Consider the following 120,920-nt stretch of genomic DNA (forward strand, 5'->3'; position numbering starts at 1 on the left):
GCTAGCAAACAAGGACCCCACATTCCCTTACATCAGCCAGCTTCTGCAGCGGAGACCCCAGTTACACAAGAATGTGCTTCCCGGTCACCCCAGATCCCACCAAGCATCTTCCCCCTTGCATGGTTAGTTTCCTTATTCTCAACTACGTCCCACAATTGCGTCCTGGAATTTGAGTTTGCAACCCCTAACAGCCTACAAAGCCTTCGATTGATATACAGATTACCTGGAATGGCAGGGGGAGCTGCCCAGGAGCCCACCGCCTCTAATGGCCTCCATCAGGGGCTCCTGGGACCCAGGTCTGATTGAAATCCTCTCGCATGGAGATTTACAAACATTGCTAACGCCATTAATTACAGGGTCTGGATGGGAGAAAGGGTGTGTGACTTGAGTTGAGGTCACCTGGGAGCCTGTGAATTTTGCTGATCCTGGGCTGTGGCCCTGGAACTCCTGGCCGGGCAGGGAGATGCCCAGTCTCCTGGGTGTGGTGGAAACCCATGTTCTCACGGGGAGAGGAAGCCACCACAGTGGGTGAGGTGAGAACAAGAGGTTGGGCATCCTGGGTGGGCAGACATGGCTACAGGTAGCTGCCGCAGGCTGGTGCCTGGCCCAGATGCATCCTCTACGCCCTTTCTGCAAAAACTGCTGTCATGTGCAGAAATGTGCAAAGTCTGAGAGTGGGCGCTCAGAAGTCTCCCCACCATGTGTGTGCAGGCAGCCCTCGAGTCTCAGCCCCAGGCCCAGCCATGTACATCTTTCAGGCAACTGAGGATTTTTAAAAAGAGGTGTTTTTGATCTCCAGGTGGCTGTGGTTTGAGCAGGGTGGTGGGAGGGGACTTGAGGCTCTCTTGTCTTGCTCCAGGCCTGGCCAGGGAGCTGGGCCTGCCTGGGAGGAAGGGACAGTGCTGTGGTGCGCAGGCTGGTGGCCAAGCTGCAAGGCAGCAAGTGCCACAGGGTCTGCCCTCCCGCTGCGGGCCCCTCCTCTCCTGCTGCCGGGACAGAGCTCCCCACATCTCCCCTCATAGCAGCCCCCATCCCCAACCTCAGTGGTGTTCTCCCTGTTCCCTTGGCCCTCTGGGGTGTCTCCTGCCCCAGGGATGGCCCAAAACAGGGCCTGGACCAGTAGGAGAGGCAGGTGCATGACGGGGCACCCTGGCCGATATGACACAGCCCCCGGAGCACAGATTGGCACCCCTTTCCTGGGAACACAGGCCCCCATGCCCTCAGGATCACCATCTGAGAGGTGGGGCTACATCACTGGCACTCTTGGCAAGAGGACGAGAGGGGGCCTGGCACTGAGAGGCTCTAGGCCTGCCGTGACCAAGCAGGAGGCCGAGCCACGCTGGCTCAGCTGCCCTGGGGCCCACAGCACTGGACTACCCAGAGCTATCAGATCACTAACTGAGAGGTGGGACCCTCCTGCCCAGGGAAGTCCTGACACTCCCCATCAGAGCAAACACACAAGAGATTGAGAGGCTGGCCGGGCACACCCTCACCTGGGTCCCCTGTAAAGGATATATCAATGCAGGACGTAGCTCTTTCCCCTGGAGCTCACAGAGATGTTCCTGTTCTTAGTCCAAAAGTCCAACTCCAAGGCCAGGGTCTCAATGTTGTCCCCGGGGTGGAGCCAAGCACCACCTCCCCCCAGGCACCCTTCCCAAGCCCCGACCTGGGAGGTCTCAGGAACGAGGATGCAGGGCAGCACGGGGAGGGGTGCCCACTGTAGGAAGGTGGTTCTGCAGCATGCCCTTCAGCATCTGGGGCATCTCAGAGAGGAACAGACCCTCCATCAGCCAGTAGGAGTCCCTGGGAGAAGGATAGCTCAGGCATCACACCACCCCACGCAGGACGCCCCGCGGGCCCCGGGCTCCCCCCGCGCACGTCCTGCTCCCTGCCCCGAAGCCCCCGGCCGCTCCCCAGTAGTAGAAGTCAACAAAGCGCCCACCGGGCACAACGAAGGGGTGTCTTGAGTAGATCAGAGAGAAATGCTCAGGGTGGCTGAGGACCTCTGGCCTCACCTGGAGTCAGGGGAGAGGGCACAGGGAGCCTGGGACCCATGTGGAGTGGGGGCTGGAGGAGGCTGGGAAGCTGGAGGCCCCGGCAGCCATGGGCTTTGGAGCCAGGCAGCCCGGGCTTGGGTTCTGGCTCTGGGGCTGCTCAGCCGTGTGGCCTTGGTCAAGGTCTGGGCCGTGGGGAGTCTGGTCTGCTGGGTCCCACATGCTGGCCTCTGGCATCCCAGCAAGAGCACGACGGTGTGCGGAGCTGGACCGCTCAGCCCAGTGCCTAGCTGGGGGGGGGGGCATTTCCTCCGTCTCCCAGTGCCCCCCGAATCTCGGCTGCCACTGTGAAGCCAGGCCCAGAGGATCAGGGCCCCCCAATTCTGGCCCAGGTGTGGATGAAATCCCAGTACCTTTTCCCAGTGAGGCGGATGTGGACGGACATGGCCAAGGGAGAGCACAGTAGGACCGGAGTGGGGCTTGCTGTGTCCACATCAGGTGTTTTCTCTGTCCATCCTCTCCCAGTTCTACACCCGTGAGGTGGCTTTAGTGGGAGAGAGTCAGCCCGTCAGGGATTTGGCGGGGAGGAGCGGAAGGGGCTCGGGTTTGCTCCCACTGGGTGAGGGGCTGATGAGGAAGTAGCCCAAGCTGGCACACGACCCTGGAGCACTGCCCTGTGCCAGTGGGTGCCAGGGCCCTGGGGTCAGGCTGGAGGACAGGTGCTGTGCAGCTGGGGGCAAAGTGCTGCCCTCTCTGAGCCTCAGACAAAGGAGAGAAAGTGCATGATAGAGGGTGCTGAGCACAGCGCTGGGCCAGGATCAGCAGTAGCAATTATCATTCCTGAGCAGAGGCCTCACCAGAGGAGCTCAGGGACCAGGGAGTCCCGCAGGGGAGTGAACAGTCACCATGTGGTGTAAAGGGCAGGACGGGGCAGCCTGGGGGTGGAGGACAGGCTCGGTTTGCCTGGGGGAGGCTGGGGAGGGCAGAAGGTGAGGAGTTAGAAGTAGATGTTTCCGTCCTCCCCCTCAGTTCTTTCTAGAGAGTCCTATAGGGCCCGAGTAGGGGTACTGGTTACTCCTAAACCCAGTGCTCCCTGGGAGAATGACTCCCAAGCTGTGAGATACTAAAATTTGCAGAAACCAAGCTAGGCTGCGCTGAAGGCTGGCCTGTGAGACAAGGAGGAAGGTGGCTGGTCAAGTATGGCCTTCAGCGTAAAAGATCTGGAAGTTTACCCCATTTACCACACTCCTCTCGGGGCCGTGACCCGGGCAACGTGGACAAGGCTCTGAAATACCTGGAGGCGAGGGGGCAGCAGGGCGGGGTGCTACACTGGGGGCAGGGCCACCTGTCACTCCCTGACTCTGACCTGTGACCTCTGGCAAGTGGCAGCCACACCCCACTCCACCCAGGGCCTTAGCCTGAGGGTCCCACTTCTGCCACCAGGGGGCAGCTGTGAGCCAAGGAGAAAAGGCCCCCAAAGGGGACATCTGGCTTCAGGAGGGCCCAGCCTCTTGGCTCCCTGTCCAGCCCCCACCTACACTCATGGTAACGTCTGGAACCTTCTAGGACACAGCCAGATCCTCACCTACCAGAAGACAGGCCAGCAGTGGGACTTCTCCAATGCCTGGGCCCCCTGCAGGACGTGCTCATCAGAGGTGAGGAGGCAGGGATGGGGCCTCTCCCAGGGCCTCAGCCCACGGAGGTAGAGGGTCCGCCTGCCTGGTTCTGGGGAGGTGTGAACAAATGAGGCAGAGGCCCTTCTCTGGCTCCTCTGCTCTCTCCGCCTCTCACTCAGCAAACACTTACACCTACCTCCACCTGTCAGGGGAATCGGCCCTCCTCTCTCCACACTCAGGCCTGGATGGGAGCAGGTTGGCCCCCGGCTCGGCTCCAGGAGGGAGGTCTTAGCACCCAGGGCCTCTTTCCCTCCTTGAGGAGAATAAGGCTCAGGCCTCTGCTCCCCCTGGGATGGGGGCTCTGGAGATTCAGGGTCCTAGCTGGGGTGGGGTCTGGCCAAGTCTCTTTCCGCCAGACCCCAGGAAGTAGCTTTCCAGCTGGCCCAGAATTGCATCCGAACCAACTGTGACATCTACTCCAAAAAGTCAGCCACGTATGAGAAGGTGAGCTGCCCCTGAGCCCGGTCCCTCGAGGTCCTCCTCCCTACGGTGAGATGGAGGAATCTTCAGGCTGTGCAAAGCCCAAGCCCACACAGCTGGGGACAGTGGCGGCACCTGGTGGCCATTCTTGGGCACCGCAGGGGTCAGAGCTGCGGGCCAGAGCAGCTTCTCCCTAAGGGGCTCCCATTTCTGGCTTCCCTAGAGGCCTGGCGTTGCGGGGCTGGGGTATGGCCTGACCTTATAGCCCGTCCTCTTGTCCCCAGTATGATGTCATCAACGGTGGACAACCAGGTGGTGGAGGGGAGTATGAAGTTCAGGTGAGTGGGCCACAGCCTCCAGGGAACTTCGGGGCTCTGCCGTCCCTGCAACTGACCATGACCTCCCCTCTCCGGACCTGTTTTTTCCATGGAGGTGGGTCCCAGGGAAGGGCCTGACTGGTGCTCCCTGGTACCCCTGGGGCTATGCAGGGCCAGAGCCTCTAGGTGGGGACCCATATACCCCATAAAAGGACTTGCGGGCCTTCCCCAGAGATCTTGCCCCACTGACCTTACCTCTCTCCAGGAGGGTTTGGCTGGACCAGTGGTGTGGTCCTGATGCTCCTGGACCGCTATGGTGACCGGCTGAGCTCGGGGACCCACACAGCTTTCCTGGAGCCCCACTGCCTTGCAGCTGCCCTTCTGCTTAGCCTCCTGCCTCAGGGACGGGACTTCACTCCCTCATCTGGCTCCAGCTCCTGCCAATTAAACCTCCACATGAGTCCCTGCGTTCTCCTGCCTCTTGATCCTTTATCCCTGGAGAGCCCACCCCCCACCCCCAGGCCGGTCCTTGGTCATAGTGGAGTGGAGGCAGGGTAGGGACCTGGAGGTCACGGTTGGGCCCTGGGTCCCTGGAACATCTAATAAGGTGGAAATGCTGCATTGTGGGGAGACCTAGCTTTCCTAACCCACGTATCCCAACCCCATGTCCCCCACCACCAGGCCTCCCAAAGACATAGTCCAAATGCTTTATTGTTCTGCTGAGATGCTTACAAATACTGAAAAACATCCAGCCTGGACACAGCAACCATGGCCCAGGGCTGGGAAGGGGGACAGGAAGGTGGGCTTAGTGTTAAGGCGGAAAGGGCTGAGCACAGACAGCTGGAGGCCTGGTCCTCTGCTCTCCATTTCATCCCCCTTCTGAGGCTGCAGGGAGGGCAACCAGACCTCAGGGCACCCCCCTCTGCTGCTTCCTCTCCTGCTCAGGACTTCCATCAGGGAGAATCTGAACAACCCTCTGTCAGAAACTCAGCCCTATAACAGAACCCCAAAGACAGCCTTCTAGCTTCTTCTCCCATCCAATGGCTCCTCCTCTGGTCTACAGTTCCCAGCTTCACCCCTTCTGGCTCTAGGCAAGGCACGAGTGGAAGGGGGAGGGCTGGACAGGGGAGCCAGCAGGCTGTGTATCAGGGCCTGGAGACGCAGGCAGGGGGCAGGGAGAAGGTGTTCAGTCCCTTCCCCCCAGCAGGAGATGCCCAAGGGCCTGGGCTGGAGAGATGATGGCACATACCCTCAGACGGGCCCACCGCTGAAGCAGTGGGCTGAGCCACGGAGCCACGGCAATTAGTATGTAACCATGGCGATGAAGCCATCACTGTGGCGACCATGGTGATGGGTCTGTAAAAAGGTGATAGAGCTGGGACCTCAAGGATGACACTTCCGGTCTCTGGCCCTTCAGCAAAGTAATAAAAAATATAAACGCAGGACAACAATGGGGTAGAGCGGGGTTTGAGAAGTACACCGCCTGAGCTGTTACCCCACTCTGAATGTGGCTCTGCTCAGCCCCCAAGGCCCCTGAAAAGGGGGCTGAGGCAAGAGGGGATCTTTGGCAGCTTCTGGTACCATAATTAGTCCTTTACAAAAGAGAACACAGGCTGGGGAGCACAGGTGCCAGGTCAGAGCGGAGGGGCCCCTCTGTGGCAGCTCCTCAGCCTGGCTGGGCCTGGGGCAGGACCCTGAAGGGTTATTGCAAGTTCTGGGCTCCCAGGAGGCAGCAAAGCCCCCTCCCCAACTTTTATCTCCTGGCTGGTTCTTTAGGGGGCTGGAGCTCAGAAACTCACAGGACGAGCTCCTTACAGAACATTACAAAGTCACTTCTTGTACAAAACCCCAGTCATGCTCCGCCCTCCAGGGCCTCTGGGAGCACTTGTGTGAGGCCTGAGGCCCAGGGCGTGACTGTCTCCAGGGGCGAGTGGAGCAGCAGGCAGTTGGGCCTGGGTCCTGGGCCGGCCTGAGGGTCCACGAGGCCCATTCGGTCAGTTCATGAACTGGGTGTAGCCCTCCGCCCCGGTGACGATGACATCCATCCAGATGCGCATGGCCTCTGCGGATGGGGCCACCATGTAGTACAGCCGGTCGTGGGTCTTCACACAGAAGGTGAGGGCCGGGTTTGGGCTCTGCCGAGGGAGAGAGGAAGGTCTAAGCCAGGGCCCACCCCCAAAGGCCAGGAGCATCTTGCATCTGCCTCGCCGTCTGCCTTCCTCTCTCTGGCTCCAGGACGCCCTGGAGCTCGAGGCTGAGTCCTAAATAGGCCCAGAGCCCAATCCCCACCACCAGGTGGGCCCCAAGCTGAGACAGTCCCCTCCTCTCAGCTGGGCAGTCCTTGGACCCTGGCAGGGACAGACGCTGCCAGGCGGGGGCCCTGCTCCTTGGTACCCGCAGGCACAAAAGGGAAAGACTCAGTCTCAAAGGGCTGTTCCAGTGAGGACCAGAGTCTCTTCTCAGCAAAAGAGGAACAGACGGAAAAAGCTACAAGCGGGATGCTGGGCCCCAGGACCCCAGAAGGGCAGAAGATCAGGGATAGAGTGGGCATCTGAGGCTTGGCGGGAGGGAGGCTGACCTGCATGAAGGCAGATGGTCCCAGCCTCAAACGTCTCCTGTTTACCAATCCTCTTGACCAGATCTAGTCTCTGAGGGCCCCCTACCCCCCTTGTAGCCATCCCTTCTGCACTGGCCACCCCCACGGAGGGACACATCCTACCGTCATCTCAGGACTGGGAGGCAAGCAAGCGTACTCACGCCCACAGGGGCTTCCTGCTCTCTGCAACCCACCCGGCTCCCGCCCTCAGGCCTGGGGGAAGGCGGGGGTACTTAGGGGAGAGTCAAGGGTCAGGGGTGAGAAGGGTACAGGAGGCATTAATATGCAGTAGTTCTGGTTACAGGCATATGGGGAGGGGTACCTCAGACACCATAGTGAAGCTGAGAAACCTCTTCTGGGGAAGGGAGAGGGAGAGAGGAAGAGAAAGTTTAGAAAGAGAACAAGAGATGGGTCCGAGCCTCTGAAGAGGGCAGGCGGGAGGCCTTTGCTCACAGAGCCCTGCTGGGCCCACCCCTTCCCCAGGGCTGTCCCTCCGCCCCTCACCTTGGCTGCACTGCGCAGGTGGTCATAGTACACCTCCTCGATGGCCTGGAAATAGATGACCCCTTTCAGCTTCGTCTCATGCTTGTCTGCAAAGGAATAAGGGCCAGGCTCGTGGACGTGGAGCGTCCTCACGTGGGAAATGGAGTGATTCCCAGGACTCCAAAACAGAGCCCAGCAGGGAGCCCGGAAGACATGGTCAGTGTTCAGCCTCACTCAGAATTATGGAGAATGCAAATTAGAACTCCACCGAGACATCACTTCTAACCTATCAGAACGGCAAAAATACACCCCAAATACACAGCACACTTTTGGTAAGTCTGTGGAGAAACAGGCGGTGTAATAAATCTGACAGGTGGGAACTGGTAAACCCTTAGGAATGGTTTGGCTGCGTCGACCAAAGTTAGAAAGGTGTTTGCCCCTAAAGCCAATTTCTACACTTCACGAAAATTTATCTTACACATGTACAAAATAACAAATTTACAAGCTTCACCACAGCAGTACCTATAGTCATGAAAGATTAGAAACAAGCCAGGTATCCATCAAGTGGAGATGGCTAAGCAAATTAGAGTGTGCTACATGATGGAATACATCCAGCTGTTTAACAGAATGACAGAGAAATATCTGATATAGATACAGATTCAGAAATAAATCTAAGGACTTCCCTGGTGGCACAGTGGTCCAGGAAGATCCCACATGCCACGAAGCAACTAAGCCCGTGAGCCACAACTACTGAGCCTGCACTCTAGGGCCCGTGTGCCACAACTACTGAGCCCACGTGCTGCAACTACTGAAACCCACGCAGCTGGAGCCCGTGCTTTGCAACGAGACAAGCCACCACAATAAGAAGCCCGCGCACCGCAACGAAGAGTAGTCCCTGCTCACCACAAGAGAAAGCCCACTCACAGCAACAAAGACCCAACGCAGCCAAAAAATAAATAAAAGTAAAAAAATTTAAGAAAAGAAAAAGTATCCGCCTGCCAATGCAGGGGACACGGGTTCGAGCCCTGGTCTCTGGTCCAGGAAGATCCCACATGCCGCGGAGCAACTAAGCCCATGCGCCACAACTACTGAGCCTGCGCGCCACAACTACTGAAGCCCACACGCCTACAGCCCGTGCTCCGCAACAAGAGAAGCCCACGCACCGCAAGAAAGAGTAGCCTCCGCTCGATGCAACTAGAGCCGCGTGCAGCAACGAAGACCCAACGCAGCCAAAAATAATTAATTAAAAAAAAAAGAAATCTATAAAATATTCCCAGATATCAATATCTAGATATAGATATATTTGAGATAGAAAGATCTCTAAGATACATTAGCAGGAAAACAAGGAATGTATTGGGTGCTACCTTTTGTGTAAGAAAAGGGGTAAGAATACATGTTTGCATTTGTTTATATTCCCCTAAAGATACTCCAGAAGGATACACAAGAGATTTAAAGGTGGTTACCTGTAGTGAGAGGGGGCGTAATGCTCAATTTAAACCTTTTTATGTGTCTTGAGTTTTGAACTATATGAATGCATTTATCTATTTAACTCCAACAGTAAAAAATGGAAGGAAGCATATAGCATCTGGAGGCAGGGGTGGCAGGAAGGAGGTGGGCAAACCCGCAGAGCAGATGACTGCTCGGGTGGCAGGGACAGGGCGCTGGCAGGAGAAAGCACAGGGCCCGGGCCATCCCGTCTTGGGGCAGACGCCGAGCAGGCACCTCAACTGACGTCCTGGGCACTGAGCCCAAGTCACAAAGGAAAGGCCACAAGATCGCTAAACTCAGACTGCGATGGCTGCCACCTTCCCCCACCCCCAGTGTTGTTTCAGGCCCAGGTATCAATCCCAGATCATTGCTACAGCCTCCTAATGTGCCCCTGCCCCGCCCCCTGCCCCTCAACTCACTGGCCCTGATGCCGAGGGGGGAGCTTCCGGAAGCAAATCGAATCCTGCTGCCTCACCGGACGTTGCTGCCTCCTTGGCTGGGCAGAGGTCCCTGACAGGCCGGTGCCAACGCGCCCCTCTGGCCTTGCCTCACATCCCTCCCCTGCACCAACCGCAAGTTCTCTCCGGCCAGACTGAGCTTCTCACGGTCCCCTAACAGTACGCTCTGCCGACACTGGAATGGTCTCCAGCCCACTCCCTTGGCAAACTCCTATGTCATCTTCAAGACCCATTGCAGTTGTCACCACTGGCGTGCACGGTTGTGCTCTCCCGTGCCCCTACAGCACGGATGGTCCTCTGTACAAATCTCACGGTGCTGAATCTGAACCCTCCTTTTATCTGTTCGTAGGTCTAGCTCTCCAACACTGACTGCTATGTCCTAGCACACGGCAGGTGCTCAATCAATGTTGAAAAAATGAGCCCGAGGCACTGGGATCCAAAGAAGTCAGAGACCCTTCTCTTAGGAGCCCACAATTCGGGGGAAAGGAAAGCAGACACACAGCCGCTTATCAGCTGTGTGACCTGGGCATGGTTAGGACTCCAAGAGAACGCCTACAGGTCACTGGCAGTCACGAGGGTTAAGTGAGAGAACACATTCCGACTGTTCGGCAGTGTCTGGCACAATACACGCGGCATCTGTCATGACATCATTACGCCCCAGGGCTGGTACCACACGGCAGAGGGACCCTGTATAACACAGGAGTTAACAGCGGAGGGCAGGAACCGCTCCCAGTGAGGCGGGACCAGGAAAGGCTTCACCAGAGGTGGCTTCTGATCCGGACCCTGTAGAATGGAGGGGTCTCATGGAGTAGGTGGGAGGAGGGTCCAGACAAGGGCAGGGAGGATGTCAGCTTCGAGGAGCAGGCCAGGCACACCCAGGGCCCTGATCCAGCCACAGGCCCGCCTCCACCCGGCACTTCCTCCTCGTAACAGGGACCCAGCCCCATCCTGGCCCCTGGGCCTGGCCTTCTCTCCAGCCTCTGTTCTCTCCCATCTCTTCCTTTACTGGAAATAGTGCCACATTCCTGCCTCTGCTTCCTTACCTCCCACCTACCCTTGATGGATCGCGTGCAATCTGGCTCCCACCCCGGTACGTGGTGGAAACCATTCTCTCGTCAAGATCCAACCCCTGAATCAAATGACCTTTGGGTCCACATTACTCTTGGCCTTTCTGCAGCCTCCATCATCGCTGGTGACACCCCCTGCCTGCACATGTCTGCTCCCTTCGCTGGCTTTCTTCTCCATTTCCGCCCTGCCCTCCCCTTTCCCTGTCTGATTGGGTCTCCTTTTGTTTCACAGACATTAAGGAACGTCACATGCGCCAAGCACCAGCACAGCACCTGGCATGTGGCTTCCTGCCTCCTGCCCCTTTCGCTTTGCTGGTGCCTCCTTCCTCACAAGGGTGGACCTGCCCCAGAGTGCAGCTCTGTTTCTCCCTCTTCTCTGCTCTAAAGTCTAATTGCCCAAGATCAGTCTTAGCTCTGCCTCTTAGCAGCTGAGAGACCTTGGGCAAGTTACTTAACCTCTCTGTGCCTGATTTTCCTCATCTGTAAAATGAGTGTAAAAACAGTGCTTCCCTCACAAGATCACTGTGAAGATTAAATGAGATGAGGCACGTAGAGTGCTTGGCCCGGCATCTGGCTCATACAAGTGTTCAGTAAGTATGATCTGCTATCATTAGTATTATCGTTATTATTATCATTCCAACAGCTTCAACTTTCACTCTGTCTCTAACCCTGACCTTTCTCGTAACCCTAGATGCCCCAGGGGCACTTCAACCTCAATGTGCCTAAGATGGAGTTGTCCTCCCGGGCCTGTTCCTCTCAATCCTGACAAAGTCCCTTCCCAGCCTAGGTGGAAACATGGGGACACGCGTGTCTCTGCCTCCCCGTACCCAGGGCCCAGGTGGCCAGGGAGGGCTTCTTGGAAGGGATGGCACTTGGTTGGGGACCAGGTCAGGGGGGAAGCAGGGTGCTCCAGGCCTGAGTGACTCCAGCACCAAACCCTCCGGCCCTCTCCTTCCAGGCTCCCAGCAGGACCGCTCCTCCCGGCTTTGTGGTTGGGTGGGGCCGGGTGACTGGCGGAACAGACCCACTCGTGACTTGGGGACAGACCCCAGCTGGGGCATTTAACGCCAGTGCCAACCCAATCAGGCTTTTCTTTACCCTCTGCCGCTGCAGCCAGCAACATTCTAGAAAGGCATGCTCTGAAGCAAAGAGAACGCTGACACAGAGCAGAGCCCCCGCCAACCCACGACGTACATGGACACGTACCAGGAGTAAGTAGGGAAACGCGGGTTTTGAGCCACTGGGATCTTAGGACAGTTCGCTTCCGCAGCGCAGCCTAGCCTATCCTGACCAGAATATGATACAGCATCCCACGCTCCACGTGGGAGCTGTCCAGAGGGAACTGCAGGGAGGGAAACTAAGCTGGAGGCTGGGTGCAGAGGGCGGAGGGAGCAGGATGGGCCAGGGGGCTGTCCTCAGGGCTGCCCTGAGCGTCCGGGCACTGCTCAGCTGCTTGTACTGGTGCCTTTGCAGGAACTTGACCGAGGGGGAATCCACAGGACTCCATGCGCCCACAGCCTCTGGGGTCCCCTACAGCACTCCCATCCTTCTTTGCTCACTATCTGCCTCCCTGACAAAAGGCTCCAAGGGAGAGAGAGCTGTGGCCACCTTGCTTATCACCAGAGCCTAGAATAGTGCCTGTAACTTAGTAGATGCTCAGTAATACTGCTGAAAAAATGAATGCGTGAACAAATCAATGGAGGCGAACCAGGTATACTCTGTACATTTTCAGAGAGGGGAGGACAAGACCCAGCCCAAGCCCCTGGACCCCACTTGGAAGCTTCCAGAAGACCCACTGTCCTGGGTGACAGAGCCCAGGGGTCCTGGCTCTGGGGCAGTCTTGGGGGAACTCACCCACATAATAGGAAAGGGTGCGCTTGAGTCGATCGAAGACAAACCAGCGCTTCTTCCATGATTTAATCTTGCCACCCATCTTGACCAAGTAGCCACGGCAGACCTGGTGGAAGGCAGGGGTGAGGAAAGACCCAAATGTGCAGCCCCTAAACCTTTATTCCCTGAGCAGCAATGTCAGTGCCATCGCCTGTGCCTGTATTTGTCGGGGGGCTGTCCCCAACATCTCTCCAGGCCAGCACACCTGGTCCTGGGACAGAGACCGCTGGTGTTAGGGCAGGAACTAGGGCCACTCTTCCGAGGACCCAGGAGGTGCCTCTGAACACGGGGTCCCCGCCACGACAACGCCCCCCGCCGTGCCCCGGGGCCACGCGGGCCTGTACCTTGCTGCTGAGCACGACATGCAGGCAGGTATCCACACCGTGGCCTGAGGACTCAATGTGGGTCTTCAGGTCAAAGTCCTCCTTCCGGATCGGCAGGTAGCGGGTCAGGGGTCGTGCCTGGGAGCAGAGGGTAGGATCAGTAGGGGCCCCTCTCTTCCCCTGTCATCCCCTTGCCCGGGCCCCTTGGCTTCAGTCCCGAACCCCCAAAAGCCTGCCGTCACCCCCTCCCCACCCTCCTGGCTGTCACTCTGGTTTCACGGGGCTTTGGCCAAAGCAGGGACCTGGCATGCCTGTGCTGACTCCACCCAGGTCTGGGCAAACTGCTGAACGGCTCTACGCCTCAGTTTCCCAGACACAGCTGTCCTTGTCCTGTCTCTGCCCCTCCTCTCCCTTCTGGGCTGAATGGAACAAAGCAAAGGACGAGACGTGAACATGCTCTTGGAAGAAAAGCCCAATAAGAAGCCTGGCCTTGGGGGCTTCCCCGGTGGCGCAGTGGTTGAGAGTCCGCCTGCCTTTGCAGGGGACACGGGTTCGTGCCCCGGTCCGGGAAGATCCCACATGCCGCGGAGCGGCTGGGCCCATGAGCCGTGGCCGCTGAGCCTGCGCATCCGGAGCCTGTGCTCCACAACGGGAGAGGCCACAGCAGTGAGAGGCCCGCAGACCGCAAAAAAAAAAAGAAGCCTGGTCTCTAACTTCCTGTGGGGCCTTGTTTGGGTCACAGTCCCTCTCTGGGCCTCCGTCTCCTTATATGTAAACAAGGGCTTTGAACTAGAGAATCTCTAAGGTCTGTTCCACCTCAAAATTTCTGATACTTAACTAGAATTCTCAGTCAACTGGAATTTTTTTCTCCTCTTTATTTCGACGAAGAATGTTAGAATGACATGAAAAGGAAACATTACAAATTATTTAAAGAAGAAACAGGGACTTCCCTGGTGGCGCAGTGGCTAGGAATCTGCCTGCCAATGCGGGGGACACGGGTTCGAGCCCTGGCCCGGGAGGATCCCACATGCTGCGGAGCAGCTAAGCCCCTGCGCCACAACTGCTGAGCAACCCCCGCTCGCCACAACTAGAGAAAGCCCGCACACAGCAATGAAGACCCAATGCAGCCAAAAATAAATAAATAAAAATAAATTTATTAAAAAAAAAAAGAAGAAACAAAATGCTCAACTTCCCAGAGGTGCCCCAAAGATGAGCTGACGCCATCCACCTCCTCAAAGCTGGTGGCCCCTGCAGCCATTCCTGAGCCCCAGCGCAGGGGGCTAGAGAAGAGAGTCCCAAAGAGACCACTGACAGAGACAGGAAAGGGGAACTAGGCATTTAGCAAAAGATTCCAAGCACAGAGATAAAACTCACACACAGAGTTTCTTAATTATTTCTGAATTCCCGAGCCAACCTACCCCTTAGAATTCATGTTGCAGCAACATTAGGAAATCATGGAGCTACGATCGCCAGTCACTGCTGGGTAGGACTTCCACGCTGGGGAGGCCTATGGAAACCCCCAGAGGAAGGGACAACCTGTCTGAATCTCACATGTTCTCCCAGGGGCCCAGGGTCTGGGACCAGACACACGAGTCGATTTCCCTGCCCAACCTAATTTCTCCCTCTCCCTTCAACTGCTCTGCTCAAGTCTCCTGTATAAGGAAAAAGCCCAGGCTTGGCTTTTGTGTAAGGATGGATTCTTGTCCCAAGGAGAAACTAGTACATTCTCTTTTGGAGATGTAAACCGAAAGTCAGAGTGAGGCCAGTTGCTGGTGGTGGGGCCTAGAGCCAAAAGGTCTGGTGGAGTGAGGCTAGGACAGCCACAAAGCACCAGAAGCAGGAGGGCATCAGGGACCGGGAAGGAGGTGCAGTGCAGACTCACGAGGCAGAGGTGAGGCCCCTGCGAGAGGCCAAGGGTAGCCACCCTGATTCTGACTCAGCTCCCATCACTGGAAGGCCTGTCCAGACCCTCTTCTCTAAAAGGTGGCCTGCCGCATCCCCACAACCCAATCAACAGACACACACACACACACGCACACACACGCAACACACGCGCACACACACACACACAGAGACAGACACAGAGCGGGTCCCTGTTCCTTGGGGCCAAACAAGTCCCAGGTAGAATTCTGCTTGTGCAATCCTTTCTGGAGAGAACAGGCTCTACAGCCCAGCAGGGGTAGTACCCTGGGATATCCCGACCCCTCGTCAGCCCTACCCTTAAGCCCACCGCCCACTCACCTGCGAGAACTGCTTCTCCCGCATCTTGACCTCCTTCTCCACGAGCTGATGCCTCCGGGCACTCTCGCCCTGCAGCCTCCGTTCCACCTGCTCCCGCCGCCTCCGCTCCTCCTCCAGGGCCTGCCGCCTCAGCTCCATCTCCCGCTCCTGCCCCCAAAGCCAGGGCTCAGTGCCCACCACTGCCCTCTTCCCTGCCACCCCTCCTAAGGCCGGGGCAGAGCCACAGGAGGCACCCACCTCAGAGGGCAGCCTGGCATGAGGGGCCATCATCCCCCAAGCCCACCCTCTCTAAGGACCTGGCTGACAAGGGTAAATGCCTTAAAGTGAGACCAACCTGGCTTCAAATCCTGGCTCTACCACCACTATGAGCTCTGGACCCTGACAAACTCCCTAAGCCTCAGTTGCCTCATCTGTAAAATGGGGCCAAGAGTGCCTACTCCTGGGATTGTAGCGAAAATTAAATGAGATCATGTGAGTAAATGCCCATCACTAACTCTGGCAGGAAGGAAGCACTCAATAAAAAAATGGGGCTTTTATAATTTTATCTGAATTCCTAGGACATGGATTGTCTAAACAACCTAATCGATAAGTGAAGGCCCTCTGAAACTCCAAATGAGAAACATTTATGGTTGAACTTCAGATTTTATGGGAAAAAAATGAACTTATGAAAGCCATTATCAAAAGATTTTCAATCATTAAAACAAATCATTAAATACACAGCATGTGGGTGATGTTTTGTATGTCTTCATCAATGATAACAACCTTCATATTAACTCCCATCTGTCATTTCTTCCCAGCTCAAAACTTAGCAGAACCTCCTTTTTCTCCATTTGTCAAGAGATGTTTGTAAATCTGCCCTCCTCTGAAGTAAATAAGACTAAGAGGCCTTCTTTTCTGGTTGATCTCCTGCTCCCCGGGTTCCACTCTTAACTCCAGACATGCAGAATGCCCGGATGATAGAGACAGATGAGCTTCTGCAGATTCTCTATTTCACCTCCTCCCCAGGCACAGTTTCCTCAGCCTGGCTGTGCCCACGATGAACCCCTGGCCCCTCTGCTGTGTCCCAGGCCCATCAGTAGGCAACGTGAGGCCCCCGCAGCCAACACCTCTGCTCTGGCTTGGACATCTGCCTTCTCTCTGTCCCCATCCTTCAACCCCAGGTCCTAGCCATTCCCAAGAGGAGTGACCTGGCACGCAGGTAGACAGGAATCAAAATTTCTGTGGTGGCCAAACGTCCAAAGAGGTGAACACACAAAGACTGGAAGCTCCCATACGGGAAATTCACCGTTGGACACTGGGTGCTGCGTCCCCTTTTCCTAAGAGCTGTGAAACTGGTCATCTCGCCAAGCCTCCGCGTCCCCCACTTGAGGAACACAGGCTTTGAAAACACTCTTCCTCAAGGGACTGCTGCGAGGACAACGTGGGTGAAGGGGCCTGGGGAGGAGCGGAGGCCCTTGGCGGGCAGAGGGCAGCCCCGGGGCCCCGCACCTCCTCCCGCCTCCCATGGCCCAGATCTGCCTCACCCTCGACTCCATGAGCCGGCTCTTCTCCACATGGGCTTCTTTCAGCATCTTCTCCATTTCTTCCGTCTTCCCCACATCCAGGCCGCTGGCACTGGGGAGGCAAGGGGAGGAGGCACACGGTGGAGGCGGCGGCCCTGGTGTGGGCAGGACGGCGGCAGGCCGTCGGGTGGCGGCCGGGGCGCGGGTACCTGGACATGGTGTCGGGGGAGCAGGCCGAGTTGCCCCCCGTAGAGATGCTGGTCTCCATGCTGTCTGAGCTCTCCAGGCTCAGCGTGTCGTAGGCGTGCTCGCCCTCCTCCCCTCGCTCCCTGGACGCAGGCAGGTGGTGCAGGATGGAGTGATGCAGGAGCTGCGGGAAGCCCGAGGGCCCGGCCGGGAAGGGCGCGGCCCCGTGCAGGGCGTCCCACTGGCACTGCGCCTCGGCCGCCGCCTTCTGCTTCAGCTCAGCCAACCGCCGCCGCTGCTCCTCAATCACCTGCTGCCCTGCAGGAGCGACAGGCAGGAGTCACGGTGGGCACCCCACCTCCCCAGGGAGGACGCCGGCCGCATCACAGACGGAGGGAGGAAGCGAGCGGGGAGAAGGTAACACGGGGCAGCCCCCTTGCCCCCCACCAGCTTCCCTGAAGCCCCCGCAGCTCCAGGTCCGGCTGCCCTGGCAACGCTTCGTCACCTGCACAACTGGCCACAGCCATGCAGCCTGACTTCAGCGCTCCCACTGTGTCCTGAGCCCACACGCGGCACCGAACCTGCCCGGGTGGGGCCCCGGCAGCACGACGGCCAGGTGGCTCCAGCTCACAACCATGGCCTGAATAGGTGGGCAGGGCACATGCACCCACCCTGCTGCTGGGGAAGGGTGAAGGAAGAGGTGCTGGGAGCCCCATGAGCACCCACATCAATGCAGACCCCGCGGCGATGCAGAAGCAGGAGTGCCAGCGGCAGGAAAGGAGGAAGGGGAGACGAGGCAGAGCACAGCTGAGGCAGGAGAGAGCTCAGCTGGCGGGGTGAGGCCAGCCCAACACCCCAACCCAACTCAGCCTGGGAGTCTGCCTGCGGGCAGTGGGGGCCTGGGCAGAATACATCATGCGGATGCCCGGGCAGGGGCTGCCTGGCCAAAGCAATGCCCTCAATGACCAACGCTCTACCTGCTGGGTCGTCAGTTGGGAGGGGCTCGGCAGGAAGCGACTCGACTGGTAGGGGGGCCCCGGGTAGACACAGAGGGGATGAGAGGGGAGAAAGGCAAGGACTTGGACTTTCAAAACAAACAAAACGCACACGAGCAACCAGGACTCCTGGGTCCCTAGAGACAATATCTTAGGGAAGCGTTTGTGGAGGTCATCAAGTCCAACCCCCTGCCTCCAGACAGGATAACGTCTATCTCTACTCAGGTCAACAAGCATTTCCCTTATTTGCTGCGGTCTCTAGGAAAGATCTCATAGCCACCACCACCCCACCTCCCACCCCCCCACCCCCACCCCCACCCCACCCTGCCGACCCTTAGTCCCCTGCCCTTAGTCTTTTGATAAATAGCCAGGAATCTCTTCTTTAGGTATCTAATCCAAATCCTTTTTGCTCTTGCCTAGATCCCAATTAAAGGAAAAACATCCTGGGAAAGGCGTGGGCATGGATGAGGTAGGGTGGGGAGCACGTGACAGATGTCCAGGGCCCCCAGGAGAGCAGGTGGGCTGGCGCTGCAGCCACTCACCCTTCTGCTGGAGGGCCAGCTGGCGCTTGGTCTCAATGTCCTGCAGAGTGGCTGCCAGGCTGCGAGGAAGGCTGCTTGTGCCATTCTGGGCGAGTAGAGTGCTCTGCAGAGGGAAACGGAGCATTGGGACCCGAGGCTCACAAGGCACCTCCCCCCACCCTCAAGGCCCTCATGGAAGGCTGTGACCTCTCTCCAGTGTGGCTGTCTCCATCCCCCACCATCACCACCCTGCCACGCACACAGCCCTCCCACTGTCCTCAGACCTTTGGGGAGGGGCTACGGCCCAAGGTAGCCACGCTGAGCTGGGAGGAGGAAGAGGAAGAGCCAGAGGAAGAGGGGAGGGGGCCGCTGCGGGTCCGGGGCAAGGGGCTAGTGGCCTCACCATCCATCTTGGAGCGGTAAACCTGGAGGGAAGAGACACGGTCTGGTATCCCCAGCTCCCCATCCCCATGGCATCTAGGCTGGCTGTGACCCAAGGTACTGCCCCAGCACCCGAGGCCTCTGTCTCTAGCTGACAACAGCACTGAGCCTCCTGGGCCAGCCCAATGGACAGATGTTATTGGCAGCTGCCAAGCCTCCTTTCCAGGCTGCTCCTCCTTGGGCCAATCCCTGGTCCAACCCTGCATCTTAGAAAGGACCTTGTAAATCAACCCATGTGAGGAGTTAACACCAATGGGCAGAGCTGTACGGGAGACTGACTGGAGGCCGGGGCTCCCTCTGGTCCCAGCTCTGCTGCTAAGGGGCTGTGACCTTGGGCCACGCACCTCCCCACTCTGGGCCTTGGCTTCCTTATCTGCAAAAGGAGGGGGTAGGGCTAGACTAAATAATCGCCAAGCTCCCTCACAGCACTAATGTTTGGTGAATATGGTCTTTGGAGTCAAGAACCCTGGCCTTCAGTGTAGCCTCTGCTACTTCCTAGTTGTGTGACCTCGGAGAGATTACTTATCTTCTCCGGGGGGGCCCCAGTGTTTGATCTGTAAAACGAGAGTTATCGTTATCTGCCTCAAAGGCCTGTGGTAGTGATTAAATGAATCAAAACATATAAAAATCTCAAACCAGCTGGGCACAAAATAGAAATGTCACACAAACTACTCCCAAAGGAAACACGGAATTTTAGAGCTGAGATCACCGTCTTAGAGATGCAATGACTTCACTCAAAGAATGAATCTTGAATGGGGCGTTGGGGGATAGGGGGGTTCAGGCCCTCCAGCCGGTCAGTGGAGCAACACTTGGGGCAGAAGGCTGCCCGAATACTCTTCCCCCACCCCGAGGGCAGCAGCTTGCCGCAGGCTGGAGCACGGCCATGCCCCCAATGGCAACTAGGAGGAGTCTTGGGCATGTCCTCAGGGCTATCACTTCAGAGCCTTTGTCCCATTCTGTCCTGCCTCCAAGTGTCACCCCTGGGGAGACCAGGAGAACAAAATACTGGCAACTCTCCTAGGACACACAAGTTCCAGAGACAACAGGCTCTAGAGTGCATCAGGACAAGACCGAGTGAGAAGCTCTGGGGGTGAGGGCCACCGAGGACAGCATGAGGCACCGCCGCTCCCGAGCCTCCTTGCATTGGACAGCCAAGCGCGTCGAGCCTCGGACTCAGGAGGCTGGCCCTCCACACCCGGAGTGCCAGGATGGCTGCCCGAGAGGAGACCCTCACTCCCCTCTCAGGGTCCAGAGGCCCCTGTTGCCCCGGCTGGATTAACCCCCCACCACCTAAGGCAGCACTGTGGGGTTGAGGGATCGGCAAGGAGGGGTTACCTGCAGCTGACGGGAAGCTTTGGCGGGCAGAGGCGGGGGGGAGGAACGAGGGGAGGCTGCAGCGGGGCCGGTCCCCAGCCCGGCCATCAGCTCCTGGTACCACTGCTCTAAGTCTACAGCGGGGAGCAGCAGCTTCTCCATCTGGAGGGGGCACGGGGAGGACGACAGGGGACAGGAGGGGAAGGATGGAGAGGAAAGGTCAAGGAGTGAGGGGAAAGGAAAGGAAAGGGGAGGAAAAAGGAAGAAAAGGGCAAAGAAAGGAGAAGGTTGGAGGAAGGGTAAAGGAAGACCATTATCAGGGAAACAGACAGGAAGGGAAAACAGGAACGAAGGAAGGGAGAAAGGAGAGTGTAAAGAGAAGAAAACACAGTGAGAAAACAGTTGCCGCAAACGTGCTAAGGGCAAAGAGAAACAGGGCACAACTCCCAGACCACAGACACGTGCTGCGCCAACCACGATGCCGGCCAGCCGGAGCACCGCCCCCCCGGCAGGCAGCGCTCCCCCCGGGGGCCGGCTGAGGGCTGAGACGCCACTGCGCACGGGCAAAGCACACACAGACAGAGCCACGCCACTAGTGGGCTGCGGGTGGCAGGAACACACAGACCACCAACCTGGGCTGAAGGCGGGATAGAAGCGAAGGAGGAGGAAGAGGGCAGCGCGGGAAGAAGGCAGGTGGTGGGAACCAGGTCCTGGGAGGCAGGGGCCCAGGGAGGCAGGCCTGGCGCAGGTGCTGCGGGCACAGGCGAGGTGCCCCACATGGCCTTTAGCTGCTCAAGCGTCAGGTACTTGGGGGAAGGCCAGACACAGGAGGGAATACAAGAGGTTAATGGGACGGGAACCCAAGAGATGGCCCTGCCCACGGGCAAGGGGAGGGTAAGAGGAGGACACACAGAGCAGAGTAGGCTTGTAGAGCCCGGGAAAGCCAGGGTCCTCTCCGCAGGATGCCCTCACGCTAGAGCAGAAGGCTTTCCCTCCTTGAGCCATCAGGAGCTGAAGGAAGATCCCGAAGCCCCAGGCAAGAGAGGGAACCACTCCCAAGCCCCCTGACGCCAGCTGCCCTTCTCCCTCACTGCTGAAGACAGACCCTGCTGCCCCCCCAACCCAGGCCTGAGGGGCAATCGAGGGCATCCATGAGGAGGCCCTTGGGCATAGGTGGGCTCACTCGGTGGCTGGTACCTCACTGTCAGGCAGGGGCTGGGCGAGCGCACTGGGGGAGGTGGCAGAAGCATAGGGGTCCAAGCAGGAGCACAGCTGGAGAACCTCTGCCAGGCTCACATACTCCTAGGGTGCCCGGTGGGAGGGGGAAGGGTGGGCAGAGAACAGGTTAACAGGATTCAACCAGGTACCTGACATCCACACTCCATGCCAAAGGGCCATCACTCCATTCAATACAAAATCCACAGCAGGGGTACGTGGGGAGCTCGGCTGCCCACTGTGGCCTCAGCTGGCTGCTGGGCAGTGGGGTGGGGGGCAGAAAAGGGCCGGCAGAACTGACTGTCTGAAGGCTCTTCTCAACCTTCACTCTTGAGGCTGCCTTGGCATCCGGGCCCTGCCACGGGCAGACCCTGAAAGCCCATTCCTGGGTTTGCCCTGGGCTAGGGGCAGGTGAAGGAGCCCGAGGAAGGTCTTCCAAGAGTCCACCAGGGACCAGGACCCACCTCCCAGAGAGCCTTTCTGTCTCCAACACCTTGGGCCTCCCCAATGAGGCACACACATGTATCACCGAGCGCCAGTCACAGCATTCCCATGGGTCCCCTCACACCCCATCTGCTGGAGCAGGAGCTGGAAGGAACAGGAACTGGAGGCACCACTAGGGCCTGAGCAACACAGGCCCTGAGAAAGAAGCCTTAGCAGGGAGTAGCTAAAAGCCCAGATAGAAAAACCAGCCCACTGCCCGAAGGTTAGGACTTGGCAAGATGCTCACACACCAGATTGTGGGTTGGGAAGACAGGGACTGTTGTATTCTCTGAGCAAATCCTTAGAATTCTGAGCTTATCTAGGTGCTGGGGACATAGTAGGCATCCAAAATGCATGCAGAATCAAAGTACAGGATCCTAAGCCTGCCCTATCCAGGGGAGCCCACCCTGACCTAGCTCCAGAGGGGGACCGTCCTCCAGGGGTCACAGAAAAGGAAAATGAGCTAGCAGGTCCAGTGTGTTGTGAGGACGGATGGATGACATGCAGAATATATGCAAATTTATATGCAAATTGATGTTCTGATTTTGCATGGACTGCCCAGGCACCTATGGAACAAACTGGCCAGACAAAGGATTACTGCCACGCACCCTTCAGCTGGGCCATTGGGAGGAGCTGAGCACAGCTCAGCAAGCAGGCAGACAGGCAGTGAGTACAGCAGAGCAGGCAGTTAGCTGTGATTACCTCTTGTGCTTTGGGGCAGAGCTGAGTGGAAGCAGGTGGGGTTACGGGACCAGAGGAGGCCCCAGCCTGAGAAGACCCTGGGAAGGGACCCAGAGCTGCCATCCCCAGCCCCACCTCTGAGGACTCAGAGATGAGCAGTTCAGCCTACAGAGAGGGTACGTGTGAGGGGCCTCACCCCTCACACTCAGCCCAGCCACCCCACCCCAGGCCCAAACTGTTTGCACAATGAGGCAGGAAACTTGGCACGTCCTGGTTGGACCTCACACACCAGGCATGCAGAGACTCAGGAAAGAACGAGCCCCAATGCCCACTTCTGAGCCTGTAGCCTAGTTGCAGACAGAAGCCCAGGGAGCTCCAAGATCAGGACCCCTAGATCCTTATGCTGCCCCTTGAGCTGAGTCCACCCAGCCCTAGCCCTTACCAAACCTCTGAGCTGCCATCCTCCCCACCCATGCCTCCTGAATCCCCCAGATGTATTCAGTCACCCGAAATGGTAAGATCGGTGGGCTCCTGGGGCCCAGAAAGGCAGCTGAAAAGAAGCAGCCGGTAGCCATAGAGGATCCAATCCCAGACCTCAGAGCCATCCCTACTCAAATTACTCCGGTTCAGGAAAATGCCCCCATATTCAACCTCAGCCGTTGGGATGAAGGCCCCATGTGTTGCTCCAGAGCCTCCCAGGAGACCCCTTGGGCCTGAGGCTGGGGCCCAAACCAACCATGTTACCTCTTTGAGGGTCGACGTGGTCTTCGGGAAAGCCCTGCCCCCTGTGAGAGAGTGGTATCTTCTTTCCAACATAGCCAGTTTCTCCTTCTCCTGCAAGCCCAAAGCGGCAGAATCAGAAAGGAGTGGGAGTGGGGCGAGGGGCCCCAAGTAAAGGGGGATCCCACCTGGCTGGCCAGTGTCCACTGCAGCCCTTCTGCACTCACCTCCCACTCCCCCAGCCCCTCGCCAGCCCTCATCCCCCACCCACCCTGACTGGGGCTACCTTCTGCAGCAGCTGCAGGGAGGCACTCTTATCCCGGGCTAGGCGTTCTGACTCTTGCACAGCCTGGGACCGGATCTGCCCAGCCTGGCTGTCCAGGACCGCCAGGCGCTCCTGGAGGAGATGGGGGTAGTGGGTCAGACCCTGGAGAGACAGGGCTGAGCCCAAGGTGAGGCTTGGCCGTCTCTGCTGCCCAGAGACCCTGGGCTTGGGTGAAGGGAATCAACTAGCCCTTCTGTTCGGCCTCGTCTCACCCAAGGAAAACGCAGGCTGCTGTGGTCGGCTCCCTCACCCCTCCCACGACCAGTGACCCCATGCCACCAGGCACACCAGCCAGAACTCAAGTTCCCAAATCTCTCTCCCCGCCCGCCCCAGTCAACGTGTCTGGAATCCCAGAGATGCTGCAACGTTCTCCACCTGCCCCCGTGCTTCCACCCCACTGCCACCACCCCAACCCAGGCCCTCTGTTTCCCGGCCTGGACTTCTTCACCAGCCTCCTGCTTCCACTCTCTCAACTTTCTGATCCATCCCTACACTGCCACAGATAGCTTCCTAAAATGGACTTTGAGGATTGTTTTCGTTTGCTTGCTTGTTTGAATTTTCTAATCTTTTCAGAGTGTATATTACTTGAATAATTTTTTTTTTAATCCACGAGTAAGGGTCATCAGTCCTCTTCTCAGCAACTCCTCATTACTCACAGGATAAAGCAAAAATCCCTCAGCCGGCACTCAAGGGCTCCTGGAACTGGGCCTCCACTTTCCACCCTCCCTCCTACCCTGAGTCCTCGGCGGGCGTGCACTCAGCTCGGCCCTATTGTAATGTCAGCGGTGCAGGTGTACACTCCCAGGCCTTTCTTATACGGTTCTCTTTGCCAGGAATGCTGCCCTGTCTTCTCCACCCATCAAGAGCTTATTTATTCTCCAAGACCAGACCCAATGCTATCTCCTCTCCAACATCTTCCTTGATCACCACTCAATTCCTTTGCTCCTTGCTCTGTGCTCAAATTATTCCATATCACCATTTGCCTGGTATTGCTGTTACTTGTGAATATATGTCTCCATCACCACCACCCCGCCCAAGCTGTCCGATCCAAGGGCCGGGCCAGTTTCTTTTTTGTCTCCATATCCCCAGTAGGGCTTAGCGCAATGCCTGGCTCAACAATCATGTGCTAAAAGGAAATGAAAAGATAATAAGTGAGAGAGAAGGAGAGGGGCTTGGGAAAATGGGCTGGGTTTATCCAAGGAGGGCTTCCTGAAAGAGGAGGCCTTAAACTATCACCATTAAGAGCAAGACATAGGAGAGAAGGGAGGGAAGAAGGGAGCTGTACTAAATCTGGGGTCAGCCCAAGCAGACTGAAGCAGACCGGGTGGTAATCCTCACAACAAGGTCTGCAATTTACTGAGAACCTGTCAGGACCCAGGAACTCTGCTAAAGGCTTTGCACGTGCTACCTCACTTAACTCTCTTACGAGGCAGATGCCTTTACGCCCATTTCACTGATAGGCAGATGCATTTGTAAGGCAGAGCAGCTCAGGGAGAGAAGCAAGGGATCTGGACTCAGGGGGAAGTCCCGTGGCTCCCCACTTACCACCAAACTCAGGCTAGCCATCTAGCCCCTCTTTTTGACACCCCTCCCCGATCTCACTCCAGCCTGGCAAAGTGCACATGCATGCATATGTGTGCACGAACACTCAACTCTCAGCAACAGGTGTGGGGGCCGCCTGGCTCCTCCCCCTTCTCCTCACCCACACCTTCCTAACCCTGGCTTAACACAAGCCTCCTCCCAACTTTACATCCCTGCCCCAATACCCTGTCCTGGTCTGGCTGAGACCAGGAGGAGACATCAGAGCATCTGGAGCTCCAGAACCAGCCAGGATGCGATACCAAATCCCCTTGTTTTACGGCTCAGCTGAACCAGGGCTGGGCCAAGGCTGGAACCCAGGTGATGCCTTTCTAGTACCCCTGGCAGGCTCTAATATCCAGATCTCTGGTCTTTGTATGTGTCCCAGCACTTCCATCAGAGAGCTCTACAAGGGCAGGAGCAAGTCTCCTCTTCAGCCCCCTCCTCCATCTCCGTTTCTCCCTTCCCTGCCCAGCCAGGACCCAGCTCTGAATGTGAGCCCAATCCACTTTCCACTGGAGGACTGGGGGGAGTCAGAGCTTAATAACAATAGTTATTGTTCACTGAGTGCTTACTATGATCACGTCCTATGCTGTCTTCACACACATCATCTCCTTTATCGCTCACAACAGCCTGTTATTGTTCTTGTTTTACAGATGAGGAAACCGAGGCTCAGCAAGGTGAAGTCAAGCCGGCACTGCGGGCCTCGCGGCAGGGATGGGGGCCGGGGGGGCGCACCTTCCTCTTGGCGATGCTCCGGAGCAGCTCGGCCTTGCTCCGGAGCAGCCCTTGGCCAGCCAGCTCGCGCTCCTCCTCCACGCGGCTCTCCCGCTCCAGCTGCTGGAACTCCAAGTCTTCAAAGAGCTTTGTCTCAGTCTCCAGGGCTTCTGCCTCCTTGAACGACAGTGACAAAGGGGATCGGGTGGTGCTCACGATACCACTCTGCGCCTGGAAGGCCAGTTCACAGAGGTGAGACTTCTGGGGGCTGGACCCGGGGAAACGGAGGAAGGGACCTGCCCCCACCCCGCCCCCTTTCCTCCGCTCGGCTCTGCCCCTTTGCCGGGCAGCGCTGCCTGCAGTAGCAGAAAGGAGAACCTCCACCCCCCACCCCAATCCTTCCCTGTCCCCTCCAAGCCACAACACGGACCCTGTCGTCCGGCAGGTACTGCAGGGCCCAGGCGGTCCCGGCCCACCGCTCCTCTCTTCCGGGCGGGTGGCCCTCGGGGGCGGGGAGGGGGCGGGGGCTGGTGAAACTGACCCTTCTCAGCTGCTCCTGTAACTGTTCCCGCACTGACTCGGGGCAGTTATCGAGCTGCGTCTGGAGCTCGGCGTAGAGCGCCTGGCGGGCCTCCAGGTGCCTCCGTCCCGCGGCCAGCTCCGCCCTCTCCTGGTCGCCGGAGGGGGAGGGGGCGGGCACAGGGGAGAAACAGAACACACACTCCTCAACTCCGGCCCGGGTCAGCGGCGGCGCGGGGCGGGGCGCAGGGAAGGGGGGTGGGGTGCGGGGAAAAGAGAAAGAAGGCGGGGAATGAAAGGAGTTTAACCAGGAGAGGAGAGAGCAAACAGGAGAAAGGGAAATAAGGAGGAAGAGGTGCAGAGTGGGAAAGGCAAAGAGCTGGGGTGTGAGACAGGACTGGAGGTGCAGGCGATGGTGTCACAGGCAGGGGTGTGGGTCCCAGGCAGAAATGTTGGTCTCTTGGAGTCCCTTGAACTAGAAAGGTTTGGGCAAGTCCTAGGAAGAGGCCCTGTTTTCTCTCCAAACCAGTCAAAGACAAAGCTGGTTCCATATCACAAACACGGAGCCTCTAGCTGCTGTTCCTCCCCCTCTTCCGCTTCCCAGAGACCAAAATTTAACCCTGGGAAAAGGGTAGAGTTGGTGGGGATTAAATCCAGGGGTTGGGTGTGAATTGGGAGCCGAGGATGTTAAAGCTACAGCAGTGCAGTGGAGGGGACCCCAACCCAACCCCCTTGGCCTCCCCACCTCCTGCCCAGGGTGGGGGTGGGGTGCTGGCACTGCAGGCTGAACTTCGGTAGGATGAGGGTTGCAATTAGTTAGGCCCGTTGCCATGGTAATAGGAGCCCCAGGAGTGGGTACAGAGAGGAGGTGGATGGCTCTGTCTGGGGCAAGATGACACCTCTGAGGGTGGGAAGGGGGGATGCAGGGAGGAGCTGGTGAGTCACCCCTCCGAAGGACAGGCAGAGGAGAAACTGTGATTACTGATTCCAAAGCCAGAATGGGGCCATGGGCTGGGCGCTGGGGAGGGAAGCTGAGGGAACCTTCCCCACTGCCACCACCACCGTGGCCACCACCATCACCACCTCCACCTCAAATAACTGGGCCCAGAGAGAAGGCAAAGTCCATGCCTCCAGGCAATGCCAGGTCAATGAGAAATGAGGTTAGACAGGTTCCTGCTGAAACGCTGAGCTTCACCCTGGAGTCCCTGTGCTGAACCCTGCCTCTGTCCCCCCTCTACCCCACGCCCCCATCCTCCTCCAGGCCTGATCAGGGCAGTTTCTGAGGTCCAAGCACTTCCCCATGCTTGGACTCAGCCTTTGCAATACCCTATGTTCTGAATGGATCAGGGGTGGGAGTGGGGAGAGACCTACCCCTTCCCACCCTCTGGTTGGAGTATCTGAAATTGGGAAGCCCCAGAGGAAAGCTAGGAAGGGTAGCCACTGTGTGGCAGAGAGCCCCTGTCTGTGCCCTCCCCAGGCCATGCTACCACCACTGGACCTCCTCATCCCTCCACTCAGGAGGGAAGACAGGTGACGGCTGGAGGACAGCCCGCCTCTCCTCTGTGCAGGAAACTGCAAACAGTCTGTGGAGGCCGCACCCTGGCTTTTCCAAATGAGAGGAGCTCTTTGGACTGAGAGGCTCCTCAGGCAAGCATTTCCCCCAATTTTGTACCCCTCCTGCCAATGCCCCACTGAGTAAAGTGGAGCTGTGCCCCCTGCCCATTCCTTTCTGATCAAAACCCTGGGGTCCCACACCAAGAACGTTAGGAGGCAACATTAGAGGGGAGGGGCCAAGGGCACAGGGGTGCCCGTGGAGTTAGTGCAAAAGCAGGCACGGCTCAGCCCTGCCTGGGTGGCACTGGCAGTTAGGGACATGCAGAGAGCCCAGGACAGTGATTAGAGGGGGCGTTAGTGCAGGCCTGGTTGGTAAGCATGGAGTTAATTTGGCACAGAATTTGGGAGTGTGGTTTTGGGGGTCCAGAGCCAAAGCTCCAAAAAACAGGGTGGGAGGGTCAAAGAATTGTTAAGAGCTTCAAAACTGAGGGGCAGGAGGAAGACACTCTCAAAAAATCCAGAAGGAGAATTATTTCTTGGAAAAATACTGTCAAGTCCAGAAATAGGTGGCCCCTCTCCACTTCGGAGCTTTTGGCACGTTGTTGGACATCTTGGGCATGGCTGACACGGCCCCTGTGGGATGGAGCGGCCCCAGCAGGCTGGCACGAAATCTGAAAGGGCCAGGAGCAGGAGCTGGGACCATCTGGGATGGGAGGCTGCAGATCCTGAAGGCTCAAGGGAAACAGAGACCTGAGGGCCATCTCCCAAAGACCACATCCTGAGCACCGGAGCCACGCTTGGAGGTGGATGTCCTCCAGATGCAGACACCCGGACCTGAATCACTCCCCAGCACCAGTGCCTTGGGCCGTGCTCACCGCCCAAGAAGGGGCTTCGGCACTTCCTAGAAGGGGCATGAAGGGCCTAGAATGGCAGGCACCCAGGCACCCAGATGTAGAACAGAGACCCAGGCAGAGGAGGCCCCAGACACCAGCCCAGCCTCTGGCAGCGCCCTCCAAGCTGGTACTTTCCACGGAGAATAAGGCCCCCTGCCCCTGGAGAGGCCCAGAGACCAGCCGGGCTGCAGGATGAACAATGAGGTAAGAGGTTAGGGGCCCCAGAGAAGGCATCTCTCCTCTTCTCCCAGGCCACAGGCGCCCGGCACTGAGCCAGGCCTGGGGTGGGTTACCTTGTCCCTCTCCTTTTGGATGCCCGTCTCCAAGGTCACCAGCTTCTCCTGCAGCTGGTCCAGCGCCTTCTGCTCCTTCTGCAGCAGCGCGCGCTCTGCTTCCCTCTCCCCCTGCAGCAGTGCCCGCTCCATTTCAGCCTGGAGGCAACAGCAGGGTCCACGTCAAGGCCACTCAAGGCAGCTGGACTCGGGCCACTCTGGGGCCATCACTGTGCCCGGGGAGGAGCCCAGCCAGGGCCCTCGCTCTCACCTCTCGGGCTGACTCCTGCAGCTGCTGCTCCAGCTCCTTCACCCGGACTTTCAGCTGCCCCACTCGCCCCAGCACCTGAGCCCGCTCCTCTTCCAGGGCCAGCACCTCTCCCTGGAGCTTGGCACTAGGTGCATCTTCGTGCTGGAGGGGAGGGGAGCCATCAGCTAGGGAAGCCTCTAGAGCCTTCCAGGATGAGACTAAGGAAATGGATCCCCATTTCTCAGGGTGCTCGGAAGGGGCAGCTGGATTGAGATAGGAGGAAGCTCCCCTCCCCGCACAGGGAGCAATACAGCTTGGCTAAAAGTAATAGACTCACCACCGGGTGCCAGGCCTGGGTGGGGCTCCAAGGAAAGCCAGGTCATAAAGCATATTTATAGCTTGGGAAACTCATCAACACCTCCCCCTCTTCCTTGCCTCCTCTTTTCTTTTTTGGCCCCGCTACTGGATACGCGGGACCTTAGTTCCCGGAGCAGAGATCGTGGAACCCACACGCCCTGCGCAGAGTCTTAACCAGTGGACTGCCAGGGGAGTCCCGCCTCCTCATTTCTACACCCTGATGTCGTCCCAAACTTCATATACTTCCCCCTCGCTGGGCCTTGGCATCCACCACACACGCGTGCCTCCTAGGCCTGTGGCAGGCCACCCCGCATCCCACCTCCTGCTGGGTCCCACCTCCTGCTGGGTCCCACCTCCTGCTGGGTGCTTTCCGTGCTACTGCACTCCTCTTTGAGATTCTCCTCATCCGAGCGCTCCACAGTCTCCCACAGGCGTTGGGTGGCACCTCCAGGCTCCTCGTTGCTCCGCGCAGAGGCCCCAGTGCCCCCCACAAGGCCTCGTGAGGGCCTCCGGCCGGCCAGAGCCAAGGCTGCGGCGGCCTCCCCGATGCTGGGCAGCTCCCCGGCCTCAGGTCCCCCGTCGGCCCGGCTGTACTCGGCGCATAAGTTCAGGATGGTCTCCAGGCGCTGGCGTTCCTGGGGAGGGTGGACAGAGCAGGGCATAAGGGGAGGAGGCTGGGTCCCAGGAGGGCTAGAGCCAGGCATGGTGTCCCGTCAGGAGAGAGGACTAGGACACTAGGGGCTCAGGGTCAGAATCAAGTCAGGAGAGCCCAGAGCCCAAGGTCTGGGGAGGCAGAGGGAAGGAGGGTGGGTGCCTCAGAGGCGGGCAGGAGGAACCGGGCTGTCGTGCCACCTGCCCACGCGGCCAGCGCCTCCCATCTTTCTGTTTCCTCTCCCTTCTCATTCTGTCCCAGGGTGGGCTTCCTCGTGAACACACAGGGACACACCCAGACGCACCCAGAAACACATGCTGGTAGGCAGAGTAAAGAACACAGTGAGACACAGATAAACACGCAGGTGTTCATGCTGACACGGATACACGTAGATCCAAAGACACCTGGGCCCACAGAGACACTGCCACATATCAGTACCGACACACAAGGACACAACATGTACCCCGGGCCCTACACACAAACACACCAGTCCTGACATGCACAAACGCACACTGGCACACACACGGATAAACACAGTCTAGCACACAGACAGATGGGCACCGACCGACACAGGCAGGGCCGGAACACAGACCCAGGGGCCCACAGGGACCTGACACAGGTTTACACAAAGATGTGCTTAGCGTGTATACACCCTGCCCGAGAGGCCTGGGCCACAGCCCTCCTCATGCCCATCTCAGCTCCAGTCACCCTCTGGCAGCCCCTGGCTCCTTCCCAGCAGGCCGCGCAGCTGCCAGCACTTGAACGCCTGGGCCCAGGTGTCAGTGCTCCGTGGCCCGGCTGCTGTATCCGCCCCCTCCCCACACAGCCCACCCAGATACCTCCCAGGGGCCTAAGAAAGTGAAGGAGAGATAGTACTCCATACTTGGGGCTTCCCCCAGACTCTCTCTGGGGTCCCTCAACCTCTGGTGTCTCTCACCAGTTTGGCCAGGACCCCCCACTTACCCAGCTTCCCTCCTGCTGCTTACCCAGTTCCATAGCAAGAAAACCAGGAACAGAGTCTCAGCACCCAGGAGGCTGGGCCAGTGCCCCTGCCCCTGCCCCAGGACCAAGATAAGCAGCCCGGTGGAGGTGGGAGGGGCAGGGCAGGCAGCCTCCAAGATTGAAAGTGGCAGGTGGGGCAGGTAAGGGCTGGGGAGGCACGTGGGGCGGGGTAGGGGAGGGGGCGGGAAGGCTGAATGGGGTTGAGGGAGGCTGGCCCCACCACTCTGCCTGTGCCAGCTTCACTGCCCCCTCTCCAGGATGAGACCCCGGCAGGGGGCAAGCACTCTTGTCTAGGCCAGGCAAAAACAGAAGATATAATAACTTAGAAGACTGGGGGTCCTGCCTCATCCATCCCGGACCCAACACAGACACAAAGTCCCACACCCTCACCTCACCCAAAGCTGTCCCAACCTCTTCTGAAAGGGCTCCAGGCAAACCTCCTCAGTTCCGATTCTCCTCCTCAAACCAATCCTAGTGTCCCTGGGCCCCCAGGAACCCCGTTCTTCTGCTCGCAAGGGAAAGAGGGCAGAATCTATTTTCCTGTGCACATGCTACAGCATGGACACACCAGCCAGCGCCCCTCAAGCTCCCTGCTCTATCTGGGGAATCCCAGCCCCCACCCAGCTCAGATGCCATCTCCAGGACAGCTGCCCAGAACCACACCCAGCCCCCAAAGGCACCCACACGTGTGTGCACGCACACACACACCAGCACACATAATTACTATCACACAGACTGACCTGGATCAGCCAGGGGCTGCCCATCCTGTTCTCTTCTTCTCCCCCTGCCACCCCCATTTCCAGACGATCCAGCATGGACCAGGATGAGCAGCTCCCACCCATTTATAGAGGCCAAAGAGAAGCAAGAAAGAAGGACCAGAGGCTTTTCTAAAGAATAAGCCTTGGAGAGACAGGAGACGTGGGTTCCAGTTCCAGCTCTGCCAGAACTTGCTGTGTGACCTTGCAGAAACCCATTCCCCTCTCTGGGCTTCAGCCTTCTAATCACTAAGACCTGCTTCTCAAACTGAGACGTACAAAGCTTCATCATAAATGTGGTATGTTTTCCTAGAGCTTCATTGTGTTCAGGTACATAATGTGAAACTTCTTTTATACATGAAAACAAACATTGTGTTATGGAATAAATGCAAAGTGAGCATGAATTTGAAATAAGGCCTTAGAGACCTCAAAGAAAGTTCTTGTTCAGGGCACCAGAGCCTTGAGATACTGGTCACTACGGTGTATCCCGGAAGTGGAGAAGCTTGGGAAGCCCAGGCCCTGTCCACGGGCCCCTCCCTCCCTGCCAGCTGGCCCACCCACACCCTGGCAGAGCCCCTGTCATGGATGCCAGCAGCCTCCCTGGCATCCGCTCACCAGCCTCTCCATCTCCTGCTCCCGAAGCCGCTCTTGGCGCTGCCGCCGGTGGTACTCCAGGAGGTCATCCTCGTTGTCACTGATCTCTGTGATGCTATTTTTCCGCTCCCGAGTGACAGGCACCCGCAAGTCCCCGCTGGAGAGCTTCCTCTGGGCACGGGGGCTCTGGTGGGGTGAAGCCCCAGTCAACGAGCCCAGACTATAAGCCGGGCTCAGCCTGCCACTGAAGCTGCCCTTGCGGGGTGCCAGGGACTCCCCTAGTGTGGGTGAGGGGCTCCGTGTCCTACGGCCCCGCACCCCCAGTGTCACGGAGAAGTCCTCTGGTGAAGCCCCATGGGCTGCCCAGCGCCGGGGTCGGGGACTCTCTGCCACTTCCCTGGTTACTTTGGGATCTGGGGTGGTCCGGGCGGGCATGGGGGAGAGAGCCCTTCGGGACAGAGATGGGCTCAAGGGAGGCAGTTCTCTCATACTGTCCAGACCCCGCCGGCCTAGGCGGGGGCTCTCGGGAGGTTGCAGGGTGCGGGTAGCGGACCCATCGGAAAATGTTCGGCCCACCAGCTGGCGTGAGGGGCTGGTTGTCAACACCCGCTCAGTGCCCGGCAGCTCCCGGAAAGGGCTGGGAGGGCGGTCCTGGAGCGTGCCAATCTTGTTTCGAGGAGCAGGGACTGGTGGCTGGAACTTGGGGCTGCCAGGAATGCTGGCGGGTTGGCCACGGGCACCGGAAGCCTGGTATTCACTCAGGCCAATCGCCACCAGGGGCAACTGCCCCCCCGCCCGGGGGCTCTCGGTGGCTCTGCAGGCCACTGCCAAGACAGTGGCTGCAGGGCTGTCTGTCCGCAGACCTCGGAGGCCAGGGCTGGGCGGCCTCTCGTGACCCCCCTTCCTGCCCAGCCGGGGGCTCTCAGAGGGGCGAGCACCACTGGGTCGGGACTGTGAGGGCTGCAGGGCCAAATGGTAGCTAGAGGACCGGGCAGGCACCAGGGGGGGCATGGAAGGGGCTGGTTCCTGCCCACTGGGGGAGTGGCTGGCACAGCTTCCACTGCTGGCTGGTGAGGAGAGCGGAGAGAAGGCTGGAGAGGTGTTCTCATAGCTGGAGCCCACGGACATGGCACCAGGGCTGGTCGGGGGGGACAGCAGGTAGCGGCCACCATTGGCCATCGGTGACAGTGGGGAAGTGGCGGCAGGCTTCTTGCCAGCAGCTCCAGGCTCCTCGAGCACCAGTGAGTCCATGATCTCCTGCAGGTCCTTCTCAATAGAGCTCACCAGGGAACTGTGGCTGCCACAGGCTGAGGGTCCCTGGGTTGCAGGCTGTGGGGTGTGGTTCCCGTTCACCAAGCTTTGTGATTCTGCTGAAGGAAAACGCAAAGAGGCCTCAGGACCTGGTCTGCATCTCCTAGGCCCTAGGGAGCTGCATATGCCCAAGAGCGAGCACTCCCATGTCCTGCCAGCAGAACAGGGCTGGAAAGGCTCTGGAGAAGCAGCCAGCAGATCTGGGTCCCAGCGCCAGCTCCGCCACTAACCTGCTGTGCAACTTCCCCAAGTCACTTGCCCTTGGTTTTGCCGTCTGTGAAGGAAGAGGGCTCTCCTGGCTCGGACATTTTATGACTTAGGACAGTCGGCAACACGGCCAGGCACTCACCCTAAGACTAGGTTCCTCCCTGCCTTGGTTTCCTCAACCTCCTCAAGCTCCAATTCAGGAAGGGCAGGTGGACCTTCTGCAAAGGGCATGGGGGCACACTGGGGAGCGGGCCAGAAGTTCCGGGGAGGACGTGGTCCCAGTCCAACAGGACATAAGGGCCTCCCAACACAGCAGCCGAGACCCGGGAAAACACACACACAAATCCTCCAGGGCTGGGCGAGGGCTGCGAGCAGCACCACTTTCTCCAGTCAGAGGCAAGGGAGGGGCCTGGCCCTAAAGGCCAGTTCCTGGAAGCCAGGCTGGGCAGCAACTAGGTGCAGCTCCGTGCCTCCAATTAGCCCGTTAAGCCATGCCAGCAAGAGCCCGCCTTTGCCCTGCCCCAGCCCTTGTCAACCAACCAGGAGTAGCAAGAGCCCGCCTTTGCCCTGCCCCAGCCCTTGTCAACCAACCAGGAGTCTCTGAAACCACTGCCCCAAACAGCTGAGGGAGTGGCATGACAAGGCCAGGGTGGGAGCAGGGTAAAGCTACCCAGGGAGTGGACTGGGAACCCAAGCTTCTGAGCCTCCAAGGGCCTAGGAAGGAGAAGAAAAAGGCTTTGCAAGACTGAGTCTGGGTCCAAAATTATGGGGACTGTGTGGGACCAAAGGCAGAGGGGTTGCCGTGGATACTGGTGATCCCAGGGACCACCCATCTTTCCTCAGACCCCCAAATGATCCACTGAAGCCACTGATGCCACCCTGCTAGGTGCACCTGACACACATGTCCACCTGTCCCAGTAGCACGCTGAGACCTGTCATCCTACAGCCATCTGAATACCCGTGCAAAGTCTGGGGTGGCAGGCCTATAGGCAGCCTCCTGATCTGCACCCAGCCCCCTAGGCAGCTGGGCTGAGGGGGGCTGTGCTGGCTCCCTGGGACAATCACCCAACTCTCCTCTGGGGATCAATAATTCACACACAAACTGCAGCTGCTCCACTGAGACACCAGCTGGCATGGCATGGCCTGGGGGTGGGGCAGGACCCAAAGACATGATCACAAGCAGGTGGGACCCCCCCCCTCCCCGCCCCAGAGCTTACAGCAGTTCAACTGGATGCTTCCTTCTGCCCCCACAGGCCACCCTCAAGGGTGAGGCTCCCTGGTAGTGACATAAGAGGGTCAGGGTCCCACACACCAAGGTGGCACCTTCCAGGGCAGTGGGACACAGGCCGGCACAGCCCCCCATCCCTCAGGCACATGATTCCCCAATGCCAGCCAAGCAGCGCTTCTTGGATCTCTTCCAGTGGTCAGACTGCCTGGCACTCTCCACCAGTGGCCCATGGCAGGTGGCAGCAAGCCCAGATCATGGGTATTGTCCTGCCCTGACACTGCAAGTGCGGCTGGAGTGGGCAAGCAGGAGGACTGTCCACGGGGTGCCACCACACTAGCCACGTGCCCCAAGTGGGTACCTACCCGGACCAGGACTGTAGGGGGGTCCAGGGGCCCGGCCCCCTGCCGGAATCATGCTCTTCATCCACTTGGCTTCAGCCGGGTGGTTAAAGCGGAGGAAGGTGGACTGACCCAGGCACAACATGCAGCCTGCGGAGAAACCAAACACTCGGAAGGGCAGGCAGAGCTAAGGCAGCCCCCACCCCGCAGCACCAGCAGGCTCAGCCCAGGCTCCGAAGAGTCATCCCCACCTGCACTCAGCGGCATCCACTTGCTCCAAATCTGACTCCCCCCGTGCCCAGCTCCACAGCACAGGGCCGAGGGAAAAGAGCTCTGGTTTGTAAGTCCTAGTCCCAAATTTCCTTCAGACTACCTGTGAGATCTTCAGGTAAAGTCACTTCACCTCCTTGAGTCTAGTTCTCTCATCAGAAAAATGAGGACAAAACCACTGACCTTGCAGAGTTAGAAAGACAGTGTATGCCAGTGCTCTGTAAGTGGAGAAGGCTCTCCAGAGAACACAGACACCCATGTGCCTCCCATTAAGATCCATCTATCTGCCACTTGGGTGGAAGGGTCAGTTTGAGAGGCAGCAACTTCCAGGATCACAAAAAAGCTCTGAGATGGGGGACAGGGAAACACCATGGATCAGGCAGATGCCCCTGCGGGGACCAGAATTCGCTTCCTTAAGAGAGCTGCCACCCTTTCTGACAGCCGGGAGCGACTGCTACCCTCCTTCTCCTTCTGTCAAAGCGCTCTCTGGCCTGACATCGTCCTGCTCCTTGGTCTCCCCTGGAATGCAGCCAAGCCTAGGCCAGTGGGCCCAGCCTCAACCAAGCACATTCCCAGGCAGTAGACACAAGCCCAGTCCTGCCCATGAAGTGTGAGTGCATGGAGGGGGGAGGGCATGTGGGAGCCAGAAAATGTAGCCAGGGGCACCGGGAGTGTGCACGGTGACAGGTGTGCCCACCGCACCTAAGCCTGTCTGGCAGAACTCCTCCTCCCGGCCACACCAGGTGCTAGAGGGCTTCTGCACAAGATGCTCTGTTGGGAGAAGCCAGAGACCTGGTGGTCTCTACCACCCACTCTTCCAATTTGTCCATGCCCTTGGCCCCTGGCCCCAGGCTCCTCTCTACCCTATCTGGTGCCACTTGGCACCCCAAGCTTCATGCCAGTCTGAGCTAAGACTGGCAGGGAAGTCTACATTCCTGGACGCTGAGACAGTTCAGCTCAGGCAGGCCACAAGGGCATGGGGCATCCCAGGCCACGTGGGTACCTTGGCCGCCCACTGAGGCGCTCAGGAGCCTGTTGGGGGGCCCTGGGCATTGCCACGGATCGGGGGCCAGCAGGCCGAGAAGCCCATAGCAGACAACATAGTAGACAAAACCACCCACTTCTCTGGCAAACCCACGGGCCCTCCCAGGCAGGCACCAACAATTCTAAAGGCTGATGGGTGGTTAGGAAAGGAGGGAGCCTTCCCTGCCAAGCCACCAATCAGAGGCGCTGATCACAGAGTAATCATAACCGGAATAAATAAGAGCCAGCCACACTGTCCACCTAATTACAGCCACAGCTGTTTCAGAAAGAACCCTGCATTCCCCGCCCCCTCCTTTCAGCCATTTAACAAGCTAATTAATGATGAGTTTGCAGGGTCTAGACAGGCCCACTCAACCCTAGGTTGATCGGGGCAGGGAGGGGGGGCGGGGCAGATCAGAAGGCTGACCACATAGTCCAGACTGGGAAGGAGGTGGGGAGACTGGGTGGATTCCAGCCCATCAATGCCAGGCCCACCCATGGAGGCTGTGGGCACCTATGGACCCGGCCCTGGCCCCTATAGCTGTGAGTTCCCTGCCCCTCACCCTCCTCTATACAAGGGGTGTGGCTATGCTGCCTCTGGGGCTATAAATAGGTGATGCCAGGCAGCAGAGCTGGGTCTGTATTAATAGAGCAGGCAGGAGGGCAGCGGGACTGACTGCAGCTCAGCTCCTGCCCAAATTAACTTTCTATTTGCACTCAGGGGCCCCAGGCATGGCCCCAACTCTGGTCCCATGCCCCCAGGAGCCTGGCAAGCCTATTTCTGGGAAGAAACCTCCTCTCTGCCCACTCCTGCCCCACACCTCCAAAGGTCAGCCCACTCAGGAAACCCAAGAACCCCTTCTCATCCAGGCAAAGTTGTGGTTGTGCCCCTCCTCCCCAAAGGGGCTCAGGGCCCAGCTGTGTGCAGGTGGGTGCACATCTGGAGGAAAAAAACAAACGGGGCAAAAGAGAGGGTGGATCCTATCTCTGAGAGATGCAGGGGGGAAACACTACACACAAACACACTCTCATCCCGGCTCACACACATACACACTCAGAAACACACAGACACACAGATATAGGCAGACAGCCTCACACTCAGAGCGACAGTCACTGCCCTGCTGGCCACACAAATAGAATGAACTGGCCAAAAGGCGGCTGGGGCGAAGGGAAGATGGGAGGAGGGGCCTTGGCTCCTTCCATCCGAGACCCCTCTGAGCCGTAACACAGGCTCCGCTCATCCTAACCAGGACCCCTCAACCCCGTAGAGAGGCAGGTCCCACGGAGGGGACCATCTAGTGCTGGGGAAAATGAAGTCTGCCCCGCTGAGGAGTGGCCCCGAGCCCAGGCGCCCCACTTAGATATGTTCAGGGCTCACACACACGATCGAGCCTCACGGCCTCAAGCTCCCAAGCGGGGCCAGGGACCCGATCCCCCTCCTCGCACGCTTCCCCACCCCCTCCACGCCCCTCCCAGCCCGAGCTGCTCCGCGCCCGGCTGCCGGGGCTGCGGCCGCCGGGGGCTGAGGACTCACCACCGAATCCGGACCTCCGGACCGCTCGTCCCTGCTACTCGAGCCTTCCAGGTCCCCGGCCCGCCCCGGGCCTTTGAAGAGGCGGGCCGACCTCCCGCGCCGCCGGCTCCGGGCTCGGAGCAGCGAGCGGCGAGGCAGCGAGCAGCCACCAATGCTCGGGGAGGGGCGGGCCGGCCACTGGCGGCGGGGGAAGGGAGCCCGGGAGGGAGGGACAAAGGAGAGGAGGAGGGGAAGAGGAAGTGATGGAGGAGAGGAGAGGAGAGGGGAGCGGGATGGAGAGGGCGGGGCGGGGCGGGGCGGGGGAGATGCGGGGAGGGAGCCAGCTCAGAAGTCCTGAGCCCGGGTCAGGAGTAGAAGTGGGGCAAGGAGGAAAGGTTCCAGGGAGATGACAGAGAGAAGGAAAGGTGAGAGGTAGATACAAAGGCCAGAGGGTGAAGAGCCAGGAGGCAGAAGTGAGGGGAATTGGGGTCTCACTGAGACCCCTCTGTGGCCAGAAGCCACCAGAGGCCTAGGAGGGGGCCGGCCCAGCCCCTGGCTGGTCACTTTGGGCCAGTCACACCCTCTGGCCTCCGGTTCCTTATCAACAGAGTGAGGAGGCTGGCTTGATGACAGCAGAGGTTAAGCTCTGACAGTCCATGGCTCCATATATTAGAGAGAAGAGTGAAACTCCTGGTAATCCAGCTAAGTCACTGGGTCCAGCTCTGGCCCTCAGTCTGCCACCACGACAAGTGCAGGCCAAGGCAGTGCTGTATGCAGCGTGCGCACCACTGAGCCTGGCCCCTGTCTCCACCCTAAACACCTCCTCCTTTGCCCCCCTTACCCCCACCCTCCCAGCAGTTCACCTCGCCCCATGACCCACACTGGACCAAGGCACGGCCTCTTCCAAGCCAGCCCACTTCCCTGGGGCTCCAGAAGCCAACCCACCTCCTTCTAACCACAACCACCAGTCGTGCTAGTCCCGCAAAGAGCTCTTTCACCCCAAGGAGGTACCCTTCCCATCTGGAAACACAGTTTTTTCCCATCTGGAAAAAACCGCCTCTGGAGCCCCCAGGACCAGGCTGAGGTTCTGGGCCAGGCAAGTACCTACCACCCAGCCTGGGTCCCAGAAAGTTCCTCTCATTCCAGGGACTGGCCTCTGGACACCAGAACCTTAAGGGACACACTGTGTTCTCTCAGATGTCTTCTGTATGCTCAGAGCTCACATAGCCCCACACACTTTCTCCCAGGTACACACCAACACCTCAGTCACACAGACACCACTTGGCTGTGCATACTCTGAGTCACACAGACACCCCAGTTAAACACGTCCTGTCTCTCACACACATTTATCTCAAACATACCACCCCTCAGGCACCAGCCCCTCTCTTGGTTATACCCTCACTCAGGCACAGATAGCCTTTCACTCAGTCCCCAGAGAGACTCTGAAGTCAAAAGTCAACCTCCTTAGAGAAACAGTCAAACAATTTTTCCACCCTCACTGAACTCCTACCCACCCAGCCATACTACACATACATACACACACACACACACACACACACACACGCTCACACACTCACAGCTTACTCCCCTTCTGAAGGAAAAAGGAAAACCATATAGGGTCAAATGCAAAATAGGGGGAGGGTTTAAAAAAAAAAATCTCCTCAGGAAATGTGATGCATCAGTCTGGAAACTGTGACGGCCGCAGCTGGACAGACCCAGAGACACAGAGGAGACCGCCAGGGAGAAATGGGGCAGGAGGCAGACACAAAGAAGTGGGGAGCTAGGAGCGCTTGCTTTTTCTCTCCTTCCTTTGAGCTTTATTAGTCAAGATCTTTATCAGTCTTTTAACAGAGGACAGTTGGAGGCGTCACTCCCATTTTACAGAAGGAATAACTGACAGCTGGGTGGAAGAGGAAGAGGCTCAGTGTCTTGGATCCCAGAGGGAGGCAGCTGGATAACTCAGGAATCCTGGCTCACCAGCCACATTCCAGGGAGCCTCCCCTGCTGGCCCTCAGAGAAGCCCCTGCCCACCAAGGAGGCGCTTGGGGAGTGAAGGAGACTCCAACGGAGGGCTGGCAGTGAATGCTGGGAGAGGATGAGGACCTTCTGTCTAGACAGCCTGGTCCCTGAGCTTCATGGCTTTCCGGGCCCTTCCCTACTTGGTCCCCTCCCAGATCTTTCATGTGGTCTGGCGATGTGGTCTCGGGGCGGGACAGCCTAGACCCAGATATGATATTCCTCATTTCCTTGGTCCTCTTCCTAGCTCCACCTCTTGTTCTGTAGAGAGAGGGCAGCGTGGGATGTCCCAGGATACCCGGGGATAGGACTGAAAGCGGGATCTTCCTGGCCCCCATGTCCACAGCTCTAGCTAAAGGTTGGCATCTGTTTTCTGCCTGCTTCCCCCCACCCCCTGGCCAGGCATATTCCTGCTGGAAGAGCCTGTCACTGCCACCCTGCTCGTGATGACGTGTGCCTCTCCAATTGCCTATGGCTGGGCCCAGTGCCCAGAATGATGCATCCAAAGCCCGGCCCAGCCAGAGAGGGCTCCTTGTTATTTCTAGGGTAGCCCTCTGTTTTTCAAAGAGGGGGGTCCCCCCTACAAGGCTGGATCGGGGAAACAAGACAGGGAAAATGATCCTCTTGCATATATGCCCACAGATAGGCACGTGGCCAGTGAGTTCTCATATCCTCACAGGCGCACACACGGACACTTCGTTACCATCAGCCCTGAGTTCACCCCTGCCCCCAACTTGAACACTCTGATCCATAAACACAAGGAAAGACACAAACACAAAGATACACAAGCCCAGAGGCACAAACACATCCGGAGATACATAAACACACTCCAGTTACACAGACACATAGAGATAGCACATGCACCCCCGAGCCACCCAGTTTCCAGGGAAACGCGCTCCCAAGAATGTCCGGAGTGGGGCCAGGCAGGGCTGGGCTTGGTGCCTTGCTCCAGAGATGAGACAAGGAAACCCTCAGCTCCTGGAGCCCAGGGGAGGGGTAGTGCTGGGGAGAAGAACACCCGTTCCTTTGTGCCTCTGCCTACCCCTCCCCAGGCTGCCAAGCTTCTGAGACAGGCGAGCCTAGACAAGGCAGCTATGGGGGTGGAAGGGAGTGAAAGGGAAGGGGGTTTAGGGTCAGGAGAGAGTGGGAGGGTACATAGTTGGCAGGGTGGGCTTTTGGCTGGGCAAGAGTTGAGGGTCACTTGGGCCACAGGAAATGCCTAAGAATTCCATCTTGGCCCAGGCCCTCCCTCTTCTCAGGGAGCTAAATGCTGCCCTGGGAAGACCAGGCAAGAGAGGCCTACAGAGCATCGGTTCCTCCACCCTGCTCACAACGCACAGGGGAAGAAAATTCTTGCTCATGAACGTGAGGGATTTGGGGCTGGGCTCCTTCTCCAGCCTTCTTTGAACTCTGCCTCTGCCTCTCCTTGCTGTTCTACTATCTCACTTCCACGTACCCAAATCTTGGGGAAGATGCTCTCTTTGAGATGGAAGAGTATGGTCAGGAGCCAGATGGCATCACAGCCAAAGGCTCAATTTATGGGGGTTCCTCCTCTTATCTGGAGTCAGAGAAGCCCTGGAGGAGATGAGGGCCTGCTTGCTGCTGTTCCTGGCAGACCTATCTCCCTGGAGTCAGTTGTCCCCCTGACACTCCCAAAGGCAGGAAGGTTGGGTCTCCTGGGTCAGCCCTGGAGGGAGAGACCCCAAGAGGTGTGAAGAGAAGGAGAGAGGGAAACAGTGGAGTGGGTGGGATTTCCACTGCAAAGGAGCTTCCAGCCATTAAGAGGTAAGAGTCCCAAGAAAACACTGCCAGGACATGGGTCCTCCTACTTAGAGCCAGGCTTAGTCCAAAGCTCCATCCTCTACCCCCCACCCAAATCCACTTTTGTCATCCCCCTAATATGTATACATTGATGTCCAGGGCAAACACACCTGGTTTATCAGAGTGCTACCTGGCCAACCCCTTACCTGCCTGGTCACCATAGTAACCAGAGGCCCAGTTTTTAGAGCTCCCTTACACAACGGAATGGCCTGTTGCTTTGGGAAACAGGGTGGTAACCATATTCATGACCCCAAAGCTACTGTCAACAGTGTTTTAACAGGAGTGAGCGTGTCCTCAGATTTTGCCATCAGATTTTGCCCTTGTCCCATCGCCATTGTCCTCAACAGCTCCCCAGCTTCAACAGCCTTTCAGAACAACTCCCTCTTGGCATCATGGAGCCATGTGCCACTTTCCCCTCACTGCTGCTCCAACTGCTCTCCCCTAACGACCACGAGTGACCACTGCACCACTCCCCGTGCCCTCTGAGAGCAGGAAGCAGGCCCTCTTCTCTCCCCACGGTGGCAGGGTGGGGGCGACCAGAGAAAAGCAGGTTGAAGACAAGTCTGGATGCTGGAGGGGTTTCGAAATGCACCCGATCCAGATGCACCTGAGCACCCCACCCCCAACTTGGCCACTCAGGCGGTTACCATGGCAACCAACACAGCAGGCTTCCCCTGCACCTGTCACGCACAAGCTTTTAAACAGCTCCCTAGGTTCGGGGCTGTCAGAACTTACCCTGAGTGAGTCGGGTGGGCTGCCGGACCAGGAGCCCATCAATAGTGCAGGCATTGCCGCAGGGGTAGAGGGTGAGGGTGCCCCGCAGGTTCTCGATGTAGCAGTGCTCTGGAGCCAGGCCTGGACCCTGCAGTGAGATGTCCCTGGCTGCAGAGCCAATCACTGTCCTCCCTGAAGACAGGAGGCAAACTGAGTCAGGGTAGTCCAGGCTGAGCTGGCAGAGAGGGGCAAGGAGGGCCACACTGGAAATCTACTGCCACCTCCTACTCCAGGGAGAATCACGGGCCACACCTTTGGGGCCCCTGAGCCTGGTAGAGACAGTAAGGGGTAGAAGCTCTTCTCAGACCCAGAGATGAAGGCCCGAAGGGCACAGTGGATCCACAGATAGAGTAGGGAAGGGGGACTTTTCTGCAGACCTTCCCTTTGTCCCCCCAGTCCTCCCTCCCTAAGACCTTTTTCTCCTTCCCCATTCTCCCCCATCTTTTCCTCAAACTCTCTCAGCCTCCTTCTTCTCTCCCTCCCTTCTGCCACCGGCAACCCTTGCCCTCCCTCACTCCAGTCTCTTCAGTTCAACTCTCCCCGGGCTTCCGCAGGCACAGCCCCACCCCCTGGCAGAGCCCCTGGGACCGGTATTTGGAGAATGTGGGGAATGTAGTATCACCCAGGCAACAAGTGCAACCTCGAGAGTAGAGAGGAAGGGCAGAAGCCGCAAGGTGGAAGGGGCTGTGCCAGGGCCTAACTAGGAGGTCTGCCCCCACTGCCATCTCTCCATCTCCACCAGCACCTTCTCCCATGTCAGGCACTGCCCTGGAGGGGGCCCCCTTTCTTCTTGGCCACAGTAGTTGCCAAGAGCCATGTGCTCTCCTGTTTCAGTGCTCTCCTCCTGATTTCTAAACTGATCTTTAATCCCAGTCATGGAGCCAGATTAGTCTGGGCAGGCAGAGACAAGGGAAGCAAACTGGTGGGGTAGGTGGCACGGCCCCCCATCTGGGGGAGGTGAACACTGCCAGCAGGTATCAAGAGGGCCCCAGCACATGCCAGGATCCCAGGGCAGGAATGTCTATGGGGATGGAGGGGTGGCAGGTCAGATGCCCCCCAGACTCACCTTCCTCCAGCGGCAGAAGAGTGATGGCCGTGCTGAGCCGCCCACTGCCCAGGCTCACCAGATGGGGTTTGTCCGTTTGCACTTTCAGCCCTTTGCCTGTTTCGATCAGGTCCAAGGGTCCTCTCTGCAGGTAGTGGAGGTGGCGGATAAGCATCCTGGCCGGCACCTTACCACCCTAGTCCCCGTCCTCACACCAGCACTTGCTCCAGCGCCTGCGCTCTCCAAAGGGCTCTGAGGGTGTAGTGCAAAATCTTGCACAAAGCAGTATTCCACTAAATTGTAATTAGATCTGAATCTAGGCCACTAACTCGTCCCACTGGATTTATCTCAAGTCTTGGTTTAACTGCCCCTTTTGTCTGTTAGGACAGAAACAGGAGAAAGGGGAGTGGGGAAGTGTTTGGTAAGAGGAGGGGGTACTGGTAGAGGGGGACCGATCAAGACTTGTCCCTGTAGACCTGTCCGTGGCAATCCACTTGGCCATTGTTTGCCCCTGTTAAACTAAATTACAAGAGAGGGCAGGGCCTGGATCGAGGAGAGAGATACAGCTCAGGGTCAATCTGTAAAACACTTCCTGACTTTCAAAGGGTATTTTCTGGGTGAACCAATTAACCTAATTCAGCTAAAGACTTAGCTGTTAATAGGCTTGGGACCTGGGGAAGAGCAGAGGTAGTACCGCTGTCATCCTTGGGCTGCGACCACAGGTAGGTAGAGGAGTCAGCACATCCTCACCAACAGCCCGCTTGCCCCGCCCCCAACCACACTCACCTGCACCATAGCTGGGGTCTTGCTTCCAGGGCCCACTTGGTTCCTATTGATAGTGTCCATTGTCCTGGGGCTCCAGAGCTCCTGCGGACACAGCAGAAAACAGGTGAGGTGGGGAGGCCAGGGTAGAAAAGGGCGAGGAGTAGGCTCTGTAGCAAGGTTCTCAGGGAAGGGGCAGGCCTGTGTCACCGTGGTTTCCAGCATGCTCCTGCTAAGGGAGAAGTCGAGGCAGCTCAGGAGCTTCCTGAGGGAAGGTGATGCCGCCTCTTCAGCTGTGGCGTGGATACCACACCACACCGGTCCTGGCCCTTGCCACACACAGGAAGCCCAAAAAGTCCTATAGGGCCCAACCTGTACTGCTGTACTTTCTTGCCTCCGACACCCAGGACTCAGGCCTTGGCAGCTGAGGACCCTCACACAACTGGAGTCGTAAGCAGGGTGGGGGAAATCTACCTTAGCGGGAGAAGCAAGTCCAAGGAAGCCCCTCCAGGGACACTGGTAGACAGGGGGCCCCAGGTGGGTGGCAGGGCTGAGCAGGAGCTCCCTCCCACAGCCTTTCCCTCTCCTTCTTCTCCCTTTGTCTCTTTTCCCAGGGGTCTCAGAAGGATGTTTTCTTAAAGGAGACACACAGGAAAAACACAACTATTCCTGCCATCTCTTTGTCTCAATTCCTGCACCCTCTCTTCCCCGGAAAGCAATCTTACCCCCAAACAGTCAGCAAAAAAATAGAAACCCTCCATGGTGACTAGCACTGGGAATATAGCACTCTGGGGATCTTCACCTGATTTGGTGCTGTAGGAAGCTGAGGTCCTTAGAACCAGAGGTAAAATACTGATAGATTCCAGAGCCAGACCCTGAACTCTTCCTCACTCATCCCTTTCTCCCTGGCTCACAGTTTTGGTACCTGCAAACTCTGAGGAAGGACCTTTGTGCACTAACATGTACCTACATGCCCATCCTTGGCCAACTTGCTAAGGTTCACCTGCTGCTGAACAATGTTTCTGGGGAAGTTGAAAAGAGTGTGACTGAATGTAGGGAGGGAGACGTAGGAAAGCAGGGTGCCCCTCCACTTTCTCTTCCAGCCATCTTCCAAGGGACTTGGAGAAGAAGTCGGGGGAGGAGCCAGCATTCCAAGTAATGTCTGACCCTGGCAGTGGGGCCCAAAGGCCTTAGCCATAGTTACTAATTTTACCCTCCCAGCTTCCACCCTTCCGGACCTGGACTGCTTCGTCTCCGTCACCATTTCCACCCAAGCTGGCGGAAGAGAGGCTGGAACAGGGCCTGGGGCCCGCCCCAAGTCTGCCTGGGAAGAGAGGGAAGGCAAAGGCCATTAACCTACACCAAAGCTCAAGGTGGCCTGGCACCTCCCCAGGAGACCTGGCCAGGGGGAAGAATTACCAGGGACAGAGACTGCTGTACTCAGGGAAATCCCTCAGCATTCTCTGAGGGAGGAGAGGCAAGAGAGTGGGTTGGGGATGGAGAGTTTATATAAAAGAGGGGGTAAGAAAAACAAAACGATAAACAATGATGAAGGAAAGGCATCATCACTTAGTGGAAAGAGCTTTAGACTGGGGTACAAGAGCCTTAAATTTTATTTTATTATTTTATTTTTTAGAGCCTTAAATTTTAATCCTGACTTTATTATTTATTAGCTGGGAGATCTTGGACAAGTTACTTAACTTCTCTGAGTGTCAGATCATTCTCTATAAAACTGGAATAATGATTTAAAGAAAAAACACCCACTACTTGCCTGGGGCTAGGGGTGGAACGGGGAGTGACTATAAATGGGCAGATTTGAGGGGGGTGATAGAAATGTTCTAAAACTTACTTGTGATGACGGTTGCACAGATCTGTAAATATACTAAAAATCACTGAATGTACATTGAAATTAAGTGAATTTTATGGTATGAACATCATACCTCAATAAAACCGTTAGGTTTTTGTTTTTTTAAAAGGTGATTGTCTGGAGATTCAGGTATTATGTGAAACGACACTCTGTGAAGTGCAAAGCCCTATAAACATGCCAGTTATCAGTATGAGCTTCACGATCTGGAACAAGTCACTTCACCTATCTGGGCTTCCATTTCTTCATCTGTCAAGTTGTCATTATCACTCTGTGAGGTGGCAGTGGGTGTGCTCTTTTATTTACACCAAGGATTTCAAGTGCAGATAAAGATTGTAAAGGAATGAGGTTGATGGGGAACAAGAGTGATTGGAGGGGAGGAGAGAAGGGAATAAGGAGGTGAAAGAAGAAGGAGAGATAAGGAGAGAAGTGTAGGGAGAGACAGAGAAGATAAGAAAAGATGTAGAGATTGGGAGGCGCGGGGCTGTGGCCCCAGCTCCGAAACCTAATCCAGGTGAAGTGGAAAGGTACACCAGACCGGCGCGTCCCAGCACGCGGGCGGCGCTCTGACCCACGGGCTGCGCAGCGGCCGGGAGAGCAGCCACGGGGTGGGGGGGCGTGGGGGACGGGTCGGCGCGGGGGCGCCTTCTCCTCCCACCCCACCCCCACCCCCGGCCGGGAGTGCCAAGCGGGCTGCTCCGGGGCGCCTCCCACCGGCCGACCTGCTCCCGTCCCACCGGGCTGCCCACTACCCGGGGCTGTAATTACCCACCCCGCTCGCCCAGCCCGGCCTCCGCGGCCGCTCTGGGAAACCCCGCCCCGCCCGCTGCCAAAAAAAGGCCCCTGCGGTGCGAGTCCAGCTCTCGGGGAGGAGGGACTGGGGGAAGCGCCGCGGTCAGCCTCGGCTCTCAGTAGCCCTCCTGCACCGCGAGCAGAGATGCCCAAGCTCCTCCTCGGGGTCAGGGTGGCAGAGGCCCGGGTGTCTGGAGGGCTCCTTGTGGGGCGACGCCGGGGCTCCGGCAGGTGACCCCGCTCCGGCCCCTCCGGCCTCTCGGCCCAGCGCGAACGCCCGGGCATCCAGGCCACGGGGGATCAGCAGCCCTACCCGGTCCCCAGCTCTCTGCGCCTCGTGGGGCGCCCAGAGTCACCGCTTCGGGGGTCTCGGCACCTTAGCCAGGGCGGTGGGGGCCCAGGGAGCGGCCGGAAAGGTCTGGAACCGACAGGCACTGGAGGAAGTCCAGACTCCAAATTAGGCACCAGAAGAAAGGTCCGAGGCCGGCCCCGGAGCGAAAGCGGTCCCGGCGGAGCCCCCGCACGGGTGCTTCCGCTCCGGCCTCACCTGTGGCCCCGGCGGCCAGCCCAGGCCTCGTCCCGGGCGTCGCATGGCTGTGGCCCGAGGCCTCCGGGGCAGAGCTGGGATCCTCTCGACCCGCCGCCACCGCCTTCGCCCGTCCGGCGCACATCCGCCCTCGAGGAAGGGCCGCCGGCGGAGGAAGGAGCCGGGAAGGGAAGGAAACTGAGGCTGGGAGCCCAGCGGGCGGGGCGCCGGAGCCGGGCGAGGGCGGGGGAGGGCGTGGGGGAAAGCCAGGGACGGAGGGAACTTCGGGAGAAGGAAAACGAGGGGTCTGCGGAGGGACGGGGCGGGTGGAAGACGAAGGGATTTGGAGGGAAATAAGAAAGAGGGAGACTGAGGGATGAGGGAAAAGGAGGGCTGGGGAGGGAAGACTGAGGGCAGAGGATGGGGAGGAGGGGAAGGAGGTGGGAAACCGGATAGAGTCCAGGGGACGTAGAGGTGGGGGGAGACGGGGACGGAAAGGTAGAGGGACTGGGGGACGAAGGAGATGGGGGAGACTGGGGACAGAGGAGTCCTCAAGGAAAGGGGGTGACGGACCGGGGGAGCAGTCGAAGGTACCCAGGGCCGTGGAGGGGGAGACCGGGGGTGTGGTGGGAGGCGGGGCCCTGGAGTAAAAGAGGGGGCCGGAGGGCAGGCCGGGGGACCCAGGAGTGGGGAGAGACCGTAGGCGGGCAGCCGGGGCTGGAGGAGGCGGCGGGACAAGGCGAGAGTGTAGTTCGGGGGTGTGATTTTACTTGTGTGCGGGGTGGAGGTGGGGTGCCGGAAAAGGGCAGCTCTCCGAGGCCGGGGAGGCCGGGGGACTGAGTTGGGTTTACGCACGGAGGGCTCCCTGCTGCCCCTCGCCGCCCTCCCCAGGGCCGCCAGGTGGGACAAGGCCGCAGTGTTGGGCCGCCTGCCGGGCCGCCCCGCCCGCCGCTGACGCCGGACAAGCGGCCTTTCTTTGGCCGGGCGGGGAGAAGGGGCCGCTTGTTTGCCCGGCGGGGGAAAGGGGCGGCCCCCAGACACCGCCGGCTCCCCGCGGGCGGCGGCGGGAGGGGGGCCGCGTGTGCAGCATTTGTGTGTGTGTGGGGGGGGTGCGTGTGTAACAGTCGGCCTGTGTGAGGACTGAGTGCGTGATGGGTGTGTGTGAACGGCGGGGCCGCGTGTGTCGGGGTGCGTGGGCCCGGGCAAGGGCGTGAGCGCTAGGGGCCGCAGGTGTGAATGTGGGCTTCCTGGGAGGGCTGCGGGTGCTTGGCGTGTGTGTGGAGTCCTAGGTGTGCGCTGGGTCCCACACTTGTCACGGCGGAGAGAGACGCAGCTGTCCGCGTGGCGTGTGCGGTGGGAAGGGTGCGTGGGTGATGCCGGGTGGGGCGCCGAGTGTGTCTGCGCGTGGGATGCCTGACGTGGTGGGGAGGTTGGCTTTGTGTGTGACCGGTTCGATGAGTCAGACTCCGGGACGGCTGAGCTAACGGGCCCAGTATGCAGCCCCGCCCCGGCGCCCTGGGTCCCCCGTCGGAACACTCGGTCTCCCGGCCCAGGCTCCCCTCTTGCCCGCCTCGGCGGAAGCGTCCGCGGGCGCCTAGGCCACCCAGCTGCCCCAGCCCCCCGCCGCCCCCGGGCGCCCGCGCTTCCGTATCCCGGAGGAGCCCGGAGGACCTGGCTCAGCCCCGGCACCAGGGAACTCCGCAAGGGATTCGAATCTGGACCGTGCGGGCGTGGCAAGAGCGGAGACTCACTGCCCCCAGCTTCCCCCCTCTGGCCTCCCAGACCCCTAAAGACGCGGGGCCTTGGAGAGGGCCGGGGAAGCCTCAGATGTGCCACCCACCTCCTGAACACACGCAAGAGTCCCTCCCGGACGCCACTGCTTCCTAGCCGGACTCCGCAGCCCTTTCCTGTCCGCCAAGGCGGCCCGGCCCGGGACTGGAGCTGAGATGCCCCGGGAGACACCTCCGCTCCTGGTGCAGGGCTCTCAGTCCTTCTGTCGGCGAGAGAGGGGAGGTGTGGGGAGCAGGCGGACGAGACCCCGCGAGTGTCACCCAGACGTCTGGGTGCCCGAAGGAGGGTCTTGGGACAAGGATCCGCGTTCCCCCCGGGGGGAGAGCGCAAGGGCCCCCTCTGGCGGCGGCGCGGGCGGCGGCTCGGGAGGGCAGGAGCAAGCAGCTCTCGGGAAAGCAGCGGAGCCCACTCCGCACAAAGCCTCTCGCGCCCCCACGCACTCACCTGTGGATCCCCTCCTCCCCAACCGGTTTCTTCCTGGCTCTTCCAGCCCAGAGCTGATCTGAGGGCTCTCTCCAGGTCCCTGGGACTTCCTCTTATCCAGTCCCAGCCGCGCAGCGAGCAGGACCCGCAGGCGTAGTGGGGGAGAGCGTTCTTACCTCGGGGGTAAAGGGGGACACTGGTTCCTTCGCCTGGCTCGGCCGCCGCGGCCCCAGGCTCAGAAGGACACTCTTGCTTTTCCCTGGGAGCCCGCTGAGTAGGAGGAGAGCGAGCGGGTCCCGCCTCCCTACCCCACCCCCCCGCTAGTCCCCGCCCCCGTCCCCCGTCCCGTCCGCCAGGCCAGCCGGAGGAGACGCCCTTGTGGGACCGGAGCCCAAGATCCCCCCACCCACCCTTTCCCATTGCGGCACCTCCCCCCCACCCCCGGCCTTTACAGCGCCCGCTTTGTTCATCTCTCTGCAGCTGGGCTCTCCACTACCACCACCACGTACACACCCCTATCCCCACTCACCCTCCCCTTCGGACTCTCCTAGACCACCCTCCACCCCTAGGCTTTAAGGCTCTTCTGAGAGGGTGTTTTTGACAGTTTTTCTCTAAACAACCCCCCCACCTTTTTTTTTTCTCACTTTAGATGCCTGAATCCTCCATGAGCTCCCAATGAACTTCATGGTCGCAGCCCTACAACATATTCTCATCACCTCCAAATATCTGCTGAGGGTATCCAGGTCTACTCTCTGTTGCCCCTTCTCCTCATCCTACTCCAAGCCCCTCCACCATGACGACCTGTAAATGGGGTGGATAACTCTGCATATAGGGTGTCACAGATTTTTCTAAGGATAGGTATAAGGAGGCATGGTACAGTGCCACGCAAACTGTAAAGCACAGGAAAGCTGAATGGAATTATCGTCTTACCCCGTGTAGCTCCACCCTCACCACAACCTGCAGGATTACACTTGGGAGACAAGCTGTAGGTTTACTATTGAGCACACCATCCTACAGCAGTCTGGGTCTCTGTAGGAGCGAGCAAGGGGTTAATAAGGAAGAAGAGGGGGACACCGAAAACCTAAGGTGAAGCCTAGAAACTGAGCCTGGTTGAAAGTCATTCTCCCCACCCGAAATCCAAGCTGACAGAGGATCCTTACCTTGCAAAGCCAGCTCTCGCCCCAGGAGACTGACAGGGGAGGCCCTAGGGAGCTGAACGCAGCTAGACTGGACCTCTTTAACCAGCACTGGAGGGACCCCTGAGACTCTTCCTCCCTGAAGGAGAGGAAGGAGAAATCCCCCAAGGCTGGCATAAATTCCAGTGAGGGAAGGATAGCAGAAAATAATTTGTCCTCTTTGGGATAGACAAATCTTGCTCTGATTCAGTGACTTTAGTGTGTACCCTCCCTGCCTCACCCAGGAACAGCAGAAGGTTGAACTGCAGGAATCTTTGGTCACTCATTGACAGGGCCAGCATTAGCAGGGGGACCCCCCACGTCTGGAGGCTGGAGCTGACCGGACTAGAAGCAGGAGGGGGTGGGACGCTCTCTGCAGCTACCTGCTATAGCTAATAGAGGTCAAACTATCAGGCTTCAGCATGTGCTGTGGGCACCAGGAAGCCCCAGGATTTGGCCTGGGGTGGAGGAGCGGTGTTGGGGGTGGAAGCCTCTTATTCTTTCTTCATACTGTTTGAGGCTCATAAAAGTATTTTAACTCTGACCACCTTTTTATGAGGCAGATCACAACAGTAATTTTCAGGCTATTCTGTTTAAAAAAGAAATGAAAGAAAATGAAACAAACCCCAAACTTCTATCTTATGTGCCAAGACCCAGAGTTTGAGGGAAGAGGCTCAGATTGGGGTACCGCAAAGACTTTTCACATACCTCTGTTTCACAATTCCAGCTCTTCCTTACCGTCTTGGTCAGGAGGAATTTCAGGGAATAATCAAGGCTGCCACGGAGGCGGCTGATGCTGAGGCAGGGGGTTGAAACATCACCCAACTGCTCTCTGTCCTCCCAGCCCAGCGGCCAGCTGACCCCATGATAAAGGTTCTGTGCAATGTGTCCTCACTCCTGCTGTGTCGGGGCCCTATGTTCCCACAGTTAGAGCACTCAGGGGACTTCAGACCTACCATCCCCACCCCGCTCCACATCTGGAGCCCATCAAAAAACTCAGTGCTCTCTCACAGTTACGCAAGAGGTTGAGCAGCTGGGAGCTCAGAAAGGGGGAGGAAGAGAGAAGAAAGCAGAAAACAGCTTTCCAAGCATGCTTCAGACTTTCCGAAGTGGAAGCAGGGGGAGAGGGCAAAGGCTGGGTGTGGAAGGAAGAGTGGATTTTTTAAGGCCCTCTGCACTTGGCTATGAACGTCAGGAGTGGACTTCCACACCCAGCCTGCCTTTGCCACAGCACATTTCCCAGCTCTGTCCGTCCTCTGAAATTGTACACCCTCCAGCCCCAGAAAGAGGTGATCATTGCTCATTACAGCAAGCAATCCCTGTAGATGCACACCCTATCCCAGGAAGCTAACCTTTCTGGCCTCTTTGGATCCGGAACTCAGGCATCATTAGTGTAGGTGTGCTGGCAGCAATAATGCCAAGTAACTCCTCACTGCATGCAACTTGGAGAAAAAGTTCAAACCTTTCTTCACTAGCTGCAAAAGAAAAGAAGCTCTCTTCTCAGCTTGTCTTTGAAGCTGCACAATTCACACTTCCACCCACAGCTAAGGTATGTCCAAGCTGAGTGGGAAATTTGGGTAGGACAGAAGACTGGTCTTATTTACCTTCTGTGGCTCAGGACCTTCCTATGAGCGGAAAAGAACAAGCATTCATTCGGGCAAAAGAATGGGAAACAAGACCTATTTCCATTTCTCTCATTGCTTTGAATTGGTAACACTTCTTTTTCAAAAAGCCCATTAACCTGATCTCAGATTTACATCTATGGGAACTTCCCAGAATTGGACTAAGCCTTAAATAACCACATAACCCCTGCCCTATGAACAGCAAGGCAAAAAACTTTCCTTTTTTACCACTGAGGGTAGAGGTAGGGGAGTGGCCCAAGCTTCTGAAAACCGCCTGGTTGCTTGACTCTTGTGTTTGAGAGGGGGCAACAGATCAGTTTGGAAAAGTAGTCTAAACTTCCTAAAGGCCTGCCTCCACATCAGTCACTAACTCCCCAGGGTGAGATGTGAAACTGACTCTTGTAGACATGCTGTCTGTTCTTGGGTCAGGAGCAATACCCAGCAACCAACCTACTTGTGGATCTTCTAGGAGTTTCAGAGAAGCTCTACAGCTGCAAATATATTTACCAAATGGGGCAAAAAGAGGGAATGGAGGGAGAGGATGGTTGCAGTGAGAGATGTACATAGTACAAGGGAGTCAATTCTGAGTTTTTGCTTCCTTTTGAGCGATTCCTCTAAAACCTACCAGACCAAAGCTCTATTTCTCACCCTCATTGAGATCCATGTTGAGTATCACTAGTTGCAGTTGACGCCGACCTACCTTAGCAAGAAAGCTTTGTAAGGAGGTACAGCCATTGCTTCCAGTTCGACTTCAATCTTCCTGAGGATGGGGACTCCTCCTATTTTCCTCCTCTCCTCCTCCAATGAGCCCTGCATATGTAAACTTTTTTTTTGGCCCCGCCTCGCAGCATGCATGATCTTAGTTCCCTGACCAGGGATCAAACGTGCACTCCCTGCAGTGGAAGCGCAGTCTTAACAACTGGACCGCCAGGGAAGTCCCATAGACTTTTTTTTTTTTTTTTTCCATAGACTTTTAAGAAAAGCTATTCTCTATCAACCCTGGAAATCTCTGAGAGCCTACCCAGTGTGAACGTTAAATTAATTGGAGGGCAAAGTTTCCTGTAGAGATGCATGGATTGATAGATTTGGGGTTTGATACTGTGAGTAGATGAATGACAGACCTTTTTTTTAAAAGGAACTCACCTACCTCCCTACCTCCTCTGTGTGGAATTAATTAACCCAGAGCAGGAACCACAGACCTCCTACATTAAACAGAATGCCCAGTCAGATCTAATTATTTTGTTAGTTTCCCTCACAAGAGGCCAACAAAAACTCCCCTTGATGCTGTGGAAGGATCAGCTGCCAGTCAGAGGGTGTGGCGTGGTTTTGGTGTGCTTCATTTCACTGGATTAACGTTACAGCCTCAGAGATCCAAGCCACACTTCAGCAACATTAAAGATACTTGCAATTTCTCTTGCAATTTCTCAAAATCTTGGCTTTCACCATTAAAATTAAAACTTATTCATTCCAGAAACTTACTATTCATCAGAGATTTGCCTTCCAATTTGGTGACATTCAATAGTTTTTCAAGTTAAATAAAAACAAAGTAAGGAAGAAGCCTTTTCTGAGGGAGTTATCAACTTCCAAGGAAGGCCTTCATCACTCATGCCTGCATCACTTACTTCTTACCACTGTTTGTCTAATGGGGAAGAGAATGCTCCAAGATATCACCAACTATGGTTATTCTTTAAAGATGAAGCCTCATTTTTCTGACTCTAAAACTGGCTCTGACAAAATTAAGATCAAAAGCCCGTAAGTGGCATCAAATTCAAAAGCTACACTGTCAGGAGTGCATGTGTATGTGTACATGCTCAAATGCAGAAAAATACACAAGACACAATACCTGTAATAGGGAGAAAAGGCAATGAATACTCTCAGATAGAGATTATTTCCTCTTAAAGAAACATATCATTAATTTTTAATCTTAGATCCTGTTACAGCATTCTGAAGACACCAGAGAAGACACCAAAGTATGAGAGTCAACAGTCTAAAAAACATCCATTTTATAATACTTTTTATTTGATTAAAGAATTTGCCTTCTTTGTGTACAATGGAATGTTATATTCCCTATGTATTTTACAGGGTTACAAAACTTCTCTCATTTTAAATATTACCCCAAAAGTAATTTTAGAAAAAAAAGTTTTTGTGAAACTAAACTTCACTTTAAAAAAATCATATGGACAAGCAACTCTCAAACAAAACTGAATTAATAAGATTTCTTGTCTACTTAACTACATGACAGATTTTTTGTTCCAGTCCCCTTCCTCAAAAAAACCTTATGTGGAAACCAAGCTAGAGATAAGGATTCTTCCCTGATGCAGTTAAGGGAAAGGGAAAGGCCAGAAATTTCTTTGGCAAACATTTCCATCCATGGCCATTTGTGTGTGACTGCTCTGCTTCAATTACAGTACACTCTTTGCAGGGAAGGTCAGATGTTGTTCAGAGTGGGAGTCGTACTCTCCAACCAGCTGAAAGTGCAGGAAGTCATCTACTGTCATCTGTCTCTTCCCCCTGTCTGTGGCTGCAGCCTGGCAGCAACTCCACCAACTCCCAGTGCAATACTGAGTTAAAAGCCAACGCTGGGCTGGCTGATGTAGTCTTCTCCATTGAAGAATAGATGAGATGGGGCTGAGAAACCACCATTACATGATGACACTAAACAGAAAAGGCTTAGGGGAGAAAAAGGAAGGATTTCAGACACAGGAACAGAAAGGCTGCTGAAAAAATGCTGGGCAGGCTAGAATGGAATATATCAATGCCTACACAGCAATATAATCAGCTGAATCTTGAAATGCTAAAACCTTGGTGGTGAAAAGGGAGGCTCCTTGATAGTTCAGGACCAATGGGATTGGCACAAAGACTCACTGAACCTACAGCCTCCAAAATCATAACCTCATGTCTGATAGAAAGGAAAAAACTGATGACACAGAGAACATTCAGAAAGAGGGAGGTGGTGAATCTCAGGAATGTGAATGGATTACAAAGACCATTAGCTATCATGTTTTAGCTGAAGTACCCAAAATACGGAGAATGGAAGGCTGGGTAGCACCAGCAGCAGACATGATTACCTGTGGGTGTGAAATCCCTAACTAGACATGACCATTCTCCTCCCAGACACCTTGAAGTGGGGGCTATACCATTTGAAAGCTGCTTCTCAGCTGTCTTTAATATTGACACAAGTGGGATTCACACTAGTGTTCTAAACCAGAGCAACAAGGCTGCAAGGAAAACAGCCTGGCAAAGGAATGGAGGGATGAATAGATATAGGAAAAGGATAAGACATCCTTATCTTTTAACTTCTAGACCCCCTACCCCTCAAGCAGTTCACCTGCATAGTCCAGAAATCAAGAATGGATTAGATCAACCTGTTCCCGGAGTGCCAAATACAGTGCCTATATGCAGATGATCTCAGTGCTGGATTGGATATATAGAAAGAAAAAAACTGAAGGTAAAGGAAAGGAGTATGAAAGATTAAAACCTTCTGCAGAAAAAACTTTTTAAAAACAAAGTATGAAATATATTTAGGCATTAAAATAAAAAACAACTTAGCTGATGGGGGACAGTGTTTAACTGGGGGCATTCTCTGGAGAGCTTGCTTTCCTGCTGGCCAATAAAATCTGCCAAAGAAATCAGCAGCCTTTCCCTTTATGTTTGGGTCATTTCGTTGCCAGAGAATGTCTCTGTGACACTGAAACACTGAGGGTGAGTTGAGGGTCCTTGCGCTCAGAGAATCGTGCACTGTATTTGAAAAAAAGGGTCTCCAATGGCTTGCAGGTTTGGAAAAAATTCTTCAGCCACTGTTGGCTTCTTCTTTATTAACTTGAAAATTTTCCCTTTCGGTTCCCTCTTCTTGGTATTACAGAATTTCATACTTATCCACTAGGAAAGTGGTCTCTGTGGAAAACCTTACAGGGCTGTTTCCATCTACCTGGGTCACTTTGGTAACCTAGGAAAACAAACAAAGAGTAAGGTAAAGCAGAAGGACAGCGGGTCTTTAAGGTGCTGGCTAAATTCTCAGTACAGAACAGATCAAATCCCCTAAAGCAGTATTAAAACTAACTCAGAAATACTAAAAAAGTTCAATTCACAACTGCAGCTCACAGCATCACTCTTCCCCACCAACATGATTAATCTGCTCTCTAGATAGAAAAGACAACTGTTGGGATGACATGTAGAGTGGTATTAATATTAAGTAAAAGGTCCAGAATGAGTGGCCACTGCCCAGGCCCTGCCCTATAAAACCTATGAAAGTCATAGACATTCTATCAGGATGATCGATTAACATTTTGATCCAAAATGCAACATTCTAACAATTCAACATTATTTAATTTGCTCTCAGTCTAAGTTGTTCTATCATATTCATTTTCTAGGTATGGCTGGGTCCTTCTCTTGAGATTTCTTTTTATTTATTTTTTATTTAAACCTACTTTTTTTTTTAGTATTTATTTATTTGGTTGCACTGGGTATTTAGTTGTGGCAGGTGGGCTCCTTAGTTGTGGCATGCGAACTCTTAGTTGCAACATGCGTGTGGGATATAGCTCCCCGACCAGGGATCAAACCCAGGCCCCCTGCGTTGGGAGTTCGGAGTCCTAACCAGTGCACCACCGGGGAAGTCCTGAGATTTCTCTTTATTAATAATAATAGATGTCCAATTTAATGAACTACCTGTAACAATGGTGCGCATAATGGCACCAACACAAAACTTAAACCACTGATTCATATTTTCTAGTGAGGTTCTGACAGAGCAATTATACTGTCCTGTTCTTCAAATGGTCAGTAACAGGAAAATGTCTTGGGTTCAACAATGTGCTCCCAATACTGATGGGGTTAAGCCAATAACTGAGATGGGGGGGGGAGGGAGGGAGAGGGGGAGAGAGAGAGGGAGAGAGGGAGAGAGAGAGGGAGGGAGGGAGGGAGGGAGGGAGGGAGAACTGCTCTTTGGAATCATCCAGCAGATGAAACTATAACTTCCCAAGCACTTTCAGGAGAGACAGAGAACATCTGGGAAGATAACCAGAATGACAAGCAAATCAACAAGTCCGAGGGGAAGATAACAATATAAACTCGGTGCTTATAATGCAACTTGAATGCTGGAAGAACAAAGAGTTAAAAATAATGATCTGAAGGACAGTTCACAGGGAAATCCCTGGCAGTCCAGCAGTTAGCACTCAGCGCTTTCACTGCCATGGGCCTGGGTTCAATCCCTGGTCAGGAAACTAAGATCCCACAAGGTGCATGGCACAGAATGAATGAATGAATGCATAAATAAATAAATAAACAGTTCACAGATTTCCCCTGCTTTGCCTGCCTACCTTAAGGACAAGGTTTACAACAGAATTGGCTTACGATTATCCGTATTAATGAAGGGAAGCTGTGACATAAAAGAACATAAAAATCGTATCTATTTGTATTAGAATCACCTTTTTTGGCAGTAATTTTGTCCTCCAAATAAACTTTCTTTCATTCCTTGGGATCAAACCAAGTGACAATACAGAAGGCATTACTAAATCATGTGTTGAGTGTTTTGGCAAATGAATTTTAAGATACATGAGATTATTAAAAAAAAAACAGGCAACTAAGAGATATGAGTCTTGCACAACCCATAAGTACTTTTATATGTAGTCATATTCAATTTCTTTACTTTGATCTAGAGAGGAAAACTGAGACAAAGCAGGTGAAGAACTGACCAAGATTACACAATGAGGCAGCAATGGAATCCACGGGGGGACATCAGCTTTTCTGATTTCTGCTCTGACCATGAAGACATGTTGCCTATCAGGTATCCGTCCTACCACTTTCCCCATATAAGTTCTCTATTAAACAGGGGTACCTGTATGTTACAGTAATTTTTTTTGGAGATGAAGGAGACTTGAACAGGGAAGAAATCATTGGGCTGCCCAGCAATGCTGAACTCAAGGCTGCCACTCTTATTTTTGGCATCAATCACTGGCAGGCACCACTCCAAGGTATTTCGTCGACTGTCATGTCGATATTCGCCGTCAATCTCACCAATCACCGGTGCGCCGACACCAGATCTGTCACAAGAAACATCCGTGTCAAGTTAGCTGTCCAGAGCTAGAAGAACTATGCCAAGGAAAACCACCCCCAAATTTGATTATGCTCCTCAAATTCTGCCCACTTTCATATAGTCCTAGAAAAAATTAGGCTCCCTGATAACTTCAAGGACCCTTAACCTTGGCCAAGGGTCTCATTAATTCCTTTTGTAGGTACAGATATATGCAACCATAAGTAATGGGCAAACATAGTCCTGGGCTGCTCCAACTTATGGACTATATCTGGAGCTGGCAGGGGACTGAGATTGACAAATGTGTAAAGTGGGATGTATTTCCAAAAATACTGCACTAATGGTTTGCTGCCTTGTCATGATGGAATTTTAACATAGCGTAGCTCTCTTCATAGATGCCAATGAGGGGAAAAACAGGTTGATAGTAACAGTGGGGGAGAACTTAAACACCATTATGTGGTTATTTAGAATGGAGATGAATTTGGACCTTTGAGAGGATGTTTTTAAAAGATTTTAGGGGCTTCCCTGGTGGCACAGTGGTTGAGAGTCCACCTGCCGATGCAGGGGACATGGGTTCGTGCTCCGGTCCGGGAAGATCCCACATGCCGCGGAGCAGCTGGGCCCGTGAGCCATGGCCGCTGAGCCTGCGCGTCCGGAGCCTATGCTCCGCAACGGGAGAGGCCACAACAGTGAGAGGCCCGTGTACCGCAAAAAAAAAAAAAAAAAAAAGATTTTAGAAGGTTTTAAAACTTATTGTAGTTGATGCCAGTGGGTTTATTTGATTTATAATCCAGTAACTGAACTTTTATTTGATAAGTGAAAGCACAATTACCCCTGGGCAAAATGTGAACATGATGGGAAAGAGAGATATTACACAGTTGTCCTTAGTCTGCAAGAGAACCAGGGCTAGTCAGGACGCACTGTGCATCCCCGCACACGGCTGACAGGCAGTGCCAGCTACTCCTACACACTCTAAATTTACCATCTTTTAATTCACCAGTGACATCCAATGTTTGCATTAAAGGCAGGGTAAATAAGGGAGACAAAGAAAACTTTAAGGGTGATATAACACAATTAACTCTTCCCTATCAATTTTATGGTCCCAGTTGTATGTATGTTTCTTCCCTTTGCCCTTGTTCCAATTCTGATTCTGAGATCCTCTAATTTGATCAGTTCTAGACAATAGGGTAAAATGCTGTCTAAGGGTCTCTCCTGGAGACTACTGCAAAGTTGAACTAAGACACAGGAAACCACCGTAACCACAATTATAGGGTAGATGGAGAGGCCTAAAACTTGTGGCATCCTAAAAATAGTCTAGTAAAATAAATCTTGACAAAATAAAACCCACACCTGTCACCAATGCCCAAATCTCACAATGGTTCAAGGCAGCCATCTATTGTTCTGAAATAATAACCAAGCTGTGAAGAATAAGATGATTAGCCCATTAAAGGGGATATTGGTAATAAAGCATATTTTAAAAAGTAGAAATAAGAATGACTAAAACCAGACCTGGCCATGTAAAGGCCTGAATCAAACTACAAATAAATTAGATTTAATTTTAATTCAAATTAAATTAAAATTAATTTGAACACAACTACAGATTGAATTAGAACCATTTTCTCTGTAATAATAACCAAGCAATTTAATAGTATAGACACACTAAGAATTCACTTACTGGGTATTCATAATTAAGCCCTGTACTTAATCATGGGGGTGCTGAAAGGCAGAGAAGCAGGGATTCAATGGTGAAGTAATAATAGTTCAGTCGCTAGAAATGCTAGTGAGGAGATAAAGTAGAGAGTATTTCCAGATGATCCTAGAAAGTAGGCCATTTAAGCACACATCAAAAACTTACAGGAAGTAAACTTCTGGGGGGGATGCATATTTTTGTTATCTTAATTGTGATGATGGTGCATACATGCCAAAACTTATCAAACTTTATAATTTAAATACGTGTAGCTTATCACGTCAACTATACCTCAATAAAGCTGTTAGAAAATTTACTGAAACTAATGTAGATATCTTGTTTCAGCAAGAATAGTACCCTTGAAAACATAATCTCATCTTTAGCTGAAAATTTAGAGAAGAAAGTGAAAAAGAAAAATTCAGTCTGTCAGACTCAATTCCTTTAAGAGTTGCAAAACAAAGCAGAGAAAGTCTGACTGATAATTGGCTCCTCCTTCTGGAAACCTTCATTACTACATGAACAATCTGAAGACCAGTATCTGAAAACACGGCCCTAGAACTATAACCAGCTTTGCTTGTTTGGCTTTAAAATCAGTAATATCCACTCCGTTAAAAGTGTACAGCTCAATGCATTGACAAATGTAGCCTGTAAGCACCATTACTATCAAGTCATAGAACATTTCCATCATCTCCAAAAGTTCCTTTGTGCTCCTCTGCAATCAAATGCTTCTTCTCTTTGCAATCAAATGCTTGATTTCTGTTCCAAGAGTAATACCTTTTCAGAATGTCTTATAAGTGGCATCATATAGTAAGTATGCAGCCTTTTGTACCTGGTTTCTTTCACAATTGACCTTTATGAGAAACAAATATCTTAGAATGGATAGCCAGCTAAGTGCTGCCTCCAAAAGGAGTTCCAAAAGACTAGTTCTATAAGCTCGCTATAGAAAAAATGATTATGTGGGGTACTTACGGGAGTGGGATGGTGATAACCACATCATTCAGTTCTAAATTATCTTCTTGTAGCTCGTATTCTATGTTGACATCACAACCATTTCCACTTTCTGAGGGCCAGCAATTAACTGAAGAGAAAAGCAAAGCAGGTATATTAGAACATTAGAAAAAGAATGGAGGAAAGTTAAGATGGCAAATCAAAACTGACAACTGCAGGCCTTAAACATCCTAGTGTAAACTACTAAAAATAATGGTTTCAAAATTAAAAGTGTTTAAAATTTAAGCTATTTATTACCAAAATACACTAAATATAGCACTGAGTCCATTTTGAAAGGTCATTTTGTGAAAAAGAATTGTGGCAATGAAGAAGGTACAAGCCAAGGCTATTTCTAGTTCTCAGTGCAGTCTAGCTTAGTAGGACCGACCAGAGGCACTTACTTGTCAGTGGAATAAAAGACTCCTCTGTGGTTTGTAGTCTCCACTTCAGCACCCCAACGTCACTACTGACTGGAAATGACTTCTCTGGATTCTTCAAGCCAATTAGAGATTCTGCAGTGAAAAGTTTTTTATCCACATTTGGATGGGTCTGAAATGAGAAGGGAAAGAAAACTTCTGAGGTTCAGACATTATAAGACAGGAAATAAATTCCTTTTGGTCTTACATGGCCCATAATCTAAACATCTAAAACAGGGTGCCTAAAAAATTCCAATTATTTTTTATTTTGAAGAAAGATTTCCCTTCTTCAAAGACTTTTAAAGATTTAAGACATTTAAAAAATAGTAATAAAGTAATTTCAACTCTAAGCCATTTTGTTTGTAAGTAAAAAGTTAGTAACTTTGTAACTGAAAAAGTTAAAAGACCATTAACCAAGTCCTTTACAAAAATACTTCATAGGGAGCAGCCTGATGGTGAGGCCAAGCTTGCCAAATAGAAGACTAGGGTCAGACGTTGATCAGCTGGCTGGGTCACATAGCAGTCCTGGCCTTATACTAAGGAGACAGGAGAGGGAAAAGCTCTGTGGAAAGTTTAGCTGCAATTTTGCCTAAAAGTTGTTCAAACTCAGGCCAACTAAGATGGACTGCTCTTTTTAAAAGAAGTCACATTAGGAGAAAAAAGGAAAAAGTAGTAACTTGTGGATAGCAGACTACACAGACTTTATGAGCCAGCAAAGCTACTGTCAAATAATATAAGCACTACTTCCAAAAGACAACTGTGTGCTGGTTATGAGTGGAATAAAACATAGACAAAACCACTTTCTTCGCTGAAAAGGCTTTGTTCTCGTGACAAGAGATATAAGATCAACCATCTAAATAAACTGTGACAAGAACTGTAATAATATAAAGAAGGTCTCTTACACAGCCAGGTAGGTGGAACATACATATTCATTTTTAAGCATTTTATGTACTTTTCAAATATACCATTAGATACTGCCCTTCAGCTAACAAAACAAGCACTGGCAGTTATATAGCAGCAGAATGAGTAAACTTAGTGTCATAACCTGCTTTAGTAAAATACCTCCCGGGCTTCCCACTGGTGGCGCAGTGGTTAAGAATCTGCCTGCCGGGACCTCCCTGGTGGCTCAGAGGGTAGGAATCCTCCTGACAATGCAGGGAACACAGGTTCGAGCCCCGGTCCGGGAAGATCCCACATGCCGTGGAGCAGCTGGGCACGTGAGCCATGGCTGCTGAGCCTGCGCGTCTGGAGCCTGTGCTCCACAATGGGAGAGGCCACAACAGTGAGAGGCCTGTGTACCGCAAGAAAAAAAAAAAAGAATCCGCCTGCCAATGCAGGGGACACGGGTTTGAGCCCTGGTCCAGGAAGATCCCACATGCCGCGGAGCAACTAAGCCTGTGCGCCACAACTACTGAGCCTATGCCCTAGAGCCCGTGAGCCACAACTACTGAGCCCACATGCCACAACTAATGAAGTTCAGGCACCTAGAGCCTGTGCTTTGCAACAAGAGAAGCCACCTCAATGAGAACCCTGTGCATCACAACGAAGAATAGCCCCACTCACTGCAACTAGAGAAAGCCTGTGTGCAGCAACAAAGACTCAACGCAGCCAAAAATAAAATAAAATAAATAAATAAATTTTAAAATAAAATAAAATACCACCCTATTGTTTTAAAACTTTGTTTTTTAAATTATATTTCAAGCAATATCCTAAATGAATTTACTCTTTGCATAATAGTAACAAATATGCATCTCTTTGTACCTTTGTGAGTATGAAGTCATTTATTAGATTTCAAAATGACCTTTCACTCAATTCCAGTATTAAAAGGCCATACTAATACAGCTGCTGTCAGTCATTCCCAACTGGCTTGGGAAGGCATTTATCAATTCAAGGCTTCCACTGTAGGTAATAAATTAACTTCTCTCCTATGCATCTAGAATGGCAATAGTTATATAAGTTAAATAATCTTCTGTGTTTAAATTAACTTCTTTCCTATGCATCTAGAATGGCACTAGTTATATAAGTTAAATAATCTTCTGTGTTCTATGGTTCATACAGGGAACTCCAGTTGAGAAAGACTGTGTTAGGTAGACAAAAGCCTTAATGCTCCCTTATCAAAAGCCTCTACACACCTGTAGCTGCACCCCTTTCTTGTCTTCATTTTCCACATGAAGACGAATTCGGCCAAATTTATCATCTGAGATCCTAAGCATGATCATGCCATGCAACTCCATATTCTGTAATCCTCCATCTCGTCCACAGGTTAGCGTGATCTTTTCCTCAATCTTCATGTGCACACTGTAGAGAAAGAATGATAAATCTGCTCAGACAGGTAAAAACCAGAACTCTCTTTCTCCAGGGTTTAATGGTGATTAGCCATAAGCAACTTATGTAAAGGTGCTGCAGCCATATGTATCAAAATGTAAAGCATTATATAAACTATCACATTTAGAATGGATAAACAACAAGGTCCTACTGTATAGCACAAGAAACTATATCCAATCTCCTGGGATAAACCATAATGGAAAAGAATATTAAAAAATAATGTGGGGACTTCCCTGGTGGTGCAGTGGTTAAGAATCCACCTGCCAATGCAGGGGATACGTGTTCGAGCCCTGGTCCGGGAAGATCCCACATGCCGCAGAGCAACTAAGCCCGTGCACCACAACTACTGAGCCTGCACTCTAGAGCCCGCGAGCCACAACTACTGAGCCTGCATGCCACAACTACTGAAGCCCGCATACCTAGAGCCGTGCTCTGCAACAAGAGAAGCCACTGCAATGAGAAGCCCGCACACCGCAACGAAGAGTAGCCCCTGCTCGCCGCAGCTAGAGAAAGCCCACGCGCAGCAATGAAGACCCAATGCAGCCAAAAATAAACAAATAAAATTTAAAATAAACAAAAATTAAAAAGAATGTGTATATATTATATATATTATGCATAACTGAGTCACTTTGCTGTACAGCAGAAATTAGCATAACATTATAAATCAACTATACTTCAATTAAAAAAAGGAAAACAACCTTTATCCCTAAAAAATAAAATAAAATAAAATAAAAGCATTACACCCTTTGGTTCAGCAAATCCTCATCCTACAGATAAATTCTCACCTGTGCAAAACAATGTCGTAAGTTATTCACTGAAGAATTGTTTGTAATAGCAAAAGTTTACAGACAAATGTCCGTCAATTGGGGGACTACTTAAATACATAAAAGTATATCCACAAAAATGAATACTGGGCAATTAGAAAAAAAAAAAGAGGAACAATTGAAAAAACTTTTTATTTGAAAAAAATTTCTAAAATTGTAACAGAAATACATTTATACCCTTTTTATCTTTGTTAACATTTTATCCCATTTGTTTTATCATTTGCACACTCTCTCTATATAAATATATTTTACTTTTTTCCTTGAACCATTTACAGGCAGAATATATACATCACGGCCCTTTATCCCTAAACATTTTCAGAGTGTATTTTGTAAGAACAGGATATTCTTTCACATAACCACAGTACTGTTATTAACTTCGTAAATTTACATTGACACAATACTTTAATCTACCATTCATATGCCAATTTTGTCAGTTGACCTAGTAATGCCCCTTATAGTAGTACAAGATCCAGTCTAGGGTAAGGTACTGCATTTGGATGTCATGTCTCTATAGCTTCAAATAAGGAAATTCTTGTCTTTGAAATAAGTGAAAAAAGCAATTGGAAATGTGTCTAGTATGCCACCACTAATGTATAAAAAGGAGAAATACAGAAATTGTACCATGTTTTTATTCATCTATACATAGACTATCCCTCTTGGAAGATTCACACAAAAACTAGTTAATACTGAGATTTCCCCGGCATCCAAGTGGTTAAGACTCCGTGCTTCCACCGCAGGTGTACGAGTTCAATCCCTGGTTGGGGAACTAAGATCCTGCATGCCATGAGGCGTGGCCAAAAAATTTTAAATTTTAAAAAATTTTTTAAAAATTAAAAAACCCCAAAAAACTAGTTAATACTAGTTGCCTCCATAAAGAGAAACCTGCGTGGCTGGGGGGGGAGGAAGAAGTTTTAGTTCAATATCCTTTGAACCTTTTGAATTTTGAACTACATGAATGTATAATCTAGTTTTCAAAATAAGTAAAATAAAAGGTGTGACTGCTATGGGCAATTATTAAGTACAATCTACCCATATTCCTTACTAAAACTATTTTTAGCTGGGTGAACTGCAGAGGCTTAAAAAGACTATTCTGGCATCCTACTTTGCTCTGTTCTAACCTCTAAGACTTCCCAGAAACAAAGGCATGAGACTCAAGACCACAGAGGAATGTATCTTAAGACAATGCATGGTCTCATTTACCTTCACAAACGTTTGCTCCATGCTCAAGAAGTATTTCATCATTCAGAAAAGAGTCTCAACTCCTCTCTAGTACATGACAGTCTCCAATATCAAAATAGTGTCAAGCCTCTGTCTCCCTCAAAGCAACTACTAGGAATAGCACAGGAGCTTTAGTGATTTAAGAGATTTATCCCGACATAACCCTGTTCATTTCATACAGAATAAGACATACAACATACTCCTCTTTTATGCACACCTAATAGAGGTATCCTCCCAGACTCATCTTTCACTTGACCTCAAAACCATCAGTAACAGTAGAAGGTCTGGGCTTCAAAACAAGAAATCTGAGTCATGAATATGTGAACTTGATAACTACCACTTAAAAATGTTACCAAACAGTACCACAGTCCTGAGATAAGAGACAAATCAAAATATTCTATACTGGGTTCAAATACTTAAAAGGCAAAAGATAATACATTATTTGCTACTAAAGATATTTATAAATTTTGTCCTCCTTAAAACTTAATTAGAAGGACTTCCCTGGTGGCACAGTGGTTGAGAATCTGCCTGCCAATGCAGGGGACACGGGTTCAAGCCCTAGTCCGGGAAGATCCCACATGCCATGGAGCAACTAAGCCCATGTGCCACAACTACTGAGCCTGCGATCTAGAGTCTGCAAGCCACAACTACTGAGCCCGTGTGCCACAAATACTGAAGCCCAGGCACCTAGAGCTCACGCTCCACAACAAGAGAAGCCACTGCAATGAGAAGCCCGTGCACACAAACGAAGAGTAGCCCCCGCTCGACGCAACTAGAGGAAGTCCACGCACAGCAATGAAGATCCAATGCAACCAAAAATAAATTAATTAAAATTAAGGGCTTCCCTGGTGGCGCAGTGGTTGAGAATCTGCCTGCTAATGCAGGGGACACGGGTTCGAGCCCTGGTCTGGGAGGATCCCACATGCCGTGGAGCAACTGAGCCCGTGAGCCACAACTGCTGAGCCTGCGCGTCTGGAGCCTGTGCTCCGCAACGAGAGGCCGCGATAGTCAGAGGCCCCCGCTTGCCACAACTAGAGAAAGCCCGCGCACAGAAACGAAGATGCAACACAGCAAAAATAAATTAATTAATTAAAAAAAAAAGTAACCACTTTTAAAAAAATTAAAATTAAAAAAAATTAGAAAAAGACATGCAAAAATATAGTATAGTGCTAATCATAACTCTAGCCCTCTAATTCCACTCCATTTTAAGAGACAAAGTACACACTAGGCACAAAGAAAAGTTATTTTTGTTTAATTTAGCCACCAGAGTTGATAGAAAGGTAAGTTCTAAACTTAATAGAGAACAGGTGGCTGAGAGCCCCCAATCATGTTTAAAGGGGGGAGGGGGGAAGACCTCATGTTTATACCTAGAATGTACTTTTTAAAAAAAAATTTTATTTAAGTATAGCTGATTTACAATGTTGTGCTTAACTGCTGTACAGCAAAGTGACTCAGTTATACATATATATATTCTTTTTCATATTCTTTTCCATTATTGTTTATCACAGGATATTGAATATAGTTCCCTGTGCTATACAGTAGGAAGTGTTTTAAATCTGGAAAAATTAAGACACAAAAAGAATTTACAGTGCATTGAGATAATTTTTTTTAACACTATGTGGTCTGTTCTTACTGAAAGAGTTACTACTTACCTCTCCATATTAATGGGTGGAGCATGCACTTTGGTTGCTTCAGAGGTACGCTTGCCCATACTGGAGGACATGATAGTTTCACCTTCAGATTTCAATTTGTCAACAAAGTTATCTACTTCCTTTCCTTTGGCTCCCAGCTTCAAAGCCTTGCTAGGGCCTGAAGGCCTAAGTGGAAGAACACACACATACACACAAAAATACACACATGATTTAAAAAGTTAAAAACTAATTAATAATTCTCTATCACTGAAGCTTTCCTTGAAGCTGTTCTTTAAGAGGAATGTGAATACCTCAAGGAAAAAACACAAGCTTCCTAGTGTTTAGTGGACAACTAGACTACTCCCTGCTCGAACTGACAGCTGGGTCACAATTAGCATATAAGCTTCAGGAATTCCCTGGTGGTCCAGTAGTTAGGACTCTGTGCTTCCACTGCAGGGGCCACAGGTTCATCCCTGGTCGGGGACTAAGATCATGTATGCCACAGGGGCACGGCCAGAAACAAAACAAAAAAACCCATATAAGCTTCAAGTACCCAACGACCACAGGTATACTTTCATAAGCATGTGTGATCTGATGAAAACTTTGTACCTTCTATCCAGATAAATATACCTGTGTACAAACGAACTTTTTCACATAATTTCAGGTAGTTCAGATTCTCCCTTAAATCCATTCACGAACACTAGATTAAAAATACATGTTCCTTAAACAGTTAAATATCCCCTCTTCTCCCAAAATAAGGCAACTCTCATAGGAAATTGAGATCATGTTATAATTTGTAAAAGAACTCTCTTTTACACAAAAGGAAAAACACCACATTCAGATTTCTCCTTTATCCCCATATTATGCAGCCAAATTTAATATTATATCTTACTTCATCAAGTCACTTGTTATTTACAGTTTGCCTAAAAATCAGATATCACTCTGAGATACACACATACAGCCTTCATCTGCCATTCTAGGATTGCATTCTGGGTGATACACTGGATTATATACCTGGCTGGTGCAGGTGCCACTTTTGGTTTATCAGTTTCAATGATGGTCTCTGTGATCATAGCAGCTGTGCTACCTCCAGACACTGTGGAGCTTCCAAATCCCCCAAATCCTGGGGCTTTTTTGCCCTGTCTCTCTGCATCTCTTCGGGCCTGCTGTAATTCTTTTGCTTTACGCCGCATCTCAGCCTTGGCTTCACGTTCTTGAGTCTACAAGAAGATACATACTTGGATGTAGCTTTGAGTACAGACTAGACTAGCAAATAAAAAAGGGAAAATCAGATAATGAAGCCTAAAAGAAAGATATACAAACCAGCTGTCCCAGAGAAGACCTTATTTACCTCTCTGACTGCTCTGAACACCTTCTCCTCATGAGAATCCATTTCTGTGAAGGTTCTGATCTGTGCCAGGTTAACATTTTCCCGGTATCCCAGTGCAACAATTTCATCAAATGCAAAAATCAAATCAAAACAGTGCTCAGATATTTCATTCTCTTCTAAGGCTCGGCAATATTCAGGAATCTAATCATGGAGAGCAACAGAAAAGAAAGATTTAGAATTTATCACCAGTTTTGTTTTCCAGTTATCATCCTTTAAAATATACAAATTTCAATAAGCCTAAATCCCTTTATTAGCTCCTTCTGCTACTCTGTATTTTAAGCAAGTCTGTGGCATAAAGTCTTTTATGTGTGTGGCTACATCAACAAATCTTACCTGAAGAATATTATCTAAAAATATAGCCAAACAAGTGTCAGAACCACAAAGGCAGGTTAGAGTAACTGCTAGAGAAATGGGAAACAAAAGGGCAGTTCTCATATTCTCCTTTGTAATACTTACAGTCTAGGATACCCAGTAAGTGTCTGCTGAATGAATAGGAGCTGTAGCAATAAGATGCTGGGATGAGGGCTGGGGGCATAGAACATGCAAACTGATAAGCATCAGCTGCTTTGGGGGAAAAACAGTTTTACACAAAAAATTTAAAAACAAAAACTGTAACCCAATATTACAGGACTCTTACCACTCTTGAAAAGAGCCTTAGGGTCTCCAGATCTTCTAAGATGTTGCTGTTTTTGGTAGTGATCAGTACCATGTACAGTTTCTCCATAGGCTGGTAAACATATCTGACACTCTCTGTTTCAACAAATGTGTGTTGTTTTCCAGTGTTCATGAGCTTTGGAAAAGCTGCTAACAAGCCCTCAATCCGAGTTCGGGTCATCTCTACAAACTGTCGAGAAACAATAGCCTTTCCTGCTTTTGTGCAGACTGCTGCTGCCAACAGCACCTGCCGGGAACATATAAATAAGTACTAATTAATTATTTCTTTACATGTGTTTTCTCAGAATCCTCACATCTTCTGTAGAATGGTACACTCAGTTATTTAGTGATGTGACTACTATTAGAATGCTGACTTTCAAACTCTACTTCATTGCTCTTTTAATTATAGTATGTCATTCATAAAACAAAGCTAAAGTAGAGGAAAATGAAGCTATTACTCCTGTTTTTCAATAACATACCTAGAGAAAAACTTAGTAAAGAAGTAATTTTTTCTAGGTCTACAAATACATTATGAATGGATCCCCTGTGACTCAAAACTGGGTTGCTCTCTGCTTTGGCAGACCCATAAAGAAGAGCTTAAACTTTTTCTAGGGAGAATAGAGATCTCCACAGCCAAAAGAGAGGTCTGATCAGGCAGACTGAGGATTTATACAAGGCCCCTGACCTTTCATTTCATTTTTACCTAGAATATGGAACCAATCTAGTGAGTCTAAATTTATCTTCTGCTCTTTGATTAACCGTCCCATCCCACACTATCTTACCTCCAGACATGCAAACAATCTGTAAAATGAAAAACGGAATGACTCAATGTTTCATACAGGTTTTGACACTGGGCAATGATCAAGACTAACAGTCCTTTTTTCAGAGTCTGGCATTTCATTAAACAAAATGAATAAAGCATCAAAGAAGAGAAGACCAAATGCCATTAGCAGAGTAGTAAGAATATTAAGTACAGTGTTAATAGTCTCTTCAGTACAGGAACCCAAAAGTTCACAAGGACAAGGAACAAAAAGACTATTTACACATTTTGGAAGCCTCAATCCTGGGATACAACCTCTGAAATATCAACATCCTACTGGTCAGGCTTCTCAGCTTTACAGAAACCTGTCCTCTACAGGTGAGCAGCTTGAAGAAAAAACAAGTTAGTCAATTTGAATAAATATTCTCATAGTTTCAAAACAGAACAGTTTTATAATAATTATAGGAGAACACAGTGTCCTTATTCATCAAGGATAGGTCATTAGGGTATTTGGGAGATAATTACCATCACGCTTATTTCCAAGCAGCTAGGTAAAAACAATTTGTATCGAAAAAGTGTTTGATCTATATCCTGCACAAATAATTTCCCTCTACCAGATTTGTATTTTTACTGATTGATTTGCTTCCAATGAACATCAGGCAAATTTTCTCATGTGAAATCTCAAGAATAATGCTATCAACTGCTCTATTTCCCAAATAACAACTGCAAGTTTAGAAAGAAGCTCATTTAAGGGAGTTATACAATTTTATGTTCCTGAGTCTATCAACTCTATATTGAAACTTACCTTAATTATTCCAGCATAAAGTTACGTTGTATAGAATTAAAAAGTTTAAAAATAGAAAGTAGTTCTACATCATAAATAAATACTCTAAGGAAGAATCTTGTTTTGTAAGTTATATCCTTTTAAAAAGATAAAATACTTCAGACATACAGAGAGGTATAGAGTATAAAATTACAGGTGGTTACTTCAAGAGTGGCAAATAAGCTAGCTTAAAAGTCCCAAAACAGTCACTTTCCCCAAAATATTTATAATTTTTTAAATAAATAGTTTGGGTTTTTTTTTAAAAAAAATAAACAGTTTTGTACTTAAGAAATGTATCTTTCACCATCACCAGCTGCTTGGGAGGTTTCTGCTACCACCCAGGCATGAGGCAAGAAGATATACTGAGGGGAGTAAAGGATCCCAGAAAAAGAATAAAAATGCAACAAGGTTATGACCCATTCTTTTCAAAGGAAATCTCCCACCTCATGTCTTTAACTTTACTATTTTGTTGTTGTTGGTCACAGAATTTTATTTAATTCAGCTTTACTGAGGTAAAATTAACATATAAAAATGTGAGATATTTTAAGTGTACATCATGGTGATTCCGTGTCTTTTTTTTGAAAGTTTTTGGCCACACCCCACGGCATATGGGATCTTAGTTCCCCAGGGACTGAACCCATGCCTTCTGCATTGGAAGGCAAAGTCTTAACCACTGGACCGCCAGGGAAGTCCCAGTGATTCCATGTCTTTAATTTCATTTTTTTCTTCTGGTTTTATTGAAATGTAATTGACATACAGCACTGTAAAAGTTTAAAATGTACGCATAATGATTTGACTTACATACATCATGAAATTATTACCACATAAGTTTGGTGAACATCCATCATCTCATATAGATACAACATTAAAGAAACAGAAAAAAGGGAGCTCTCTGGCAGTCCAGTAGTTAGAGGACTCCATACTTTCACTGCCAAGGGCCTGGGTTCGATCGCTGGTCAGGGAACTAAGATCCCGCAAGCCGCACGGTGCAGCCAAAAAGAAATAGAAAAAAAATTTTTTTTCCTTCTGATGAGAACTTGTGACTTTACTCTCTTAACAACTTTCATATATAAGATACAGCAGTATTAGTTATGTTTATCATACTGTTCAATGCATGCCTAGTACTTATTTATCTTATGACTGGAAGTTTGCACTTTTTGACTACCTTCATCCAGTTCTCCCTCCCCCCACCCCCTGCCTCTGGTAACCACAAATCTGATCTCTTTTCTGTGAGTTTGTTTGTTTGTTTATTTTTAAAGTATGACTGACCTACAACACAATGTTAGTTCTGGTATACAACATAGTTATTTGATATTTCTATACATTTCAAAATGATCACCATGATAATCTAGTTACCATCTGTTACCATATAAAGATATTATATATAGACTATATTCCCCACACTGTCCCCCATCCATGTCTTTAAATTAATAGTGTGAGATAAAGAAAGATTTCTTCAAATAAGGTCAAGGACTCCTGTAATTTTTGGTACACACATAATGATAATACCTTAATCTTGAAAAAGAAGAAATTGGCCTAAAATTATCACCAGGCAAGAGACTTAGAGACTTGTTTGAAGACTAAAACCAAATATACTCAAGAAATTTGATTTCACATTAATTTTTATCATATGAGGTTCATGTTTCAACCAAACCATGCTTCAACCACTGCAAAAAAAGAAAGAAAAAGGTAGTTGCTGCTTTAGCTTATGAATGATAAGCAAGTATGTCTCTGTATTGGTTCACTAAAGCTTTGTATGACATGTACATCCAAATAAAGTAAGGTTTGCGGGATCTTAGTTCGTCAACCAGGGATTGAACCCGGGCCCTCGACAATGAAAGCATGGAGCCCTAACCACTGGACCACCAGGGAATTCCCAAAAAATATTTCTTTTAAAATCAACTGTCATAATGTTATTTATACAAATGGGTTAAAATTTCCAAAAGTATCAATATAATATATGAATTCAAAAAGTGTCAAATACCAAAAAACTCAACGTATAAAAGTTCTAAAAAACTGGTAATTCAAAAAGAAGACCTAGTGATGATGATGCTTGTGAAGAATTTGGATAAACTGTTTCATGAATATAAGAACAGAAAAAAGGAATTATTTCTCAATTAAAAATCTTATTTATGTAACTTTAACAATATGTATAAGTAAATTATTAAATACTTTAAGAACATATTTAAAAAAAAAAAAAAAAAGAACATATTTAACTATTTGTGCTATAGTCCTAAAAGTTTTATATTTTGAAAAGCTTTTCTTCTTAATATTCTCATCAGGTAAATGAGGAATTCCCTTATATTTGGGATCACCTCCCATTGGTTTCTCCTTCTATGTGAATTAGACTATGTGAATTAGAAATAGTGTTCTAAATTTGTGAAGAACTAAGTTAATATACCAGGAAAATTAAATGACTGGAAGTGAGATGATTTGGATCCTACTTTTTGTTCTTCTATTTACTGTCTGTCTGACTTAAGTTACGTTTCAACCTCTCTTAGCCTCAGTTTCCTCTCTGAGAATATGGAGCATCATCTGACTACCTCACAAGCTATTATGAGGATCAAATGAGTGTAATAAAAACGTAAGCCAAAGCTATACAACTTATGCCACAAAATATGTAAACATAAAACACACACACAATGTAAAACAGCACTATTATTACTAATAAACTTGCCAAGAAATGCATGTCATTAAAAAATTTGTCACTTCAAGGCAATGGACTTTTACTTTTATGGGTTTGGCAGTATTTTAATACTCAAATAATGCAAATGGACTCCCCACAAAATTTTACATATAATGTCAGAGAATTCATAGATCCTTTAGAGTAGTAATTCTCAAATGACCCATGGAGAACCACTTTATGCAGTGAGAAATAGTACTAATAAATAGGAGCACATCATAAATTTAATACTTATAGAGCGCTCACTAAAAAAAAAAAAAAAAAAAAAAAAAGGCCGAGAACCACAGTCCTAAGAAGTATGGTACCCCACCTTAGAATTGTATGAGGTTTTGAAGGAACAGAATAAGCCACAGTAAAGATACTAAGCACAGCACAATTTAAACATTTGAAGTCAAAAGTCTACTCAGAGGGGGCTTCCCTGGTGGCGCAGTGGTTGAGAGTTCGCCTGCCGATTCAGGGGACGCGGGTTCGTGCCCCAGTCCGGGAGAGTCCCACGTGCCGCAGAGCGGCTGGGCCCGTGAGCCATGGCCGCTGAGCCTGTGCGTCCAGAGCTTGTGCTCCACAACGGGAGAGGCCACAACATTGAGAGGCCTGCGTACCGCAAAAAAAAAAAAAGTCTACTCAGAGAAAGGACTGCTCAGACCAAACCTTCAGACCTATATAAATATGCTGATTTAATACAAAGCCCATGTCTAACATACCTAATAATAATAATAAGCCTGTTAGAAACAATGTTTGTATGTTTCAGGGTAGTTCTTAGGCAGCTGGAATTTAAAACACCTCCATACCATACAGAGTTTAGGTAAAAATTAACATCAAGGCAACATGAAAGGGAAATTAAAGGCAACCTGTAACCAGAAAGATGCATGCAATGTAGAGAGGCAATTCACCCACTTTGCTTTATTGATTGGGCATGGTCAAAGGCTAATTTTAGGCAGTGGCAATCTCCATTTTAGCAGTATTACTATAAGAATTAACTAAATAATTATTTATTGGACACCTACTACACACACTAGATGCCCTCTGGGAATACTATGAGGAAATCAGTTAAGACTGGCATTCTTCTCTTAAGAAATCTAGTAAGATCTCAAAAGTTCGCATCCCCCAAAAACTAAATTTTTTTGTTAACTATGTATAGTGATCAATGTTAACTAGACTTATTTTGGTGATCACTTCACAATACATACAAATATCAAATTATTATGTTGTACACGTGAAAGTAATATGCTATATGTCATTATAACTCAAAAAAAAAAAAGGCAGCAGCAGGCTAATAGGGATAAGACACAAACATAAATAACTGTAATACTAGGCAGAATGTATTAAGTAATGCGCTATAGGAATTCAGAGGAAGAAATTACTTCTAGCTCACAAGATCACTGATGACTTGATGGAAGAAAGAGCATTTAAATTATGCTTTGATCAATCAGGGAATCTGAGTATGTAAAGATGAAGAAACAGTAGGGTAAAATAGTAGGTACCAAGCAGAACTCTGGGACTCTCTTTGAGACATTCCACTATCCAGATATAAGCAGAATAAGCCTCCCAAAGTAGGACCAAAGTGCCCAACACTAAGCATAACTCTAAACCTCAAGACACCACAATCACAGGATCCACAAAGCTGACAAAGGTTTCTATTCACTGTTATCCATGTTAATAACACAGTTATTAACATGGCTGGAAGGTATGGTTAGCTCGAAACAAGATAAATTTAACCTACCCTAAATTAACATTCATCTTAAATGCCTTTAAATAATTAAGCTTCCCTTCACATAAGTGTTTACCAATTATTAAAAAATAGTATATACTAAAAGGTAGGTTAATTTTTCCTACTGTAATTTGATCTGATTTTCTTTGGGGAAGAGTGAATAAATATGATTCTCTATACAGTTATTATACTTGTTTTTTACATTTTAGGAAAAGAGCATTTAGACCTAAAACAAACTTTCAAGAGCCCTTGATCGTTCTATAGATACAAAAACTGAGGGTCCAGAAGTTATGCAGATGATCTCTTCAGGACTGTTTAAAAAAACAAAATAAAATTTCCCATTAGGTTACACTTTGTCAGACAACTTTTCTCTTAATAATACTTAAAATGCTTTGAATATATTGTCATTTGTTTTTGGATTAAATAACAACACTCTGCTACCCAGCTTTAACTACATGGATCAGAAAGTTCCTTGAGTAAAGAAACCTGGAGAATTAGGTTTCTGTTCTGCCTCTGCCACTAATTATGTTACCTTGGATGTCACTTAATTGTTTCTTGAAATATCCCTAAAATAGAGGTTAGGGACTTCCCTGGTGGTGCAGCGGTTAAGAATCTGCCTGCCAATGCAGGGGACACAGGTTCAAGCCCTGGTCCGGGAAGATCCCACATGCCGTGGAGCAACTAAGCCTGTGCGCCACAACTACTGAGCCTCTGCTCTACAGTCCGCAAGACACAACTACTGAGCCTGCGTGCCCGAAAGCCTGCGCTCTGGAACAAGAGAAGCCACCGCAATGAGAAGCCCGTGCACTGCAATGAAGAGTAGCCCCTGCTTGCCACAACTAGAGAAAGCCTGCGTGCTGCAACGAAGACCCAAGGCAGCCAAAAATAAATTAATTTCAAAAATAAATTAAAAAATAGAGGTTAGTTTATGTGAAAATAGAGGTTAGTTTATGTGAAAGTGCCTCTGCATCTTTAAGATTCTGTAAGTGTAAGCATCTGAAAACTTTACAGCAACAGAAAATGTGCAATACCTCCATTTCACACCCACTGCTCCAGTGGTAACTATCAATAGTTTGGGTTTTTTGGTTTTTTTATTGGTGCGCGGGCTTCTCTCTAGTTGTGGCATGTGGGTTTTCTCTCTCTAGTTGGGGCACGGGCTCCAGTGCGCCTGGGCTCTGTACTTGTGGCCCATGGGTTCCACGGCTCATGGGCTCTGTAATCTGTGGCACGCAGACTCTCTAGTTGAGGCGCATGAGGTGAGTAGTTGTGGCACATGGGCTTAGTTGCCCCGTGGCATGTGGGATCTTAGCTCCCTGACCAGGGATCAAACCCACGTCCCCTGCATTGGAAGGCGGATTCTTACCACTGGACCACCAAGGAAGTCCCACTATCAATACTTTGGAACCATACTTTACATTAATATTAAGCTGCCAGAAGGCAAACTGCCTAACCAAAACAAATCATGTGTGTGTATAGTATATGTGTGTCAGACAGCTGCCATATCATCCCTTCATCCCCACTAGTGATAGAGGTCCAAGCATAACAGGTAAGTAATTCAGCATAAATATGCATAATTCCCTAAAGAAAAAAAGTCAAGGACTTCCTTGAACCTCTAAATGCTTCAGTATTCCTCACTTCCAGAATTAGCCAGTCACTTTGTTCCTCGTAATTCACTGTAATGATAATATATATATATATAATTTATGATCATATTAAGGCCAGCTTCTACAACTGTCATAGAGGACCATTTCATCTTTCTTGTATGCATGAAGTGATTACAGATAAAATCAAATCGGGGGAAGATTACAATAAAATACAGAGTACATACAAAACCAAAACCTGAAGTTACTCAGTGAGAGTTTTAAGCTCATCACAAGTTTCTGTTCTAAAACAAAAACCTGTAGAGTATAAAAATAAAAGGACAGGGCTTCCCTGGTGGCGCAGTGGTTGAGAGTCCGCCTGCCGATGCAGGAGACACGGGTTCGTGTCCCGGTCCGGGAAGATCCCACATGCCGCGGAGCGGCTGGGCCCGTGAGCCATGGCCACTGAGCCTGCGCATCCAGAGCCTGTGCTCCGCAACGGGAGAGGCCACAACAGTGAGAGGCCCGCATACCGCAAAAAAAAAAAAATTTGTTTTAAATAAATAAATAAAAGGACATTGTTCTCAGTTTCTGCAGTGTACCTTCTATTTGGAGAATAAGTAAGATGGTAAATCAAAAGAAACTCAAGAAAATCATTTTCATTCTTCACTCTCCTCTCAAACAACAATCAAAAAAATACATAAAGAATACAATAGCTGTGCAGCTGCTGTATTGTATATGAAAAAGAAAAAAGAAAAACCAAAACAATAACAACTCCCTAACTGGGAACTGTTATTACTGTGTAGGATTTCAGTCTCCACCCCCCCCACCCCCATCATGTGTAGACCAGCCATACAAACCCAAATCTAGCTTTCTAATAACTAATGACTCTTGGAAACTGAACATATTGTGATCATTTATATTTAATGTGATCACTACAGTAAATTTACTCATTGCCTATACTTAGGAAATAAGAAGAGAACAGCACTCTGTAGATAAGTAAAGATTTTACAGATTAGGGCTACCATGAGACTTATTATCAAGTTCATTCAAATATAAGTTTACTAAGAAAAAGAACTGACTATAATGATATCTGACAAGTGTTAAGAAAATAAGAACATGTTCTCATTAATTTGCAGAAAGCTAGAAAAAAAGATCAAATCAAAAGATGCTTTTTTTGTACTTCATTTTATAAGAAAGTCATCATAGGCCATTTGTTTTTCCATTTGTTCATTTATTTCTCTAGAAGGACTTTGTAGTGTAGGACATTTTGCACCAACTTCAGTAACTAAAGCTAAAGGAAATTTATTTTTCAAAAATCAACATTTACATACTGATATCTACAACTTACCCTAAAGCGCATTTTAAAAAAAAGATGGCTACAGGGATGAATGGATCATTAGATGCGTGATAAAGCAAGAATAGTGAAATGTTAATGACAGAATCTAGCTGGTGGTTACATGGGGTGTTCACTGTAAAGCTCTTTCAACTTTCCTACATGTTTGAAAATTTTATAATAAAATGTTGAGGAAAAATCAACTTTCAGAAGTTTGGATACAACTTTTAGATCCAAGAAATCTTACAAAATGTTACCCTATTTGGACCTTTCTTTGTGATCTCTTTGTAAAGGAATAGAACCCGAAAACATTACACAGAAAAATACTTAATAATGTCTTACAGAATGTACTGAGATAAGCTGTTATCCAGAGTACACAAATCTGTAGGTATCTGGATCATGCCAAGTCCCAAGTAATTCAGATACATATGCATATTTAAACATGACACAACTGTATGTATATGCACACATGTCCAAATAACATGCAAAATTTATATTTACCACTCAACACCTAGGGCTCTACCATCCCTCTGGTTATCTATGAATTAAAAATCGTACTAGGAAAAAAAATAGTATGAGGTTCCAAGAACTTTTCAACAAACAAGGTTTTTGTAAAAATTAATCTATATTTCGTTTATATAATACAAGACTTTAATTTTGCTTTTAATATTACAATATACTCTGAAATGCACTATAGGTACATCCAGGATGTATAAAGGAAGTAGTTTAAAAATCACTACCCAAATACTAAGCCTCCTAGTGGAAACGAAGAAAGGAGTTTTGGGAAATTTTACGTCCAACATAAAAGTTTTATGAGGTAAACCTACCTGATGCAATTTATATGCCTGAAGCTGAAGAAAACCTTTCAGTGGTTTAAAGCCCAAGCATGAATCCCCCCCCACCAATCAAGTTCTCATCTAAAAAGGTCGTGAACAGAACTTAATGATTGGCACCAAATTATACTGTCATCTCTGAAGTGTGTAGGAAGATGCTTTAAATCAAATTAATAATCTATTGACAAAAAGAGAATTAAAAAAAAGAATGTCCTTCAAAAGACTGAAGGGCATAAAGTGCACTTAAAAAAATTACTAGCTTGTTTGGAACCAAAAAATTTCTCCTACTTCATAAATATCCACAAATCGACGTGAGAAAGAAAGAGGCAGTGGAGTGAGCACTGTTGTGTCCCATCTCGCACCCACATTAATTTTAACAATAGATGAGAACACAAAGATAATGCAACTGAAGGCAAGTGACAGGTCCCGGAGTATAAACCCCTCCTCCCTCCTGTGAGATATCTGATTACGATATGCCACATTCACATTTCACCTCACCAGAACGACAAGCTCCCTGAAGGCAGAAAGCCTGTGATATCGATAACTCGGCTCACATTTTCCCAATGCTCTTATACACAGTGTACACTCAATCACACTGACAAATGGACCCACTTAAGATCTACAGAAGTAGGTGGCAGGTTTCTGGGACATTGGGTCCTACAAATTAGGGACAAATTAGTGTCAGAAGTTATTCCTTCCTGTTCTATGCCTCCTTTCGAACTTTCCTCTATTTGTCCTTTTCAAACAAACTAAAGAAAAAGTCCTGAACACTAATGGGTTTAGATTTCAAACTTCAACGGCCTACGGAACACCGGGGATGAGAGGTGAGCTTTTTACAAAAGGAAGAGAACCCTCGAGAGGCCCAGCTTGCCGCGCCTAGGTGCCCACGGAACCTGCTGGACACTAGCGCCCAGGTCCACAGCGTGGGGTCCAAGGGACATCACTAAGAGGTTCTTGCAGAGCAACAACCCTGGGCCCGTTTTAGGGCCCGGGTCCCGGCAGAGGAGGGTGCCCAGCTGGTTGCGGGGGAGGGGTGTGGGTGCGACCACAGAGGGACTGGAGTCAGGTCCCTCGGATCTCCCGGGAGGTCGGGCACAGGGTGCGGAAGGCCACCCTGCTCCCAGAGCCCGGGGGAAGCGCCCAGCTCCGGGCCCTCGGGGCGGGGCTCCTCTGGCCCCAGCACAGGCCGGCAGCAGGGAGAGCGGTCGAGCAAGGCCGGGACCCGGGAGTTGGGCCCGGCCCGGGTCTTACCATGGCGACGGCGGTGGTGGGTCGCACCCGAGCTCCGGCGCCACTGCAGCTAGGGCTGGGGTCGGGGGAAGGGGAGCACCAACCGCTCCGGACCTACTGCCCCCCTGACAGGAGTACCGGGCGCTTCGCCTCTTGCCAAGATGGCGGCCTCGAGCCACGTCTCCAACCGGAAACGGCACGGGTCAAAGGGCGGGGGGCGGGGCGCCGTGGGGTGGGAAGACTGTGCGCGCAGGCTGAGACGCTGGTTGTGTCAGGGAGGCCCCCGGACTCGACCACCAGCGTGGAACCGGTGGCTTCTGTCCTTTCCCTGTTCGTCAGTGCCTTCGTTTAATTTGCGACGTCTCTTGCAGTTTATAAAGCTCTCACAGCCACTCTATCATTTGATATACAAAATAACTGTTGTTCATAAGGGACTAGTAGCCAGAATATATAAAGAACTCTTAAAATTCAACAATGGAAAGACAAAAGATCCAATTTTAAAATGGCCAAAATAGCCATTTCTCTAAAGAAGATATACAAATGAATAATAAGCACATAAAAAGATGATCAACATCTTTAATCCTTAGGGAACTGCAAATCAAAACCCTGCTTCATACCCACTAGGATGGCTGTAATAATAAGTGTTGGTGAGAATGTGGAGAAATTAGAACCCTCATACACTGTTGGTGGGATCGTGAACTAGTGCAGCTGCTTTGGGAAGCCGTTTGGCAGTTCCTCAAAAAGTTAAACATGGAGTTACCATGTGACCCAGCAATTCTACTCCTAGGTGTATACCCAAGAGAATTAAAAGCATACATTCACACAGAGATTTGTACACTAATGTTCATACAAGCATTATTCATAATGGCCAAAAAATGGAAACATTCCAAGTGTCCATAACAAAATGTAGTATATCTACATAACGAACTATTAGTCACAAAAAGGAATAAAGTATTGATATATGATACAACATGGATGAACCTTGAAAATATTACGTTAAGTGAAAAATGCTGGTCACAGAAGACCACACTTTGTATGACTCCATTTATATGAAACATCTGGAGTAGACAAATCCATTGAGACAAGAAGTAGGGCTGCAAGGGACTGGGGGAGGGGAGAAATAAGGAATGAGTTTTGGTTTTTGGAGTGATGAAAATGTTCTGGAATTAGATAGAAGTGGTGGTTACACAACCTCGTGAAATACTAAAAACCACTGAATTGTACGCTTTAAAAGGGTAGCTTTTTATGGTAAATTATATCTTTTCTTCAAAAAAATGTGTAGGAAGCAGGGCAGTTACTGTGCTTATGTCCATTTTGTAAATGAAGAAAATGATGACAAGTTTAAGAAATGTACCCAAACTTCTAGTTCTATAATGGAAACAAGATTCAAATCTGGTCTTCTGATTGTATGGGTAGTCTTCCATGCCAAATGTCAGACTTTTCAGATTATAAGTGATTCAGCAGTTCTTCCCCACATTATTTTATGCCATGTTAGTGGCTCAACTGTTTATCCATTATTGCTGCAATAATGGATAAACAGCAATCTTTTATTTAGTGTTTATTTTATGTCAGGTACTTTACATGTATTATCTCTAATCCTTATACACAGCAATTCAGATAAGGACACTGAGGATCAAAAAAGTTAAGCATTTGCCCAAATTCATACAGCCAGCAAGTGGTAAAGCCAAGATGCAAACTCAGCTTTTCTCATCATGTCACACTGCCTCTCTATATCTCCTGTGTACTCCTTAATGTTTATTGAACACTTACAATGTACCAGGTGTTACTTCAAATTCTTCACACAGATTATTTTACTTTTTTTTTTTTGGTTGCACAGGGTCTTAGTTGCAGCAGGCATGTGGGATCTAGTTCCCTAACCAGGGGTCGAAGCCGGGCCCCCTGCATTGGGAGCACAGAGTCTTATCCACTGCGCCACCAGGGAAGTTCCCCAGATTATTTTACTTAATCCTCACAAGAATTCTCTAAGTACCATTAATACCTCCCTTTTGCAGGTGGGGAAACCAGGGTACAGAGAGGAAAACCATTTTACCACAGGTGTCAGGGCTAGAAGGTAGCAAAGCCAGGATTCAAACAAAGGCTGCTCAACTTCACAACCTGTACCCTTGAGCACTGCATTATAGAATTCTCTCTCTTACTCATTTCAATTCCATTTCCAGTGGCTTTCTAGTAGAATCTTTACAAAGCTCGCAAACTTTTTTTTCTATTTTAAAAAGAAAAGAAACAAAGACCAAAAATCTTTTCTTTAAAACTTTAAAATGGGTATAAATTAGAAATTATAATATTAATAAATCAAAGGCCCATAAAGAGCTTAGATATTTGTATACTGATAGATGCCCAGAGATTTTTATGCCAATTGGGACAATTTAATTTGCATAGGAAGGTTACCAATCAGCAATTTTCGATTTTTCTATTGTAATAGGATATTTTCCTTTACATGTACCCAACTTTTTAACATTAAAAAACTGTGCAGGAAGATAAGAACTACTAAGTACCTTTGTAGCTTAAAAAGATTAAGGACTTAAGCAAAGGGTTGAGTTAGAATTGTTATTTTCCCCAAAGTATCCCTTCATAAATATGAATAAACACAAAAGTACATAATGAGGAAGACCATATTCAGAGAATCATTTTCTTAAAAACTCTATACACTTTAGATAAAAGGAATCAAGATTTAACCGGTATTAAATGAAGTCCCCAAAACAGTAACAGATGAAAAAAATTAAACCCACCATCAAAAACTTTTAAAATTTACATGTCTGGAAGGATGTATATCAAACCGTATTGTTTATTTTTGTTATTAAAAACACACATTTTTAAAAAAGATGAACAAATTTTTTTTTTTTTTTTTTTTGCGGTACGCGGGCCCCTCACCACTGTGGCCTCTACCATTGCGGAGCACAGGCTCCGGACGCCCAGGCTCAGCGGCCATGGCTCACGGGCCCAGCCGCTCTGCGGCATGTGGGACCTTCCCGGACTGGGGCACGAACCCGCGTCCCCTGCATCGGCAGGCGGACTCTCAACCACTGCGCCACCAGGGAACCCCCGAACAAATTATTTTTAAAATTTATTTTATTGAAGTATAGTTGACATACAATGTTGTGTTAGTTTCTGGTGTACAACAAAGTGATTCAGTTATATATATGTGTATATATATATATTCTTTTTCATATTCTTTTCTATTGTGGTTTATTACAAGATATTGAATATAATTCCCTGTGTTGTAAGTAGGACCTTGTTGTTTCTTCATTCTATATATAATAGTTTGCATCTGCTAATCCCAAACTCCCAATCCATCCCTCCTCTACCCTCCTCCCCCTTGGCAACCACAAGTCTGTTCTCTATGTCTGTGAGTCTAAAAAAATGAACAAATTCTTAATTTAAAAAAGTAAAAATTCTGCCTGGAATTATTGCTTTATTATGGCAACTTCCAGGGGCCTTCAATATGGACCACCAAAGTTCAGCAAGGACCAACTGATACTGATTCTTTGGAAATATGAAATTAGCTGAATTAAACTGCAGAAGAAAAGCACCTCTGCAAGCATGCTTCGTGAGGAGTGCCTTAGAGGCAGTATGTCACAGTGGTTAAAAGCAGAAACTTGGGAATTAGACTGACCTGTGTGTGACTCCCATTTTCTGCACTTACTGCCTGGGTGACTTTAGGCAAGTTACTTTAACTCTCCTAAACCTCAATTACCTAATCTGTATATTGGCAGTAACATCTATCTCATAAAGTTACGAAGTTAGATTACATATTAATAAATAAGATTATCTACTCTAAGTGCTCCTACATACTAAATGCTCACAACACATATCCATTATTGTTAGCAATAACATGACAAAACCTTTCTTAACGTTTTGCATTTCCCTTTTAACCAGAAGTGTCTCAGAAGAGGTGTCTCTTATTTCCTTTTTTAAAGCCAATTTTCACTTACCTCTGGCAGGTTTTCATGATCAGATTTCCAAAATTCTTTTCTTTGTTTCTCTCCCTCTGACTCCCCAAATTAAGTATGTCTGTAGTTTTGAAATATTTGTTCCTTATATCTTCATTCATTCATTCCTTCATTCCTCCACACAATGAGCATTTTGAAAGTGCCTGATTTATGCAATGCACTGATCTGTGAAAAGCTTATAAAACTAATTAGACACAGACCCTGTCCTAAAGAAGCCCACAGTCTTCTTTAGCAAATAAAAACGCAGGAGAGGGCTTCCCCGGTGGCGCAGTGGTTGAGAGTCCGCCTGCCGATGCAGGGGACACGGGTTCGTGCCCCGGTCCGGGAAGATCCCACATGCCACAGAGCGGCTGGGCCCGGAGCCATGGCCGCTGAGCCTGGGCGTCCGGAGCCTGTGCTCTGCAATGGTAGAGGCCACAGTGGTGAGGGGCCCGCGTACCGCAAAAGAAAAAAAAAAAAAAAAAAAACGCAGGAGAAGGAAGCAGCCACATAGCACAGGGAGATCAGCTCGGTGCTTTGTGACCACCTAGAGGGGCGGGATAGGGAGGGTGGGAGGGAGACTCAAGAGTGAGGAGATATGGGGGATATATGTATAGCTGATTCACTTTGTTATAAAGCAGAAATTAACACACCATTGTAAAGCAGCTATACTCCAATAAAGATGTTTTTAAAAAATGCAGGAGAATGGGTTAAACCTGAATCTCAGATAATGAATAATTTGATAGTACTATAAGTTATGTCCCATGCAATGAGACACAGTGCAGGGGAAGGACTATAATGTAATATAAATACTATAAAAGGTCGTACAAAGTGTCCTGGGAATTTAGCTAAACTTCCGAGTTTGCCTAAAGTCTGATTGGACTGACTTAGTAGGAATTGCATACCCAGTGCTCCTTGTCCTGGGGGAGACAGGCACACCGTATTTCCGGATTGGAAGGCTAACTCTATGCGAACCGAAATTCATCCGTCAGCTTTGCCGCCCCCGGCCGCTAGATGCCGCCACAGACAAATTTATTGAAACCCTAGACAAACAGGATCCGAGCCCCTCTAGATCCTCCCAGGATCCTTCAATGCTGGAAGAGACGTAACGCGCGAGTGGAGAAGGTCTCACGAGAGTGAAAGAAAGTATCGCGATTTTTTCTTTCTCTCTCTTTTTTTTTTTTTTTTGCTTAGCGACTGACAACAGGCCGGTTGCTCCGAGTAGAAGTGCTTGGCCTTCTTCCAAGTAGAAGTGGCCTGGCCTGAGATTGGAGTGAGACCCCAGCCCTAGGCTGGGGTTCTTTCCACATAGAGGAGACGGATTCAGAGGGGCTACAGGTAATTCGTACTCACCCTAGCAGAAAGAGATCTCTCTTTCTCCCACCGTAGAGGAATAGAAAGGACTCCCCTTCCCTCTCCCCTTCTCCCCTCCACCTCTTCCCATCTTCTTGACAACTGTTCTTTCCCTCCTTCCTTCACGCCATCACCAACCATCCTGCTTCCTTTACTCCCCAAGAAACTTAAGTGGGATCCGATATACAAGACGGGGGTGGTGTGGTGGGGTGATGCTTTCGGGATTATTGGGTGGGACCAAGAGGCTGGAGTTTACCCTGTCTTCGGGGAACGCCCCTCCTTCCCAGGTAACCCCAGAGACAGAACTCTTTCTAGAGCCTCTACAGCCTCCCCAGAGAAGCTCCGGCCGCCTTGCGAAACTGATCGAACCGGAGGAGACAGCCATTATCCACAGACAACTGTTTTGCCCTTGCGCGGGTATCTTACAGCTTTGGGGAGCTGCTTCAGAAGTTGGCTGTCGTTTCTCTCCACGATTCCCTCGTTCCTCAGCCAGCCTGCCAGCAGTTCCTAAATAAGGGCTGCAACAGAATGACTTAACTGCTTGACCTGGGGCCAAGAAGCCTTAAGGAAAGTTTGAATGGGGGGGTATGGTGAAGGTTTCAGGTAAAACTGGTGTCTTGGGTAAGGAAGAGGAACCAATGCTGGTTTGGAATCCACCTCCCCACAGAGTGCTTAATGTCCCATGATAGGCGCTCTGTAATCATATTTCCTTTTGCTTAGACCAAGACCGTTGAAAACCAGACATATGATGAGCGTCTAGAGATTAACGACCCTGAAGAGGTTGCGAGTATTTATGCTCCAACCACAAGACACAAAGGTAAGAGAGGCATGAAGAGGAAAGAAAGAAATGGTTGTTTTTTGTTTTGTTTGTTTTGCAATTGTAAGTCAGCGGTTACTAAAAACAAACCAAAACTTGTAAAAAAAAAAAAAAAAAAAAACAAAACTCCAAATAAACCATGAGGATCAAAACTGTTGATCTCACATGAATGACATGTAGCTTAGAATGACATGTAGCTTAGAACTTAGCCGTACTTTCTTAGAAACAGGAACAAAACAATTGTCTATTACCACATGGAGAATACGTTTGACCCTGGTAGGTACCGCCTTGAGGGTTGCCGGATGGATTCCTGATTGTCCCCAAGAATTTTCTATTTTCTATTAGCAGATGTTGGCTTTCAGAGTCAAGTTACTTGCCATTGCTCCTGTTTTCCAAATAGTTAAGGGGGGAGAAAACACAGCCACCCAGATTGCAGGATATTCCATCAACCTAACCACTGTTCCCCATCACCATTTACTTCATGATACTGTTCTGCCCACAGTCTGCCGGGGATTCATGTTTGTTTGTTTAATTTATCAAAACTCTTTTGCTCAGTTCTGAAGATGCTTCAGTTACCTATCCTTAACCTGCAATTCCGATTGAAACCTCAACAGAATATTTTCAGAGGACTTGACACCATCATTTGTTCAACAAACATTTTTTGAATGCCTATTATCTGTCAGCCTTATGCTTGGCACTACGTATACAGTTTTTTGTTTGTTTCTTTGTTTTGGCCATACCGCGTGGCTTGTGGGATTTGAGTTTCCCGACCAGGGATTGAACCCAGGTCTTCGGCAGGGAGAGTTCAGAGTCCTAACCACTGGACCGCCAGGGAATTCCCAGGTATACAGTATTAAAAGAGACATTGACCCTGCCATCCTGATGCCTGTAATTATGGGAGACAGATGCCAAATGAATAAAGAAACACAATTACAAATGTGGTAAGTGCATTGATGGAAGCAGAGTTTGATGTTATGGAGAATACTGGTGAGGAGTGGGATCTACTTTTGATGGAGGGGTCAGGGAAGACCTAAGGAGGTGATGGTTGAAACTGAAAGGTGAGAAGGATTTAGACACAGAGGAAAAGTAGGCCAGGAAGAGGGAGCCGCTAGTGAAATGTGAAAAGGACCTGAGGCCAGAAAGAACTTGGGTTACTTTGAGGACTTGAAAGAGACCAGCATATGGTAGGAGAGAGTAACCTCAGAGGTAGTCAGGAGGTATAACAAGCAGGGCTTTAGCGGCCATACTGCTGTTATGCATGGCATGGATTGAAGGGTGCAAAGGTGAAAGCAAGGAGCCAGTTAGAAGGACTGTCGCCATGGCTGAGTTGAGGTGTGACAGTGGCTTGGTTGTGGGGAGGAAGTTGAGAATAGAGAGAGAATTGGCAAACGCTAGAGGTATTGTTGTAGTAGAATCACTAAGACTTGCTGATGGATTGGATTTAGCTCTTGAGTTAGGAATCAAGGATGACATCCAGGGTTGTTTGTTTATTGTGGTAAACTTGCCTAATATAAAATTTACCATTTTAACCATGTCGAAGTGTGACAATTCAGTAGCATTAAGTACATTCGTGTTGTTGCGTAAGTATCTCTACTATTTCCAGAACTTTTTCATCATCCTGAACAGTTATTATTAAACAATAACTCTCCATTCCCCTCCCCTCCCCCCCCCGCCCCCCAGCTGCTGGTAACCTCTATTCTACCTTGCCTCTATGAATTTACCTATTGTAGGTACTGCATAAGCAGGATCATACAGTGTTTGTCCTTTCCTGTCTGGCTTATTTCACATAGCTTAATGTTTTCAAGGTTCATTCATGCTGTAGCATGTGTTAGAATTTCCTTCCTTTTTATGGCTGAATAATATTCCATTGTTTGTATAACCACATTTTGTTTATCCATTTGTCTGTCGATGGACACTTGGGTGGTTTCCACCTTCTGGCAGTTGTGAATATGCTGCTATGAACATTGGTGTACAAGTATGTGTTTGAGTCCCTGCTTGCAGTCTTTTGGTGTATGTATACCTAGACGCTCAGGTGTTTTTTTTTTTTTTTAACCAGGTCATTGACCTACTTATTTTTTTGTTTTAAATTTTTAATTTTTTAATGCCTGTCATGCATATTTATTTATTGAAGTATAGCTGATTTACAATGTTGTGTTACTTTCAGATGTATTGCACAGTAATTCAGTTATATTTATTCATATATTCTTTTTCAGATTCTTTTCCCTTATAGGTTATTAGAAAATACTGAGTATAGTTCCCCGTGCTATATAGTAGGTCCTTGTTAGTTATCTGACACCCAGGTTTTTTGTTTTTGTTTTTTAATATTTAGTTATTTATTTGTTTTGGCTGTGCTGGGTCTTAGTTGCAGCATGTGAACTTTTAGCTGCTGCACGCAGGCTTCTTAGTTGCAGCATGCGGGATCTAGTTCCCTGACCGGGCGTTGAACTTGGACCCTGTGTACTGGGAGCTCGGAGTCTTCCCCACTGGACCACCAGGGGAGTCCCCTGACACCCAGGTTTTTGACTTGAGCACATTTATAATCTTGCCAGCTGTGGACATTATAATTTGTTTTCAGTTTAGGCAATTTAAAAGGCAGAAAAATGGTGTTTAGTGGGCATTCATTTGACTTAGAAATCATTGAACATGTTTTCATGCCAGTTAATAATATCTTACATCTGGTTATGCTTTTAATTGTTCAGAATATTTTATTGCTTTTATCTTATAGACAGTGATTCAGATTCATATTTGTGACTACTATTTGCCAGGAAGTAGGTCATTTCCTTCCACATAAAATTGTTTTCAATTGATCCTTACAACAATCCTGACTGAGAAATATTACTGACCCCATTTAGAAGTGGGAATACTGAGACTCAGGGAGGTTAAGTCATTTTGTCCACCTGATAGAGTTGTCCTATAAACCCAGTCTTCTGACTATAAATCCAGCACTCCTTTTGCTTTACTAATTACTAACTAATTACTAACCTCATTTCACCAATATGTAAACTAAGGGCAGATTTTATGCTATTTATGTAATGGCAGATAATCAGTTAGTATAATGTCTAACCTAATGCCTTAAGCATACTAATACTTAGTAAGTATATCTCAAATTGAATTGACAGAGCCATGACTAGAATTCAGTTTCCTGTCTTTCAGCTAGATATTCTTATAAACCCTGTTTCATAAAATGGTTAGAGCATAAAATATTATAAATGAAAAATATCTGTCTTTGAAAATCATTTTAACGATAACCTAGGGACTTCCCTGGTGGCAGAGTGGTTAAGACTCCACGCTCCCAATGCAGGGGGCCTGGGTTCGATCCCTGGTCAGGGAACTAGATCCCACATGCATGTCGCCACTAAGAGTTTGCATGCCACAACTAAGGAGCCCACCTGCCACAACTAAGACACAGCGCAACCAAATAAATATTTTTTAAAAACCCCAAAAAACAATAACCTAAAGGGAAAACTTTTCTTCCAAGGACTTCGTCGTTCCGCCCATCTTCCTAACAAGACTATGGCTGACAACAGCAGTGATGAGTACGAAGAGGAAAATAACAAGGTGCAGTATAACCCACAGCTTCTTGTGAAATTTCTGCTTTGAATTTTTAGTAGTTAGTTTGAAATGACACTAGTTCAGTAGCAAACATTTCTTAAATACTCACCTCCAGTGATTGGGTTCCTTTGAGCTCGTGGAGGACAGTCACGAGCCAAGAGCATTAAGATTTTGACTCTCCTTCTGGAATAAAGCTTACTGTTATAGCTGATGTTTTGGTGAGAAATTTCATATAACACAGGCCCGTGTTTCACAAACTTTTCTAGTCATAATAATCAACTGGGGTACTTATTTAAAAAAAAAAACAGATAGGAATTCCCTGGTGGTCCAGTGGTTAGAACTCTGTGCTTCCACTGCAGGGGGCACGGGTTCGATCCCCTGGTCGGGGAACTAAGATCTCACATGCCACGTGGCACGGCCAATAAATAAATAAATAATTAAAAAAAAAATTTAGAAAAACATTTCCAGTCCCCACCCAGAACTGCCTAATCAGAATCCTGAAGGTAAAAGCCTGCAAATGTATATTTTGAGCAAGCACTCCAAGTCATTCTTATGATAAAGAAAGTTTGGAATGATTCATCTGGCATTGGTTCACTGTCAACAGTTGTGATACTTCTAGTATTTTGTGAAAGAGACTTTAGTTTTGAAGTCTTAAGGCCCAGATGTCACTTTGCTGTTATTCTGTGAACCAAGAGAATCACCGTTTCTGGAAGTGGGATGAGAAGACGCCTTCAATTTGCACACGTGTACTGTCTAACAGCCCGTGTTTAGGCTTAGCACATGGTCCAATGGTTATGTTTTAATCGTCCTCCAAGAACAGGCGTTTTGAAAACTCAGGTGAAGGAGAATATTTGAAGTAATGCAGAAAGCTGTAGCAACAGAGACGGATTTCATAGAAAGTCTTAAAGGTCATGTTTTAAGATAGCCCCACTTTGTGACTAGTGTGCTGTTTGACATCTTACCTACAAAGTCATTTTTTGGCATCTTGTCTGTGGTATATAAAGTCTTCTCCCATAGGTCAGAGATTTTGCAAAGCACTACTTTGAAGAAGCAGACAAAAGAAAAGTGAACAATTTTCCTAAATTGACCTCCTAATTTTGTATATTCGCCCTAAATTTTTCTAGTTTTCATCATGATGTAGTCAATATTCAAGGCTCATTTTCTTTCCAATTTAATATGCACCCAGAATCAGTAGATAGGATCCACTTTTGAATAATCTTTGAGCTGACGATATTCTTAAAAATCTCTCCTTGCCAGACTGCTTCCCATGTGACCAAGAATAATTTGGGCAGATTTTGAATTAGGAAAGAACACTGTGGGAGATTCTTACCAATTGTATACCAATAAGGCATATTCTGCAACTGTGTCATCAGTCTCACATGTTACAGATTAGTTAAAATATATTTTTATCTATGTGTAATAAATCTGTGTTAGGCTTAGAGGAGAATGTAACCCAAAGAAGTTTTTGATGTCCTGTAATGTGTCACAGTTTTATATGTCAGTAGCTGCTTTAATGTAAAAGAAACATTAAATAATTTAAAAAACTAGAACCAATCATCTCTTAACCTCAGTGTAAGCCATATGGCATATGGAAACCAAGCTTGAAAAACCTATTTTTAAAGGGGGCCAATTGGCCACCCTTTAGGTCCTAAGTGAGGGCATGCCACAGGCTCCAGGCCCTAAAGTCAAAGACATGGACCCTGTCCCGGCTGCCCCGGCAAGCCCAAGCACCACCTTACCCCTTCTCGTCAGCTTGAGGGTGGGGTGGTGCATCTAGAACCCAGAAAGGTAGGTCGTAATGCCAAGGACAGAAGAGTCTCTTATCTTGAGATATAATGTACAGTCATTGCATTTAACTTACGGGGGAAGGGAGGGGAACCATGCATAGGTCAGATACCCATTGAATGGAAAGGGAAAACACACAGTCTCCGGAACTGCTGGTCAGAATCCAGGCCCGGGGTTGATTATGAACTTTCTTCTTTTGATAGTTACAAGCAGCTTACCCTGGGCAGTCTTGCAAATTAAATACTAGATTTCCTCCCTGTGATCTCTGTGAGTATTAAGATTCCCTAAAGTGTGTCTTCCCTACTTCATCTTCCCCCATTTCTTCCCAAAATAACTATTATATTTAGAGTTGCTTTCTTCTTCAGAAGTCCCTCAGTTTTAGAGTTGAAGCTGACTGGGTAAAGTTTATGCAGAGTTCTCAGAATCTCCTAAGTAATAGGTAAGAGAGATATGTATTGGATAAAATTTATACCCAAGCCTCGAGCAGAGGAAGAGACCATGGTTATAGAAAGTGGGGACTCAGTAGCTAAGGAGGAGCAGAAGAAGGTTCTCGAGGCCCTTCTTGGGAGTGCTTCCTTCTCTTTCCAGTGAATTGGTGTCAGGCGGGAGGGTTCTGGTTAGAGTACTAGGAGAGAACTGGGTAAAGGTATACTAAATTTCTCCTTACCTGGACCTTTCTATCTCCTGCCCTATCTCAGGAGAAAAAGAAGACCTCGCAGCCCACTCCTCAGCGGGGCTTTAGTGAAAACGATGACGACGACGATGATGACTCATCTGAAACTGATTCTGATGACGACGATGATGATGAAGAGCACGGGGCCCCTCTGGAAGGGTGAGAAAAGCTCCCTTGCCAAGGAGGAAAATGCCTCCTTCAAAACACTGGACAGGAGGACGTCAGTGAGAAGTGAAATTCCAGCAGCTCTTTTGATCTCCTCTATTTAGGATTATCAGATGCTCAGAAACCCAGTGTAATGAGTTTTCCTTCTTTTTCGGCTCTACTGCCCGCATCCTGTGATGTCACTTGCACTATTGGAAACACTTGTGGGCTCAGGGATTTCATGAGGATTTGCTGAGTCAGCTTAACTGATGGTCTCTGACTTCAAGGAGTTCACATTCTAGGGAAGAGAAGATAAATTTATACACATACCAAAGCATTTCTATCTAGCAAGGAAAACATGCATGCACAGGAACATTTCTATTTTAGGCTCAGACCCTTTTAGGACGGGTAGAGAATAGGTGCATCCGGAACCCTGTATTGAGGCAAAATGTTCCTGCATGGTGCTTCAGTAAAAATTCTCCTCACCATATTCCAGCTCTGGTGCTAGATTAACCATGACCCACCCCTGTAGGTTTTAATCAAAGTAGATTCTAAAGCCCATTCATTTAAAATACAATTAACTGGTGTAGCCAATCAGTAGAATTCTTTCTAGCGTTAAAAAGTGTGAGGCAGCACTCTATGCACTGTAAAGAACAATCTCCAAGGGACACTGTTACGTTTTGAAAAGGTATAGAAGTCTTTATGCTGTGCTACCATGTGTATAAAACAGATGTTACATAAGCCATCTCTAAGCTGCCCTAGGAACTAATAACACTGATTACTCTTGGGAGGGGAACTTGGTGGCAAAGGAACAGGGGTGGAAGGGGACATAACTTTCCACTGAATACATTTTGTGCCTTTTATTTCCTGTCGTGTGCATGCATACTTTATTCAATGAAGTAGTTTAATAAAAATAAAAAGTTACCTTTGAATTATCCACCTGAAGGTAGACACTAAGTAAATTAGGCAAATGTTTAATACCAGACTGACTTTTCATGCTTCCCAGTTTACTTCATGATTCTGCTTCCATAAATTATAATCTGGGGAAATATAAACTATTTAGTTTTTTTGTTAAGCAACTCTTCCCAGAAGAACTTTAAGTAACTTTCCTAGTCACTTATATACTTTGTCAATTCATTACATTTTACTTAATTATAGTCATTGATATGTACTCTACTTCTTTTTTACTGTATACATTTCATGTATTAATACAAATATTTTTAATAACTGCGGTATTCATCTTGACATATCTAACCATCTCTCAAGTGTTGGACATTTTGTTTCTAATTTTTTACTTTTATAAATAACACTGAAAAACATCTTTGTAAAAATTCCTTTTTTTCTTGGGGTAAACCATTTTCATGTCAGAAATTAAGATCTCATTCCATCTTTTCTCTTCATCCCCTTCATTCAAAAAAAAAAGGGAAAACAATTTCTGCTACATTCTAAAATTTTTTAAAATTATGTTTTGGATTTTCTGTAGCTCTGTTCTTCATTGTCAGAGATAGCTGAGAGCTAATTATAATCACTTTTAAAGTTACCTTGCAAGCTGCTCAGAAAAGGCAGATGTGGGTGGAGCAGAAACTAGGTCCAGAGTCATATGCCCTGTGGCCAGAGTGACACCCGGGCTGAACCAGGGCTCAGCAACCCCTGCTCTTCTCTGGCTACCTTGAACCACATTTTCCTTTCCCCAGTGCCTATGATCCTGCAGATTATGAGCATTTGCCAGTTTCTGCTGAGATTAAGGAACTCTTCCAGTACATCAGTAGGTGAGTACCAGGCCCTCCCACCATAATCCCCAGCCCTGCCTTGCCCTTTCCTTCCTCTAGTCTGAAACATGGCCATTCCCCTTAGGTTTTTTCAGCCTGAATAATAAAGTAAGTTTCTCTGACAGTTTCCACCTTCCCGTGGCAATATCTCCTAGGTATACACCTCAGTTGATTGACCTGGACCACAAACTGAAACCTTTCATTCCTGATTTTATCCCAGCTGTCGGGGATATTGATGCATTCTTAAAGGTACAGTCAGAACATCCTAAAACTGACTCCTTAGGTGTTTCTTCTGACCCCTCTATCACTCTAACAGTTCCACTAATTTCCCTGACTACCAATAGCTACCTTAATATATATTCTTCATTTCACTGGAGTTCTTAACTTGCTCTCAACTCCAAATTATACTTATTGCTATTAGGTAATAATTGATTATCTCACTAGGTGTTAAAATTTGTCATATATCTGCCTCCTGGGGTTATCCATGACTTCAGCTTTATATCTAAGGTCCTATAGATCATGTATTTTTTTTTCTAGGTAGTACTTTAGTACAGCATGATATACAGGCATGCTTTTTAATACTAGAAATAACGATGAACCAGAAGAGTTCTTCCTCTTCAGCTTATTGGAAGCAAGTATACCTTTTTAGATCCCTCCCATGTTTTTTTTCTCTGCTTTCTTACCTTTCTCCTAACCAGGTTCCACGTCCTGATGGAAAGCCTGACAGCCTTGGCCTACTGGTATTGGATGAGCCTTCTACAAAGCAGTCGGACCCTACAGTGCTCTCACTTTGGTTAACAGAGAATTCCAAACAGCACAATGTCACAGTAAGATACTAGCCTAGCACAGGCCCCAGCTCCAGGGGGCCGAGAGTAGAAGCCTTGCTAGTATTTGAACAGTTGACTTACTGCCTATTAAAAGGGATGGCTATGGTTTCAACCAGCCCTGTTTTTTTCAGTAACAATTGTATTAAGATATAATTTACCTACCATGAAATTCACCCTTTTAAATTGTACAATTCAGTGACTTTTAGTATATTCACAGAGCTGTACAACCATCACTACTATTTAAGAACATTTTCATTATTCCAAAAAGAACCCCCTTGGGAATTCCCTGGTGGTCCAGTGGTTAGGACTCAGCACTTTCACAGTGGTGAGCCCGGGTTCAATCCCTGATGGGGGAACTAAGATCCCACAAGCTGTGAGGTGGGGCCAAAAACCTAAACAAAACAAAGAGAAACCCCATACCCATTAGTAGTCACTCCTCTCCTCATTCCCCCTGCTCTTAAACCCTGGTCACTACTTCATTCCTTTTTTATGGTTGAATAATATTCCATTGTGTGGACATACCATATTTTGTCTATCCATTTACCAGTTGTTTCCATGTCTATTAATTCTGCATCTATGAATGTATACAAGTTGTTGCATGCACATATATTGTTGTCTTGCGTATATAGGTAGGAGTAGGATTGCTGAGCCATATGGAAACTGTTTAATATTTTGAGGAAGTGCCAAACTGTTTTCCAGAGTGGCTGAATCATTTTACAATCCCACCAGTAATGAATTAGAGTTCCAATTTTTCCACATCCTCACCAACACTTGGTATTGTCTGTCTTTTTTATTCTAGCCATCCTAGTAGGTGTGAAATGGTATCTTATTGTGGTCATTCCTGTCCTATTGACCTGCCCCCTTCCCCTGGCTCCAGAAGATTTTATCAGGGTTTCCTATAATCTTCATTTGGCTCCTGGCAGGCTTCACTTTTCAGCAGTTACCTTGAATACGAAATAGCAGCATATGATGAGGCACTCTGTAAAAACAAGAGTAGAAACATCCTTCAGGACTTCCCTGGGGGCGCAGTGGTTGAGAGTCCGCCTGCCGATGTAGGGGACACGGGTTTGTGCCCCGGTCCGGGAAGATCCCACATGCCACGGAGCGGCTGGGCCCGTGAGCCATGGCCGCTGAGCCTGCGCGTTCAGAGCCTGCACATCCGGAGCCTGTGCTTCGCAACGGGAGAGGCCACAATAGTGAGGGGCCCGCGTACTGCAAAAACAACAACAACAACAACAACAACAACAGAAAAAACATCCTTCAGGGGCTTCCCTGGTGGTGCAGTGGTTAAGAATCCACCTGCCAATGCAGGGGACACGGGCTCAAGCCCCGGTCCGGGAAGATCCCAGATGCCGCGGAGCAACTAAGCCCGTGTGCCACAACTACTGAGCCTGTCCTCTAGAACATGTGAGCCACAACTGCTGAGCCCGTGTGCCACAACTGCTAAAGCCCGCGTGCCTAGAGCCCATGCTCTGCAACAAGAGAAGCCAACGCAATGAGAAACCTGTGCACCGCAACAAAAGAGTAGCCTCCACTTGCCGCAACTAGAGAAAGCCCACGCACAGCAACAAAGACCCAACACAGCCAAAAATAAATAAATAAATTTATTTTTTTAAAAATTCTAGAAAAACAAAAAAAGAATATCCTTCAGTGCCATCAGCCAGGCTTTCCCCTTATTTTTCTAGCAACATATGAAAGTAAAGAGCCTGGAAGATGCAGAAAAGAATCCCAAAGCCATTGACACATGGATTGAGAGCATCTCTGAATTACACCGCTCCAAGCCCCCTGCGACTGTGCACTACACCAGGTAAGAAATAGTACATTCTTCACTGTAGTAACCCATGGTAACTTTCACCACCTGGGAAGCCATTGCTTCTGAGAAGGGGGTCCCAAGGCTGGGACATATTTGAGATATATCAACCTGAGGATCTATGGATCCTGGCTGCTACTGGCTAAGAGTACAGACATGAAGATTATGATTTATCTGGTATTATTACTTAGCCAGCTTCTCCAAACCCCAGGTGCTGGGTAAGTTTGGCCCACCCAGTCTATGTTCTCCTGAAATCCTAATGTGCCAGACTGAGAATCTCCCTTCAGTCTAGAATATCCTGATGCAGAGACTGCTGATACCTGCCCATGTCCTCTATTCACGTTTACCTCTGTACTTGTAGGCCTATGCCCGATATTGACATGCTGATGCAGGAATGGTCTCCAGAGTTTGAAGAGCTTTTGGGAAAGGTGAGTGGAAGGTAGCAGGAGCTCAGAAAGTGTGGCATTCATTCTAGGGCCCAGTGTTTTCTCTCTTCTTGTATTACTATTATCATTAACTTTTAAATTGAAATATAATACAAAATCAGAAACATACATATAAGTGTTGGTTAACTTTCACCAACTGAACACCTTTGTGTAACCAACACATCAGATCAAAAAAACAGAACATCTCTGGCATCCTGGAAGCCCCTCAGGCTTCCACCTCCCAACGGGACTATTTTCCTGACTTCTAATAGCACAGATTAGGTCTGCCTGGTTTTTTGTTTTGTTTGTTTGTTTGTTTTTTGGCCATGCCACATGGCTTGCGGGATCTCAGTTCCCCGACCAGATATTGAACCTGGAATCAGTGAAAGCCCGGAATCCTAACCACTAGGCCACCAGGGAACTCCCTAGGTTTGTCAGTTTTGTATTTTATCTAAATATAATCATGTTCCTTTGTGTCTTATTTGCTCATCTATATTGTTCATCCATATGGAGAGTCATCCATATTGTTCATATATCATGGTTATATATTTGTTCTCACAACTGTATGGTATTCCATTGTTTGAATATATCCATTCTATGATAGCCATTTGGGTAGTTTCCAGTTTGGGGATATTACAAATTACTCTGTAATATTATTGTCCTACTACTATGAGTACATACCTTTTGATGTACATTTTGTATTATCACTTTAGACTCCACCTTTTCCACAGAGGTATATATGCTATTCTAAGAAGCTGAAGTCCTATTCATAATGATCCTAAATTTTAAAAAAGTGCCCAGGAATATATTTAATAAGAAATTGTCAAGACTTTTTTGAAAACCAATTATAAAACTTTAGTGAAGGGTAGACACAAGCTCTGAGTGGATGAGGAGTCAAGCCATGTTCCTGGAAGGGAGGGGTCAATCGCTCAGCACTGTCAGTCCTCCCCAGTTCACCGTGGAAATGGAAGGCCGTTTCAATTAGGATTTTAACTGCATTGTTTTAGAAACTGAAAATTCGGTAACAAAGTTTATCTGAGAGAATCAATTTTTAAGACTAATCATGAAAATTTTAGGGAAAAAATGAGGATTTGCCCTGTCAGACATTAGAAACACATTATAAAGCTGTAGTAAATAAAACAATAATGTACTGGTTAGGAACAGAAATAGATCAGCAGCACATAACAATCCAGAAACAAACCCATGTAAATGCAGAAATTTGTTGTATAGGAAAGATGGTTATTTTAAATGATTAGAGGGACTTTAAATGATTGGAAGATTCCGCACTTCCAATGCAGGGGGCGTGGCTTCGATCCCTGGTCCGGGAACTAATATCCCAGGTGCTGCGTGGCCAAAAGAAAAAAAAAAAAAAAAAACTAGTTGGGAATTAAATGATTAGAGATAGGATGGGTTGTGATGAGATGATTGACCAGCCATTTGAGAAAAATTAAATAGATTTAAACCTCAACCATATGCATATAGGAATTCCAAATGAATTAAACAGTTAAAAATAAAACTATACAGGACTTGCCTGGCGGTCCAATGGTTAAGACTCCACGCTCTCAATGCAGGGGACACGGGTTCGAGCCCTGATCGTGGAACTAAGATCCCGCATGCCACATGGTGCGGCCAAGAAGAAAAAAAGTTACTTACATATATATGTGATATTACTGTCCAAGCAAAAAGCTCTTACATATCAAGAAAAGAAAACTGAGCAAAGATGATAACAGGTCCTTCCTGGCCATGTTGCTTAAAATTGCTTCACCACATTCCCCAAGCTCTTTCCCTGCTTTTTCTCCATGCTACTTACCTTCTAACATATTGTATACCTTACTAATTTTGTCTTTTGTTTCTCCCTACTAAAATATAAGCTCCAGGAAGACAGAGTTTTCGGTACATGTTTATTGAGAAATTGTTATAAAAGCAAAAAATTTGAAAACAATCTCTTTTCTCACAGCATTTTAAAGCTATAGCTGAAGAAAACTGTTTGATTAGGGAATTGAATAGATAGATTGTAGTACATCCATTCAGTGAAATACACAATGGAGTATTGTTTGGCCTTATTTTGCTCTGATACAGAGAAATACCAATGACATGTTGTTACATGGAAAAAGGAAATTGCAGAACCATCTACTCTGATTTTTGTAAAAAGAGAACAAAAAATTTTTAAGAAGCCAATGGTTTTTAAACTTACAATATTAGTTTAGATCTGGAGCCTGCTGAGATGTCATGTCATTTTTTTCTGTTCCTGTGGTGTCCAAGGACCGTTAGGCCTTCTAACACCAAGTAACTATAAATACTTGGCCATAACTTGGGTCCAGTTTCTTCTTCACAAATACACACAGGAAGACTGCATGGCAGTATATTTTACTTTATTTATAGAATATTTTGGTCCTGTTATATCATATGCTACTTTGGTGGTTAATGAGTTTAACCATTTTACTGATCGGGAGAAAAGAAAAGGCACGTTGTATTATTTGCTACGGCTGCCATAACAAAGTGCCACAGACTGGGTGGCTTAAGCAACAGAAATTTATTTTTTCACACTCTGGAAGCTAGAAGTTGGAGATCAAATTGTCACCAGAGTTGATTCCTTTTAGACCCTTTCTCTTTGGCTGTCTCCTCCCTGTGTCTTCACATGGTCTTCCCTCTGTATGTGTCTCGGTTCTAATTTCCTCTTCTTATAAGGATTCCAGTCATACTGGATTAGGATTCACCCTAATGACCTCATTTTAACTTCTCTTTTTTACGACCATATCTGCAAATATAGGCACATGATCTGAGGCACTTAGAGGTTAGGACTTAAAACACATGAATTTTGGGGGAACACAATTCAGCCCATGTCACCCCTTATGCTCGGAGCTCTTTTGCTTCAGAGAGAGTGAGTGATGCTAGGACCACTGAAATTTCAGCCTTTTGACTCGGGTCCATCCCGTGCCCCTCCTAGGTGAGCCTGCCCACAGCAGAGACTGACTGCAGCCTGGCACAGTACATAGACATGATCTGTGGTGAGCCCTTCCATCCCTTCCTTGACCCCCATCTCTGGATAAAGTCATTGTGGGCTGTTGAAAAGGCTGGTTCACTCTGAGTTGCAGCCTTTACTTTAAGCCCGTTGTGCTATTTGGCAGCACGCGAGGGTGGTATTTGGGTTTATGTGACTACCTGCTGGGTATTTAACCCCCCGAGTTATAGTCACACATCCCGTCTGGGAGGGGACTGGCCATCCTAAACGGAAATGCCCCATAGCTTCCGGATTTTTGTTTATTTCTGCTCACGGGAGTTCTTGATTTCAGCCATCCTAGACATCCCCATCTACAAGAGTCGGATTCAGTCCCTCCACCTGCTCTTTTCCCTCTACTCGGAATTCAAGAACTCACAGGTAAGACCAGCATTGGAGATTGACTTAAGCTGTAGTGAGGACTGCTGCTGTCGCCACTGACTTAAGCTGTAGTGAGGATTGCTGCTGTCGCCACTATTTTGGGTCTGCTGTGATTCTGTCCTGTGACAGTGGAGAATGTCTCTGCCTGGAGTTACCATCACCCTTCCCCATAACGAAGGGAGCTGCAAAGCAGGCAGGGGTGGGGCTTGTAAAGGAAGGGGAAGTAGAAGCAATGTGGGCCTTAGACAAGGCTAGGTAAGGATCTACAGTGGACACTCATTTTTACAGGAGAACCAAGTGGCCTAATGAATGGAAGCAGGAAGCAAGGTTAGTTCTTGCTAAAATGTAGTAACTAGTATGTCCTCAATCCTTCATGTTCCCTCTCTCTCCTCACAGCATTTTAAAGCTCTAGCTGAAGGCAAGAAAGCATTCACCCCTCCATCCAACTCCACCTCCCAAGCAGGAGATGCAGAGACATTAACCTTCAGCTGAGACACCTCCCATGTCACTCTGTTTCAAGGCTGAGCTGGCTTCTCTGCCCCATCTGAGAAGGAGGGATCACTGTCAGCCACTTGGCGGCCTTGCCTGCCTCACAGCTTGATTCGGAGACAGCGCACGTCTTACTGCCCTCTCTGCCAGAAAGCACTGCCCATGGTCATTAAATGGCTAATGCCTGTGTCAGAGTTCCTTCCCATGGAAATTAATTATGCATTTACACTACTGTGGGGATGTGAGTTAGAATCACTGGAATTCCTGGGATCCCAGGATGCTCAGGTTGGGAGGAAGGCTTAAAAGATGTTCTTTTGAGATAGCAATAGAATTATTTTCTTTCATTCTTAAAGTTAGTTGGCAAAGATTTTACAAATAAAATACTCTTATCTTTCAGGTTATCCTGCTCTCCTTGAAATATGAAAGAGAGAAGGCAGACTGAGCATAGGCAGATATAAGGAACTTGGCCTAGGAATAGGCATTAAGTGAACAGCAGTTTAAGCAAATCAACTTTGTGAAATAAAATCAAACCCCAGTCCTCCAAGGTTGGCGATAGAGGGGAAACTTTTTTCTCCCAGAACTTATTTTTTCTGGGGGTCTCCCACCAGGTAGTGCTACCTGCCTTACAGGCTACCTGCCTGTCTAGCTCCAGACCTGTCTGGTTGTGGTCTTAGGGAGCCTAGCTATTGCGGTCACCCAGGTGAGAGATGATGGTGTCCTGGACTGGGTGGTAGTGGTAGAGATGGACAGATTCAGGAAATATTTTGGAGGTTTTATCAGCTAAGCTACAGTCAGAAACCATACTAGTTATTTCTAACAAAGGATGTTAATTTAAGTATGGGCAGTTGGTTACAAAAGTGTTGGAAGGGCTGAAGAAACAAAAGGGAGAATGGAGAGTGCTGAAGGAACAAGAGGCTAAAGGGGAGTGTCCACTGCTGGAAACAGAAGAGCTGCCACAGTGGCTGGGATGGCTGAGCAGGTCCGAGACCCTCACCCCTACTACAGCCACCCTGGGCAAGCGCTGCTGCCTCCTCTATCCCACCCTCTCCTGGCTTGCTGGTGCCTCCCACTGGCAGAAATTAACAGCTGGCAAGGGAATCTGGAAAATCGAGCAGCATAAAGTATAGAAGGGAAGGTGTGGGGTACGAGACAACAGATAAGCAACCAGGAGAGGTGGAACCAACAGAACTTAGTGATAGAGTGAATGTGGGGGAGGGAAGAGAAGAAAGGGCGACTCCCAGGTTCTCTGGCTTGAGCAGCTGGGCGGGTAATGGAGCCAAGTACTGATATACGGGGCAAGAACTGATCGGAGGGGAAAATTACAGTAAGATGCTACAGCCTAATACATACCCGAGAAACACGAGACAGGAAGGGCATCGTTTCCTACAGACCCTTAAGCCAACTCTGATGTTCATCTCATGCTTGAACTTGAGCAGGAACATCTGAGCTCAGGCCTCACTTTGACACCATATTGGGACCAGGTGCTCTGCTCTCAGATGGATGCCATTAATGCTCACATTTCACTCAAGGAAAAAGAGAGGCAAAAACATGATAGGAACTCAGATTCTCCATCAGGTTTTCAGGGAACAATCAGACTACCTTCTTTGGCTAGAACTGAGACTCAGCTCTAGTAAGTACAGTCGACTCTCGTTATTCACAGTAGCTATGTTCTATCGAGGCACCGCAGACACAATTAGCAAATACTGAACCACTGCTCCTGGGGGAAATATAAGGTAAGGTTCCTGTGTGCCTCTGTCATAACACTGTCGTCAACAACCATTGATTCACTGAACTCACGGCCACCAGCACTGTAAGTCATGCCATCATGAAGCGTATCTAACGCACTCTCTCTGTAAGGCACATGACAGCCTTACTACACTTAGTTAACTCTAGCCAGCGCCTCAGCACTATGCGGGTAGGGGCCATTTAATTTATTTATTTTCAAATATTTATTGTATTTATTTGGCGCACATGTCTTAGTTGTGGCACGGGGGATCTTTTTTTTTTTTTTTTTTCAGTTGTGGCATGTGGGATCTAGTTCCCTGACCAGGGATCGAACCCAGGCTCCCTGCATCGGGAGCATGGAGTCTTAGCCACTGGACCATCAGGGAAGTCCGGGGGGGGGCATTTTAAACACTGAAACCACCACCAACAAGCAAGAAATGAGGCATTAGGTACACCTTGGATAGGGCACTCATTTAGAGTGTGAGAGCCGAAACCAGGAGGCAGGATGTCGCCTTGTTCAGCCTCAGCTGGGAAGGTACGTGTCAGGCGACTCACATTTTTCACTGCTCTAAGCATGTTTGCAAACGATTGTAAAAACACTGCAAGTATCGATTTTAGGATTACAGATACATTTTAGTAAGTGAATTCGCAAATACAGAATCTGCAAATAATGAGGATCAGCTGCCTCAGTAACTGGCTAACGCGCAGGCCTGTAATGTTAGCCTGTCTCCCTACCCGAGCATGTCCACTGACCTGTCCAGTGAGCACTTCAGACACTGTTGCTATCGTGGGCTCCTCCTCCTCCACAATCTGAGGTTACTCTCTTGGCTACTTGATCTGTGGCCCTAGAAAAATAAGTTAACTTCTATGCCTCAGTTACTCTAGCTATGGAACAGTTATAATAAACACTAACTTAACTCCTAGGCTTGTCCTACGGGTGAAAATACGTGAAAAGATTAAATGCCACAAAACGTAAGATCTAATAATTATGTTACTAAGTACACATTTTTCACTTGGCCTTTTAGACTTTCCATTTGGCTATTCTCTCCCTGCCCGAGATTCTCATTTTTCTAATTCCCCAGCGAAAACCGCAAAACCAGCCTGCTTGCCATGCTCTACACATGATTCATGAGTTCCCTCTTCTAACTAAACCTTTATGCAGTCTATTTTCCTGGCTTGAAGTGTCCCTCCCCTCTGCTATCCCAGGCTCTCTACATTTCTAAATAAATAAAATTTGAACACAAGTATTTACATTTGCATTCCCTCCTTTAACCTTCCTAAAAATGACAGTATAGGAATTTTTTTTAAAAGGTATAAACCAGCAAGGACAGATAATAGGAAAGAAAATGACTATAGACCAGAGAGCAATACAATTTTGAAAGATGGACAAGTGGTAACAGATTTAGTGGGCAGGGGGAGGGGAAAAAACCTGATACTTGATTTCCAGTAGAGGAGAGGGACAGAGAAACCAATAAGAAGTAAGCCATTTGACACTGCAGAATCCTGGAAAGGATCAGGAATCGAAAATGTCAGATATTTCTGATGGCATGTGTGCAGGGAGGGGCTGCAGACAGGAGGATTGGCTGAAGGTTTGTAGAAAGATGGGATCCCCAGAAACTTCCCTATCTGTGCTGCCCACCTCCTTACCCTGGCAGAACATAGTCCCCTTTAAACCAAGGCGCCTCTGGACATGAGAACACCAAGCAATTCTGAGGACAGGAATAAGGGGCCATATTTAAAAGAGGACAAAATAGAGGAATGAGCAATGAGACCCTCAGCCCTCTTTTGGCTTATCCCTCCAAAGCACAATATCGGAAGAGTCCTCCCTTGGGAAACTGATCAGCCAAAGAGAAAAGACCTAAAGATACTGACAGAGAGTCTTCAAGCTTATAGACTTACTTGGTACCCCCTACCTACCATCAACTTCCATTCAGCTTGCGGGTATCTCATTCTTGTGCATGTGTGTGTGTGTATGTGTGCGCAGGCATGCTTGCAACTCTCATTCTTAAATGTGAATGTACCGTCACCAGGCATTTGAAGAAAGCCAGAAAAAGACAAAAACAGAACAAAGGATATCAGAGAAGCAAAGCAGGCAAGATATGAAAAAAAATTTTTTAACTATAATATTCATAGAGCAGTAGTTCTCAAGTTTGGTTGCATGTTAGAATCAACTGGATATATATATATATATATATATATAAAATTATTTTTAATATTTATTTGGTGCACTGGGTCTTAGTTGTGGCACGTGGGATCTTTAGTTGCGGCATGTGAACTCTTAGTTGTGGCATGTGGGATCTAGTTCCCTGACCAGGGATCAAACCCAGGCCCCCGGAATTGGGAGTGCAGAGTTTTAGCCACTGGACCACCAGGGAAGTCCCAACTGGAGATTTTTTTTTTTTTTGCAGTACGCAGGCCTCTCACTGTTGCGGCCTCTCCTGTCGCGGAGCACAGGCTCCGGACGCGCAGGCTCAGCGGCCATGGCCCATGGGCCCAGCTGTTCCGCGGCACGTGGGATCCTCCCAGACCGGGGCACAAACCCGTGTCCCCTGCATCGGCAGGTGGACTCTCAACCACTGCACCACCAGGGAAGCCCTGGAGATATTTTAAAGATAAGTTTCCTCTCCCAGACAACACACCAGACTAATGAAATCACAATCTCTGGAGGTAGGATACAAGAATCCATATTTTTTAACTTCCTCAGATTATTTCAATATGCAGACAAATTTGAGAACCACTGTCAGAGATGAGAAGATTCCATATCCATGAAATATTGGGCTGGCCATTGGGCTGGCCAAGAAGTTCATTCGGTCAGTGAATACATTGTTCAATAAAATTCTTGGTGAAAATGAAAAATGTGTGGGACTTCCCTGGTGGCGCAGTGGTTAAGAATTTGCCTGCCAATGCAGGGGACCTGGGTTCAAGCCCTGGGCCAGGAAGATCCCACATGCCGTGGAGCAACAAAGGCCGTGCACCACAACTACTGAGCCTGAGCTCTATAGCCTGCAAGCCACAACTACTGAGCCCATGTGCCACAACTACTGAAGCCCACGTGCCTAAAGCCCGTGCTCCAAAATGAGAAGCCACCGCAATGAGAAGCCTGCACACCACAACGAAGAGTAGACCCCGCTTGCTGCAACTAGTGAAAGCCTGCATGCAGCAAAGAAGACCCAACACAGCCAAAAATAAATACATACCTACATTTATTTTAAAATAAATACATACATGGGCTTCCCTGGTGGCGCAGTGGTTGAGAGTCCGCCTGCCGATGCAGGGGACGCGGGTTCGTGCCCCGGTCCAGGAAGATCCCACATGCCGCGGAGCGGCTGGGCCCGTGAGCGATGGCCGCTGAGCCTGCGCGTCCGGAGCCTGTGCTCCGCAACGGGAGAGGCCACAACAGTGAGAGGCCCGCATACCGCAAAAAAAACAAAAAAAAACATACATTTATTTTAAAATAAATAAATAAATAATAAAAATAAAAAGGTAAATAACAAAGTAATTTCTCAGACCACAATGGAATGAAGTTAGAAAACAATAAGGAGAACTGAAAAATTTTGTGTAAATTAAACAATACTCTCAACCAATGGGGCAAAGAAGAAATCACAAGGAAAATTAGAAAATACTTAGAGATAAATGAAAACAAAAACACAGCATTCCAAAACTTACGGGCTACAGCAAAAGCAGTGCTCAGAGGCAATTTATAGCTGTAATTGCTTACATTAAAAAAGGAAGATCTCAAATAAGCAATCTGACTTTACAACCTGAGGAACTAGAAAAAGAACAAACTAAACTCAAAGCTAGCGGAAGGGGGACTTCCCTGGCAGTCCAGTGGTTAAGACTCCGCGCTTCCAACGCAGGGGGCGTGGGTTCGATCCCTGGTCAGGAAACTAAGATCCTACTTGCCACATGGCGCAGCCAAAAAAAAAAAAAGAAGCTAGCAGAAGGAAGCAAATGATAAAGATTAGAGCAGAGATAAGTGAAATAGAGAATAGAAAAACAATAGAGAAAATCAACAAAACCAAAAGTTGGTTCTTCAAAAAGATTAACAGAACTGAAAAGCCTTTAGCCAATTGTCTAAGAAAGAGACTCAAATAACTCCAGCCAGTAATGGAAGTGGGGGCATTACTACCAATCCTACGGAAGTGAAAAAGAGCAGAGGGTACTATGAACAGTTGTATGCCAACAAACTGGATAGCCTAGATGAAATGGACAAATTCCTAGAAACACAAAACTTACCAATACTGAAAAAGAAAATTTGTAAGACCTATAATTAGAAGATTGAATCAGTAATCAAAAATTTTTTAAAAATCAAAGTAAAATACACAAAACATGAAATTTACCATTTTAACTATTTTTAAGTGTACAATCCAGGGGCATTCACATTGTTGGGCAACCATCACCACTGTCCAGCTTATGAACCTTTTCATCATCCCCAACTGAAACTCTGGACCCATTAAACAACGATTCCTTCCTTTCCCTCCCTCAGTCCCCAGTAACTTCTATTTTCTGTCTCTATGGATTTGCCTAGTCCAAGTACCACATAAGCTGAATCATACACAATTTTTCCTTTTGTATCTGGCTTACTGCACGTAGCATAATGTTTTCAAGGTTCATCTATGTTGCAGCATGTGTCAGAATGGCCTTCCTTTTTAAAAAGCTGAATAATATTCCATCGTGTGTATATACCACATTTCCTTTATCCATTCATCTGTTAATGGACATTTGCATTTCCACCTTTTGGCTGCTGCAAATAACACTGCCGTTAATATTGGTGTACAAATAACTGTTAGAGTCCCTGCTTTCAGTTCTTTGGGGAATAAACCTAGAGTGGAATTGCTGGATCTATAGGGTAATTCTGTATTTAACTTTTTTTTTTTTTTGGCGATACGCGGGGCTCTCACTGTTGTGGCCTCTCCCATTACGGAGCACAGGCTCCAGAGGCGCAGGCTCAGTGGCCATGGCCCACAGGCCCAGCTGCTCCGCGGCATGTGGCATCTTCCCGGGCCGGGGCACGAACCCGCGTCCCCTGCATCGGCGGGTGGACTCTCAACCACTGCGCCACCAGGGAAGCCCTATATTTAACTTTTTGAGGAACTGCCATACTAGCTTCCATGGTGGCTGCACCATGTACATTCCCACCAGCAATGCACAAAGTTGAACATTAATTTTTACAAGTCTTGATTAAATAGTCTATTGTGTCTGGAGGAATTCAGTAAAACATAGTCCAGGTGGGAAAATGCAGCCTGAGCTGTGCCTGCCCAAAATGTTGGACTGTTGTATGTTCCAGCTAAAGGTAACTAGTGACCTGCCTATTATTGGAGAGTAAAGATTAAAGATTAGGTGAGTAAAGTATATAAAAATTGGGAAATTCCCTGGCGGTCCAGTGGTTAGGACGCCACGCTTTCACTGCTGAGGGCCCGGGTTCAATCCCTGGTTGGGGAACTAAGATCCCACAAGCTGTATGGCGCAGCCAAAAATAAAAAATAAAAATTGGTCTTCTTTCCCAGGAAAGATTGAACGGTCATGTTAAGGGTATTAGTAATGCTTGAAAATTCCACGATCCTTAGATCAAAAAGATTTCAGAAATATCAGAGAAGTAACTAGATCAGGGACCCCCCCCCGATATTTTATTATGAAAACTGTTAAATAAAAGAACTTTGGAAGAATTGTAGTGAATTCTGAATACTCACCAACTAAATCCTACAATTAACATTTTGCTTTATCACACATCCATACCTCCCTATCCATTCGTCAGTCTACCTTATTTTTTGATACATTTCAAGTAAGTTGCAGACATCAGTACACTTCACCCTTAAACACTTCAGCATGCTGGAGAGGGTATAGAGAAAAAGGAACCCTCCTAGACTGTTGGTAGGAATGTAAATTGGTGCAGCCACTATGGAATACAGTATGGAGGTTCCTCAAAAAGCTAAAAAGAGAGCCTACCGTATGATCCAGCAGTCCCACTCCTGGGCACATATCCGGAAAAGACAAAAACTCTAATTCTAAAAGTTACATGCACCCCAGTGTTTATAGCCAAGACTTGAAAGTAACCTAAGTGTCCATCAACAGATGAATGGATAAAGAGGATGATACACACACACACACACACACACACACACACTCACACTCACACAATGGAGTATTTCTCATCCACAAAATAGAATTAGGAGTTGGGGATTAAAAGATACACACTGGGCTTCCCTGGTGGCGCAGGGGTTGGGAGTCCGCCTGCTGATGCAGGAGACGTGGGTTCGTGCCCCGGTCTGGGAGGATCCCGCGTGCCGCGGAGTGGCTGGGCCCGTGGGCTGTGGTCGCTGAGCTTGCGCGTCCGGAGCCTGTGCTCCACGGCGGGAGAGGCCGCGGCAGTGAGAGGCCCGCGTACCGCAAAAAAAAAAAAAAAAAAAAAAAAAAAAAAAAAAAAAAAAGATACACACTGCTGTATATAGCGATAAGTAGTAATTCTTTCAATTAGAACAGACCACATGGTGTTAAAAAATGTTTACCTCGATGCACTATAAATTCTTCTTGTGTCTTTTAATTTTTCTAGATTTAAAAGACTAAAGAGTAGAATATCACACTGCTATATATAAAACAGATAAACAACAAGGACCTGCTGTATAGCACAGGGAACTGTAGTCAATATTTTGTAATAACCTATAATGGAAAAGAATCTGAAAAAGAATATGTGTGTGTGTGTGTGTGTGTGTGTGTGAATCACGCTGCTGTACACCTGAAACTAACACACCTTTGTAAGTCAATTATACTTCAGTTATAAAAACAAACATATTTGAGGGGATGAAACAGATACAAAGCATTCACTCAGTCAAGTTTATTGAGAATCTACCACGTGCTCAGCACTGTCCTCGGCAGTGACGTGAGAAAAATTACAAAACAAGATATCGAGGAGGGAAAAATACACTTTGCACTCTGTTAATCTGCCATCTTTTCCACGTTGCTTTTCCAAAGTGTTCTTGGGTCGTTTGGGGATATGTGATCTCCCTGCTTTTTCCATGTTCCCCTAAGGTTTCCAGCACTGTCAAGTTATGTGCCACTACGGCCATCCCCTAAAGAACAGAGGATGGGACAGCAAGAACAGCTTCCTGCTGATGGGGTAGTCAGGGCTGGGGTCCCATAGCGGGGTGGATATTTTGAGCGGGAACCCGTCAACCTCGAGGGCTCAGGGCACTCACAGTGAATCATAAAAAGGCCAGACTTGGGGAAGCCCCAGACGGGGCCCTGGGGCCCTTGCTCACCCCCTCCCCGGAAGACGTGCTTAAAGTGCTAACACTGTAAGAAAACAAGGCATAGCTGCATGCAGGCCTGGACGCACCAGACTTCTCACCTCCCATTTTTCCCCTTTCTTGTGCTAACACCAGGTGCTGGCACCACCAGGGCCCAGGCCAGAGGGGAAGTCTAGTGCCAAGTGAAGAAGTGGAGAAGGTCCAATGTATAACCTATGATGCCCAAGGGGGGCTGGGGCAGAGAGGTATGCAGCAAAGGGTACTGGTTTGTGCTTGGCCAGCGCTGCTGGGCCAGAGGTGAGTTCCTGTGCAAAGGGCAGGTTGGTTTTCTACAGCTAGCAGGGTCCTAAATTTTCCCTGAGGGAACAAAGCTGCATAGCATGGGAAGGAGATCCAGGACGTGCAGGGCCCTCCCAACCAGGCTTGCCCCATGCCTGCTGTACACGGTGCTGAGGAGCACCGGTGTGGGGCAGAGCTGCCCCAAGCCGACAGGATCATGCCATGCCACGCTTAGATGCTGGATGACCTCCAGGCACACCTGGACAGACAGCCCCATCCGCCTGGGCACAGGCAATCATGCAGGCCCTCAACCAGAGTTGGAACAAGGGCTTAGGTCCACCTGGCAGCCTTGCCAAGGATACCAGTGACCCAGAGGACAAGCAAAAGTGGCAGTGGCATGGCCTCTTCCCGTTGGCAATGTGGCCAGGCCTTGGAGGAGGACCGGGAGGGTGCCCAGGGGCCAAGAATGCACCCTCTGTCTTGGCCTCAGCTCAGAGCCAGATCTCATCACTGCTCACACTGGACACCCGATAAATGTAGCCCAGCATCGGGAGACGGATGAAACCTGCGGGCCAGAGATCCCAGGAGACTCAGTCACCCTCATTCCTTGGAAGTTGGGAGACCACTCTCTGCCCCTTGGGGATTCAGAGGCCTTTGGCACAAGCAAAAGGGCCGGGGAGCAGGGCAGTAGGCCCCTTTCCCATACCTCGGCTGGTGAGGAGGCCGCCGGGCTCCGGATCCAGAAGCTCTGGCTGGCTGTTGTCCTGAGCCATCTGCTGGTCCGCTGGTTTCCCTGTGGGGTGACAAAGGGCATGGTGCCCGGGATGAGGTGTGTGCCCAGCGGGGTCTAGACCCTCCTAAGGCCCAGGGTCTCTCTTTTTCTCAGAAGCACCTCCACAGATAAAGCTGGGGCCAACAGAGGGTCCTGGATGTACCTCTGGAGTCAGGAGTGAGGTCGTTGAGCTGCAGGTGGGACGGGAGGGACATGTTCTCCCGCGGCAGGCGCACGTTGTTGAGTTTCAGGTTGTTGGAGTCACTACAGGGCAGAAAAAGCCTTGGATGGGCCCTGGCACCAGCGGGCACAGACTCCTGCTTGCGGCCCGTTCCCGAACTACCAGAAAGCCCAGGATCCCCCCTGTCCCCATGCTGCCTCTCTATATGGCCCATCCACACAGCCCCAGGGAGAGTTACCTAGAGATCAGGGATGGGCGCCGGGAGGGGCCTGAGGAGAAAGAAACCACAGCAGTGTCTCAGTGTGCCCACCTGCTCTGGGCTCTGCCCCCTGCTCTCTTCAGGCCCAGAACCCTCAGGCAAGGGGTCTCTCAGATGCCCAGACTGACTTCCCAGTGCCTGGCCCTGCTACCTGGGATGCATGTGGTCTAAATCACGGCCATGCCCAGGAAGACCTGTCCTACCACTTGTCAGAGACGTTCTCCCCATGGCCTTGCTGCCCACCCCCTGACCTCGCCTCCCCTTCCCCAGCCACCCTCTGCCCCCGCCCTGCTTTGGCCCTACCTTTGGTCTTCTTCGCTTTCCTGCAGACCAGACAGGCCACCAAGGTGCTGAACCCCACCAGGGTGCCCAAGGCAAGCCCTCCAGCCACAACGATCCCCAGCATTGGCACTTCCACCCGGGTGGCCAGGAGCCCTGCAGGTCATTCTCTGGTTAGGTTCCAAGCGGGCAGGGCCCCCCAACTCTGAGATGCCACAGGTCACTACTCTGTCCTCCTTGCCCCAGGTGGCCAGGGACAGCTTTCACCAGACTCGCCCAAAAGGCAACAAGCCTTCCTGTTTCTGCACCACGATCCCACACCCATCCGAGGCTTTGCTGGGCCCGTGGCTGGCAGTGCTCACCTGGGGCCGGAAGCGAGGCGCTGGTGACACCCACGTCGTTGGTGGCCACTACGGAGAGGTTGTGTGGCAGGCTGCGGAGCTGCAGTTGTACGGTGTGTTTGGTGAGCCAGGGATAGTTCTGGGCATCCAGCACCAGGAAGTCAGAGGCGTTGACAGTCACCGGCCCATCCTGGTCGATCCAGGTCACGTTGGCAGGCGGGTTCGCACGCACCAGGGCAAAAAGGACGACCAGGAGGCCCGGGCCTTGAGCTTCCTGGTACTTGGCTCCAACCTGGGCAATCTCCGGCTTAACTGGTGCAAAGCAGAGAGCAGTATGTTCCCACCACAGCCCCTTGCACGCCTTCCCCTTCTTCCCAAACCCAGAAGGGAGCCATGGGTCTGGACCTCTCCTTAGCGGGCACTGGGAAACGGGGTGGCTGGGTCTGCCAGAGAGGCAGCATTTCGTACAAATGAAGATCAAGAGTATAAACACTAGAACCAAAACGTCAAGATTCGAGTCCTGCCTCTGCTGCTTACCAGCTGTATGACCCTAGGCAGATGGCTTAACCTCTCTGTGCTTCAGTTTTGTCGTTTGTAAAGTAGGGACAACAACAGTAACTACCTCATAGGATTATTGTGAGGATAAAGTGAGTTCGTATTTGCAGAGTGCTTAAGTGTTTTTTAAATGTCCTACCAGACCACTTGCCTGGTGGCTGCTGGGGGTCCCTGGGCAGAGAACCTCTGTCTCTGTCCACCTGAGGAGCACTCACATTGCACATTGAGGAGGACGGAGGCGTTGGCTGACCGGCCACTGTCTGGGTCTTGCAGGGAGCAGTTGAGCTCATGCTGGGCCCGCTGGGCAGTGACAGTGAAAGTGCTGGTGCCTCCAGAGAAGGCCTCCCTGCCCACGCTCAGCAGTCTTGAGGTGCTGGCCTTCTGTAGCTGTCCATCCAGGTACCAGGCCAATCGGGGGGTGCCAGGCCCCCCTGCCACCCAGCAGGTGAAGGCGTGGCGTTCATTCTCTCGAAGTGCCCGCTCTGCCCAGGTATGACCATCAATTTGTGGCGCCAACTCCCCCCAACCTGGAACACAGGGGATTTTGTGGAGAGCTGGTGGAGGCTTAGTACTGTTCTGTGACCGGGATGAGGTCCAGTTACAGAAGGGCAGCAGGCCAAGAGACAGAGCACCTGGGTTCTCTAACCAGGGACGGCTGGACCTTGGGGAGGTGGATGAAGGGAACCCAACTCTGGTGCCTGGAACGGGTACCCAAACTGAAGATGCAGGCAAGGAGGGGACAGAGGGGGACTTGACCGCACAAATGCATGGCCAAGGGATGAACAGGGGTGTACCTGAGCTCAGAAGGGCCGGCAGGAGCAGAAGTGTGTGCGGGAGGGTAGCTGGCCCTGGAGGCAGCGCCATGGTGGCCCCGGTCTGGGCCCCAGGCTGCCGAGAGAAGGGGTCAGGCCTCGATGTTAGCCAGGTGAGAGCAGACAAGCTTAATAACTGCTCCAGGAATTTCCAGAAACAAAAATAAACCATGCACGGAAACACAAATGTAGAACGGTCCACAGTAGTGAAGACAAGGACGCAAATGGTCGAGCCCAAAGGTCCAAACCCAGCCAGCACGTACCTGTACACCTTGCGGGCACAGAACTGAGCGCTGACCCCACGGGACAAACAGGCACACGCTCGCAGGTACATAGAAGCAACCTGCAACCGCGCAGCCCGCCCCGGGCCCAGAAACACGCGCGCGCGCGCGCGCGTAAACACTCGGGTACACGTGCCCCTCCCCCAAAGGGACCGTCCTTCTCCCGACCCCGGCTCTCTCCTGCCCGCTTCCCTCACCCACCTACGCCCCTTCTCCCCTCCTCCGGATTTGGGCCGAAGAAGAGAGGATCCGGGACGCGGGGGTCGCGAAGCATGCCCGCCCCTGCCTCGCCCCGCCTTCCGGTGCGGCTCACCTGGCTCACTCCCCGAGAGCAGCCGGAGCGACTGCTCAGGTCTGATGAGCACTGCAGTCATCCGCAGGGGCTCGGGCTGCGCCAGGCAGGGCCAATCGATGCCCGACCTCGGCCCGAAGGACCCCTTCCCCCAGGGCGGCGGCTCCGGGACCACGTCCCGGGCCTCGCAGACGGCCTCGCGCGCGGGGGATACTTGAGCGCCCTTCCCTGCGGGGACGGCGGAGGATGCAGACACAGGCGGTGGCTGGGAGAGCCGGCAGGTTTATTGGTTGTGGGCGCCCCCCTTCCCCCACGCCCGCCCGCCGGCGGCTCAGCGCCGGTCGCGGGGCCCGCGCAGCTGCCCCATCATGTCGGCCAGCATGCGGTTGCACAGCGCCGCGTAAGGGTTGAGCAGCACCAGCTGGCGCCGAGCGAACGGGCTGCCCAGCCGCGCCGCCCGCTCGAAGTCCCCGCGGGCGTCGTCGTCCCGGCCCTGCAGTCGCGCCACGAGCCCGCGCTGCACGAAGCTCTGGCGGGCGGCGCGACCCCGGCCGCCGCTCAGCGCCAGCGCGCGCTCCAGGTCCTCCAGGGCGCCTGCGGGACCGACGGACAGGCGGGGGTCAGGGCCGCGGCCAGCAAGCGATCCGGCCCCGAGTGGAGGCTCTGGGGTTCGGCCGTTTACATCCCGCCTAGACTTGACCCTAGAGATCGGTATCGTTATTCCCTTTACGCAGATGAAGACTGGAAGAGTTGGCAAGACTCGGCCTGGGCTGCACAGGCATTAGTGGCAGAGCTGGGACTGAAGTCCAGGTCTCGCCTTGTCCGTGTTATTTTCCACCATCTGATACATCAAAACACGGACGGAGGGTCACTACATTATGAATCTGGCCCTGTTGCCAGGCACGCATACGTTATTAACCATCCATCTACCATGTGCCAGGTGACTGACTCCGAATCCCAGAGTCCAAAAACATTAGAATTAACTGACAACCATGTCTTATACAATAAAGTCCTTTTTTTCTCTCTCTTTTTTTTTTTGCCGCACCGCGGGGCATGCGGAATCTTAATTCGCCGACCAGGGATTGAACCTGTGACCCTGCAGTGAAAGCGCAGATTCTTAACCACTGGACCCCCAAGGAAGTCCCTCTCTAACTTTTGAAGACATTTCTCTCCTCTTTTCCATTGATGCCTTAAAACCGCTTCTCTCACCTGTGTTCTCTACTGCCTGCCTCTTCTCATTCTTTATTTCCATGGTCTTCATTATTTTGTATCTCATTTTCTTTGAAAGAGGTCTTGGAGCCAGAGCTGACCTGCAGCATTTTGTTTTTATCATCCTCATAAATACTTGGCTTATTAGGCATCAGAGCTGTGAACTCAACCTCAGGCAGCCAGCTGGTATCCACTGTAGGGTACCGAGCTGCATTTCTTTTTTTTTTTTTTTTTTTTTTTTTTTCCGAGCTGCATTTCTTCTGGGATCTGCTTCAATTCACTCAAGTTCTCTAGTCTATAGCGCCTGGCGGGGCAGGGCGCTGGGGGAGCGCCAGCAGCATCCTACAGCAAGGCTGATCTTCCCTGCCCTCTCTCTGTGTGTTCTGGTCCCCGGAACTCAGCAGAGGCTCTGCTCCCCATCCTGACTGGTCGGTTGAGAAGCTTTCTAATCACAGCATTCCTTGGTTTCCCTCAGAGGAGCTGGTCAGGAGGAATTGAAGGCCTTCTCCAGGCAGAATCCCCTCTGATGCTGTCTGGGGTTTTGGTCTGCAGGCTGTCCCAGCGGCCTTTATGGCCCTGCTCTGCCAAAGCCAGGTGGCGGACAAGCCTGGGAAAGGCCCTCAGAGTCCCCCAATATTCCCAGAATGGAGTCCAAACTCCTCAGCCTGGCATTCCTGGCCCCAGGAACACCTCTACCACCACGGGTCTCGATAAGTCTAGTAGTTCCCAACTAGGCTTCTGTGGTTTACCCTTTAGTTGAAACCCGTTAGTGATTCCCGGTGTTTTCAAGACAAAGTCCGATCTCGGCCTAATGTTTGCAGTTGTTCACTCTCTGGCCCCTGTTTACCTCTCCAGGCTCTGGAGAGGCTCCATTCTTCCAGCACTCCCTTTTCCAGCCAGATTCCCTGTACCTGTCCACGACTTCAGGACCTCTACAGGCCGTGCCTTCTCCCACTCCCTGCCCTCCGTCCAGCTAACGCCTACTCATCCTTCAAAACTCACCCCTCAGGAACAGATCCCATGCTGAACCCTGTCAGCTTGTTATGCTGCTATTATATTTATGTGTCTGTTCTACCCTCTAGGCTGTGAGCTTCTTGAGAAGCAGTGTCATGTGGGGATTAAGAGCACAGGCTCTGGAGCCCTGCCACCTGGACCGGATCCCAGCTCTGCCGCTTCTCAGCTGTGTGAGTAGGAAGCTACTTAACCTCCGTGCCTCAGTTTCTTCATCTGTAAGATGGAGATAACGATAGCACGTACTTCTCAGGGTTGTTGTGAGGATGATACGAATGACTACAGCTCACATGTGAAGTGCTGAGTGCCTGGCGCACAGTAGTTGCTGTAGGCGCTATAGTCCTCAGCACCTAGCCCACTGCTAGGATGGTAGAGGCTCTCATTAACTTTTTATCAGTAAGTAAATGGAATGCAGTCCCCCTGACTCTCACAATATCCCCGAGCCCACAGTATGCCTCTTACGGGTAGAGACATAGGTTCCAGAGGGGCTTAGTGACTTCCCACGCCCCATGCCCAAGCCCCACAGACACACCGTCTCTGGTCTGTGCCCTCCCCGGCCCCTCTGCACAGGCTCCAGGGACTCTCCCCTCACCTGCCACGTCTCCCTGGAGTCGCCGGGCCTGGGCTCGGTTGCTGTAAGCCGAGGCCCTCTCAGGCAGCAGGTTGATGGCTTGGCCAAACTTCTCCAGGGCTGTGCTGAGGTCGCCAGCCTCTGCTGCCATCACCCCTTGCAGCTCCAGGGCCTTGGCCTGCTCCAGCTGTGCTCGAGGGAAAACTCCATCTGTGCCAGGGAGGGAGCCAGGAGGGGACAGGTGTGCAGTTGGGAGCAGGAAGCAAAAGCCACCTGGGGCTTTGGAAACCTGGGACACGAGCCAGGGCTGACTGGGCAGGGGTGTAGGTCACAGCAGGAGTCAGATGCAGTGTTTGGGGCAGGGGGAACTGAGGTCAGCAAGGCAGAGAGCTAGCACTGCTTAAAGTTCCAAAGGGACCTGGGAAAGGGGCCTTGGTTGGCTCCCCACTGCCAAGAGAATGAAACCCAAACTCCTTAGCCTGTAGCTAAATGATTTCCTCAAGGTCACACCGCCCATAAGCACAGCTTGGATTTGAACCCAGGTCTTGCTGGCTCTTCAGCCTCTGTTTTGTTCTACTCCACTGCTTCCAACAGGAAGGCCTCCATGACATACCCGAGTCATGAAAACCATTTCCAGTGTTTATCTCAGCTTTTCAGCCTGAAGTTTCATTAAGGCTTAGGTTTCACTCCTTTAGAAACAAAAGGCATCAAAAACCCCTGACGCGGAAAGCAGGCCCCCTTAGGGGCTGGTGGAAAAGCCAGTGAGCGCACTCGCTCTGGAAGAATTAGCTCAGGGCTTGGCTTGTAAGGTGTGTGACACTGAATACTTGCTTAGGTTGGAGACGTTTAGCTGAGCCACCCCCTGCCCTGTTTCTTTCTTCCCCGCTGTGGAGGGTGACATACTCTGTTGTGACAAAGACGTGAGCTTTTCACATGGCCCCTCTCCCCATCAGCACAGTTAAGCTTGGACCATGGGGTGAACTGAGCGGGGAGGTAAGTTCAGAGGCGGGTGGTGGAGGAGAAACCCGGCTTTCTCCTCTGGGCACAGTGACTCTTGCCAAGACCCCGTCAGTGCACTGAGGATCAGCAATCATCATCCAAGGGTCGTGGAACAAGGGCCCTCGTAAGACCACCTACCTCTGCCACCCCAGCGAGGCAGCAGACCAGCCAATGTGGAGAGCTATACTCCAGGGTCGAATACTGACCTTCATCTCCTTCTTCCTTCTCTGCTTCCTCTCCCAGGTCCAACCCAACAATGTCTCCAAACGGAGTGTCGGGGTTGAAGATGGCCTGCAACACTGCCTGATCGTTTGGAGTCCCCATGGTACTCAACTCCAAAATCCAAAAAGGTGACTCCCCGTGAGAGGGAGGAAAAAGGGGTGAGGGCCGAGGCTCCAGCCAGCTGATCCAGAGGGAGGAGGTCCGTTTGAGGACCAGCCCACGTGAGGAGGAGTGTTGACCATTCCTTGGCTGCAGTGTAAACTCAGCCCCCTTTAACCCGGGGATAGTGACCCTGGCTTGGCAGAATATATTTACAAACATTTCTCAACTGCCTCCCTACCCCCACCCCAGTCCTAGGGAGAAACAGAGTAAATAAATTGCATTTCAGCTTTAAGGTGGAGTGGAGCAAAGAGAGGGTACTGCCCAGGCTCTCCCTGAAATGCTTTCATTTTATTATATTCATAGATTGGGAGGAACTCATTAGAAGCCAACGCTTGACCACCCGTGGATGAAGAAGGGGGATATGTACGAAGTAAAGGAACTATTCCTTTGTCCTCTTGACCCTTCCTCATATCCAGAGTTCATTAGGTCCTGAACATACACCACTGATGAATGAGGGGAGAAAATATGGTTAAGAGAGACAGTGTAGAGTGGGGCCTGAGTGTAGAGTGGGAAATGATTTCACGATTCCACCTTAAAAGAAAGGACTGTGGAAGGGACTTTGTAATCAGGTCACGGGCCACGCCCCTCCCATTAGTCCACCTCAGCCAAAGCCAAAAGAAGGTTCAACCATGTGCAGCAATAAACTTGACATGTTTATTAATTAAACTATCACTTAAATAAAAAAAAGTGCATAGAAAATAAACATGTTTAAAAACTCCTTTTTTTTTTTTACAACTATGTACACTTTTTACTTTTACATTCAGTCTTTCGTAGACAGCTTTCAGCATTATTATTTTTTGAACTATTAAAGTATTTTCCTTCATCCCTGTCACAGGGAGTTAACACTGATGGACTTTAGACACATTTTTTTTCCTTTATTTTTCTTTTTCTCTAACCAGAAGCTTGGAAGAACACAAGGAAAAAAAAACCGAAAGATCTGTTATACATGATAAAGTTGTCAAGAAATGTCTTATTTCTAGAAAAGAAGCTTGTCATCTGTTGAGCTTTTGAAACAATTATTCAACTACCTGTATTTACTAAAGAGACTGTTAAAAGTTCAATAAAAGAAACACCACAAGTCTATTTTCTTGGTTGAAAGACAGAACTAGAGTACCTCGGAACAAGATACCAGGAAAGCACAGAACACAATTTTCCCCTAAATGCAGGTGGTAACCCCAACATTCATAACCAAAAATAGAGAAACAAGGAGTACAGGTACTGACTGGCAACATTCACAGGCAGAAAAAATCCAGGTGACACCATTTCTGCATTTCTCTCTGATCCCAGAAATGGACTGTTCCGCCATCCCCTTAGGATGGGTCCCCACCCCATTGGGGGGGGAATCAGAGGAGCGCCAGACTGACATTTTCCTGCCACTACTAGCAACTGTAACACAATCCTTATCTATAGTGTTAAGAGAATTAAAAGCCATGGACTGAACTAGGCTTTGTTACATGGTGCATTACTATATTAGTTCCTATATATATCATATTTATATTTATTTGAAAACCAAAACAAAAAAGTTGCAAGTTTTCAGAGTGTGAGACTTGACTGGTGTTCATGATTCGGCACAAAACCATCTGCTAGATAACCTTGTATTGCTTTAAAACGAAGGAAATGAAACATAAAATTACACCCAGCCCTTTGCAATGACCCGCTTTTCCTT

General features: G+C 49.5%; 5 protein-coding genes across 13 annotated transcripts; 1 reads left to right on the forward strand and 4 right to left on the reverse strand.

Moving 5' to 3' along the window:
• Positions 1–5,100: 5,100 nt before the first annotated feature.
• On the reverse strand, positions 5,101–50,446 carry PHLDB1 (pleckstrin homology like domain family B member 1). Of its 3 annotated transcripts, XM_065881487.1 has the most exons (24): positions 50,205–50,446; positions 46,148–46,248; positions 44,812–44,892; positions 44,047–44,170; positions 42,942–43,112; positions 35,588–35,713; positions 32,501–33,846; positions 29,830–30,111; positions 29,141–29,281; positions 28,891–29,028; positions 25,653–25,808; positions 23,298–23,408; positions 23,036–23,125; positions 19,934–20,074; positions 18,442–18,582; positions 18,179–18,281; positions 16,665–16,959; positions 16,477–16,567; positions 14,954–15,100; positions 12,734–12,850; positions 12,354–12,456; positions 7,508–7,593; positions 7,326–7,358; positions 5,101–6,542 (listed from the first exon to the last, which is right to left on the reverse strand). In XM_065881487.1, the coding sequence occupies exons 3-24, from the start codon at positions 44,869–44,871 to the stop codon at positions 6,402–6,404; spliced, it is 4,143 nt and encodes a 1,380-aa protein (XP_065737559.1). In that variant the 5' UTR covers positions 44,872–44,892; positions 46,148–46,248; positions 50,205–50,446; the 3' UTR covers positions 5,101–6,401. The 3 variants fall into 3 exon arrangements, with proteins under 3 accessions (XP_065737559.1, XP_065737560.1, XP_065737558.1); XM_065881486.1 differs by lacking the exons at positions 46,148–46,248; positions 50,205–50,446 and having other exon boundaries at positions 6,402–6,542; positions 32,501–33,849; positions 44,812–44,871; XM_065881488.1 differs by lacking the exons at positions 7,326–7,358; positions 19,934–20,074; positions 46,148–46,248; positions 50,205–50,446 and having other exon boundaries at positions 32,501–33,849; positions 44,812–44,871.
• Positions 50,447–56,755: 6,309 nt separating this feature from the next.
• Positions 56,756–81,254, reverse strand: ARCN1 (archain 1). 3 transcript variants are annotated; one of them, XM_065881711.1, is made up of 10 exons: positions 81,112–81,254; positions 70,121–70,384; positions 69,445–69,624; positions 69,108–69,313; positions 68,115–68,279; positions 64,228–64,393; positions 62,081–62,228; positions 61,662–61,770; positions 58,811–59,015; positions 56,756–56,926 (listed from the first exon to the last, which is right to left on the reverse strand). In XM_065881711.1, exons 1-10 carry the CDS (start codon positions 81,112–81,114, stop codon positions 56,837–56,839), a joined length of 1,536 nt encoding a protein of 511 aa, XP_065737783.1. In that variant the 5' UTR covers positions 81,115–81,254; the 3' UTR covers positions 56,756–56,836. The 3 variants fall into 3 exon arrangements, with proteins under 3 accessions (XP_065737783.1, XP_065737785.1, XP_065737786.1); XM_065881713.1 differs by lacking the exon at positions 81,112–81,254 and having other exon boundaries at positions 70,124–70,333; XM_065881714.1 differs by lacking the exons at positions 68,115–68,279; positions 81,112–81,254 and having other exon boundaries at positions 70,121–70,333.
• A 4,918-nt stretch (positions 81,255–86,172) lies between these two features.
• On the forward strand, positions 86,173–102,461 carry IFT46 (intraflagellar transport 46). 2 transcript variants are annotated; one of them, XM_065882012.1, is made up of 12 exons: positions 86,173–86,375; positions 87,111–87,207; positions 90,686–90,765; positions 93,243–93,376; positions 95,056–95,130; positions 95,286–95,379; positions 95,829–95,957; positions 97,643–97,764; positions 98,129–98,195; positions 101,140–101,200; positions 101,486–101,571; positions 101,968–102,461. In XM_065882012.1, exons 3-12 carry the CDS (start codon positions 90,721–90,723, stop codon positions 102,061–102,063), a joined length of 909 nt encoding a protein of 302 aa, XP_065738084.1. In that variant the 5' UTR covers positions 86,173–86,375; positions 87,111–87,207; positions 90,686–90,720; the 3' UTR covers positions 102,064–102,461. The 2 variants fall into 2 exon arrangements, with proteins under 2 accessions (XP_065738084.1, XP_065738083.1); XM_065882011.1 differs by lacking the exons at positions 86,173–86,375; positions 87,111–87,207 and adding an exon at positions 92,405–92,526 and having other exon boundaries at positions 90,721–90,765; positions 93,191–93,376; positions 101,968–102,063.
• An 8,139-nt stretch (positions 102,462–110,600) lies between these two features.
• Positions 110,601–115,019, reverse strand: TMEM25 (transmembrane protein 25). Of its 4 annotated transcripts, XM_065881911.1 has the most exons (9): positions 114,771–115,019; positions 114,490–114,583; positions 113,911–114,222; positions 113,162–113,452; positions 112,824–112,955; positions 112,500–112,530; positions 112,244–112,344; positions 112,015–112,101; positions 110,601–111,873 (listed from the first exon to the last, which is right to left on the reverse strand). In XM_065881911.1, exons 2-9 carry the CDS (start codon positions 114,557–114,559, stop codon positions 111,800–111,802), a joined length of 1,098 nt encoding a protein of 365 aa, XP_065737983.1. In that variant the 5' UTR covers positions 114,560–114,583; positions 114,771–115,019; the 3' UTR covers positions 110,601–111,799. The 4 variants fall into 4 exon arrangements, with proteins under 4 accessions (XP_065737983.1, XP_065737985.1, XP_065737984.1 ...); XM_065881913.1 differs by lacking the exons at positions 113,162–113,452; positions 114,771–115,019 and having other exon boundaries at positions 111,800–111,873; positions 114,490–114,559; XM_065881912.1 differs by lacking the exons at positions 112,824–112,955; positions 114,771–115,019 and having other exon boundaries at positions 111,800–111,873; positions 114,490–114,559.
• Positions 115,020–115,343: 324 nt separating this feature from the next.
• On the reverse strand, positions 115,344–119,244 carry TTC36 (tetratricopeptide repeat domain 36). Its single transcript, XM_065883034.1, has 3 exons — positions 119,077–119,244; positions 117,893–118,081; positions 115,344–115,674 (listed from the first exon to the last, which is right to left on the reverse strand). The coding sequence occupies exons 1-3, from the start codon at positions 119,192–119,194 to the stop codon at positions 115,412–115,414; spliced, it is 570 nt and encodes a 189-aa protein (XP_065739106.1). The 5' UTR covers positions 119,195–119,244; the 3' UTR covers positions 115,344–115,411.
• Between the last annotated feature and the right edge of the window lie 1,676 nt (positions 119,245–120,920).

The sequence above is a fragment of the Phocoena phocoena genome, chromosome 8 (genome assembly GCF_963924675.1).
Source record: "Phocoena phocoena chromosome 8, mPhoPho1.1, whole genome shotgun sequence".
Taxonomy (NCBI): domain Eukaryota; kingdom Metazoa; phylum Chordata; class Mammalia; order Artiodactyla; family Phocoenidae; genus Phocoena; species Phocoena phocoena.

What these genes read in the sequence shown, in the direction of transcription:
- PHLDB1 (XM_065881486.1), bottom strand. Translation starts at nt 44,871, where the DNA reads ATGGACACTATCAATAGGAACCAAGTGGGCCCTGGAAGCAAGACCCCA. An exon ending in CGGAAAGCACCCAGCAGGAG is followed by an intron (nt 29,282 to 29,829) that starts GTGGGACCCAGC and finishes CCTCCCCTCCAG; the next exon opens with CACGAAGATGCACCTAGTGC. An exon ending in TCCCCCGACACCATGTCCAG is followed by an intron (nt 16,568 to 16,664) that starts GTACCCGCGCCC and finishes TTGCCTCCCCAG; the next exon opens with TGCCAGCGGCCTGGATGTGG.
- ARCN1 (XM_065881711.1), bottom strand. An exon ending in TGTTCAGAGCAGTCAGAGAG is followed by an intron (nt 69,314 to 69,444) that starts GTAAATAAGGTC and finishes ATCTTCTTGTAG; the next exon opens with ACTCAAGAACGTGAAGCCAA. An exon ending in CCACCCATTAATATGGAGAG is followed by an intron (nt 64,394 to 68,114) that starts GTAAGTAGTAAC and finishes CTTTCTCTACAG; the next exon opens with TGTGCACATGAAGATTGAGG.
- IFT46 (XM_065882011.1), top strand. Translation starts at nt 90,721, where the DNA reads ATGGCTGACAACAGCAGTGATGAGTACGAAGAGGAAAATAACAAG. An exon ending in CACGGGGCCCCTCTGGAAGG is followed by an intron (nt 93,377 to 95,055) that starts GTGAGAAAAGCT and finishes TCCTTTCCCCAG; the next exon opens with TGCCTATGATCCTGCAGATT. An exon ending in GCGACTGTGCACTACACCAG is followed by an intron (nt 97,765 to 98,128) that starts GTAAGAAATAGT and finishes CTGTACTTGTAG; the next exon opens with GCCTATGCCCGATATTGACA.
- TMEM25 (XM_065881911.1), bottom strand. Translation starts at nt 114,559, where the DNA reads ATGGCGCTGCCTCCAGGGCCAGCTACCCTCCCGCACACACTTCTGCTC. An exon ending in CGCCTCGCTTCCGGCCCCAG is followed by an intron (nt 112,956 to 113,161) that starts GTGAGCACTGCC and finishes AATGACCTGCAG; the next exon opens with GGCTCCTGGCCACCCGGGTG. An exon ending in GAAAGCGAAGAAGACCAAAG is followed by an intron (nt 112,531 to 112,823) that starts GTAGGGCCAAAG and finishes CTTTCTCCTCAG; the next exon opens with GCCCCTCCCGGCGCCCATCC.
- TTC36 (XM_065883034.1), bottom strand. Translation starts at nt 119,194, where the DNA reads ATGGGGACTCCAAACGATCAGGCAGTGTTGCAGGCCATCTTCAACCCC. An exon ending in GAAGGAAGAAGGAGATGAAG is followed by an intron (nt 118,082 to 119,076) that starts GTCAGTATTCGA and finishes TCCCTGGCACAG; the next exon opens with ATGGAGTTTTCCCTCGAGCA. An exon ending in ACTCCAGGGAGACGTGGCAG is followed by an intron (nt 115,675 to 117,892) that starts GTGAGGGGAGAG and finishes TCGGTCCCGCAG; the next exon opens with GCGCCCTGGAGGACCTGGAG.